Source organism: Rhamphochromis longiceps, linkage group LG19 (genome assembly GCF_057381845.1).
Source record: "Rhamphochromis longiceps isolate RC_006_pf linkage group LG19, R_longiceps_female_GT1.1, whole genome shotgun sequence".
NCBI classification, from domain to species: Eukaryota; Metazoa; Chordata; class Actinopteri; order Cichliformes; family Cichlidae; genus Rhamphochromis; species Rhamphochromis longiceps.
The window spans coordinates 13,844,884-13,955,001 of record NC_140575.1 but is presented as its reverse complement, the minus strand read 5'-3'; the positions used below and the strand labels follow the sequence as shown (position 1 = coordinate 13,955,001).

At 41.2% G+C, this 110,118-nt stretch overlaps 6 protein-coding genes across 8 annotated transcripts; 2 read left to right on the top strand and 4 right to left on the bottom strand.

Annotated features, from left to right (window-relative positions):
* The first annotated feature begins 6,634 nt into the window (after positions 1-6,634).
* LOC146646396 (interferon-gamma-inducible GTPase 10-like) lies at positions 6,635-8,240 on the top strand. Its single transcript, XM_085392029.1, has 2 exons — positions 6,635-7,199; positions 7,603-8,240. Exons 1-2 carry the CDS (start codon positions 6,638-6,640, stop codon positions 8,238-8,240), a joined length of 1,200 nt encoding a protein of 399 aa, XP_085248155.1. The 5' UTR covers positions 6,635-6,637.
* Positions 8,241-19,221: 10,981 nt separating this feature from the next.
* On the bottom strand, positions 19,222-66,684 carry ldlrap1b (low density lipoprotein receptor adaptor protein 1b). 2 transcript variants are annotated; one of them, XM_085390827.1, is made up of 9 exons: positions 66,245-66,684; positions 42,047-42,189; positions 40,568-40,680; positions 36,879-36,993; positions 35,293-35,365; positions 28,547-28,642; positions 24,580-24,674; positions 24,039-24,073; positions 19,222-20,346 (listed from the first exon to the last, which is right to left on the bottom strand). In XM_085390827.1, the coding sequence occupies exons 1-9, from the start codon at positions 66,327-66,329 to the stop codon at positions 20,202-20,204; spliced, it is 900 nt and encodes a 299-aa protein (XP_085246953.1). In that variant the 5' UTR covers positions 66,330-66,684; the 3' UTR covers positions 19,222-20,201. The 2 variants fall into 2 exon arrangements, with proteins under 2 accessions (XP_085246953.1, XP_085246952.1); XM_085390826.1 differs by having other exon boundaries at positions 24,541-24,674; positions 66,245-66,681.
* An 8,348-nt stretch (positions 66,685-75,032) lies between these two features.
* On the bottom strand, positions 75,033-92,546 carry maco1b (macoilin 1b). The gene is made up of 11 exons (XM_085390969.1): positions 92,252-92,546; positions 89,963-90,104; positions 86,713-86,839; positions 85,295-85,418; positions 84,269-84,447; positions 80,543-81,086; positions 79,442-79,600; positions 78,712-78,894; positions 78,496-78,616; positions 76,916-77,090; positions 75,033-76,828 (listed from the first exon to the last, which is right to left on the bottom strand). Exons 1-11 carry the CDS (start codon positions 92,329-92,331, stop codon positions 76,626-76,628), a joined length of 2,037 nt encoding a protein of 678 aa, XP_085247095.1. The 5' UTR covers positions 92,332-92,546; the 3' UTR covers positions 75,033-76,625.
* A 278-nt stretch (positions 92,547-92,824) lies between these two features.
* Positions 92,825-97,636, top strand: rhd (Rh blood group, D antigen). Of its 2 annotated transcripts, XM_085390814.1 has the most exons (10): positions 92,829-93,474; positions 94,142-94,328; positions 94,410-94,560; positions 94,651-94,798; positions 94,889-95,061; positions 96,397-96,534; positions 96,623-96,750; positions 96,848-96,927; positions 97,012-97,085; positions 97,222-97,636. In XM_085390814.1, the coding sequence occupies exons 1-10, from the start codon at positions 93,330-93,332 to the stop codon at positions 97,246-97,248; spliced, it is 1,251 nt and encodes a 416-aa protein (XP_085246940.1). In that variant the 5' UTR covers positions 92,829-93,329; the 3' UTR covers positions 97,249-97,636. The 2 variants fall into 2 exon arrangements, with proteins under 2 accessions (XP_085246939.1, XP_085246940.1); XM_085390813.1 differs by having other exon boundaries at positions 92,825-93,474; positions 96,848-97,085.
* Positions 97,637-97,788: 152 nt separating this feature from the next.
* Positions 97,789-104,176, bottom strand: tmem50a (transmembrane protein 50A). The gene is made up of 7 exons (XM_085390815.1): positions 104,070-104,176; positions 102,545-102,650; positions 102,335-102,447; positions 99,178-99,245; positions 98,899-98,991; positions 98,239-98,299; positions 97,789-98,158 (listed from the first exon to the last, which is right to left on the bottom strand). The coding sequence occupies exons 2-7, from the start codon at positions 102,644-102,646 to the stop codon at positions 98,113-98,115; spliced, it is 483 nt and encodes a 160-aa protein (XP_085246941.1). The 5' UTR covers positions 102,647-102,650; positions 104,070-104,176; the 3' UTR covers positions 97,789-98,112.
* Positions 104,177-105,778: 1,602 nt separating this feature from the next.
* On the bottom strand, positions 105,779-108,885 carry mgst3b (microsomal glutathione S-transferase 3b). Its single transcript, XM_085390816.1, has 4 exons — positions 108,649-108,885; positions 108,445-108,567; positions 106,577-106,649; positions 105,779-106,110 (listed from the first exon to the last, which is right to left on the bottom strand). Exons 1-4 carry the CDS (start codon positions 108,772-108,774, stop codon positions 106,010-106,012), a joined length of 423 nt encoding a protein of 140 aa, XP_085246942.1. The 5' UTR covers positions 108,775-108,885; the 3' UTR covers positions 105,779-106,009.
* Positions 108,886-110,118: the final 1,233 nt, after the last annotated feature.

Sequence of the window (110,118 nt, the reverse complement as noted above, 5' to 3'; positions counted from 1 at the left end):
GAGGTAAACAAGAATAGAAAACACACATACACAAAGTGTTACATGTGAAATTATTTCTGGAAAGAATCAGAAGTGAGGTAGTTTTGAATTAAGAAATCAGAGAAAAGATGCATGAATGAAACCTGACTATAACATATAGAGGCAATGAAGAAAGCAGCTTACACTCACTGAACATTAACAAAATACATAGGAAAAGCAATGAAGACCTGCTTACACGTATATACATGACATAAGTTGGGATTTCTGACCAGACAAAGGGAAACGGGTAGTTTAAGTACTTATGATAATAATGAAAATGTCTCAGTTGTGTTTCTTTAGGGGCTAAACAGACCTGGATCAATTCTCCCCATGCAGCGGTCGGAAGAAACCTGTAGGTTAACTTGACTGGACATGCCAAGGCAAGTTTCTGGTTGAATTGTTTACAGCGCCATGTCTCCATAAACATGACAAGTGGGCCCTAACTTCTGGCTAAGGAGCAGGAATGGTGTTAATAAGGTGGGAACTTAGAATTTGGGTTAGCAAATTTGGGAAAGAAACTGACGGCTTAAGTGGAGAATTGTGCAGGAGTCTGACACACTGCAAAAGCAACATATGCAAGTTCACATACACAAACAGAAAATGCATTAACCTTATAAAGACAAGACAAGCTCATGGAGTTTAATGCATAGACACTGATTAAACCTGGCTAAGAACACAAACATATGCAATGAAGAACAGCTTGCTATTTTGTATGAATGATACAATGGTGTGAATGTTTAATAAAATATATTTGAGTTTGTAATTGAGGAATAGAAGAAGCCATATGACAAAGGGAGTGAGTTATGTAAACAAAAAGTGATTAAAGTAGTTTTAAAAGAGTGACTTAGGAGTGCTCTCTCGTACTGAGTGATCAAAACCAGTGATCACTGTAGAAAGAAATAAAATGATTTAATGAGTTGGGAATGTTTAAACATATGTTTCTGTTGTTACAGCTTTTTGAGAGATGACTCAGTATGCACATTAGCTGGAGTGAGTGGTGACGTAGGAGCTTCCTGTATGTGTGTGACTGAGGAAGTGACTTTCAGAAGAGGAAGCATGGCAGACGAGAAGTGCAGATTGGGGTAGGGAATTTATAGTTTAGCGATTATATGATGTCGTAAGGGGTCTTATGCTGAATTTAAGAGCATAAGGGGGTGATTTTTGTGTGCAAATTGTGTGGTTTTAATGAGACTTTCGGTGTATTGAGGAGGCGAAATCATGTGGTGGCAAAACTTTTGTGCGTTTAAGGTTGTTGAGGTTGTTGTGGTGATGGGTTGATTCTGTCAGTTAGGTTCGGGTTGTTGTTGTTTTTGTTTTTAATAGAGGGAGTTTTAGGAAACATGGACATGTCTAAAATTGGGCCCATTATTTTGTAACAGTGCACTTAAAGAAAACCTGTCAGGTGATTTTGTTTTGTTTTTATGAGCTAACAATCAGCTCTATTTTTTCATTTCTGTTTTAAGCAGGCCTGCAACAGTGAATAACGGCGCTGAAAATTCTCGGGAAGAGCAAATATAAGGTGGGCTTTCCAGATGACAATTGGCTGAGGAAAAAGCTACCTGGGGACAATTCAGGTCGTAAGTCCCTGTAAAAAGGATTTTATGCGAGTCAATCCAGTCCAAAAGCATAAAGAAATATTTTCCTATGGAAAATAAAAAAATGACTGAGCTCATTTTGCTGAGGGTGGAGAATCTGACGCGGGAAGCTCCACTATTAGCAAAAATATGGAGTGAATGTGTGAGTGAATGTGAGGATGAATAAATGTGGACAAACAATTTGCTTTTACCAGAGAAAATTTCTGTTTTGTTTTGTTGACTGGGGTTAGATTATGGGATTATAGTATATTGTTGGGAGAATGCCAAATGCTAAAGGGGAAATATCTTTTGATGTAACTCAGTTACCATTAATTGAAGAAACACATGACTGATAATTGTTCTGTTTTAAGTTTATTTTTATGACATAGATTGGATCATGAGTGGGGAAACTGAGCATTTTTAAGTTTTGTATAGTATCTTGACACATGGAATGTATCAAGATAAAGGGGGTTTAGGGTTTATTAATTTAATTGTTTAATAATTTAGGATCATTTTAGGACTTTTGGGGTTTTTGATCATTTGGATATGGTAAAACTGAAATTGTTATTTTTAAGTTAAGGTTAAAGGATTAAAAGTGAACTTGTCACGGTTTGCGGGGCAAGCCGTGTGGAGTTGTAGAAAAGGACCCAAAAGGCGGCAGCTCTGGTGCAGGTGAATATTTATTTACAATGGTGGGCACAAAACAGCACTGGTGGAAAAACAAGAAACCGGAAACCTAAACTGGGTAAGCTAATAACACAAACCAGAAACGAGGATGCAGGGAGGTCCGGGGAAATACACAAGAGACGCAGGGAGACCGAGGGGAAACAACACAGACGAACCAGCAACTACCATAACAGAAGACACAACTTAAATACACCCAGAGAACACAGGGAGATTACACACAGGTGGGGAACACAGGTGACACTGATAAACATAACGAGACAGGGCAGGAGTGAACACAACATTACGCATACTGACGAGAGACTGTCAAAGTAAAACAGGAAGTACACAGAGGTTCAGACAGGAGGAGAGAAAGCACGGGGAGAACACAGACATAACAGGCTGGGGGAAACATGGAATAAACACAAAGAGAGACGAGAGCTCATAAATACACAAAGGGGCACAAGGGGGTAAGAGTCACAAAGGGAAAAACACTTAGGGAACACCACAACAGGACACCTCAGAAAACCTGGCCTAAATAAGGAGCGAAAATACAAGGAACCAAGAATACTGGGCCAACATGGCCCAGGACCATGACAGAACTGAATCCTGTTTAGAAGATACAATGCCGGTTTTTCAAAGCTGTGAATAATTCTTAGAGGGAAAATTAGTGAGGGTTGAAGGAGTAGAACCGCTTTGATTTCTTTTTGATTTCTAGAAGTAGTGGTTATAATGTAGGCTTACACATACAGATATTACATAGGAGGTATTTTTAGGATGAAGGGGAGAGCTTGTAAATAGAAATGATTTTTATACATATTGCATTTTGTGCCTTTAAAGGAGTTGTGGCTCAATTTGTCTCTTGATGGTCATGAGCCTTTGGCTAGCGCTATGATTAGCCAATCTACTGTGAGGATAATATGAGTTCATGAAGGATTGCACACGCTTACAGACACAGAGTCCAGAAACACACATGACAGTATTGATTCCAGGCAACAGGCCTAAAATTCATTTAGCTTTTTAACTGAACTTAAAGAAGGACCAAAGAGGAAGGAAAGCATATATTTTGGTTAAGTCTGATAAACTAGAATTAGAAGGTATTGTTAAATTAAAAGGAGCAAATGAAATAAAAAGGCTATACCAAAAACGGGTTATAACATAGGAAATGTGAGGTTTTAAAATGAAGTTAGTGTTAACATACAGGAGTTGTTTCAAGGCAGCATTTAGCTATGATGAAATGTATACAGGAGTAATTGCTTATATGCTTAAACTTAATTGATTAAAGTGGTTGTTTTCTTTTGGATCTTTTAGAGTAGAGGAACTTGCAGCAGCGACAATTTGTGCACAGGATGTTGATGATCAGATAAGGGAAAAATAGAGCGAGCAACCGGACGTGAAAGCAGGGCTTAAAGAGTTTTAAAGGGATGAGTAATGTTGAAGAATATATATAAATATAAGTCAATAAGTTAAGAACATAATTAGGATCAGGCTTTTGATTACAGAGTCCCAAAAAGGATAAGTTAGGGAGATGCAGGAAAAGGTGTTTTGTTTCCTTTGCAGAAGATCTCGGTGACCACAGGAGGGGCGAGGATCCTGGAGATCTCGAGGCCTGCTGAACCACCAGAGAGGGTCTGAGCGAGGACACAATGTATTGCGACCTCTGGTGTTCCAGAGGTCGAGAGAGGGAGTGTGGAGCAGGGAAATTATTTTACCGCTATTGTTAAATAATTGTCATCAGTACCATTGCATTAAGAATATAATCTGTAGTTTATATTGCATTTAGAGGTTTAAACAGTGTCTCTCTCAGAAAGACTAAGTTGCAGGCTGACAGGAAGTTGCAGAAAGTTTGCAGAAGTGAAAGCAAAGTCTAAGTTATTCTGAGGAGCAGGCCAGACGAGGCCATTTGAATCACTAGGTTATTTAAAATGATCATTGCTTTAACAAAGTAACAGATAGCTTTAAGAAGGCCTTAAGATGCTTATGCACACAGTTATTATGTTTAGTAGAGGTTCTTGATTAAAACATTTATTTAGTAGAAGACATACACATAGTCTCAGTGAGCCTCCGTTCTGGTGAAAGGTCAGAAGTGCAACAGGTGACACAGAGAGCATGTGAGGTCAACACACACACACACACACACATTAGTTAGATTTATTTAGAGAAGAGGTTACTCATGTCTGGCTGTAACTGCAAAAGTGTCTCGGTAAAAGAGGAACCGTTCCTTGTTGTCTCGGCAAGAAAGAGGAACAAGACAAGAACTGAAAGGTAGACAGGAAGGGCTAGCCATGAAAATAGAAGATGATGTTCTGTCTTAAAAGCCATTGTGGTGTTGATCTGATCTATGTATAAAATGTATCTGTGACGCATGAAGGGGCGTCAGTAAATCAAACCCTGATGCTATAAAATATCTGTTTATGCTTTGATTAAGTCGAGGACTACTGGTTGTCTGCATACAGAGTGTCTTCCCACACGTGTGTTCATTAAAATCATTGTTTGACCAAGATCCTCTGGACCATGGGTGGTTTGTACTCTCCTTCCTCAATTTTGAACCTTAACACCTTGTAAATAAAATAAGATACAGCCACATTTAAACCATTTAGGATGACATTTAAGGACTCCTCTGTAGCTTCCAAAAACATACTTCTGCCCTTCATCAGAATGGTACTGTGTAAAGAGTGGTGAACTGGTTGATGCCTGGGCTGTGAAAGAGGCTGGATATTCCTGTTTAGCATCTCTTGTGCCACTTAAACTTCCCTTCACTGACTAAAATAGCATCGATACGCCCTTGTATGATGTCACAAACAAATCCCGCACCTGTTCTACAAAACTGAAACCAAAATAAATCCTGATTATAAATAGAATACTAAACAGAAGGACTCAGGATGAATCACAGGGCATAACCAGTAAACAACAGAATGTATCCAGTCCTACCATACATACCATACACACACTGCAATAGTTCAGAAACAGTACATATATTTGACTACAGTAAGGTTTAGGACAGAAAAAAAATTTCAGGAATTGAGAGCAGTTTGATTCTTACAATAAAACAAGTTAAATTCACATACTGCTATGACATTGAAATAGATCACCCTTTAGCAAACACTTGGTCACAGAACGTAAAGAAAAAATGTCCCCAATCCATGATTGATCAAGACTTTGAGGTAGGAAACCGTCTCCATCAACCAGCTGGTACAGAGTGCACAAGGAGGCAAAAGTCTGTGTAATAGACTTGTTTTAGTATATCAGTAAAACAAATATTCTTGTTACACAACCTCAATACTGTATGCTGACATTAGGGTTTCTACAGTTCATCAAGTGTCTGGTCTAAATTTACAAGGGGAAATGGATGGAGAGAGATAAGGACTTGCTCCAAATACAACAAAATTTGATTTAAATATTTTTTCTTTTTTTTCTTCTTTGGTGTTATAAGAAATTGTATAGAGGATATCACACCGAGTCTAAAAGAAGGCACACAAACAGATGGTTGATTTAGTTTCTCTTGGGAAACATCAGCATAGGATATGTTGTAGATCTCAACAGTTGAAAAGCAGAACATGAGAAGTTCACTTTTGTTGTACTACATTGAACCACCATGATCACAGAATACATTCAGAACATTGTGGGCAAAAGATTTTCCGGTTGTATTGTCCAAAGTTTTGTACAGTAGTGTTTGATTAAAGACAAGAGCTTTGAAATGAGAACATCTGAGACCTGTCTTTAATAAACTACCAGGATTTACCATTTAGAATTATTAAAGTAGAACTCTGCATTTGTTTTAAAAGCATATTTATGTCAAACCAAAAGTGAAACAAAGCAGAGCCTTTTCATCTTTTCTTTTCTAAATTCCTACATTTCTTATGTAAAGCAAGTCCTGCAACCTAAACAACACCTGAGTTACAAGAAGTCAGTAGCAAATTAGAGGAAGTGAAAGTGAAAGTGTTTCAAAAACACGCCAAGCTCCTCCTCTCCCTTATCTCTGTTATATTGGTTTCACTGTATTTTTCCATGACAGTAGAAAGTTTACACTGGTCTCTCCTGAGATCTGAATTCACTTTAAACAGGCAAACAAGATTTTTATCTTGGTCTCCTTCAAAGGCACAAAGTTGACATCAGGACAGCTCTGTTTCTGCTCCAGAAACCAGTTTAAGTAAGTAACTGTTAACATTCAGAGTGTCACTCTTGATCTCTTTGATAGTTTTCTCCAAAGCAAGAATAACTAGTGTAAAAGCAGAAAATATGAACTAAGTTTTGTGTGTGTTCTGATGAATCATCTGAAGTCAAATGTAATATCATTATATCCAATCATTGTAGTCAAGATAGTAGTACTTGGTGAAACAGTTCAGTTGTTTTTTTAACTCTACTATGATTTTAGAATCAACATGGCGGATCTACTGGATTTCTATATAGTAGATATTGCTGAAGTGAAAGAGGCCCTGGAAAACAGTGATACTGCTGCAGCAACTGAGAAAATTCAAGAATGTTTAGAAAAGCAAGAAAAGATTCCATTAAACATTGCCATTACAGGAGAGTCTGGTGCTGGTAAATCCACTTTTATTAATGCCTTCAGAGGTATAGACCACAAAGATGAGAGGGCAGCCCGCACTGGTGCTGTAGAAACCACCATGGAGGTTACAAAATACCCACATCCAAACTATCCTAATGTCTTATTCTGGGATCTCCCTGGTATTGGCACTACCAATTTTCCAGCTGATGAGTATCTGAAGAAAATGGAATTTGAAAAGTTTGACTTCTTCATCATCATCTCAGACACTCGTTTCAGAGAAAATGATGTGAAACTCGCTCTGGGGATTCAAAAGATGGAGAAAAAGTTCTACTTTGTCCGCTCCAAAATTGACAATGATGTTCGTGCTGAAGAAAGAACTCAGAAAGATTTCAGTCTAGAGAAGAGTCTTAAAAGGATCAAGGAAAACTGCATTCAAGGTAAGATTGGGTTTTGTTTTGTTTGGTTTTTTTTAGTTCCCTTACCTCTAAAAACCAAACAAGATCTTCACTTAGAATTCTTTTGTGGACCCTAATAAATGCCACCCTGAAGATTGTCATGTTAGTATATTTAGAACTGGTCACACTGGTATGACCAGGTGTGAGGTGTGAATAAACCGATTTTAGTCCAGTCAACATGCTGACTGAAAGACTCTTTGTCTTTTTAATAACATGTCAGCTTTGTTAACTAGTGTAGATTCTCTAGAGCCAGAGTCATAAATATAATTTATGTATCAAAGACGAAATTTAAGGATATCCGCTAATATGCAACTTTTTAGATTTCAGAGTTTAAAAAAGGATGTAATTTTTTTTTAATGGGATTTTGGATTTTCTTAAAACACAGGTCTTGAAAAAGGAGGGATGACGTCTCCTAAGGTCTTCCTGGTGTCCAGTTTTGAACTCCACCTTTATGATTTCCCTCTCCTACAAAATACCTTAGAGAAAGAACTCCCAGCACATAAGAGGGATGTTCTGCTGTTTGCCATGCCCAACATCAACATGGAGGTCATCAACAAGAAGAAAGATGCCTTTCAGGCCAAGATAATATTATACTCTGCTGGATCTGCAATGGTAGCAGGCGTACCGATTCCTTGGCTTTCTGTTACTGCTGATCTAACCATAATGGTGAAAGCTATAGTAGATTATCTAACTGGTTTTGGTCTAGATGAGCCTTCACTGGAAAGGCTTTCTTCCACCTCAGGTGTGTCTTTAGATGAATTACATGCTGTCCTTAAGTCACCACTTGCTGCCAAAAACATAACCAATGATCTCGTCCTGAAGGTGTTGTCCCACTTAACAGGCACAACTGCATTAATGGCAGCAGAGGAGGGGTCCAGATTTTTTCCATTATTTGGACTCCCATTAGCAATGAGTCTGTCTTTTGTCACAACCTACAGAGCTCTGAGTTTTTTCCTCAACATGCTTGCAGACGATGCTCAGAGTGTGTTTAAAAAGGCTCTGGGTTTGGAAACTGTGGAATAAGGGAAATATTTTACTGCTACTCATATTCATCATTATTACCATTGCATTAAGCAACTTTGCATTAAGTCATTACCATTGCATTGATCAAATTAATCATCATTTCAGTAAAACATTTATTGAAGCTGTTGGCATTACATTAACCTTTTTATTACAGGTACAGCTAAGACCATTTTATACACATTGCATTTTGTGCTTATTAAAGAGTTGAAGCTCGGTCAATTAATTGGAGGTTGTAAGCTTTGTTTGGCACGATGTCCAGACAATCTATTGTGTAAGTGACTTGGAGCTATAGAAGGTTAAAACTGCGTACACGCTTACAAAACACATATAATACATATAATCTAGAAACAGGCTTGAGTGAAGGCCTGAATGTATCTGGCTTATTGTTGCATCTGAGTTTGCTTAGTAACAGGTGACAGAAGATGGGCCAAAAAGGAGGACCAGTCCCTGGGAAACGTCAGAACCTGAATCCATCGCCATATTTGGAGAAGATGCTAGAGAGGGGAACTTCAGTGTCTGCATTTATCTCTTAAGATTGCTCATTGTCTATAAAACATGCAAATGATGTTCTTAAAATACAAATTATGTTCTTGTACAACGCGAGAAGGGGCGTTAACCAACCCTGACGTTATAAAAGCAATCTGAAGTGTATTTTTGGGCAAAGATCTACATCTGATGTTTTGCAGTGTACATCTTCCCACGCGTGTGTTCAATAAACCCATCTGTTTGATTGCATCCTCCTGGGCCTCTGGTATTTTGTTTTGGTCCTCAACATCGCGAATCGGGACAAAATCTCTCAATAATATTGTATGAACAAGCTTTCATCTGAGAAAACTGCCAGCATTTTCATTTTCTTCTCATTATTTTTACTAAATAAATCACTCAATCATCCAAATCATAGCTTGTCTTAACAAATGTGCTTGTATAGCTGATAAGTTTATGAGATGCCTCAGCAGATCTCATTTAATGCAAGATAATCTTAAGTCTTTGAAACTAGACTCTAGAATGTAATCTTTAGGTTCCTGTTAGTTCCGGTTTTATTTTGGTTCTTGTGATCACTGGTCCTTGTATATTATTGTGCATTTTATATCCCCTTCTTGTCCCGGGTTCTTACTTGAATTATTTGCTTGAAAATATTTTGAATGTACTAATAAATTGTCATGTAGTAGGTAACCACAAAATTATTTAACAATTGTAGATTTAATATTACTATGTAGGTGTCATAACTAAAGGTTTACGAAATATTAGAAAACCATTCTGCCTTTCTTTTGAATATTTTTATTATGAAATTGATTTGATTGATTGATTTTTATTATGACAAGCGTTCACTGTCCTTCAGTGGTCACAATGAGGCACTACAACTGAAAAAATACCAATAGTAAACAAAATGTTTGTCATTTTTGAATCATTAAACATGTACACAAATATAAGCATTAATGTAAGCATTTGTTTTGTTTTCTTTTTTACTATTTGCATACCAAATTTAAATCCACTGTTAGTTTTGTCCATTAATAAATGATATGAAGCAGATCACACAGATAAGGAGGAGCAAGGTTATGGATGCACTTAAATGTGAGAACTAAGATTTTAGTTTATCTTAGCTTCTATGGGCAACCAGTGAAGATGTTGAAGAACTCTGGTAATATGGTCTGAATAAGTTGAAGTTTATGCAGGGCCTATTGGATCGATCGGGGAAGTAATAAGACTATGGACAAGAAATACAGCAGCATGGGGAGTAAGGAAGGGATTAAGTTGGTTACTGTTATGTAAGTGAAAGTATGCAGACCGGGTTATGTAATTAATGTGAGACTGAAATGAGAGACTGAAATGAGAGAGTACTGTCAAATATGACACCCAAGCTCTTTACCTGAGGGTACAGAAGGAGAAAGACATCGCAAACGCTTCCTGGCAGTACTCCCTCTGTGAGTAGGCTGCCCGGCTTCCAGCTGCTGCGGGCGGACAAGACAGAGAGACAGCGGTGAGAGGAAAGGAGGGGGGCTGGCTGTGTTTGTTAAAGACAGTTGTGGTATCCCTGGGCACGTCGCTGTGAAAGAACAACTCTGCAACACAGACATTGCGCTATTAGCCGTTAGCATCCGTGGAGGCAGCCTGTGACTCTCTGTGGTCCGCAGGCTGCAAACGCAATCTCCGAGAGCTCTTCTATCAAATGACTTTAATCATGTCTCGCTGGACTCCACACTGCCCACCTTCACCCAGTATGTGACCTGCCCCACCGTAGGCAATAAAACATTGTACTTATTGTATGCCAATGAAAAAGTGGCATACAGTTCATCACCTCTCCCTGCCCAGGGAAGATCTGATCGTAACCTAGTACGCCTTGTCCCTGTGTGCAGCCCTTAGTGTGCAGGGAGCCACTAATCACCCACGCAGTGCAGAGATGGTCCGCGGAGGGCATATAAATAAATAATAAAAGCAAATAAATGACAGAATGCTTTTTTTTTTTTTTTTTTAAACAAGTGGAGACATTAACTTTAGTCAAAATCTTTTTTTGGTCTGTCTAAATTAATACCACTGTATAATAGCCTTCAATTGTAATATTATTAACAGCATCTCAGGAATATTTTGCCCCTTCAACATGCATTTAAAAAGAACCTGATATGCAGTTTTACACCACTGTCATTGGCCTCATTCTAGATGTTGAGTCTGTACACCGGCAGGAAGTTGAGCGGCTAGTACTCTGGTGCAGTCAGCACAAGCTGGAACTGAACACGCTTAAGACTGCGGAGATATCCCTCAACACTGCCTCCCCTCACCATATCTACACTGCAGTCATTGAGTTTGTCCTGTGCTCCTCCATCACAGTCTGGTATGAAGCAGCCACTAAGCAGGACAGGAGCAGGCTGCAGTGGACTGTACTGGCAGCAGAAAAGATCATTGGCACCCCCTGCCCTCCATCCAGGACCTGCACCTTTCAAGAACCAGGAAACGGGCATGGAAAATCATCACAGACCCCTCACACCCTGGACATAGACTTATTGGCCCACTGCCCTCTGGCAGACAGTATAGAAGCCTGCAAACCAGGACCACCAGACATAGGAACAGTTTCTTTCCCCTCGCCATCTCCCTCCTAAGCGGTTGAACTATCACACTGCTAGACTGCAACTGCACTCTTTGGTATTAACTTCTATAATCCTGTAATTTCTGTATAAAAGAATTAGATTGTGTATTATATTGTTAGTTTATACACCTGTGTGCATATGTGCATGTGTATTTATGTATGTCCACCAGTGTTGGGTAAGTTACTTTAAAATAGTAACTTAGTTACATTACTAGTTACTTCTCTCAAAAGTAACTCAGTTACTTCAAGTTACTTGTTACTTTCAAAGTAACTAGTTACTAGGGAAAGTAACTTTGGTTTTACTCAGAATTCTCTTGTTAATGTGTTGCTTCCATAACTTTGCCAGTCTTCTAGCTTGCTTACTTGCCACAGTGCACTGTGCCACCTACCAATAGAAAGTGTGAGATTATTTTGTTATCATATGTTACCTTATATATGAGATCAAAGTAGTTGCATTATGATACTGTTCTAGATCATATTATACTCTTAATATAGAGGGGGTGATCAGTATGTAGTTTTAGTTTGCCTTAGACCTCTGACTTTAAAGAGTGTGAAAATCATTAGATCTGTTGGATTGACCTGTATTATTCTTTCTATCTGCTTAGGCTGTTGCACCATCACCACTCGAACTGGTGGGTCCAGCTGGACTGTTACATTCAGTTTGCACGTAGTCAGGCCTCACTAACGTGCACATATATACAGACTTATGAAAGACACGCACGTTCCCTCACATACACACTTATTAACAAAGGGAGGTCGTCTCAGGACATCCTCTCTAGTGGACTCAGTTTCACAAAATGCACAACAGATCACACACTTGTTTTTCTCTACAAGTACCATCTGATGTCTATATAAGAAAGACTTTTGGGATTGTGGGGACTTGATATCATTTCCAGTAAGGTCTGTGTGACGTCATCATGAATAATATAAAAGATATGGAGAGCCGCCGCCCGGCGGAGATCTGTGGCTGTACGCTTGTCTTCCCATGCTTCTGTCTTAGAAGTGTGTAATAAAGATCACTATTCTGGCATCTACTGAGACCATGCAGTCGTTTGTCTTCTCCTCAAAACTCGAATCATGACATTCTTGGTGCCGAAACACCGGTTTGGGGGGAGACTAATAATGGAGCTTGGCTGACGGTCTAGTGGTGTCAGACGGACAGCCAGGAGCTCGACTGAGTGATGGGCCCTGAAATAGGAGAGGTAAGCACCGCCTGTTGAGTGATGTCCAAAGGTGCTGAATTGGAGGAATTAAGATAAAATTAAGTGTTCACTCAGTGGGGCTTCTGGTCTGTCCGGGGTGATCTTGGGGTAATTAGTGTTAAAGGCAGGGAATAGTGAACTGAGTAAATGTATTGCTGTTTATTTTGAGAGTGAACTGTTGAGTTAAGAGGTTATGTGTTTAAGTCTATACGGTTTAAAAGGTTTAAATGTGGGTTGACTGGGAATGCCAGCCAGTCAATCGGTAGTGTAGGGTATTTGATCCAATCGATTAGCAGAGACGCGGTCTCGGGTGTCAGGTAATGAAACTGGATGGCAAGGGTCCAACAGTGAGGCTTTTAAAACAAGTAAATTCATTTAGGACTGAGAGCACGGCTCTCTAGGAATGCAGTCGTCCAGCAGGTGGCGCTGACCCCTAATCGCGGACGCGTGGTTAGGTTCTAGCCTGGAGTGACCTTCCACGGAGATTCGGACGCCCGTTAACAGGTCAGGTAATCTACGAGTGATTGCCTTCTACTGCATTGATTGATTGACAGAGTCGGACTCGGCTGTATCCTGTTAACATTGGGGCTTGGGAACTTTAAGTAAAGCCAAAAGCGTGATCTGGGATAGTTCACGCGGCTGGTGGAGGTCCCAGTTTTTCCTGGTGGGGAAGCAGTTATAAATTACTAGGACTTAGGAATCTGACCGTTTTCAAGGCGGCGTACTTGAAACGTGTAATTGATCAGTAAGGGCGCGGCCCTGGGCTTAGAGGCTTTTTAATTACTCAAAAGTTTAGGAACACCAGCAGAGAAATAGAGAAGTGAGATAAAGTTGTTCTGGCATATGGTGTTTTTCTTACGGGCCCGTATGTAAATAGAATGTAAATTACTTGTGTGCGTGTGTGTGAATAAAGTGTAAATTAGTGTATAAACTGTCATCTTGTTAAATCTGAAACTGCCAGTTGAGAAAAAAAAGGAAGACTCTTTTCTCTTTTCTGTTCTCCCTCTGAGAAGGGATTTTGTGTGGGTATGTGTGCTGGAGGAATAAAAAAAAAAAAAAAAAGAGAAGAGTAGAGAAACTCTCTGTGTTGGAGGAAAAAAGGTTGGGGCTGTGTGTGTGTGACAGGAAGTGTGCATGCCCATATAAGAGTTAAGCTCTAGGCAGATAGGAAAAAAAAGGAAAAGTGTGTCTCTCTCTGTCTCAAGCAGCTGCAAGAAGGGGGGCCTGTAACCCCGCATTGAGTGTGTGTATGAGCACAGAGAGAGAAGGAGAGAAAGGGGGGCCAGCGTGCGTCCATTTAATATTAAAGGAAAAAGTGCAAAACTGTTTTTTTTTCTCTGTTTCTTTGGGGGTTGAATGGGCATGAGGCCATGGAAACTTTAAGGAAAGAAATGAAATGATATTAATCGTATGTTTTAGTGTGTTAATACAGGTTACAGATGACTAAAGGTGGACTTCTCTCAACCTGGAATTTTGAGTACGGCGCCAAAACCACTAGAGTAGTATAATTGGGAGAAAACAGGCCAGATTTTGGCTTAAAATTTTACAGCTTGACCTGGCACTTGTCCCTATCCTGAGAAGAAGCCCAAAGGACAATTAATCTCCTGATGAAGACCAATAGAACATCGTGAGCTTGAGAAGAATTTACAAGCAGCCAAAAAATAGTGCAACTGAACTGTTCACCAAACTGACATGCACTCTGAGTTACAGGCTGGACAGTTGAACGGTGGGAAAGCACTGGACACTGATTCTCAGATTTGCCATGCTTGGAGTAATCTTGAAGAGACGATTGAAAGGCTGGGATTTAATCCAGAAGGAAATACTGAAGAGAAACGGAGAGGTCACGGACTGTGCTGGAGAATTCTGGACCACAAAAGGACACTGAGAGAAGAGGACGGGAACCAGTGGAGAGGTGAAGCTTGACTGCGAAAATACAGGGTATAATTAGATTGAAATGAAAGCCTGAACTCATGATGGTGTTTAGAGATGTCCACCAGAAAACTAAAAGAGGTAAACTGAAGAAGATAAAATAAAGAAAGAAAATAACTGACAATTAAATGAGTGAATGGAAAACACACATACACAAAGTGTTACATGTGAAATTATACTCTTATAAAGAATCAGAAGTGAGGTAGTTTTGAATTAAGAAATCAGTGAAACGATGCATGAATTCACTCTGAATATAACATATAGAGGCAATGAAGAAAGCAGCTTACACTCACTGAACATTAACAAAAACATATAGGAGAAGCAATGAAGACCTGCTTACACTTATGAACTTGACATAAGCTGGTATTTCTGGCCAGAGGGGGAGACGGGTAGCTTAAGTACTCATGATGATAATAAAATGTCTCAGTTATGTTTTTTCAGGTGGAAAATAAACAGACCTGGATCAATTCTCCACGTGCAGCGGTCGGAAGGAAAACCTATAGGTTAACTTGACTGGATATGTTAAGGCAAGTTTCTGGTTGAATTGTTCACAGCGCCATGTCTCGATGAAACCTGACAAGTGGGCCCTAACTTCTGGCTGAGGACCAGGAATGCTGTTAATAAGGTGGGAACTTAAAATTTGGGTTAGCAAATTGGGGGAAGAAAACTGACGGCTCAAGTGGAGAAATGTGTAGGAGTCTGACAGACTGCAAGAGCAACACATGCAAATTCACATATATAAGCAGAAAATGCATTAACCTCATAAGGACAAGCATAACGATTAATGCATAAACATTAATTAAACCTGGCTAAGAACACAAACATACGCAATGAAGAAACATCTTACATACGTGTGCACGCACAAGCAGGGTTAAAGCAGCGACACTTAACATACACCAGTTTTTAAAAGGATATAGTTTATCCATTACGGACAAATAAACTCTCTGGGTTGCAGAACAACAACTTAACTTGGAAAGACAAAGACATTGGTCTGATGATTAAGTGAGGACACGACAAATTTAGTGGTTAAAAGGGTCGAATTGGGACATGTTTTTGTTGATTGTTTAAGACAAATGACTACTGAATGACAGAAAATTCCTTTTTAGGTTTCTAAACAGGATCTTAAGAATTTTAACACGTACCTGTGTTGTCCTGCCAACTTGGGGGGTTATGAGTTGATTATAGGGGGAGAAAAAACAAAAAGGGGAGAGAGGAGGCCTCGTTGTTTCTCCCCTCTCCGAATAACACAGCCAACACAACATCATTTTCCTGTTCGCCTGTTTTTGTTCTGTTTTTGTTTTTTCTTTGTGAAAAGCCGAGGCTGACCTGGACTCCTACCCTTCCCTCTATCATCGTTGCCCTTTCCGCTACCATCTTTGATCCTTTGACCCCTGAAGGCAACAGCTGGACCCACAATAACGACCAGAAAATGTCAACAGTGCTGCAGGAATGCGATCTCATGCAGCAGAGACGGAGAGCACTAAACCTGAAGCCCGTTTCACTACACGGGGGAAATTCCCAGACTGCGTCAGCTGACAGAGCTGTGACGTGACGCGCATGGAGCTAGGAGGAAAAGGGAGGGTGAGCAAAAGAATGCTGACCTCTGAGAAGAGCCGAACAGCAGAGCTGCAGAAGGCCGTGGAGCAAAGTAAGGACAACATAAATAGACTCTGATCTGACGTGGAAGGAAAAGACTCTGAGGTTTTTGCCCTCAGTAAGAGCTTAAGGTATCAGAAGCAGAAACTGAGCATGGCTCCGGAGGAGCTGGCTGCTAATTGAACCCATCAGTCAGACTTGGAGTCCCACATACAGGACTTGAAATCAGGCGGCAGCTTGCTGGAGCAGGAGGTCGCCAGACCTGACCCAAAGCTCCAACAGCAGGAGCAAGCCCTGAAGGAGCTACAGAAGCAAAAGGGTCAAGTTACAAGGAGAAGAAGAAGAGGCAGGCAGCTGCAACAACGGATGCAAACAGACCCAAAGAGGAGGGCAGGACCCCAGGGCATGCTTCAGGCCGCTGGTTTACCCAAACAACAGAACAGGAAGGTGATGAACACAAACACACACTTCTGCATGCGCCGACTTAGAAAAAGAGAAACACACACATGAACACTCATGCACTCGTTGAGTGAGTGAAAACTGATACACACCCATGCACCAAAATCAAAATGTTGATTCAATTCACTAAGAAGTGACACACAATGCTCCAGCTGCTGCAATGAAGAATGCTTTATTGACAAAGGCTCAATGCTGCACACAACAAATCCAAATACAGAATCTGTTATAATAATAAGCCCAGAGGGCATTTGTGTGATTTGGGGAGCAGAGTCTAGAGTACTTTGGTTCTGTACTAAATTCTGGTTTCCAGTGTGAGAAAAGTCACGCAGTGCCAGTCTTAGAGCTAGGTTGAGTGATGATTTTAAATTATTGTAAGTAAATCATTGTAGACCCGTTCAAGTTTCATGATAACTAGGATCTAGACTTTGTTGAACCCTAGGCAATTTGAACAGGTAAAATCTGAGTGACCAAGTAGCAGTTGAATGAAAGTTATTGAATGAGTGTTGGGGTAAACTGCCAGAGTTAAGAGCACTAAAACATTTCAAGAGCTCAAATTACTTAATATGGAAACGGTTCTATTTTGTTTCACGAACGCAAAACATATAGGTTTATGAATATGAAAAGGTTGAGGTGGTGTTGAGTTGACTCTGTTTAGGTTTAGGTTTGGCATTTTTACTGATAGGAGGAATATTCAGTGACAAGTCCTAAGACCCGGGCGTCTGCATTTTTGTTTTTGTTATCTTTCTGACTAAAGTGTTATCGATGCATTTTCAGCAATTAAAAATACCAATATCACGACATCAACAAATCTGAAAGGAGGATTTTCCAGCATGAACGACCTTTTTAAGGTCATAAACAGGCCTTAAACATACTGTGAGACCTGTGTCCTTAAAAATGTCTACATTGGATTTTTTTTTTTTTTAAAGTGTGAGGTTGAAATTTGGAAAAAGGTCAACTGGACGTCTCCCAGATGGCCACAGCTCACCCCACAGTACTTGGCTGAACGCATGACCGAAGCACGTTGGCGAGTCGGGCTGTGGAGAGCACCTGAGCCGAGATGGTTAAAGGATGTTGGATTATACAGTGCAGGTCTAATTGGACTGTTCAGAAATGCCAGGAGAGACTCCTGTCTACAGGAGAGCTGCTGGATCCACAGCCAGGCTGCTGATGTGCTCATTTCTAATCTCGTCCATCCCGGTTTCTCCCAAAGAAAATCATCTTCAGCTCGGCCTCCTGTCTCCAAACCAAACACCACAGCAGGTCTCACTGCCATCTTGTAAACTCTCCTTTTCACGCCTGCTGCTATCCTTCTGTCACACATTACCTCTGACAATCGTCTCCACCTGCTCCACCCATCCTGCACTGTCTGTTGCTTTGGATGGTTGACACCAGATACTGAAACTATTCTACTTTCACTACTTCAGCTCGATGTGTCTTCTGGGGTGATCGTGGCTCAAGAGTTGGGAGTTCGCCTTGTAATCGGAAGGTTGCCGGTTCGAGCCCCGGCTTGGACAGTCTCGGTCGTTGTGTCCTTGGACAAGACACTTCACCCGTTGCCTACTGGTGGTGGTCAGAGGGCCCGGTGGCGCCAGTGTCCAGCAGCCTCGCCTCTGTCAGTGCGCCCCAGGGTGGCTGTGGCTACAATGTAGCTTGCCATCACCAGTGTGTGAATATGTGTTCGAATGGGTGGATGACTGGATGTGTAAAGCGCTTTGGGGTCCTTAGGGACTAGTAAAGCGCTATATAAATACAGGCCATTTACCATTCTCCTTTCTGCCTGCCATCCACTCTCAGCACAGATCACAATGTTTTCTGTGAACATCAGAGCCCACGGTGACTCATACCTGGCCTCATCTCTCAGGCCGTCCATTGTTAATAATAATTACTGTTATTATTATTATCACAGTAGTATCATTAAAAGCAGTATTACAATCACTTTAACAAAACAATTTCCAAAATATGGGATATTTGATGCATGACGTAACTTATAGTTAAACAGCTTTCAAAATGTATTTAAAATTAAGAAAAAAAAACCTGGTCTGGCTTCACGTATTAAAAATCGGCTGTATGTTCTTGTATGTTCCACACGATGGCGCACTGAGACAGCTTCTTTTACCCAGGCGACGGCTGGCCTTTGGCTCGAGGAAGCAGTGAAATAACCGAGATCCGTCTGTAATCCTGTGCGCATGCGTCTCCAAATGCAGAAAAAACATGAGGATTTGGCACCACCTTCCGAGTATCGTTTTCCTAGTTAAACGTACACATTTGTCTTAAGTAAAAAGAAACTTACAATTACAAGCTACAAGTATTTAAATATTTTAAATAAGAGGGTTGACTCATTGAAATAAGCCGATCTGTGAGCGCGCAGTCTCAGAAACAACAAATGTTACCTGTGAGGCTCACCACCCCCTCCTTCTTGGACGCTGACAGATGTCGTCTCAGGACTCCGACAAGCAACAGCATCAAACTCTCCTGAGCGCTCATGATCATAAACTTTATTTTTAGTCATTCAATTTTTTAATTAAAATTTTAGATTTGTGCAGATTTGCCTCACGCCACTGTGCGAACAAAGGTATTTATATTACGATGTCTACAAACAATTTGTGACTTTATTATTTGTTTTATCTATAAATAAGAAATATATATGCAAGTGGAGAAGACGTGACATAAAAATAATATTCAACATTTAGATTTCAGAATAAAACGTGACACACACTGATAATTGGACTTTTATTGAAAACCAATGAATTAAATTAAATGAATATATTAACAAATGCTAAAATAACACTGGGATCCATCCCTGGGAAAAATATAGTAAACTAGTGGAGTGAACATAATTTAACATATGGTGATGGAGCGCCGCGTAACACCTGCATCCTCTCACACTGCTTGTTTTTATAACTCTTTTCAGGTCGTCTTCACCGATGGTGAAGTCTCACCGAGGGTCAAATATTTAGGGATGAGGAGGAAGGGCGAACAGAGGCACTGCATATAGTCCTAAATGATGAGGCTGACACATGTGGACATTAAATTCCCTTACATGAAATGTGTGCTTTCGAACACGGATGAATGCAGAGTGCAAAAATAGATTTTGCAATACAAAAAAAAATAAGATTGTCACTTTGTTCTTATTACACAAACACTCTCTGACCAACACATACACACTGTTTTTTAAAGCTTTTGGTGCCCAACAAAAGGCCGAAGCACGCAGGTAGTAACCTCACCAGTGAGTTTCCCTCAAATCCAGTTACAGTGCTCCATGTTCAGGTATATAAAACACGCACCAGCACCCTCTGTGACCTCACTATGACACAAACAGCACTCGGCTCACTTTGCACACATATACACTGCACATTCACACAAACACGTGGTGTACACAAGCACAAACACAACAGTAAACAGACACAGGAGTGACACACAGACTGCAACGCACATTAACTGACTGCATGTTTTTCTTTTTAAAAAAAGGAATAAATGGTTTGTATTGCTTTGGCCTGTTCTGTGAGCAGCCTGCTCGTGTCGCCTTCCTCCTCCGGTCACGCAACTACGCATGCATCAGAGAGAAGACGACAGCAGGGAGGCGGTGGGGAACATGGCGGATGTCACAGTGTCCGTTTCGTCACTGCAGTGTTCGGACACGTTTACCACCGGGATCCTCGTTTTCCTGGTTTTCCCTTCTTGGCCCGAGGCTTCACGTTAGAACCCCCACGTGTCTTTTTGTGCCGTGAAGTCCGACTCCTCTTGGTCCCATTTGCCGGGGGACAGGCACTCTTCAGTGCTGAAGTCCTGAGGGTTCACCCCAATGTCCAGGACCTGGGGGTTAGTGCGAGACTCAGCGAGTCTGTAGCGACAAAGGGGAAGAAAAAAAAAAGAAAAGACATTTTATTAGCGGCTTTGGTAAAACTATAGACTGTACATAAAAGATGGACATGGCTTCCATCTGAAGCTCTAAAGATGACTGGGGTGCAGGGCAGAATCGCTGAGATGGAGTCGGCAACGTCTGGAGGAAGCTCAAAGGAGAGATGTTTCTCCTCTGTGCTGATAGGACCCAGTTGAGCTTGCTCGGGGTCTAATTAGGCTTCCTGGACTATTTTTGAGGTTCCACACAACTGGGAGGAGTTCCCCGCAGAGATCGCATCCGGTTTGGGAATGTCTAAGGAAGCAGTGCTTTCAAGTTCCCAGAAGGAACTTGAAAGCACTGCTGAAGAAAAGGACATCTGGAACACTTCAAAGGATAATGTCCATCTTTTGTATACAGTCTATAAAATCTGATTTTCTGTTTGCAATGTTTACAGATCTTTGATAATGGTCAGTACAGCGTGCACAAAAAACAGGAACATAAAAATGGACATCACATTTTTAATGAAAATGATTAGAAAATAATAACAATGTGGCCAGATGTGGAAATGAAACAAATCCCCTATTTAAACAACCATAACAATCTAACACGAGCTCCTCTGATCATAAACAGAAGGGCTTTTTTTTTTACTTCGTATGAACGTGCCACTCTCCGTCTCTGTGTTAAAGCTGACGGATGTGAGGCAAACACTCAAACATCTGTGATGACGGCGTGGACAAAGTAGAGGAAACATCAGGATCTGTGGCAGAAACGTCCCTCATACTTTTTTTAAACAGTGAAATGGTAAAAGAGTGAAGGCTTCCTCCTCACTGTGCTCTAAAGTTAGTCGACTGGCTACCGTTCTGTGTTATGTTAATGGTTCCTGTCATGAAACATGATGCGGAGACACGTGGGGTGGTTGATCACGGCTACCCGCACAGATGAGCAGGCTTAAACAGTGAGGTTGACGACAGGACGATGAGGTCACAACATCCAGTGACATGATATTATTACCTGAGTAGGATTCAAAGCTATCCAGACTGCGGCTGAGGGTGCAAAGAAAACATCACAAGTCAGGCAACAAACTCTCCTGAAAGGCCTAATTATAAAGCAACTGGACTGATCCAGCCAGCAGAGGGCAGTGCAGAATCTCAAATCCCAACAACAGTCAGCTGACAACAGAGACAGTGGACAGGCTGGTGACAAATTAAAGGAAAGCTCTGAAAGCTTGTTGTGGCTCTGTTACTCTGTGTGAGGGCATCTTGGCAGCTTTGTTTAGAACCACCGAGCTCACCTTCAGCCTAGCAGGAAACACTGCTGTGCTGATGGGAGGCTGACAACACAGCGACATGAAATGCAAGTGAAAGCCACATGACGGCCTCGATCGGTTCAACAGATTTTGGAACGACACGTCCATCACTGCCCTCGAGCACCGACGAGGGGTGCTGCATCCCTTCAGTAGAACTCTGAGACTCTTTCAGACGCGCTTTTAAAAACCATCACTGTGGGAAATGTTACCGAGTCTGAATGCATGCTCTCACTTTAAGAGTGAGCGGGTTTCTGAGCTCAGTAAAAAGCACGATTATTTAGGAGCATGAGAAAAAAGAAATGAAACAAAAAGTTCAAGCATTGCTTGTTACTTTATGAACTGTGAAACATCCTGCAGTTTCACAACACTGTATACTTTGGCTCATTCTGGGGATCAAAATCGGGCCTTTAAGGGAACAATCCAGCAAACCATAGGGCATAAATTTAGCACTTATAGCAGTACTTCTGTCAGCTTTACACCCTTCTTACTGACATCACCTATGGCCATCTAAAAGATAAACTATTAAATAACAGGAAGGTTCCAAAAGAGTCATACGGATGCGTTTCTTTTATTTAAGACAGCAAAATGTCTTTAAAATGCAGAAAACCTTGACTTATCCTCTGAGATGAACCTCACTGACAGTGAAGATAGGGGAACAACTCAAAGGTGCTTTTTTTTTTTTTTAAATTAAAAATGTTTACCAGAAAATACTTTGACTAATCGACATCAGGGAGACTAATATTTTTAACTACTGTCTAACAAAGTTTATTGATAACACTTTCCTGAAACAGTTCAAATGTCCTGGATCACAAACAACAAGTTTATTTAACGCATTAAGAAACTCTTAATTTGTGCCTGTGTGCAAAGCAGCTACATATGGTGCGTGTGCTGCTCGCCCCTAATAATGAGTTACAGACCCTCTGACCACTAATCTCTGCTGCTGCTGTTTCTTTAATCTGAAATAATACCGAGCTGTTTCTTAATCAGACAGAACAGTGATTAAAAAGTCACATTTACTGTGCTGTAAACAATCCATTAATCTGGAGCTTATTTCACTCCTCGTGCTAAACTGTAAACTGTAAATAACTTCATTACTCAGTGACATCCTCATTCACAGACTCATAAATTGCCTCTAATTTTTTCACTCTCTCGCTCTGACCCCTCATCAACCAGCACAATCAGCTCCTCCTGACAGACAAAGAAGTCGACCTTTCCCTCAGGGAATCCGAACTTCCAGTTAGCGGATGCATCTCTGCTGATGCTGGGAGCATCCTCGTTAATCACAGAGAGGGCAGCTAATGGTGCTAGGGTGTAATTACAGTGTGTGCAGACAAATAATCATCTGATAACGGGGCTAAAATGGCCTCTTAGTGCTTGATTACAGAGACTGAGCCGCCCATTCGCCCGCCACTAAATGAAAAGTGAGAGGATGTGAGGCCCACTGCAGAATTAAGAGGGAATGAAAAGCGGAGCCAAAGGAAATAAACGCAGTCGTAAAAAGCTGAACGAGTCTTTATGGCAGTAAAATGAAAAGCTGTAAACATTTGCAGAGTGCAAACTTGACAGCAGACCACCGCCGCTTATCAGAGAGGCCTGCCGATGGAGCCCAAATTGAAGCATCGGTCACAGCGGCCTCCAGCTCCACTCTGACCAGTTTGTTGATGGTACAGACAGAAGTTAAGCAGAGACAACCGACTTCCCAGTCAACCTTGAACCTGAAGACCTCGTGTTTCCTGTGCTTCATATTCAAGTTCCTAGTTTGATGTACAGTCATGAAAACATTCAGTTTCAACAAACAGCCTTAAACTAAACAAACTTTCTCCACATTTGTGTTTCGAGGCAGTTTTCCAAGTACAAATTATCCTTTCATTTTCATTCCTTCCAAAGAGCTTTTGTTTTTTATAGCAGTTAACTATTTTTGTCCTGCATCCACTTTTTTAAATTTCGTTTTTGGTTTATTTGAACTATAAAAGCCTCGCTCGGTATGCACTCAGACGTCTGCTCTGTTGAAAGTGTCATGTGTAAATGTTCCTGTGGTCCAACTTAGTAAGATATCAGAGTTAGATTAACAGCTGTGAGGGCAAAAAGACTTTCCTATACTGCAAATAACATCTTCACTGGGCTTGGGATATAAATACCAAGCAATCAGTCTTCTTTTCCCCCCTCGTAGGAAATCGGTGTGTGGCAATCAAAGCCTAGAAAGGCAGCATGACTCAGGGAGGGTGTCAGCTGAGTCAGGGCCTGTAAACTGAGCCGGGGTGAGTCAAGCAGAGGGAGAGGCAGTGTTTACTACAAGTGCAGCCCAAACTACAGACTCCTGATCCCAAAACAGCAGCTCATTAGAGCCTGAGCTTCAGGGAAAACCCAAATTAACTCATCTCCTCACCTTGAGAAAGCCTCGTCCAGACCGTCCTCCAACTCCTGCCACACAGAAAAACACACACACACACACACACACACACACACACACACACACACACACACACACACACACACACACACACACACACACACACACACACACACACACACACACACACACACACACACACACACACACCGGTTAAATTCAGAGTTTTTGTCTTATGAGGTGATAACAGTCCTTTTTTATTATACATTAACATGCACAAAGTCTCCTCTATGCTCTCAGGAGGTTGAGTTATGCTGTTTGCAGCCCCACACCCTCGCCAGTTATGTGATAAGGGCCGTTCTGTTCAATAGGCTATTGTGTGCTTCATCACGGCAGCGGCTCGGCTGTAGAATACACTCCTTTGAATACAACAGGTACAGTACATCACTTGGACGCTTAATCACCATTTCCAGCACGGCAGTCTTCTTATCAAGCTGAAACAGCTGAAACGTACTGACCAGCCCTTCTCTCGTCTTACCCATACAGTATTGTTGTTCTCTGTTGCGTGATTATGCACCGTAAAGGGATCCGACTGGGTCTGCTTTGTTCCTGAGTGGGTCAGCGTCGCGTTCGCTCCCTCAGCCAAATCCAAAAGTTTCCCCGTGGCGACCTCTGAAAATCAAAACAAAGTTCGTAACATTAATTTACTCCTAAAAACCACACGGGCACCTGTGATGGTCAACAAACACGAAGAAGCAGGAAGTCAAGTGGCTTAAGTGGGCACATGAGATTTTCCTCATGTTCGAGGCCGAGGGCTGGATTGATCTCTGTAAAAGTTTGTGCTGAAGGTCGACAATGGGCAGCGACGAACACAATCATATCCAAATAAACTAAAAAGCACAGAAGCAAATTAAAAGACGAGACTCTCGTCCAACACAGGAGGTGGTTGGAACTCAAACACAGCTGATGCTGAACAGATTACATGCGGTCAAAGTTTCAAATCAACGTGCTCAGCCTTAAAAATAGTTTGTTATGATGTCATAGAGCGTTCCATCTGTCCATCTCCCACTTATCCGAAGATGTTACAAAGATCTCAGGATCATTGAACTCTCTCCCTGCTAATCCAGAGTGAGAATTGCACCTTTTTCGTACAGAACCATGACAACCTGACGAATCGCCACCTTATCATAGCGGCGGTGTTTGTGCATTCCTGGTTCCTGGTGTGATCCTGGCAGCAAGAGCTCCTGTTAGGGTCTCCCATGCCAAACTGGTCCCAGGCGACACAAAGGGACCCTCAGTAGCTTCTTGGGCCATAGAGACATGGTCATCTCAGTCTCTGTGAGCACAGAAGCCCCACCCCTTTCTGTTTCTGAGGGGCAACCAATCAGAAGACAGTTGATTTAAAGTAAAGGCCATAACAGCTTGTTTGTCGGGGGCCTGTGTAGCAGCTCAGTATGAAATAAAAGCTGGTTTAAAATGTGAATCATGCAAAGAATGAAAATATGGAGCTGGGAACAGGCAGAACAGCCCCACACTTCTCTTTATCAAGCTTCTAATGCATCTCATCAATTCAGCCATATGTGGCACGTCACTTAGTGATAAGTGAGCACGCAGTAACCCCACGCCTGACTACAGCGGCACTGCTGAACTGTAATGGGATTGGCTCGTAATGGCCCTGCCTGATGATTAATGCGTGTCAATAATGTGTGTCAACACTAATTTCAGTCGAGTCTTTAGGCTAATGTCACCCTCTGAGAACAGTAAAACCACAGTAACTCTTCTAATGGTGGGATATAAATACTCTTCAGTCCTTAGCTGACCTTTTTACTAGATTTTATGCTCCTTAAGGGAAAATGGTCCCGTATAACTGAGTCAGCATGCAATAAGATTTTCATGCAGTCTTCCTGTGTGTCAACAGAAGGCATTCAGACCTTCTGCTGTTATGAAAAAGGCAATACTGTGAGACAGACCTTCACGGGGAGGGGAAGGACTCATCTGATGATTAATGCTGCTCACTTAAAAGCTTATTTATTACTATAGTGAAAGACAGGGTCTGTGAACAAACAAGGTAGAACTAATTCATCAATCAATTACCTGAAAGGTGATTAACAAGCAAACTTTTTTTAAAGTGGATAAATATTTAAGATGATACCAAAAGTTTTTTGTTTCTTTTGATTTTAAACTGACAGTCGTCTTTTTGACGTCTAAGGTTTTATAGATCAGGATACAACAACAAAAAAATCATCTATTCTTCGATGAACAACAGCGTTGCAGTCAGGCTGAGGTCTGGATTTCGTCTGGGCCACTGCAGCACCTCCATTCTTTTCTTTTTCAGCTAATCTGCAGATTTGCTGCTGTGTTTGGGATCACTGTCCTGTTGCATAACACAATTTGGATCAAGCACATCTAACTCTGGAATACTTTAAAGTTCACGAGAGAGAAGAAGCTTTCTCCCAGTAATCCTTCCAAACAAGCTATACTTTGTAACTGTGCTGTCATGAACTTTAAACCTTAAGCGCTAACTGAGGCCTGCAGAGTCTAAGATGGAGTGATCTGGGGGTTTTGTTGGCTCTTAGTCTTTTTGCATTGTTTGACCTTGGGGTGACTTTGCTGTGGTATCCACTCCTGGGAAGATTGGCAGCTTCCTGAATGTTCGCCGCTTGTGAATAATCGTTGTCACTGCAGAATGATGGACTTGAAATTGTTTGAAAGTGTAACACTTCGCAGCAAAACCTGCTTATTTAAGACCACTGTTGATGTTTTTCCTCCTTTTCCTCCTTGGCATTACGTTCCCACACCTGAAAGCTTCCAATCAGCCTTTTATAGATGTGCTCACACTTGCTGATGATCAATTAATCGAGTACATTTGACAAGCAGCACCTGGCTGCTGCTTACCCTCTTAATTCCTACAGAAGCAGTGAGAGTTGACTTTTTCCACACTGCTTCTTGCATTTTAACTTAGTTTGATTAAAATACATGTTTTATTGTTCAGTTCCATACTTTTAGGACCAGATTAATTTGTATTACACCTTGATACGTCAAGCCCTGGAATAAGCATGTACTGACTGCACATGCTTGTTTAATGCTGCCTATCTCTTAATCACAGCTGTTTTACTTCCTGTTGAAATAAAGACTAAAGTTTTTAATTTGCTGCTTCATATCGTGTCACAGAACTATGCATAAACACTTGAGTGCTGAAACTTTTAACCAAGAAAATGATCATCATCTCCTCCATCAGATTAAATTATAAGGAAACTAAGCTCTACTTTTAACCTTGTGAAGAGGAAGAGACTGAGAGGCCGATTCATCTCCTGCAGGCAAAATCCCCCAACAATCAGGTTATGGCAGGACGTGGCATTTACAGGCCTGGCGCTGGGAGAAAGTCAAGGGTATCGTGTGTCACGAATAAAGCTGACTCACCTCCGACAACGCCACTGATCCCGAGAGTCTCTGACACGCTGCTAGTGCATCAGCCGCACAGTGAAGAGCAGATAAATGTAAGAGCTCTGCTGTCCCTGATCACTGCTTCAGGGCTGGCAGCGAAAACTCCAGAGCACCGAGCTTTACTCTGCTGTGAAATTATGCTAATTTGCCTCACAGAAACGCAGTCCACTGGCAGCTAAATGACCCACCAGGGGGTCAGTAGGATAATGTTAGTCCAAAAAAAAGCCTCTCTGCTTGCAAAATCTCTGCTTTGTTGAGTCTTCTCACAGAGGATCATCTTTAAAGCCCGTGTTGACCATGAAGCGCTGCACGTGTAGCACTGCAGAGCCAAATAAAGCATCAGAACACATTTAGGGAGCTGCGCTTCTCTGACGGGAGGCCTGCTGGCTGAGCAGAGGAGCACAAAGCTTATGTTTTTAAGACTTTCCTGTAAAAAAAATGGCCACTCCAAACAAATATCGAAAGGATCGGGTCGGGACAGGGAAAGGCATGCGCAAACACAACATGCACAAAAATAAAGCATCGTATAACAACATGATGCTTTTCGTGTAATTTATTTCCTGGATGTGGACATGTATGGGATTAATAATGCCTTCAGGTCGTCTGGCTCAGCGGATGTTTAGGGTCTGATCGAACAATGGGGGCAATAGAAATGTGAAATTCTTTCATGCTTTCTAAACAAACAGGGCTGTAATTGTGCTTCCAGAGTCAGGCGGAATAACAGCATGATAGCAGTCCTTTGTTTTCATAAAAATGTCAGGGGAATCGCTGAACCAAGATTCAGTTTAATGCATCCACAATGACTGCAGTGTGGCTTTTATGTGTTCAAATTAACCAGATCATCAGCAGCACCATTATCACCGCATGTAACTGCCTTAAACAGTCACCTACTGTTAACTTTTGTGATGTTAGTGAGAAATGGTAACCAATGAAAAGCAGACTGTCATCAGCTGACCTGCAGCCTCCATGTAGGCCAACCTTTGACAAGTGGCTGAACACTCTTCCGTCCCTTGAGGCTACGATCGCTGCGACACGGAGAGAGAGAGACAGAGAGAAAGAGGAAGAGAGAAAAAGATGTGATGATGGGCGACGTGACTCACCTCCTCCCTTCAGGCTGCCCTGGCTGGCCGAGCTGTCCGACTGAGAGCTGCTGGCTCCTTCCCCATCTGAGCTCGACTTTACTCGTTTCTCTTTCTCTGAACAGAAACACAGAGCAGGACAACAAAAAGGAAAAGAAAGAAAATGAAAACAGTGCAGTCAGTGAGGACAATCTGTGATTCAGGAAGTTCTAACCACAGGGCCAGAGTGGTTGTGCTGCAAAGAACAGTTTGCCTTCATGCAGCTCAGATGTGGTTAAAAGTTTCACTCAACAAGCATACATTCAGTGTTAAATGTTCACAAATTCTATATTCATTATGTGCAAAGTGAAATATCCCAGGGCGTCTTTTGCTTCAATTTTGATGATTATCGACATGCTCCATGAGGACAGTAAGACACAGAAGGTCACTGCTGAAGAGGCTGAAAGCTGTATTGAAGAATATTAAGCAGCAAGCGCAACAGGAAAAGGTGCAAAAACAACAGAGACGACCGCAGACTTTAAATGGTTGTAAAGAACAGTTGAAGAAATTTTGAGAGCATCACACAAGCAGACTCAGGCTGGCGTCACAGCATCAAGAGCAACAACGCACAGTTGTTTTCAGGAAGCTACAACCACATCATTCCCAACATCACCAATCCTAAACCAGACATTACATCAGAAGTGTTTGGTTTAAAAAAAATAAACATGATGGTTTCTCTGTGGCTCTAAATCCTCTTTTCAGATAAAAGATGCAGTTTGGAAACTGAGGTCCTGCAGTCTGGAGGATGAGGCTCAGAAGCCAAAGTCAACACAGCGTGACCCGGGAGGTTTTAGAAAGCGTCACACTTCCGTCTGCAGACAAGCTCTCTGGAGATGCAGATTTCTTTTCCCATCAGTAGAGGAAATTTGCAGTAGTACCAAATGTGTCCGGCCTACCAACTTGTCTGACCTGAGCCCCACAGAGAATCTATGAGAAACCTCGAGGAGCAACAACTTTCAACAGAGCGTATAAATGAGCATATTTTTCAGACATTTGATATTTCAGTGTTGAAAATCATGTTTGGTTGATCTTCTCAGAATCAGAGACACTAGATTTGTGATTTTCATTGGCTATAAGCAATGATCAGCAAAAAAAAGCTTGAAAGATTTCATTCAAAGCTTAATTAATGAATCTTTTCAAAACTTCTGCTGCTGTACGTTATACAATCCCCCCCCAAAAAAGGAGAGAAATCTTTGAACATGTTAGGACTATTACTGAAATCATCTGCCAGCTACAGCAGGGTGTGTAACCGTAGCCTTTAAACAGGGAGCGCCTGGGTCTGTGTTTGGCCCGGGCGTTCCGCTGAAAAGTTTCTCCATGCAGAGCAACAGCTCCCTGCGACTTCCTGCACAACATTTCTGTTAATCTCAGTCCAGCAGAGCAGTTTCAGGCCCTGTATTATTCACACGTCAGAGCCACAACTTCAAACTACATGCAGAGTTAACTGAGGACAGAAAACACTTCCTTTAGGCAAACCCTGGGTGCATGTCTGTGACGCCATGTCTCAGACACATCTTTGTCCCACTCTTTGCACGGCTTTAAGTCACACCAGAAGCATTTTAGCAGTACAGGATCTTTTAGTGTTTCATTTTCTGCCCTCCTCAAGTGCTCTGTGCAGCTCGAAGCAGAAAACTTCTGTGGGGCTTTTAATGTGGACCCGAGTAGATCTGATCGGCTCCAGGATAGCTCCTGAATAGAATCGAGGACTTTCAAGTCATTTATTAGGCTTACAGAGCTGTACTGGACACAGAGTTTGACCTGAAACAAAAGGAACAGAGACGCGACTAAATAAATCCTGGTCGATGATCTATGCGGGGGGACTGGAGATGATGGTTGTCCTGCAGCCCCAGAAGAGCCAATCAACAGTCAAAGCAGGAAACATGTTAGTAGCTGTTTGACTGGCACGTTTCTGCATTTGCAAACGGAAACATGGCTGCAGAGTGGCAAAGCTCGCTTCTAGAGGGACTCTGAAGGTACTGCTGTGCAACAGTAGTGGTACAGATATCACACTTTGTGGCAAACTGTGGTTTTACACATAACAACAACAAAAGCCATATAAATATTTACAGACATCAGACGGTAATTAGTCAGTAATCTGCCTGAGCTGTGTCACATACGACCACATATTTCACCAGTTCTTTGAGGGCGCTGCTGCAGCTTGCACAAGCGCATGTTGCAACTCCTCTCTGGCATGCCATTTAATGAGCAACATGAAATCTTTCGCTTCCACTGATACGCCTTTGAGCTGCATCCTTTGTTCACTCCTATGGCCTATATGTGGAGGAACAAGAGAGGATCCACCAACCCGAGCAAAGCACAGCGGCTCACAGAAATCTCTTTCCCACAACATCACATTACAGAACCGTACACGCAGCTACAAGCTCAAACTGATCTCACACGCTTTGAGTTTCACAAGTGTTTTTGAATTGTGTTAAAATATTTTAAAACTTGCTGTTTAAGCATGAATCATCAGAATTACACAACTACATGTGAAACACTGCACGGAAATCCGTCTGTGCAGAGACGGAAAGTACTCGTGTGCAGTTTGAGAAATCTTTCAATGAGCCCAGTGTCGTCACACGAGCGCTAGCATCACTCCCTGATTTTCACACCTCCGTTTATTTGGGGCCAATCACAGCGATTGATTAAGTTAAGAAAGCCAAAATATTTTTTTTGCCACTTGTTAAGCAATTCTGTCCAAAGTTTCAGTTCACAGTCTCTCCTGCTCTTTTACCTTACATGTGTATTCATGTCATACATGAGGAAAGGTGTGCATTTTCTATTCACAGATTCGTGATTGACCGCGCAGCCCATGACCACTTCTCTTCAGCCCACTGTAATCTGGTTTTCTTCCATTTAAGTGTCTGTCCTGGTTTTTGTTTGGAGTTTCTCTGCCAAAAACACTGATGCCCGCTTTCATTTCTTTTGTGGATTTTCTGTTTTCGGGGCAGACTGCGTTGAGTTTTCAGTCTTGCAGCTTTGATGTGTTTCATAAAAACAGCCGTTTGTTAAGAAATATTTGTGAGTCATATCTGTGATTTGTGCATTTTCTACAGTTTCCCAAAAAAAAGAAAAGAAAAAAAGGAAGCTGAAGGAGAATCCTCGAGGTTTATCGATTCCACCGTTTTTGTGGGTCGGCAAAACATCCATAAGGCTCGATAAAATTTTTAGTTCAGTCCAATTTGATTAAATTGGTCAGAAAAAAACTAATAAAATTATCACGTTGTGAAATTTACCAAAAACAACTGCAGCTTTGAAGTTTTAAAAATGCAAAAAAAGAGAATAAAGTTCATTAATAAGAGGATTTACTTGGTCTTTTTCATGTTGTTATACAGCATTTTTACATTTCTATATACAAGCTTGTTTATTTTTTAATAATTTTTCTGCCCTTTTAAACTTATTGAGCCATTTTATATCTGTATGTTTTATTTTATTGAGTTATTCCACTTTGTTTATAGGCTGTGTTTAATGTTTTGGTTGTTATAAATCAAACTTTCAGCATGAATAAAGTTCTACAGCTCGTCTTAAAAATAGATTATAGAGCTTTATTCCCGCCTCACTGCTTGAGATGAAATGTCGCTTTCTGCTTTTCTAACCACAACTTTCTTATACGCACCGTCATTCTTGGTGCAGTGAAAATAACATTTCCCATGAGCCCGGGTCGCTTGGTAATGGCAGCCTTAGAAAAATTTCCCAGGGCACCCGTTTTTTTCTCTCCTGCAGATCCTCACGTGTGCACTTTTCAGTCGGCTGCTAAACATGGAGCCAACTCACAGATACGGCAGTTCAAAGCTTGCTGTAGTGTTTGCAGTGAATATTCTATGAAGGCAGATTTATGAGCAGAGATGGGATCTGTAATATACAGAGGAATGTGGGTCAGGAATGTGCAGAACCACGGTGGGTGGTGGTGGTGGTGGAGAGCTTGTAAGAAACAAGCAAACCACACAGACATGCGGTGGATATCTCCCTTCCTGCCCTCGTCCCCGGGGTCTTGCAACTTTAATGAAAACAGACTCCAAAGGATTTTTTTTTTCCTTCTCCCCATCTCTCTTTCTTCTTCCCTGTCACAAGAGAGCACCACGGCTTCTTTATAAAAAAAAATATATATATTCCCCTCCATAACCCCACAGAACAGATAACAACTCGTTCAATTAAGCGACTTCGCCCACATTAAAAATTCGAGGTGAAAAGTATAGAGCGAGGGAAGGAGAAGGATGGGGCGAGTGAGGCTGTACTAAATTGTACTCTTTAATATTCGACTCAGAAATACAAAAAAAGACAAACGAAGAGGCGTGAGGCGAGGAGTCCGTGGCCTTGATTTTGATGGGGGGGGGGAAATAAAATAATCCCTCGTCAAAATGGAAATGTGGCCACAGTGGAATCTCCACAGTAAGAGCAGAGGAAGCTGTGGAAATGTTGCAGGAAAGAAAGAGGCGGCTGGATTTTCAAATAGAGCAAGCGTGCGTCTCGAAAGGACTGAATAAATAAGCACGCCGTCGCTTGAGACGGGATCAATGACACTGACACTGAATCTGTCAGGAGGCTGAGCTCCCGCCGACACACACACACACACACACACACACACACACACACACACAAAATCATTTTCCTTTCTCTCTCACACACTCGCCATCCAAACACCCCTCCCTACCCTGCCTTTCATGCTTTCTTGCCCCTCTCTTCTCCTCATCCCCATCCCCCTCAGTCGCTCTTCTCCACTCCTTCGGAAAAGAACCAAAAACAGAAGAAGCGATGGATTTGGATGGAGAGGGAATAGAAAACAACTAAACTGTGCATGCACGGGGAAGGCAGGTGTAAGACAAGACGACAAAGGATAATCACAAAATTCAAAGAGCACTCACAGGGCGATACAAACGTAAAGATTAGAGAAAATGGTTGAGGGGGTGCCGATGCAGAAACTGATATTATGTAGCAAGAATTGCTCATTTACGCTGGAGTCATACGTGCAGAAAATTACATGCATGTTTCTGCTGAGCTGCAGAAACACCGGCCTCACACAGCTCTCTGATTGGCTGCCGCCTCCACGGTTCCTTTGACACTCACACCAACTGTTCAACTGGGTTTTAGAGAGGCTCAACACAACTCAACAAAAATATAAATATACTTTGTTAGCTTCCAGCTAAATTTCTATTTTCTTAATTAGTTTTGGTGGAATTTCTCAGCTTTGATGGCAGGTTTGTTGATGGAGAGTCGCAGGCAGCTTAGAAAATTGATGGATGGTTTTATTAATACCTAAAGGTTTATACATGTTTTTCTGTATTAAATGTGTACCGTTTGTGTATTTTCCCCACTGCCATCTTCCCAAGCTCAATCTTTCTGTGTTTTTATTTTTTTACATTCAGAGTCAGGTCCATAAATATTTAACTTTGGTAATATTGCCTGTGTTCTCCACCACAGTGTATTTTAAATCAGACGGTCCAGATGTGGTTGAAGTGCAGACTTTCAGCTTTGATTCAAGAGGTTTAATAAAAACATGCAATGAACCGTTTAGAATTAGGGATTTTAACTGGACAAAGTTTTTAAAAAGAAACACGTTTGAACTCAATGACTTACTGAAATCTAGAACTCGTATTCATCACCAAATGCTGCGTTTCCTCCCTTGAGCCCCTCTGCATTTACATTCATGAAGGCATTTCCTGAATGTAGACTTTGACAATGATGTGCTTTCCTCTTCGAGGGTGTTCTTGACTTGGTTAGATGCTGTGCAGTTGTTGTGCAACTCTGTTTTCATGCACTTGTCTTCCTTGAGCTGTTCGGTGCATTTACTATTTTTTCAAAACTACCTGATTACAACTACTAAAAATGAGTGCTTGGAATCAACTCAGCTTTTCTCTACTTTGTCATGTAACATCTGTCACCTGTCCAATTAACTTTTAACCTCTGTGAATAAAAATGGTTGTAATTTTTAAACAGTGCAATGCTTTTATTAAACCTCTTGAATTAAAGCTGAAAGTCTGGATTTTTGATTTAAACTCCACTGTGGTTGTATGCAGATGCAAGATTTGCATCTCTGTCCGAACACTCACTGACCTAACTGTATGACTTCATGCTTTGCTATGCAAAGTGTGTCATGGGGTCAACTTTGCATGAAAAAAAGAGCCCAACAGTTAATCCAGCGACTAGCCTTTTTGCATAGTAAAGCAGAAATGCACATGGAAGTGAAGTAAATGCAAAATAAATTGCATTTACAGAGGAAAATATGGAAAATTGACTGCAATGTAATGTTAATCCAAAGTAAAAAAAAAAAAAAAAAAACATTGGTGCATTTAACAGCTTCCACATTTGAGTTATGTCTCAGTTTGGCACTTTTGTTCTTCCATATAATAAACTACATGAGAAAAATCCCACTTCCCACACATCTGAGTCTTTATTTTGTTGTAAAGGGAACAGAGAAGATCTATTCTAGTCACCCCACCTCTGCCCCAGGCTAATCCTCCTGTCCACCCCTCCTCACACTGATACCTTTAACTGTGAGACTCTCTACCCATGACTAAGTTGCCTTTAATAAACTGAACCAGGTGCCTTTGGCTGGTGATTTCACCGCTGTGCAGGGAATCGACGAGGACATCACTCTGTGAGTGAGAGAGATCACAGGGAAAGCCAAGCAGATCTCTAGTATTTCACGTGACCTCTCTGGAGGGTGTAAAAGCCAAGAGCAGAAGAAAGAGAGGAAATTTTCTGTGGTGATGAAGAGCAACCATGCGTACCTTCTTTGGCAGCCTGCCAGAATTCAAACGCCACTTTGAACGCCTGAGCCACCGTTAGAGTTACCGCCTGGGCCTGTTGGGACGGAGGAAGAGACAGACAGGAATGAGGGATGAATAATACACGATACGCATCTCATGCATTACAGGAAGGAAGGGAAGGTATGGCTGTGACACAAACAGGAAACGACCATCGACATAAGAAGGATTTTCTTCACAGATACTCGGAGAGAGGGAAGAGAAACTCGCGGACAACACGACGAGTTGTTTATGCAACTGGGAGGATACGTGGCCTTTTGACCACAATGAAATTAGTGAAGGGAAGGAAGAGGAGGGAGCGGCTCTTTCGGCAGAACTCCAGGGATGGTGAGAAAGCCGAGAGAGGGATGACAACCTGCTCGCCTTTCATGCTCCCGCTCCTTTCTTTTCCCGACTTAATATTTACACATTTGCATAAATACAAGTAAAGTGTCAGCGCGGCGACTCTCAGGTCTCTGAATAAACTGTTCTTCATGTGTGGCCAGGTGCAGAAGCTGCATGTTTTACCTGAATCCAAAATTGTATTAAGGCTCTGAAGCTGCAATGTGTGTCCTTAGCTCACATTGCATTTATTCATAGAAAACATTTCGCAGTAGATTTCTTTGCATTATGAGAAATCTGCCTCTTTAATTTCAGTTCCTTCACTCAGGGATTACATTATATTTGTTACATTATTACATTTATAACCCTATCATGTCATTTCCTGTATCCCAGCTGGGTAAGCTTTAGTCTGATCAGCAGTGGTACTGCTGGTTACAACAGTGCTTGTTTTTTAACAGACCAAAAAACAGATTTGCCAAAATGTTCAATTTACCTTTAAAATAAAGGGAAAGACAGGAAGTGTTTCATACAGAAAGTAAGTGCATATAAGTCACCTACACTTGTGTAAACTGGAGGCTGATTCTGTTATTTTTTGTGTGTGCCGGGGAAAAGAAAGAAACCTTCATTATAAAAACTAATTGCTATGACAGATTAACCTTTTATTAAACCTTCTCTTATGTCATTACTTGTCGAGCAGATTAGCACAATGACCCCGCTGAATAAGGTTTTCGCCTTTTTTACAGTGATGGGGAGCTTTGTCCTTCCTTTATCCACCCCAAAAGTTGTTTTAATTATAGTGTGAACATTAAGTTATGGATCAGGCTTTTTTCCTGGGCGAGCGATCCAAACCACACAGTAACATATTGATGACTAACCTGTGGATCATCTCCAATCCTGTCTTTTCTGAGGTTTGGTTTATTTTTTGCATCTTCTTCCTGCCGTACGATGGTGCCATCAACATGAACGACATCTTCATTATGCTAATGTGTGTATATTAGCCTAACTGTAGCTCAGTTGCTGGCATTTATTTATTGCAGTGCTGTTAAACCCTGTGGGCAATACCTGAGCAAACAGACATTTTATTGAAGCTGAATCTGGACTGTTTTGGGGCTCAAAGAAGAACAGGACTCAGACGTCCTGTCGCCCAGCGACAGTCGACAAGCTAACGTCAGCGACCACGTCGACTCTTCACACAGCAGGAGGCGTTTGAAAAATATCAACTTACTCACCATTTTCCTCTTAGCGCAGAGGAAGGCGTGACACTCGAGGGTCTCGTTGTGCTGACTCTGGACGATGTAGGCAAACACTTTGTCGTGCATTTTGTCCGCAGTGCAATATGATATTCTGAAACAAACACACACATTCAGAAAGCCTTTCATTTAAGACTCATCTGGGATTAAATGAAACTTTATCTGCTCTAAGCCCTTAAGCTATTCCAGAAATCTGACTTAAAACTGCACACGTGATCAAACACACACACACACACACACACACACACACACACACACACACACACACACACACACACCAGCTGTGTGCAGGTACACAGCTGGACAAAGTCATAAATCTGAAAAGGAACGTGTGCAGTGGACATCTGGGCTGTTTGGTTTCTGTTACTACACACACCCACAGTGTCAACCCATAAATCACAGTGGGGACATTCCATATAAAAAACAGTTTAATCTGGAAAACAATCAGCTGCTAATAACTCCAGTATGTTTAATGATGCCACGCAAAATTTACCATGAATATTTTCCGATCTTGTAAGCCATCCGTGTTGAAATTTATGCCGTTTAATTTCAGCACTTTTGAGCCATCCTAACTTCATAAATACAGGAGATATCTACATGGATTTTTATAGGGCTGAATCGGATGAATTTAACTCCCACTGCAAGCATCACAATCTAAAATCAAAAACTCAACTTTGTTCAAACAGGTGTCATTTAACCCTGCTGGTACCCTGTATGTTTGATGGGATTTCTGATCATTCACCAGAGAAAACTTTCAAGTCTCATATCACCGTGTGATTGAAGGAGCAGCCATCAATCTTAAAACCTCTCTTTTTTTACCCGGGGCGCTTTTGGAGCCATGATTCCTTCTGTGTTCAAATAACTTTCTAATTTTCTTTTGACAAAGAGCCGTCATGCTAATAATTTCTCTAACATAGTTTGGACCTAACATATCACCCCTGAGCTAAAACTGAAGGTTCAAGAATCCTAAAACTCTGAGCTCACAGATGAGCCTCAATCACAGAAGTACAAGCCAGGAGCTCAAGAAACTGCAGCAGCATGTTCCCCTCCAAAAATTATTAAGAGTGTAAAAGATCTTACAGCAAAAATAAATAAATAAATCAGAAATGCTGGAAAAACTAGAGCAAAAATTTCACCCTGCCTTAATGTAACTGGAGGAGCTTTAATTTCACTGTATGCTGGTAAAATTTTGCATGGCTTTGTGAAATAGGCTAAAGTTACTTTAATAAATTACAAGAATTCGCCTGGACTCTGTGCAGACCATGGGGAAAACGTGCACACGCAGAAGGTCATCTTGATGTGCGAATCCTCTGCATCGTCTGTCGCTCTGGCTCGTCAGTCTCAGGTGCAGAGTACGCTTTCAAATTAAGCCATAATAGCTTTGCTCCACTATTTGATCATGATGCCATCACTCTAACGCCAAAGACTCGAGCGCGACGGCCAGTCGGGGAGGGGATACCCAAGATGATGGAAGAAGGATATAATGAATTTCTGCCATCTGTCCTTCCTTTCTCCTTCGTGCATCATCTTCACTGTGCGATAGTCACACAGTCTGCTAACCAATGACAGACATAAAAAACTTTGGAGGGGTGAAGAATCACAGCTGTGATCTGAGGAACACAACCGAGATTTACAGGCAAATGTTTAGGCGGGAGGGCGTCGGGGAAAATTGGGTGTCAGGCAAATCTGTTTATTGGCCGTTCATCTTCTTTACGTCTGAGCTCTATGCTGAGGTCACAGCTGGACTCGCCCGGTACAGCTTTTTAATTACTATAAACTATTTATTTCTTCAAATAAGCAAGTTCATAATTAACGCAGCGTTTTTCTGGAGTAGAGGGTTGGTGCTGAACAATGACGCCAACACGGACGTGTCAGCTTCCTCTGATATCCACTTGAGTTCACATGGACATTTTAACAAGTAAGATCGCTTACAGCCTGCAACCCAACTTCTTTATGGCCTCTTCATAACATCTGAAATAAGGTTGAACTCATCTACCTGGATACTGCAGTTACAGCTGGAGCTGGGACATGCCCGTGACTTGTCTTAGGTCCTTTTAAAACAAAACAGTAGCAACCACTCCATGGACCTGGTGGTGGAGGGATTTGGGTGCCCGAGAGATGCCAGGAGCCACATGAGCTCATTTTCCTGTAGCACACCACCTGCGGGTGGAGCTGCAGATGTGAAGTGCTTTGTGGCAGTTGAAGGCGGACGCCTTGGAGGTCGAATCCCGGATACTTAAACTAGCTTTAATGGAGTAAGGAGGGTTGTTTTGTGGACATAAAGGTTTATGCTGCATTTTTGGGCCTGATTTCACTTTTCAGACCTGGAAGCTCTGTTTTATATGGAGTCTATTAGTTAAATAGCGAGGGAAAGATATGAAACAAAAGAAGTTAGCTGTTCTAGCTCCACCCTGTTATTTGGCTCTCCTATCACCAGCTTTAACAACACCCACATAACCCACGGGAATAGGAGTGTCTACTCCTGCATCTCCCCAAATCCCACAGTGTATAAATTGCTGAAAATCGGCTCAGAAATCACAACTTTCAGGTTTTCTTCAGTATCCAGTTAATCCAGTGATAACAGGACATGCTGTCAGCTCTTCCTGCATCATTTTAATTTGAACAAATATGGAGCTCGGGGCTAAAACTGTAGATCCCCGCATAATTTTCTGAAGCCCATTTCGCTCACTTCCTCCAGAATGTCCTTGGTTTAAAAAAAAAAAAAAAACAAAAAAAACATTGCTCACAAAAAAATTATGCAAATAAAAGAAATTCTTACAGAGCAAATGAAGAATTGATCTTAATGTGTTTGGATACACTTACAGCTTCCAGCAACACAATCAATCAGCTGAGTTTTATCTCCACCCAACCCTGTGACATCTGTCATTCTGCCTCACCCTCCCTTTGCACAACAGTGAAAATGTTAGCCAAGTTTAGTCCCCCCCAAAAAAAAGAAAAAGAAAAACAGCCTGGAGATGGAGAGATGAGATTTTTAATATAGATAAATGGTGCATGCTGGAAAATTAGCTCCATCTTGCACAGCTAGGCGACAGTTGTTCAGTGATAAGCGATGCAAAATTGAGCAGGTGGGGAGACTTTCCTCTCAAATACAGGCAGAAACACGACTTGTCCATCACATGGCTCCATGATACCTTGAGAAAACGGTCAATAATTTAAATGTTGTCCTCAATCTGCCAGCTTTGAAAAGAAATTAGTGTACACAGCCCACATTCGTGCTGGGAAAAACGCTGGAAAGTCCCAACTCTCCTTGATTTGTCAACTCATATAAGTGGAATTTGAGAAAAGTGAATCCAGCTCGGGGCCAGCATATGCAAGCTCTGGCAGGCAAGTGAGCTCTTAAGACAAGTGTGTGTAAGACACATCTGAGGTAAAAGCTCAGACACACAGCTCCCGAGAGCACCGAGACTGATTAGAAACAGTGCTGATAGACTCCTACCCTCCCTGCCTCTCCCACCGCCTTGGGAGCGCCACACCTCCTAACACACATCTATCCAGTGATAAATGACAGCAAGAGGCGGATAACAACTTTTGCTTTATTGTGAATGATAAAGACAAGCTTAGGGTGAAACTATTTCACAAATCCAGACAACCTGGTCAGGTCAGCGGCACACAATGTTTGCCTGAGGAGGTGAAAGAGGCAGACTGACCTGTATATGGAGACGTTTTCTATCAGCTGGTTTGAGGCACTGTCACGCAGGATGATTCCACGAGGGGAGACCGTTAACGAGACTTTCTGGAGCTTTTTTCCACTGGCTTTGGCCTGGAGAAAGGAACATGTAGAGAGAGGAAAGGGTGGAAAGAGAAAGGGTGGAGGACACAAAAACAAAAAGAGGGAGAGAGAGTTAGCTAACAGAAGGAAAAAGAGGCTAAAACCTCAGGTGCTAATCTTCATTCAGCATGGTTAAAAATAAAAACTACATAAAACATTAAAGTGGCATGTTAGACCCACTCTATCTGGAGTGGGCTGGAACAACCAACCTATTAAATGATAACTTGTATCTCTCGTAGCAGTTTTATTCATAAAAAGAATATTTTAGCTAAAAAGAAAAAAAATGTGTTTTATATCCTCAAGTTTAAAATTACTCTGAGGTTGAGATGTAGAAATGCTTTAAACCTTCCCTCCGTTTCACTTTAGTGTAGTAATGTGAAGATCATTTTAACCTGGGCCTAACTGGGCACGGAGTTCATTTCCAGCTCCACATTTTCATTCCTGGATTTATCAAAGTAGCTTCGCATGATGCGCTGCTCAAAACAATCCTTCTTTATCATTTACCAAGGCTTGATGGAAACAAACTATTTTAGCTCTTCCACCTTTAAACATACTTGCATCTAATTGGCTGCCCATTGCACACACAAGGTTTGAATGGCAGGTGGGCGGAGCTTCTGTGTCCATCTCAGGGACATCATCAAGTTTAGAAAAAGCACCTGAAACTGTGCGCTTAGAAGAGTCTAAAGCCTGAACTTGTGGCTCTCAGGATTACTTGTACAAAGGCCTGTCATGTAATACTTCAGCCATGTTTAATATGAGCACCTCTCGTGGTTAGAGCGCCTATGTGACAGCAAATAATTCAGGGTATCGTATACAATCTATGTGGTGTCTATCGTTAGACAAAAGCACTGTCACACAAACCTGTGCGATAAAGATTATTTACTTTATCAAGTCTATTGCTTAAAATCACTCAATTCCCATTCAGGAGTAAGCATCCTCTGCAGGGGGGCATTAAGGGCAGGCAGCAGATTAGACCCAATCAGAGGCTGTGACTTCATTCACCGTGTCCCACTATTCTGCCACCGCTAACTTCATTATCCACTGAGCTGCCAGATCCAATAACATTAAGCTCTCCACCATGATAAAGCTGACTGAGTCACACAGTGTCCACATACTAATTGCATCCTCCTCTAAATGTCAACCTGGGCCTCAGGGAAGCAGCCAACCAGTCACTTTTCACCGAGGTGTCGGCGAGGTCAGGTCATAACGGAGCACGCTTCTGAATGACTAAAATATTTAAGCGGCAGAGGTGATGATGAAGAAAACGTCACGTATGCTCGAGAGAAACTCATTTTCTTGGAACCGTTTTCTGAACATTAAAAAGAGATTTTAAACTACTCGTGCGTGCGTGTCTCACCGTTGCCACTATCCTCTTGACAGCTGCTGCTGAGAGCTCCTCTCCTTTGGGCTGCTCGACCATCGTGACCCCCAGATACTTGAGCTGGAACGACATGCCCTCCAGTAGGGTCTCTCTCGTGTCCGTCCAGTTCTCCGGCAGCTCTGCAACATGAGACACACACCATTGACACTTCTGCTCACCACCATTACTAGCCGTTTGCACGGCAGGCTGCAAATCCCCCCGTCAGACATGTCACCACAGCTTGCAGGCTGGCAGAACGTGTCCTTATCATGGGTCTGTACACCCTCCTTTCACAATGGTAAGATTATGCTCTTGTATGGAGTATATTACACTTGCTACATTAAAGACCGTGAGCTCAACTTAGGTGAGTAACAGGAAAAGCAAGGCCTTCAACCTGACCCTCACGGATCAACTGATTTGTTTACTAATAAACAAAACCTTAATACTAAGAATAGTTTTTGATTTAAGGGCCCTCAAGGGCAATTTACTCAGCAGCAAAACTGCACAATTTCATGTCTATGTTGTAGAGGAACAGAAACAAGCACTGGTGCCCTCCATGTTAGAGCTGTTTCCTGATTTTAAAAAAAACACTTCGGGCAAACTTTCAGTGGCGTTACCACCATGTGGTATATGCGGCTAGTCATAATAAAAGAAAAGGTTTGCTGTTCACCAACATTCAGATAGCAGACTCATGTTCTACCTATGAGTTCTTCTGTGCTTTTCAGTATCGTCACATTTTAACACTAATATAACGTAGCTGTGTGATCTTGTAAGACCAGCAGAAGAGGTTCGCAACTGTTGCTTCACTGCCTCAGATTGCAACAGTTTTCTTTTTGCATAAGACGGGATGTCCTCATCTGTGGCCTCACATTCAAATTGCATGAAATTAACAGTAGATTAAAAGCACAAAATATTCTGCTAATTCTGAGGGGGATGTGGGGAACCCACAAGGATGAATGCATAACTTTATATCATAAAATTATACATCCATTTTTTGCATCTCTTTATACTTCATCAGTAATCAAAGAAGAAGCAGCTGTAGTTTCTTTTTAATCATGCAATAAACATTTTTCCATTCATAAAGAAAAGGTGGTTTTGGCCTCACTGATACTAGTTTCAGTGTTTCTTTTAGTTTTATCTGATTCAGTGTGTGTCAGGGACAAAACCTGAGCAGTTCAGATTAGACACGACAACAAAAACAGCCGTTGAAGGCAGCTGACTCGGAGTCATGCAAACGTCCCCAAGCCTCGAGAAACATGTGCATCCATGCCTCCATAAGCTGTCTGTGATGGCGCATGTGACCAACACGAGGAGGACTAAAGCTAAAGACAAGCTTTGTTAACTGAACTGTTTTTCATACTTTGTTTTGGTGAACTATAATGACCTCTAGTTAAAAAAACAAAAAACAAAATCTATGTGCTTCATAAGGTGCCACAAAGGCTTTACCCAGACGTCACTGCTGTCACCCCAACTACATGGAGTATTTCCATCAGTAAAAATGACTCCATCAGCAAATCTCCTGTTGTTTGGTACACGGGAGAAAAGGGAAACTTCAGACAATGAAACAATGGTGATAAAGTACCTTTCAAAGGAAAAGAGCTTTATCATGAAGCTGGAAGTGTGTAGAGGAAATGTGGAGCTGCAGTTACTGACAGCCAAAGACTTTAGTTTGTTTAATTTGCATGAATCACACATTAGCAAAGCATAACGGCAGTTTTTTTAATTACTCTTCACTGCATCTGTTCTCTGCTTTCGCACTTCAAATCCGTTTCAATATCAGTAAATACACACAATTATACACACAATTAAGCACAGCCTCAGTTTCACAGTTATCCCGTTCTTTCCCATCATCAACCTTTATTCTGTTAAAAACACTGATTACAAAAACACCTACATTTAAGGGGAAAACAACATGAGCAGTGCTGTGTAGATCATACATCTCTTGCAGATTCAAGAGGAAAAACTAGTCGCTCTTTCCTGTTTGCCACATTTCATTTATAATTCTGCCAACTCCTGACAGTGAAGCTATTCATAAAAGACGGCTCAGGGCGAATTTGTTTTCGTCTTATTGTGCCATTATGAATAAAGCTTCTGCATCTGGTCAAGTAGTGCCAAATCCCCGACACCTATGTTCAACTTATGCCAGCACATCGCATTAGATACCCAACAAAGCAGAGCAAAACTGAGTAAATTAGAAACCAGCTGCATAAACAGCAGGAAAAAAGTTTCTGAGTGGAAGTTCACACAAGTAAACAACTGCTGTCACTGTTCAGCCATTCGCTCCAACAACAAACAAGCCGAGCTCTCCTTGAAGCTTGTAAAAGGTTTAGGGCTTGCCTCTGTGTGGTGTGATTGAGTGAGGGGCAGAGGGAATCCATTTCCCCCTTCAAAAGGTCCATCGGAAAACATTATCAACGACAGCACTAACCCAGGGTCTTCGACGTGATCGGCTGTCAGTGCCACAGTGTTTCTGTCCAAGATGTGCAAACAGGTGTAAGTGGGAAGAGTTTAGGCCTTTCTAAGGGCTTCAAATTAGGGCTGAACGATTATGGAAAATAATCTAATTGCGATTTTTTGCCCCAATATTGCGATTGCGATGCGATATGCGATTATTTTTTAAGGTCTTTGTCTTCTGTATTATTAAACAAAGACAAGCAATACATCATATAGTATGGCCAATACTATATTACATTAATTTTAAACTGTTCTTTCCTGGAAGACAGACCTCTGTTATGATGACATGAGGTGATGCATGAATTGATGACTGACATTTTTATTTAACTTCTTCAATCACAACAGTATATTTGAACATACACAATCGTTTATTTTTAGCTTACAAACATCTGAGCATAAAGTGCTGACAAGGAACCCTGGTGTAAACATTAAAATGAAAGTCAGTACAATGTGCAGATTGCAGAAATATACATAAAAAAAATCAGTGGCTTTACCACACTCAGTTTTTCGACATCTGTGAACTACTAGACAGTCATTCAATTAAAAAATAATATTAAATAAATAAAACTAATAAATAAAAAATACACACATCTTACTGATCTCTGCAGTCAGTAACATTACACATAAAGTGCAAACATAATAGCAATTGTATAAACACACACACAAACACGCCTTTAAAGTTTAAAGGCGTGAAATTGGACGGTCTAGTTCTGATTAGCGTCACCGCTGTCTCGGTGGAGTTTAATAAACTCGGCCGTCTGCTTCTTGCTATCTAAAATATAACCAGACACTGGTGTAAATTCTCGACTGTCTCATACTTCTGTTTAATAAGTTTTCTGTTTGACGTTTAGTCAGCTGTGTGAAAACCAAGGGGGAACCCACCCGGGGGATTAATAAAGTTTTATTTTATCTAATCTAATAACTTTAATCTCAGCCAAACCGATTTACTCACGAACAAACAAAACACTGAAAAAAGCCCAACAATAACATTTTTAGGTTGTCTAAGTGACTTATATATTACGTTTAACCCGAGCAGCGAAACTCCGCGGTGATCTGAAAATGATGTGCCGGGAGTTGTGCCGTTCTCGGCCGCATCAGTAACCCTCGAGCTCCCGGCTAGCTGTCGAGCTGGTGGGTAGCAGACGCCTCTGAAAACGTCGAAGCACTTTTGCAAATATGGGATATCTTGATAAACCGAGCAGATATTTGATGTTTACACAACTACTTTCTCGCCTGAAAATATGTTAAAAGTTTATTTTGTGACCCAGAAAGATTAGTATGAGTAATTTTAAAACTTAGTAGCGGCCGCCATTGCTGGAAACTGGAGTTTGGCTGGGCCGCGCTATGAATTCTGGGATATGGTAGTAATTTGGACAGCCTTCGGCACGTCGCTGTGACGTAATCGGTCTACAAATGCGGCCTCAGGAGGATGCAGCCCATGAATTTGGACATGTCCAGAGTATAATCGCAGCCTTTGCGGTTAGAAAATTGCACTTGATCATGTCGCGATATTATCGCAAATGCGATATATCGTTCAGCCCTACTTCAAATGTAACGTTTGTTAACCTAACGTTTCTCCTACTGGTATTGGTCTTCTCTAAAAGGAATTTCACCCAGACTGAAAATAAAAATATACAATTCAGCCATTTTTTACACCAAGTTTAATTAAATGAAGAAAAGGGATTGGTGGTGTTAAATACAGTAACACAGACTGCTTGTCTACATGCAGACTAATCGTTACGTACACTGTCACGCTCGAAAGTCCCAAATGAGCAGCAAACATCTTATTAGACATGCAGCATTTAAAAGATTCTGGGCCACACCGATGCTGAAAATACCAGTATGGGATATAACACTGTTATAAACAATAACAAGATTTAAACTTTACGTCATACTTGCTTTAAACACTTCCATTCCATAAAACTGACACACCAAAAGCCGATAGGATGATGGTCGCCAAGAAGGCAGATAGCACTGTACAAAATATTGTGATTCCAATCATTTAGAATGTTTAATGTGAGGGGTTTCTTTGACCCCATTGATCAAAATAAATAAATAAAATCACACCAATCCATTAACACTGATACTGGTGTTTAAAGCTAGCTGCAGTCTAGTCCTGAGCAGTAGCTTATGCAACCCAAAGGTCCCTGCATCAGTGCTGATATAGGAAGTGAGGAAGTCAAAACAGGAAACAAAGTGATTGCAAAGAATTATTCAAAGTTTCTACAGAAGGTCATTTCCAAATTTCCCTCTGAGCTCCGGCGCTGATTTATCTTTGAAATGCCAGTAAAGACCAACCCACGCATGCACGACACCAGTGACATTAGTTTTGGCGCACGGCTCCCTTGGCAAGGGTGTCAGTGGCGAGCGTAAACTGCCAGTTAGGTCGAGACCAGCTGATGGGGCTTTGATCATAAAGCCCATTTCACAAGGGCAACCGCCCGTCCCTGCGTGCCTGAGCCTCCACCACAGGCTGTGGGTGCAGATGGCGACAAAGAAAAGCCCAGGCTGCGGGGGACTTGGCAGCCGCAGCGAGACACCGAGGGATGAAGCCAGCCGTGGACGGATACCATTAACTATGAAAACGCTGTGAGTTCTTCCCTTGTTGACCAGTGGCTCACTTTTACACCATGTTGGCTCGAGCCGAACTAAACAGAGAGTGAGACTGGGCTTTTTAACCGAAAACACGTAGCTGTACAGGACAGGGGTTCAACTGATTTTATTAAAAAATAAAAATAAAAAAATCGTATTGATTTTGTTTTCATTATATCATGGAGCAAAAACGGTAACTGATATAAAAATGTAGTTAATAGCACAGCACGAAACAATGTTATGCCTTTTCTGAGGAACATTTTAACTAGTTCCCATTTTGTAAATGTAAATAAGTACTTAATTTAAAAACTGCTGAACAAATATAAAAGGAGACCATTGATGTGCAAAAAACTATTTCAGTTTTCCAAAGCTTTTTGAACACAGTTACTGTAAACAGCAATTTAAGACACCATATAATTTAGGGAACATAAACCATTTGGAAACAGCTGCTAGCCTATAATATTCCTTTGTTCTCCAGCCAAACCAACCCAGTGCGAGTGGTTATGGAGAATGGTTTTTAATGGTCTAAAAGCAGCTCCAACCAAACCGACACTTAAGTAATGGGCGAGTCTGACAGTGAACGCCCCACTCCAAGGTCAAGCTCTTTGAGCTCCTGAGTGGGGGGGGGCAGATGAAGCTCTCCTGCTGAGCTGATCCTGCAGTTACATTAGTGCCTGGATAAGAAAAACACTCACTATAATAGAATCTGTGGTGGAGAATCACTAGCTGCTATTCATCACTGAAACCAAGTTACAAGGAGTCGCTCGAGATGTTTGCATACAAACGCAGCATCCATCTGTTCTCTCATGTTAATACAGTTTATTTCACTGTTAATCTGAGACGCTGTAATCTCATCTCATATCTGCTGTGCTTGTTTTTGGTTCGTTTTTCTTTTACTACCCACAGTAAGCTTTTTATACTGCATTATAAAGCCACTTTGCTGTGCTATATTCTGCTTTTATATAACTAAAGTGAATCATCGTTTAATATTTTGTTTAAATTTTACTTTTCATTGTGTTTTATTTAAGTTTTAAATTATTCCGCTCCATACTGTTTTATGTTTAACTTCCCCCCCCCTCGCCTTTCCCTACCTCTCCTCGTCTTTTTCACTCCTTGCTTTGGCTCACCTTTCATTTCCTTACATTCCCTCTCCATTCCTTTTCTTTCTTTGCCTCACCTTACTTCTCCTTATCACTCTTCTTTTTCTTACCTCATCTCACCTTTTCTGTAATGGATAGAAACACAGGCTTAACCTGCACGGTCATAACATCTCTAACCTTGGATGCCTGCTGGTGTTTGTAGAAGAGACAGCGAAGCTTCAGCTGAGAGACATTCAGTGTTTACACAAAAGTCACGCCGCTGACAGGTCTGCTCCAATGAATTTCAACAAACTGTCAGACATGCTCAGTAAATGCTCCGAGTGATTCAAGGATGAGGAGAGATGCCAATCATAGAACACGCACAGGCTCTGAAAGGCGAGCCGCTGAGCCACGCGTGACCAGCAGTTCACCCTGACTGCAGGGACTCAGGAATCCCTTATCGAGGGAGGATCTGGGAAGGCAATCGTAAGACAAGACTGCACAGATAACAAGCCGAGACTTCAAGTTCAGCAGATGAGACAAATGAGAACGAAACAACAGCTTTCTTCAAAAGCTGGCACGATAGCGGTTCAAATGAGCAACTCTGGAACTGGAGCTATTTTTAGCCTGGTGCATACACCCAGAGTACTACTTCATATGCAATAATAATCCATTTTCATATTGGTCACATTTGCATTAGCACAACTAACACCCCCACCAGCAGCAGCCTCTGTGCAGCTGCGGTGCTGATTAGAGCAAACTTCAAAGGCTTCTCGGCCGGTCAGTGAGAGCTGCTCACGGGTGACACTGCCTGTAAATAAGCCTGAGAGAGCAGGTGATGGAGAGCTGCTGTTAGCTGAGAGGAGGGGGACAGGACAGGTAGAGCCTGTGCTTATCAGTGAGCACGATGGTCTAATTAAGCAATCTTCTTCAAAGGATGGAGCGGATAAATAAAGCAGGGTGCTACATTTTCGTGCCTTTCTGGGTCAGATGGTCATGTGCTGCAAACACAGCTGGTTCTGTCCAAAGGATATAAGTATAATTAGCTGCCAGTGTGTTTTCTTTATATGTAGCTCTCAGTCACAGAGGTCTAGAGACCAGCCAGTGATCGGGGAATACAAACTCTTCGATAGTAACCTGTGGCTGCAAGGTAAAAATGTGTATTGCCCAGCAAAATGGCGAGTTGATGCTGGAGGTTACTGGGAGTCACTAGGTAAAACTGGTCACGAAGACGTATACTGCACTGCTCTAAGAACCTCCTCCTTACAATGGCTTTGGTTGCAAGCAGGTTGCAGAGTTTGTAGCTTTCCTGGAAACTATGACTGACTGCAGCAAACTCACATCAACTACTCACTGAACTTGATGTGAAACTGAACAGTGTGACGCATACTGACAGCAGAGACCGTTTGCCTTCAAAGTAAAAGTTGCACCAGTAAGACACGACTTTTACTTTTACGGAGAACAGTCTCCATTTTCAGTATGCGTCTTTCGTGCAATCTGCCTGCAACCAAAGCAATAACGAAGCAGACTTTTAGAGCTTCTTTTCGACACATTTCACCCAGCAACCACTCACCAAGCAGTCTGTCTCCAGTGGCCTGTGGTTGTCTAGGCATGTGTGACGTTTACATCACGTACATTATCATACGTTTACATCATCTGCAGCGTTCACATTATAAGGAACAAAGACTGGGAAACTGAAATCTCAGCACAGGAATGGAAATCAGATTGTGACTTATAGTTACACTTTAACTCATTCATTAATTTCAATGTCCCTCCTCTGAAGTTAAATCATTACAATAGGCATAAACCAGACATATGCACCAAATGCATACCAAGGAACTCTTTGATTGATTGTCATAAAAACACAGCTCATTTTTCCCGGTTTTCCTGCTGCACTGAAAGTTGAAACAAAGTTATCCTTGGAAATAAAACAGGTTTGACAGAGTCGCCCACACAGTTCATGTTGAATCCACACATTTCTTTACATGTTTACATTTTGATATGACAAAGGTTAAAGCAACAGTATCACAGACTCGTAATAACCCTTAATAAAGGAGCCTCTGACAATCAGTCACTGAGGCGTATGCAGCCCATAATCACACAGTTCACTCTGCCAATCAAATCCTGCTGCCATCCCCTCAGTCTCTTCCTGCCTCGGACAAGTTTCAACACTCCCAGCTGCAGAAGAAGAGGCGAACCAGGAAAAATGTACTGCTGCTTCATCGCTCAACTGCTGATGTGAGAAACCTCTAAAAAAAAAACACAACAGCTCACAGTAAACTGAGAAGAACGTAATGTGTGTGATGTCTGGATCAAATGTTCCTGTAACCAACTGTGATAACAGGTCATTAAAGTGATGAGATTTCTGCACAAAGAGCATCTCTGACGCATTTCGCAATGTATGACAATGTCAGATTGTGTTCAGCTCACACTTCAAGCTCCTGAAATCTGTGGTTATTTCACTGAATTTCAGTTTTATAGCCAGTCTGCATATCAAAAACTGGAGCACAGAAAGAATTATTCATGACTGAGTCTTTGTCACGTCTTACAACCTTTTCCATCACCTCTGTTATTTTACTTTGTCTAATATCTAAAAGTTGAATAATCTTCCATTTATCCATCCATCCACCTTCTGCTGCTTATTCCCAGTCCGGATTGCAGCACTGGCAGTCTAAGCAGAGACGCCCACACATCTCTTTCCCAGAATGCACCATCCAGCTCTTCTGGTGAAACCCTGAGGCTTTCCCAATCTCACCAGTGTGGACATGCCCAAAACACCTCACCTACAAGGCACTCACGAGGCACCTGATGAGGAGAAGAATTGGCTCGACTCTCAGCCCCTCCTTAATGGTTTCACAGGAAGCTCATCTTTGCTGCTTGTCTCTGTAATGCTTATTCTTTTGGTCATTTCCCACAGCTCATGGCCATGAGGGGAAGGAAATCAGATCAACCAGGAACATTAATAGCATCACATTTACACTCAGCTCTCTCTTCAAAATAATTGGAGACGTTACACTAATCCTTCTGCCAGTTCCTGCTCCAGTCTCCTCTACCCGGGAACAAGAATCCCATTCCAGATAATCCTTGTCCAAATTCATTCATAAACATACAGCTTTTTCCCTCCATGTTTTACTCCAAGCAAACCAAAATGTGTCACTATTAACCATGAGAGGACGTCCGGTCCTCTTACTGTCTGGGGACAGCAGCAGCAAAAGTAAAAACAGGAAGAAGCCGCTCTGTTCTAAAGCCGCGAGCCCCCACTTACTTTTACACCTATTTGCTACATGTTGTGTACTGTGCACATATACTGCACTCATATCAGAGTAGACATATCCCAGAAAGCAATAGATACGTGGCTAGAGCAAGGTGATTAGCTTAAACTTGCAGAGTGCACCTGGTAGTTGGGTCAGATGAAGGTTAAATCATGTGCAATCACTTGGCATCAAGGGTTTGGTCTCAGTCTGGTTGATCTGGTCCACGCCTGAGTGCAATTACTGTGTTCACACCTGCATAAACAAACCCACTGGGGAGGGAGATCCATTTAAACTGACAAAACACCGCAGGAGCGAAAACACAAAAAATAGGGTTAACCTATAACAACTGAACAACTGTTAGGAGTGCAATGCTGAATCACAATATCAACATACACACACTAACAGATACATCTATGGTATCCATCTCAAACTTCCACATCGCCTTGTTCCAGAGTTATCACATTCACAAACTTGGGTGTCCACACTCCCCACCCAACCGCTGCTTGCCCAACAATCATTATCCCATCAGGTTAAATTAGAACTCATAGTGTATTTATACACTATGTCTCCGCCTAAATTTTAAGATTAGGTCTGAAGGGTTAACCAAACATGCTATTAGTGAGATATGGCAGCAAGGCCCAGCTGCAGCTGTCCATCTCCTCTAGTGGTAAAAGGCAGAAAACATAACGTGATGGTCTTGGCCGCTACTTTAAGATTCGATCATTACCCAGAAGTTTTCATGAAGTTTTAATGAAGCTAAAACTACAGAGGGAGATGGGTCCTTTTGATGCAACAAGAGATTAGGAGAGGCAAGACGGCACAGAAGTCTTGGGAATTATAATCAAAGGGATTTGGTCGATGAGCCTGTGCAGAAGTGGTAAAGCAGTGGTGATGGTGCCGAGTCTTTTGGTCAAAGCCAACACAGAGGAAGGTCAGAAAGGATGAGTATCACTCTGCTCTTTCTGGCCATGCCTCTATTTTCAGATGGACAGAGGGTGACAAAGGACAGATGGAGGCATCGAGACATTTTAAGACAAATAAAGACTGAAGACGATGAAAGAGAAAAGGGAAGTGAAATATTTGTAAAATATTTTTAAAAGAAGTTAAAAATCTGCAAATGAAGGCAGCAGGCGCACGTAAGTGCCGCCTTTGTATGACAAATGTAATGGCCAATTAGGGAGATGCAACAGTTTAATCACTGTGGAAACAGCAGGACCACTCCGCTGCGCCGCGAGTGCAGACTAAATAATTCAGTTCATACGGTGGAGCTCCCAAAGAGGGAGAGAGGTGCAGCCATACAGGCACAAAAAACACAAATCACCACCAGAGCCATGCTGTCAACAGAGTCATTTTGTCACTGCGATCTATTCTGCTTCCAGCTGACATTAATAGTGTTTCTCTGCTTGAAAATGGATGAAAGCTCATCTCCAAATACAAGACATGATTGCACAAGCGCTGAGAACAAATAAAAGATAAATAACAGTAACAGTCTTTTCAGCCCGAGGGTCGCATGATTTGTGTTTGGCCCCGACAGCTTTATTAAGGAGGGCGGCCACAAAATTGGTCCCCCTCGCCTGCGACGTCAAATCAGCTGCTAAGAATGACGGTATTATTGTTCGGAAACATTTCAACTTACATCTGTAAACTCATCCAGTCTGGTTTCTTTTATCTAAAAAAAAAAAAAAAAAAAAAAAAAAAAAAAAAAAAAAAAAAACCCACAACACACAACAGAATTCAAGCCTTTACCATCAGCCTGTAACTTGGAACACACACACAGGTAATTTTCTTCTCCTAGATTACTGTGAGCTATTTTTCACACGAACTGCTCCAGATGACACAGCAAGGCCACTAAATTCTGCGATCCAAAGTGTCCACATTCCAGCTCAGGTCGCACACCCTCGAGGTGATGCTTGCAATGCCATTTAAAATAACTGTGTCGAATTTTTTACAGAACTTCACGCGGTAACTCAACAACAATGTGACCTGGCTTTGTGAGTCACGAGCGGTGGGCAAAGGATAGCAATGTTGCTGTTGCTATGGAACAACAGCATCGACTGTGTCTCTGAGGTCATCTTTGTTGTGGTTGTATTTATCTGAAATGAATACAGAGAATTTCCAAAGGGATAATAAACACTACTAACTCACTCTCTAACCAGGTAGCCTGTGATTCCACATCACCCCTACGCTTGTTTCCCTTCACTGGCTTCCAGTGAAATTTAGAAGGTGTTTTACAATTTTAATGGAAGTACATACAAATGGCTCCTGCTTACAGACTACTGTAGTCAGCCTCTCTGGCCCTGGGATCAATGGTTTTTCTTTAATCATTTCCTTTTGAATATGGGTCACACTAAATGCCTGAATGAAACTATATATAAGAATGTATGCCTGAATCTGTGTTTGTATCAACTCTAGGTTTTACAAAATGCTATACAGGTAAAGTTACTGTAACTTTGGAGTGACTGAGTCAGATCTCCTTCATCTTTGTGTGAAGGAGATCTGACTGATCACAATCAGTTCCACCGGTGGGAGTTAATGTTCCAACAGGATGTGGGAAAATCCTTTTAAATTCCCGTTATTGACATCATCCAACAAGTTGTTTGCCTGTGAGTAATCTGTTGTAGTGTCAAAATGCAACAGGTATTTATTCCCCCATGTTTGCTATGAATCATTATTTCAGATTGCAGAAAGTGGGGAAGGGCAACTAGCAGCCAGTGTGACACAGTTTGACACAAGCACAGATAAAGATGTCACCACCAAAGCAGAGTGCACGGGTCGAGCCTGCAGCACTGACAGTTTGCTCCTTTGTTAGGCTCAGAAAGGAGCTTCACAGCACTGAGAACTCTCTGCATGGTGCCGCGTGAGAGGAAAGGATCCCAGTGCACACGTCTGTAACCTCTGGACTCAAACTGTGAATGACTCATTGTTTTGGCTTGGCTGGACACACTCCGGCACACCTGCATATCTTCTCATGAGCAAAATGGGAAATTCAATCTTCTCTGCAGTTTCAACTGGCACAGATGTCTCCTGCAAAATGTCAGGGAGCATTTAAACCACCACGATTAACATGATACTGTACAACTAATTAAATAAAAAGGGCCAAACACAGCAGTTTAACAGTCAGATTCAATCTTCACAGCCCATTATTCACACGCATTATGAAAATTTATAAAAACATCACATGCAGACTTCACATGGACTGACTTTAAAAAACACACTACAGCCTGTCACCACGACGGGCCTCATTTACACAAAGTCATGTTTATAGTTTTAAGACCTGCAGGAATAATAAAAATACCCATTAATCAAAGCACATATACTGTGGTGTCCTCAATGAAAGCACACGGCCTCTAGTGACTTATTAAATAAATGCAAATACAGTGACATATTTTATTTGCCAAATATTTTATACCAAAAAAGAAAAATAACATCCAGTTTCTCATCTCCCAGATAAACTACAAATCCACAATTTCTGCAGTAGTACTTGTTCTGTTCTGCAGCTTCGGTGAGATCACTGCAGGCTCTGGTTTGAGTTAGAGTACATTCAACTGCAGGTCGTCTCTGGGGAACAAGCTGAATAAATGTCACAGAGCGCCACAGGAACAACCCAGGCCTCCAAGCCAGCCAACAGGAAAAAGAGATGGGAAGTGCAGGTACACGCTGATTGGCACGCCTTACTAAATTAGACAGGGGACTGTCCATGAGTGAATCAATCGCAGGTGGCATCATTTTTTATTTAAGTGGTGGGTGAACAGCACTATATTAACAGGTTGCACTTAAGACTACAGAGCAGATCCCACAATCCCATCTCTGATCCTTTGGGTCCTCCAGGTTGAGGTGTGGGTCCTCCAAGAATCGAGCTTAACCATCAAACTGTTCCTGAGCAGTTTGAGTCAAAGCTGCATCAGGAGACCACTGTCATTGGGGAGTAACGCTGCCATAAGACTGTGTCAGTTTACAATGTTAAAACTGTCTGAAACAAGAGCTGCATAATTGCCAGGACCAGCTTCCTCTGTAGCGCTTTGAATTATTCATCGTTTTACTTTCAGTAAAAAATTAAAAAATGCCTCACCATCTCATGCATTAATACCTGTGCTCCAATTACAAAATCTTAAACTTGTGAGAAAATAGTGTAACATGGATCCTTTGAGACCTCAAGTGACCCATATCTCTTGTGAGATGACTTTTTTTTTTTTTTTTTTTAAGTCTCACAGCAACAAGACGTGTTCAAAAAAAGCCCAATTCCAGCGTTATTAGATTCCAATCAGGACTTTCTGGGCTAATTTAGAAACTGCTGACTGACGCAAGGAAAGATGCCTGAAGGTATAAGCAGAGACAAAAAGCCCAGAGCTTGTTGAGAAAGAAACATTCAACTTCTAAGTGTGCCCAAAATAAAAGAAAGTTCTACATCTAAGCCAATATGTTCTTTTCAGCCTTTTGATTCCAAGTGTAGAGTAAACTCATCACTCACAGAGCTGGGCATTATGGGAAAAGGCTGAGAGGGAGCATTGTTAAGAAAAGAAAGACTGAGTGTTAGTCAAAGGGAAAAACTGTGTTAGACCACATGGGACAATTATCATTGTCTGTCTCGGCTGCGTACAAAAACTGATACGCTACTATTGTCCCGTCTTCCTTTGAGCTCCAGCTTCAGTGGAAACTGTTTAAGAAATGACTGAAAACCCAGGTCAAAGACTCTATGTGACATCCACAAATAAAACCATTAAGCACAAATGACCACAGAGGCATAAACAGACCAGTTCACTAAGGGAGCAATCGATACGAAACGAGATCTAAATTTTAGCCCATCAGCATGTGACCTCGTCTGTCTGTCCCTGAGCTTCAAGATGCTTCTCTACTTTCATCCTCCAAACCTGTGGGTTAATCATAATAATCATAATCAATATCAGACGGTGCACGTGTTGCATGAGCGTGCAGCCATCAGCGTTTAATTTTTAGGCCCGTCTGAAACAACGTTCAGTGTGAAGGGAAGGATTTGTAGAAAATAAGAGTCTTATAATTGATGCCTTAACATTGAGACACATGTCACTCAGTATTGGCCAAATCCACTCAATGAAGGAAAGTGAGGAGATGAGAGGAGAAATGAAAGGTCATGCCAGTCAGGGATTACAGCGGATGACCAGCTGAGGCCAGAATGTACTCTCAGCGGGAATCTGGGTTATGAAAGTGATCCTTAAAGCGCTCTGCGCGGAGTCACGGCTAACAGGAGCGGCTGCACTCCAACGCAGCTCAAATCACTCTCACTGAAAGCGATGCAGTCTCCACAAAATCGAGGGATGCACGGTGCACCTTGTAGTCTATGCAGATAAATATACCACCAAATCTCTAAATTATTAAAGACAGGTTTGCTCTTACATCAGGCATGATAAAAATCCTTGAAAAACTGGTGAGAAATTTGAAGGCAAACAGAGTGTGCCTGACCCCTACATACACTACACATACACTAGGCTAATGTTACTTGATTTTTCTTATACGAGTTCAGCCTCATATTTCAACCAGCAGGTCTTTAGAACAATTTTGTGGAGTGGATTCTTGGCTTCCTCATAAATGGAAGTTTTCTCCTCACAAGGATTCATTTTTATCTCATTTGTGCACAAATGAGCCCGAGCAGGTATGAAAACAGCCCTATGTTAAAATGGACTGATTCAAATAAACATATCTAAATTAAAAGATATAACCACTGCGTTTAGAAAATGCTCTCATACACTAAAGATCATTAAAGGTGTGATACTGGAATGTGCAATCATTTATTCATAACTGAACTTTGAAGCAAACTGGAGCTGTGTTTAAAAGGACGCCAGCATCTCAAGATTCAAAAACCATGATTACCTTATTTTTACTGTGCTTCTATCGAGTCTGTTTTGTCTTCCTTGGTGTTGTGGTTTGGACGCTTATCTGTAAAGAACAGAAACTCCACAGCCGACAGTTTCAGCAGTTGGTTAGATTGATTGCACTCTACTCCTTTGCATAGAGTTCCAGTTTCTTTTTTCTTGCTTAGGGCTCATAGCACCAAAACGCAGGCAGCTTTTTCCAGTAGCCCTCACTCAAAAGAACAGGTTGGAGGTTTTATATCCAACAACAATGTGCTGTAATTGTTTTGAAAAATCTAGGTGTGGGATGGATGGCTCATCCACAGCAAAACAACAGAATAAGATAATCGAGTAAAGTCTGCCTAAAGTGCAGATCGATGTTTGTCTTGTTTAACACATCAGCATTTCACACCCGGGACCACAGATCTACAGCATGACCCTGAAATTTATGCAGTATGCAGGTCAACCCCTCTACTAGTGTACTCTCTGCACACGACTCCAGTGCGTTTGGGTGTTTCTTTGCAGATGTCTTTCAACTTCTGGCACCAGCACAGACACGCAGATCCAAGCAGGATTGAGGAATCCTGAGGCATTTTCAGCACAGCAACAGTTTTCCAAAAGGTTTAGATTTAATAAAAAGGTCAGAGATATAAACCAAACAGAACCTGCACCAACCCGAACCCACATGTGCCTTAAACTAAAGCAACAGTCAAACCAAAGCAAATGATAACTAATCTGAAAGACATGAGCCTCCCAGGAGAAACGAGACAGACATCTTGGGAGGAAACAAGTTCATACAGATGCAAAGCAGGTGAAGTAATTTCCTGTATAAGCCTTGGATTGTTAACCAGTAGAAAAATTCAGGTTCAGCAGCCAAAATGGACACGAGGCTAAGGGCCACAGGACAGTACAGTGACTCTAGATTTTGGACTGCTGGGTGGACAAAACAAGTCATTTAAAAACACGTTGGAAGAATGTAATTATTCGCTGCCCAGTGTTTCCTCCAGGACAGCTCTGACGGGTAAAGCCAAGAAAAGTTCAGGGCTGCAGTGTTGTGTGAAAATAGCTTCACATTCATAAATAATCCTCTTTCCAGTCCCACAGACTTCATATATAGAATGAGTTAATGGTAAAGAGGAAGCGTGAAATGTGAGGATTGTGCTGATGCTGAACAGGGATGGAGGGGGTGGGGAAAGGCAGGGTGTTTGATTCCTTCCTCCTGGCTGAACACTCAAAAGAGATCCATAAATCATTACAGATACACTCAGTCAAGTTACAGAAAGGAGGACTGTCTCTAGTGTAGGTGCACAGTAATGCTTGAGGACTTGTGTAGCTATTTAAGTATTACTGACACCATTGCTCGACAGATTAAACAGAAGGAGCTGTAACTGTGGACTGGAGCACTAACTGCTAACAAAGAGAAGGCTATCCAAATACACTTAATTGGTATTTTAGGCTCTCTTCTTGCCTCAAGTGGTGTTTATTAGGCACCAACACGGCCTACTAACAATGAACCAAAGCAACACTGACCATATGTCTAGACATATGGCTAAAGGAGATTACATGAACTATTTCTTTCCTCGAAGTCATGCTGTTTAGACCCAGACGTCCTTACTGGTGTCTCGGAATGACAGAGTAAACTGGAAGCACCCTGCACTGTTAAAAGCAGGTGTAAATGTGTTACATCCTATTATTTAAAATAGAACGTGAAACAAAAGACAGAGTTAGTGACTCAAGACTTCATTTTCTAGCTTTTTTGCCATAAATAGACTTATGCTTTCATTAAAAGATGCACTTTGGAGAACTAACAGTGGTTAGTCCAAAATAACGCCACATAGAAAAAGTTCTACTTTTCTGATCACAAACTCAAAGCAGCCAGTTTCACCAACACTGAATACCATGTTTAAGTCCAATAATTCATTTTCATCTATTGCCCTGACAGCATCTATTTTTAATATCGTTCTCTGGGAGAAACAGTGACGAAGCATAGTTGTGCAGCCCTACCAGCACATGCTCACACATGACCAAACACAGAAGCAGCTTATAGATACAGATCACAGTAAATCAGTAAGGATTTTACACTCCATAAAGGAAGCCAGCAGGATGTGATCTCTATTACAGCCTGGCAGATACTTTTGGATGACTTTGCACCGGGTGACCAGGGCTGGAGCAGGGATGATGGTACTTTTACAGTTTATGGAAACAGCTCGCCGGGTTTGGCTGATAACTTGGCACACCACCCTCTTACATAAACATGGGTGGTGTCTGAGGTCATGTCTTTACTCACCACACCCTATACAGACAATTATATATTGATCACTAAAATATGTTTAAAACTACTTTTGGACACTGATTAATGAGTCAGTATCTTGTATTGCATTTGCGGCAATAACTTGAAAATCTCTGACAGCATGTCGCAATTACACCAGTAAAGTCCAGACCTAAACCTGGCTACACTCACACAAGGGAAAAAACTGGTTAGAGACCCTGTTGCAACCAGGATTATTGTGACATGTGGAATAAACTTCTGATCACATTGCCTTTGAAATGGTTGTTTTAAAGAAAGGCATGTCAGGTGCTGTCTTCAATGCTATTTTGATGCATAAAGTTGGCAATAAATTGGCAACAAAACAGTCTCGTATCAGTCTGTGATTAAATGTGGTCAAGCAGACAATTGCATGCAATCTGCTTGCAATAACACAACGATTAACTAGCCTGTAACCATCTGCGTAAACAAAAAATTCATATTATTTTATAAATTCTGTATTCACAGTCCAGACAGAACCTCAGAGATCTGGAAAAATAAACAAATTCCTCCACAGTTACATGCAAACCTTCACTGATCCAACTCAGAGGGATTGCAGTCAGTTCAAGTCAGACCGCGCTTCTTTGGAGAAAGGCTGCCTCTCACCAGGAGAGATATACAGTCAAAAGTTTCAAGGTTGCCCATTTGGTTGCCATAACTACTTGTAAGTGTAGAGAAAAACATTCAATGCAATCATCAGTCACAATGAAGTTGATGTGAGAGACTGATAAACTCCAACAGAAAGCAAATACTTCAAGTTGTTCCTGCTTTATGTGAATCTACAAGCAACTGAATCATGAGACGGGTGGCTTCCTCAAACCAACAAGGCAGCTGACATTAATCCACGATAATAACAGTTTAACATGCAGTACTATCTGAAAAAGGTGTAGAAATACACATCATGATAACTTTGATCAACATCAACTTTGGTTTCCACATAAAGGTCTTAAATGAAACGTAGTCCACACTCTCACACACACAAGTCTGGTCAACTCAGACATTCGGTAATCTAGCAGTGTCAGTACCAATAACCTCAGAGGAGACAGCCTCTTGACCATGAGAAGAAAATGTTTTAGTCATATAGGTGGGGATTTCCTGTCTCACTCACACATGCACACAAACACGTTGCTTTCATGACCTAAAAAGAGGTCTAATGTTACATACCACTCTACCACCTACCAGAAAAAAAATCCAAACTATGTCGATGTAATGAGAGGGCAGCGCAGGAAAGCCAAGAAAGAAAGCATGCTCTTTAAAGATATGCAGGAAACGAATGCAAAAAGGAGAGCAAAGGGAACGAAGCAAGCACTGACGTCAGGCTATTCTAAAAGGCTGACGAACAGCAAGCATTCAAAGACACAGGAGCTTAATGAAAACAATAACAGCACCTGTTATGATCTACCACTGACAGTAGGAGAAGAGGAATTCAGTGTTGATGCATGCCAATGCTGTGAATAGGCTGCTCTGACAAGGCCAAGCCCACACACGGGAGGAACAAGACTGTAAAAAGGCAAAACTTTACCCTAATTGCATATACAGACTGAAATGTTGTGCCTTTAAGGCAATACAATCCAAGCCAGAGGGCACGAGGTTAAGTGAACTTTTAATTCTTACCCTGCATGAATGTCATGTTTAAAAGCAGGGTACACTTTAGAGAAGCTATCAACACCACAGGATGACAAGTTGCTTTTTACTCACAGCACCAAAACAGCCAAGTGTAAGATTATATTAACAGATTGGGAAAAAAAGGGGAAGGTGACGCATTGTTTGATCATACACAAAAACAGGAACCCCAAATAAATTAGTAATGTAGGTAAAAGAATCAAACAATATAAACAGCTGCTCTAAAAAGGCTGACTACACTGTGTGAGAAATGCCTTCAACTTAATACAAAGTTTAAAGTATACTTACTTATGTTCAGAGGTTTTTTAACCACACTAATGAGTAAAGATTTGCGTACTTGTTTCTAAAAATGTAACATATGCATTAGTAAGAACAAAGACCTGTGGTTTGAACTCTTACCTTCAAAATCTTAAGTTAGCAGTGTTATTATTTTGGTACATATTGTGTTTAGATTTTGAGTTTGGTGGATGTCTAATTTGGTTTCCAGTGTTTGTGTGGTTGAAAACAGCGCAGTAACAGCCCTCCATGACCGAGTCTCTTGTAGTGATTAAAGATCCAAATCAATGGTGCTGTTCAGATATTACCGATAGCTGTACAGTATACGGGGTACATCAACGTGACAGAAAGTGAGATCTTGAGACTTATCTGGATGCAGCTTCTGGTGTTTGTGTATCCAAGAACAGTGTACAGTTTGAACGCTCCGAAATGATTAATAACTTCAGGTCAGTGCTCAGATGTTAATAAAAAGTAACCGTCTAGTGCAGGGGTGCTCAATACGTCGATCGCGATCGACCAGTCGATCGCAAAGGTAGTATTGGTAGATCGCATGGCATTAAAAAAAAATAGATGCCAGCCTATCATCCATCCCGTCACTTGATTGATACAGGGAAGCCAGTCAGATGACAGCAGATTTTTTCTGACGCTTAGGTCGCTGCGCATGCGCAAACAGCGGCGCGAAGTGTAGTAAAACTGACAAGCTAGTCAGCGAGTTAACTCCAATTTTTAGCTCTCGGTTTTTTCTCTTAAACCTGGCCGTCAGCAGCTACTGTCCGGACTATGCATCCCTGGCTGATTCAATTCAGTGCAAGTCATCAGAGTAAACTCAGGTAATGACAAAAAATTTACATAGTTAATTGTGTTGTGAAATATTGGATATTGCGGTTATGCATGTATATACATTGTAGATATAAAGAATCCTCAATATATTTATAAATAAGTATATGTTTTGGATTTTTGTAGTGGGTAGATCATTTTGACTTGGTCATTTTATAAGTAGCTCACATGCGGAAAAAGTGTGAGCACCCCTGGTCTAGTGTATGGGACACATTAAAGCAACAAAACTTGATGTGAATTGACAGAAATACATGTTGGGCAAGATAAATTAAACAATTCTGCTTTGGTCATATATTCACTTCAAACTGGGTGGTGGCTGTGAACATCAGGTTGATCTTCTAACACCATCTAACATCAGTAAAGAAGAGCAAGCTCACAGTTTGCCATGCACAGATAGGAAAGAATAAGAAAGTGTTGTGGTAGGTAGGGCTGGGCGATATATCGAGTTTTTAAAACGTATCGATATATCTTTATACGAGATATAAGATGTGACAATATCCTTTATATCGATATAGTCTATGTTACGTTATAATTATAGTTGTGGAGCCGCAAGTTTGCCTCTTTTTCATCCACTTTTGTCTCTACGCAACGTTACTCCGCCTCGCCTCTCTCCTTCACAGAACACAACTCCCCCTCCTCCCCCATCGCTTCACCTGCAGGCAGCAACAAGATGGACACAGCAAATCTCTGTTAACGAGTTACTGCGCATCGCCCCGTGCGTGGGGCTGGACGGCGTCAATGTGTTAACGAGCTAACCGCGCTAACGCTATGCAGCCCGGAGGGGCTGCACAGCCTAAAATCCTTTCATTCTCTCAAAAGTTGACAGCGCGCCTTATGTATGAATTCTGGTTGTGCTTGATGGCCGCGAACCGCTTTTATGTGGTACACGGCGCTCAGCAATCTGTCAAAAATGTTGGAGTACGACTTTGGTCAGCTACGGAGCTGCACCGCTTGATAGATTGTCGGCGCATTACGGCTACTGAGGAGCCTCGCGGAGTGATACGTACTGTGCTTCAACGTAATATTACCGTATTGTGTGTGTATAAGGACCATAAATGGCACCTGTTAAGGGACGTGGTTATGAAGCGGATTTCAAACTCCAGGCTGTCAGTCACGCAGTAAAACTTGGGAATAGAGCTGCTGTGACATCTGTCTGTCTTTGTTACTATGTTCAGCGTCTTTTAGTTTACATTTTGACTGCACAATTGTGAGCTCTATGTTATGCACAAAAACAACATTGTTTTCTTTTATTTATGGAGCATTATTATTTAATGAATGCTCATAATTTATTTTTGAGTAATTTTTTATGTGCATCTGTGTTAATAAAAGTGCCTGTGTGACATCTGGGACACAGCTTTAACTAAGAACTCTCTTTTTGTTCTTACTTTATGGCTTAAAAAAAATATCGAGATATATATCTTATATCGCCATCCAGCTAAAAAATATCGAGTGGTAGGTTTCAAAAATAATTTTACTGGATTCCAGATATAGGTTGTAGTCCTCCTCCTTGGCTGTTAGAAGCAATAAGCACTCCAGCGACTGTGTTCACAAACATTACTCTAATTGTTCGGTGTATGGGGCAGATTCAAGCAAACAAAAACAGAGATGTCTGTCACTTAACACAAACACACAAACTAGAAATTCTGCTAACATATTTTGAGTTTGTGAGTTTATTCCTTTTTGATTTAAATTATTTTTTTAATTCACTCCTATTTTGTAGATTAATTAAGTATCATTTCACAGTACCCATTCATATTACATGCATCTGCTGATATTGTTGCATCCAGAGTTAGAGTATCTTCGTATGGACACTGGCTAATATATTAAGCCCACTTTATATCAATTATATTTTCTGTTTGTTTCATTATGTTTACAGTTGTGGGGTTTATTTACTGTCATGTTAGAACAGTAAAGCTGTAAAGCGAGGGGCTAGGTTAATGACCATCAGTGTGGTAGCAACATAGGAGAGTGCAGAGCTTGCTGAGAGTGGGTAATCACTCACAGAGACAAGAGTGATAAATAATGATTATATTTAAATATCAGTAATTACAGTATTTAATGCGAGATGCTTAGCTGGTGCCATAAACTCAGCTCCTGGTCCCACAGGAAAGACAGGATTATGCAGCATTATACTAAAAGCAAGGTACACTGATAGGTGCTCAAATATAATTATATCCAAAATTCATTTTAAGACAGAAGTGATCACGCCTAAAGGATGTGCCCAGTATCATGATGTAGGCAAAAAAAAAGTCTTAGAACTTACTTAAGCTGCTGCCTATCCCACGTGGTGAGATGAGACTTGAAAGTTCACAATCCCTCCTAACAAGAACTAGCTAACTTCCCAGAATTCAATAAATGATGTAGCTTTCTTAAATACATGAACAAATCATACCGTAAATGCGATAATAGATAACAGAGCTAATGTCTCAACCTGTGGATCGACTCAGACTCCACCAGCTTAAAGAATAGTTTTTACCTGTAAGGCTTCATTTGCTCAGTTTAGGGGCACCTGAACCAGCACTCCACCTGCTCCAGGTTCTGGTTAGAGAGACCTTGCAGCTCACAACAGATCTTCAAAGAAGAGCAAGGACTACTATCTCCAGCTGTCGTTCCAGACGGTGGAGCTGGAGTCTGTCGAACCACAGGCCAAGTCTCACAATAGTGAGTAGTTTACTGATGCGGACCAGAATTTTAGCATATATATGTAAGATGTAGCTGTACATCCAGCATTTTGTGTATTTTTCACCACAGTGAAAGTAATCAATGATTTCTAGCAAATTTCTTGGTTTCAGGATTACTTTATTCTGTCATGTCTACAAATATAATGCATTTAAAATGCATTTCATGGTGTGATCATTTGATTATCATTTCTACACCTCTGAAAGACCGTTACAATCTTAAAGCATTAAAAAAGGCTCCTCAGGAGTTCTGCCAACTTTTCTCATTTTTAAAAACATCCAGATAAAACTCAAAACCTCTGAAAAAGACTTAGAGGTGTGACCTCTGCCACAGATTCCACATGGAGGGGAAACTCCATTATCAGCTGAGCTGATCGATTACTCATGGAGGGGTCTGCGTAGCTGCTGCCCGATCGCATGTGGAAGGACCCTGCTGATTGTGCATCACTCCCAAAACAAAGCATCGATTGGTCTGGCACGTGTAAGCACGGTCAAGCCAACAGCTCCATTGTCTGTGAAACAAAATTAAAAAAAAGCCAGAGAGGCATGGGGAGCAGGGGGTAACCCCCCACTCTTTGTGCAAGGCAGCTGAGCATGCATGCAACGATTGAAGAGCATCGTCATCATAGTGCATCCTAAAGACACCTCCATGGTGTTTGAAGAATCCCCCCTTTAACACAGCCTCCTCATTTTTGTGTTTCCCAGTGTGCATCGCCTAGCAACAGAGTGAGTTGTAGGGCTTGTAAAGGCTTGCCAGGAAGGAGACCGCTCATCTCTCCGTGCCTGCTCCTGCCTCCTTAAAGTCCAGATTACAGTGTTTTAGCTCCCACCGATCCTCTCCTGCACGTTTCCGAGCGCGTCTGAGCGACGTGGCAGGAAAAACAGCAGCACTCCTCAAACTTCTGACACGTTTTGTTTGCGCCCCTGTTCCAAAATAAACTCAGCGGAGTGGGCAGGGAGCCGGCGTGGAGGCTGAACTTGTTATTCCGAGCCTCACAGGGAGTCAGTTTACGAGCTGCGGGGCGCTGCTGTCAGTTTCAGTGTCAAGTTAGTTCAATCCCCTCACTAAACGTTTCCTGATGTGAAACTATTCGGGTTGCTAGGTGTTCACGCCACTACGACAACTGTAGCTAGGTAACGCTCGGAGACCACCGGTTTTACAGTTAGCTACTTGTGGAGGCTAGCTCTTCTTAGCCAAGTTAGCTTTGGTGTAGCCAAATTAGCACCAGCTACTGGATAACACATGAGTGCAATGAGACGGCGAATACTTACTTTTATGTCTGCCCGCACCCCAGGACTGTTTGGCGATGCTGGGGCTCCGTATAATTGCCCTTCCGGCGGATTTCAAAGCGTCCATATCGTAATCCAAAAGTGGGGCAAAGAGCCCGACGAGCGCCTGTGTGTGCGTGTCGAAACACTCCGCTCGGTTTAAAACAAACCTCTGTCGTTCAAACTTTGTTTCAGCTGTTCTTCTCTCCCCTCCTTCGTACGACTAGCTCTCAGCCGACGGTAAATTACCATGTTCGTCCCCCTGGGCGGTGTTAGTATGTAAATTAACCGGATAAGGTGCGTGACGCCCGCTTGTGGAGTCACGCGAGTGGGTGAGGTAGTAACAGCAGCCGCGGCGGCGCTGGCAGCCCGGACGGGCGGTGCTAGTGTTATTCCTGTTAATAACGCCCTCTAAGACCCGGCCTACAGTTTCTACTGTCCCCCCGCGTCTTCTGCGACGACTGACGTGATCCTCCGATCGCCGGCTGCTCATAAGGGGGTTCAAAAATATGGTTAGGGGGCCAGAAGCGGCCGTCAAAGGCACCCAACCCGGCCCACAGGTCCTCTTTAGAAAATGTGCAACTTACAAAGCAAGAGGTCAAAAAATTTGAACTGTATTTTTGTTTGTTTTTATAGCCTTCATTCTGACATACCGTAAGAAGACAAATGGCATATCTGCCTGGCGTACTATTAAGGAAGTAAAAACAAACCATTAAACTGTCAAATTTTATAGCCAGTTGACCTGGAATGTCTAGCTGCGTGTCTCAGGCAAAATAGTATAATTTTACTATTTGTGTATTCAGTACGGGTGGTGTTTAGAACTGCAGTGTACATGTTGCCAAATGCAGTGGTCTGATTGGTCACATTTGTTTATTTGGATTGGAAAAATCGCTTCTTATTGTTATTAGTTTATTGTTAAGATCATAAAATCATATATTAATATTCAAATATTTGCATGAATTTTAAGTGTCCAGTGTGTAAAGGCCTTTACAGTGAGTCCACAGTAAAAAATAGAAAATCTTTGATAAATAAACACAAAATGTAAGTTTTATAATCGCAGATAATGAGCTCCCAGTACCTTCCTTTTGTTTTTGCATTCTTCTTCTTAAAGATCAAGCCCAAAAAGTCATGCTGATGGGGTTTACTACAGCAGAATATGTGACACATTACAGGAAAAGCCAAATGAAGACACATACGTGCACACACAAACAGCCAAACAATGACACAAATTGAGATAGATAGATAGATAGATAGATAGATAGATAGATAGATAGATAGATAGATAGATAGATAGATAGATAGATAGATAGATAGATAGATAGATAGATAGATAGATAGATAGATAGATAGATAGATAGATAGATAGATAGATAGATAGATAGATAGATAGATAGATAGATATGGTGTCACTTCACGGTCATTTTACACTCCACACTCCTTTGCAGAAAAGTTTTAATGGCGGTGGGGCATGCTGGAAAATATCTCACTCATACTTCCTGACCTTGCTCCCTGTCATTTGTGCAAAATGCTCACAAACCCGGGTGACTTCCACTACGCAGCAATTTATTAGGTTTTTTTTGGCAAGTGGCTTACAGCGTAATTAGCTGGGGAAGTGGTATTTTAAATTATCTTTAGCAAGCAAAACAAAAAAAAAACCTGTTGCTGAAAAGAGGAAGGAGAGAAACGAGAAGGACGAGTGCACCCCTGGGACTTTGGACTTGAGCTATGACTCTGTGAGCGTGAGGCCTGAAAGATGAAGCTCTGATGGGTGAGTCATCTGTGTTTTTGTAAAGGACTGAAACATTGTTAACACATCAAGTTAAAAATATATACTCATACTTTAAGGTGTGTCTGTGTGATGTGTCTAGATGTATCTGGAATGAGGAATTCTGTGACTGAGTGACAGGGAGTGCAGAATTATTAGGCAAGTTGTATTTTTGAGGAATAATGTTATTATTGAACAACAACCATGTTCTCAATGAACCCAAAAAACTCATTAATATCAAAGCTGAATGTTTTTGGAAGTAGTTTTTCGTTTGTTTTTAGTTTTAGCTATTTTAGGGGGATACCTGTGTGTGCAGGTGACTATTACTGTGCATAATTATTAGGCAACTTAACAAAAAACAAATATATACCCATTTCAATTATTTATTTTTACCAGTGAAACCAGTATAACATCTCCACATTCACAAATATACATTTCTGACATTCAAAACAAAACAAAAACAAATCAGCGACCAATATAGCCACCTTTCTTTGCAAGGACACTCAAAAGCCTGCCATCCATGGATTCTGTCAGTGTTTTGATCTGTTCACCATCAACATTGCGTGCAGCAGCAACCACAGCCTCCCAGACACTGTTCAGAGAGGTGTACTGTTTTCCCTCCTTGTAAATCTCACATTTGATGATGGACCACAGGTTCTCAATGGGGTTCAGATCAGGTGAACAAGGAGGCCATGTCATTAGTTTTTCTTCTTTTATACCCTTTCTTGCCAGCCACGCTGTGGAGTACTTGGACGCGTGTGATGGAGCATTGTCCTGCATGAAAATCATGTTTTTCTTGAAGGATGCAGACTTCTTCCTGTACCACTGCTTGAAGAAGGTGTCTTCCAGAAACTGGCAGTAGGACTGGGAGTTGAGCTCGACTCCATCCTCAACCCGAAAAGGCCCCACAAGCTCATCTTTGATGATACCAGCCCAAACCAGTACTCCACCTCCACCTTGCTGGCGTCTGAGTCGGACTGGAGCTCTCTGCCCTTTACCAATCCAGCCACGGGCCCATCCATCTGGCCCATCAAGACTCACTCTCATTTCATCAGTCCATAAAACCTTAGAAAAACCAGTCTTGAGATATTTCTTGGCCCAGTCTTGACGTTTCAGCTTGTGTGTCTTGTTCAGTGGTGGTCGTCTTTCAGCCTTTCTTACCTTGGCCATGTCTCTGAGTATTGCACACCTTGTGCTTTTGGGCACTCCAGTGATGTTGCAGCTCTGAAATATGGCCAAACTGGTGGCAAGTGGCATCTTGGCAGCTGCACGCTTGACTTTTCTCAGTTCATGGGCAGTTATTTTGCGCCTTGGTTTTTCCACACGCTTCTTGCGACCCTGTTGACTATTTTGAATGAAGCGGATCTGAACAGTCAGCCAGCCAAATTTGCCCGGTGACTTTTCCATCTTTGGTTGGCATTGATATGGCTGTGAGGATTGTAACCGATGTACAGTTTCTTGTAAACCTATTAAGTTCAATTCAATTTTATTTATATAGCGCCAAATCACAACAACAGTCGCCTCAAGGCACTTTATATTGTACAGTAGATTGTACAATAATATATACTGTAGTTTAATCCAAACATGATACAAATAAGTTTTTCATCCAGGTTACCAAACCCTGGATGAAAAGCAAAAATGGTTTTTTTGTTACATAAATGAGTAAGTTATAATCTTATATATCACCACTGTGATTTTTTTTTTTTTGCACTAATCTCGCTAAAGTTGTTAAAGCAGGACCCAGTAGTATTCCCTGAGGAACTCCTTTCTTTAAAACAATTTCTTACAATGTTATAATCTAAAAGTAAACAAAGTGTTCTCAAAAAGTGAGCGCGCTCCTCCATCCAGCACAAGTCTAAACTGCAATGCTTTATTGTTGTGAGGGATAAATCTGTGCCTGTTTTTCATTTTGCAGTCATGCCAACACTTTTAATTCCTGTTTTGCACAGAAAGCCCAGTCATGAACTTTTGCAGCACACCACTGACATCCATCAGCCACATGCAACACAAAATGCCCATCTCAGCTTGTATTTTGGGCTAAACTGGTTTTCACTAGAGGTGGTTATTAAAGTTTAAACACAAGATTTTACTGCGGCTAATTTAATGTAACCTTTGACCCCATATCCTGCACTACAGGGAACTGTTGCAGTATGGAGGAAGTACGTGGGGGGGGTTCTCCTCAAAAAGGACATTTTGCATCAGTGAATCTTTGCTTAGATTAGAAAGCCATCTTTCCACTGCGGATCTGATAATAATTCTGTCTCTACAGAAAATTTTGGTGTCTCAAGTTATTTAACACAATTTTCTTTTATTTCTTAGCATGAAAACTGATTTTCTCATGCAAGTGACAGAAAGTTTTGAAGCTGGAGTTCTTAAAGCTGTGGATGAACCAGTAGTGTTCCCTGAAGTACTCCTTTAAAATCATGTGAACACGTTCGTTTTAGTACTTTAGTACTTCATATTCCAGCTCAGTTTCAGAAAGAAATTCTTCACATTTCTTCTAAAAGTCAGATCAACCACTACTTAACTCTAAATCAGAGCTGTTAAACACATTTTACATCATAACTTACACACTGCCCAGTTTGATCTCAAGTGGCTCAGATGGGTAAAATAACCAATAACCTTGTGGTTATAAGCTAATAACCTATAACCACTTCCAACATGTTCCACTTTCTGTCAGGGTAAGGAAGTTTAACTATATGTGTCCATATTTAATGTCTGAGATTCTTAAAAAGAAGAAGTGCAAGTTCAATAATACGCCCATGTTTTTAAATAAAGAAATGCCACTAACATAAATCAAAGAAAATCAAATTTCCACACAAAATAGTGAAAAGCAGGAAGTGTTCGTCATGTTTTGGTTTATCTCTTTCTTACTTTGGTGTAGTGTGCCAGGCCACAAATTGTGTCTTTGTCAGTAAGAAAGGCAAAACAAAAGGACAAAATTTATGTCCTTCTTTGTGATCTTTTCACATTTTTCGAGAAATCTCTTGGGTCGAATTGGACCCTTTGTTGGGCCAGTTCTGGCCCCCCCAGGCCACATGTTTAACCAATAGTTAATAGTTAAAGGTATGTTCTGGGAATTTTCAAGGACAGAAAGAGGCGGTTATAAAGAGTATCATAAAGTAGTCTCATAGTGTGTGTTTCACTAAATTAAACTGATAAATCTGAAAACTTTCCACAAAATATAAATCAAGTCAGTTCATTTGTATAGCACCAAATCACAACAACAGTTGCCTCAAGGTGCTTTATATTGTAGAGACCATACATTAATACAGAAAAACACAGAAACCCCAACAATCAGATGACGTGATCAAGTGCTTTGGTAACAGTGGGAAGGAAAACTCCCTTTTAACAGGAAGAAACCTCCACAGAACCAGGCTCAGACAAAATTCAAAAAAATATACTTTTTGGTATAAACCTGTAACTGGCAGTGATGCTCAAGAGTGCATTTAACAAACCTCTATGACCTCTGACCCTTTTATTGTTCTTCTTTGGTTTTCTCCAAAGTTAGCTCCATGGATAAGACTTCTGCGAAGATCCAGCAACAATTCTGGCATTTGAAATTTAAAATTCACCCTTTGTGACCCTTGGTTTTATTACACTGGTCAACATCTTTTCAGAAGCTGCCTGCTTTGTATATAAAATAGGCGATTTCATATGTACTTTTTCCTGCTACCAGGAAGGTCAAATCCAAGGCCAAACAGAAGAAGTCAAAAGTCAAACAGATAATTGCATTTAGAATTCATACAAGACCAATGTCAACACAACAGAGTGGCCATGTGAAGATTAGTACAGGTAATGGCAATTTCGGCCATTGCTGCAAAAACTCAGAGGTGTGTTTTAGTCATTTCTGGTTTCATTTAAGAAATGATCCAGGAGCATGCCATCAAAACTAAACCAAACCACAAACTTTAAGCATTATTTGTCTTTTTCATTGACTCAAAAAAGTACCTTCAGATGCATTATGACTGTAGACTGGTGTAATCTTTCCTTGTGATGAAAAAACCCAATTTGAACACTTTCTGTGAGAAAGTGAAATCAAAAAGTGGAATCTTTTTCTAACCTCAATCATTTTTGAGGCCCAGATAAAATACAGTGCAGAGCATCTCTAGCAAACATGCTGATTGACATTAGGAATGTTGTCTCATATTGGTTCCTGTAGTCGCAGAGCTACATTTCTCTGGTGAGTTTCACTGAGCTTACATCACCGCCCTGTGTGTGAATCACTCGAGGGTTTGGCTCGCAAAAAAATCCAGCAGTACCAGATTTCATGGGAGATGACAGTTTAACTGGCCACAGCGTCCTCAGGTGCAATCTAAAGCTCAGTTTTAAGTTACAACACAGCATAAAAAATAGTTTCTAGAGAGACTGATCACTGCTTTAAGTCCCTCTGTGCTCAGGCAGGTGAATTCCTTTTAAATCACTGTTCCTTTGTTAGCAGATACAACTGTGCCTCCATGCAATGGGACAAAGAGTGACTGTAAACTGAAGCATGCAGCACGAAGCCTGGCTTTTAAGGAAGCAGCAGTACTAGTTGGAGAAGAAAGATCAGAGAGTTTCTGCCAGAGGAGAGAGAAGACGCATGTTTTGGTTCTTCACTCTGAAGGTGAGTATAAGAGCCAAAACACACACAGTTTAATTATACATGAGGACAAACACAAGTAAGCAACCCTCAGAGCAAGCATGGGAGTGTTTCTGCTGCAAGCTCACCAAAGCTTCAGTGATCGTCTGCAAAAATAATCTTTTTCTAATCCTTTAGGGTGAAAGTGTTTTCAATCAAGAAAAAAAATGTCAAACCGAGTAACTCAAGAGAAGCTTTATCTGCATTTTATCTTATTTATGCCTCCTTCCCTTCAAACCGGAGGATTAACTGTAGATTTCAGATGCTTAATGGCACTGTGGGCAATTTCTAATGATCATAATTTGCCAGTTCCACGTTTGACCCTGTTAAACAGGAAGTGGAAGAGCATGGAGCAGATGGGTTTAAAAACAGATTTATTACCAATCTAAGCACAGTTAGTCTCAATGCACGGGTTGATCAAACATATCTCAGGAAGCTTGGCACGTGACACTTCCTGAGAGGGCGTCTGTTTGAAATTAGGGGTGCTTGACATTGACAGCGGGAATCTTAACCCCCACAAACCTCAGGAAGTGTCATTCCTGATCTGAATGAACTTCCAGGGCCAAAGGTCAGGAAAGCAAAGGCATCCCTCACGTGTCCATATTTAGGTAGAGAAACGACTCATCCAGTCCTGCAAGAAATGATCATTTTAATGACCAGCTTTTCCCTCTTTTTGTGGCCAAAGAATGTCCATCTCAAATTATTACCATAAATAAGCATAAATAATAATAACCAACTCTTTTATCAGAATAAAATGTGATTTATGGTCTTAAAAAGAGGGGAATATAATGATTATTTGCAGAGTGAATGAGCAGAACTCGTGTGGAGAGAAGTGATCACTGATCAGACTGACACTGCCTTCTAGTGGTAAAAGGGAGATGGTGCATTTGGGCAAACTCCAAAATAACAAAGGGGCCACAGCAAGTTTTTACACTGTTTCTGATCTCTCAGCCTTCCGTTTTCTGTTTATTAAATCAAACGCTGCCGTGTTGGTTTGAGATCATGTAACTGAAGAATTTGCCGTTCCTTTCCTTTGAGAAACTCGGGTTGCTTTGGCTCATCACCCGTTCACACTGGCAGACATACATGTGCATGAGCAGCTTTTCTCCTTTTTCATATAACTCTGGTACAAGTTCATCTTTGTTTCATCCCTCCAAATGTTCTTGTTCTGAACTGTTTAGGATTTTCTTTTCCTGGCAAAGTTTAATCTGTTCTTCGTGTTTGTCAGTGTAACCAGTGGTTTGCACTTTTGTTTTTTCCCCCATTCATGAAGGTATCTTTTGACTGTCCACTTTGACAATGATGCAACTACAACATGTTTGTCTTTACCAAGGAAAGAATTCTGTGATCACGCACTTTAGTTTTCTTCTTCTTTCTTTCGTCTTCCCATATGGAAAAGAAAAAGTAAAAACTTACATGATTTACTCATGAAAGTGGCCACTTTCTCATTACTTTCATATATTCTTTAAGTATCCAAAACATACAAGTTTCATTGTATAATTTTTCAAGGCATCTTATATCTGTTTTCACTCTTGTATGCTTTTCATACAAGTTTCGCACAAGACAGATACAAACTTTATAAGATTTATATATATATATATATATATATATATATATATCTTTTCCATATGGGTTATCTGAGTTGGTCAGTGCATTCAGACTCTTAAATTGGTCCTTTCTGTAGTTCTTCCTCTCATGTTGGCCTCTCTCACTTGCGCTGATCTCTTTGGATGTCATAGTGAGAATTCAAGTGACCTGGAATCAACTCCCGATCATTTTATCTGCTTAATTTGTCATGAAATGACAAATTGAACTCCCCTCTCTGTCAGACCCCCGTCAGTCTAATGCCTGATCCTCTGAAAAATGGGGGACTGTATATAATGTCTGTGATTCCTGAACAGTTTATGCAAAACTTTAATTAAACCCCTTAAAGCTGAAGTTTGCACTTAAATCACATCTTGATTGTTTGGTTTAAAATCCACTGTGGTGATGTAACAGAGGCAAAACTACAAAAAAAAAAAAAAAGCTCCAAATATTTTTTGTGCAGATTGCTGTGAGTTCGACTAAGAGGGTGAAAGTGTACACCTTTAAAAAGCTGCATGGACCCTCAGAGAGATTTTTTTTTTTTTTTTTTTTTTAAACAAATACGCAAACTGATGAAACTGAGGCAAAGTGCGCCTGAAGAGCACACAGCAGCTTCGAGGTTTAATATTTTAAACATCGAGAGATCGAGCCGAGGGAAACTGACATCAAAGCTGTCAGGTTGGTTTTACCTCTGCAAACACGTTAAATTAACAACACCAAGAAGAGAGAAGTCAGTTTGCAAGAAAAAAAAAGTTTATTTCTTGTAAACCTCACAGAGCGAGAGCGCAGCCAAGGTCAGACCTGGAGGAGGGGTAGAGAGGGAGGGTGGGGGGCAACCGAACTGTGACTTTGGGCAAAGAAAACAAAAACAAAATCTATTCTTTTCACATTCAGCTGAACAAACAACCAACTAAAATGTAAATTTGTCACAACATTTTCCAAGAAGCCAATGACAGCAATCTGAGCGAGTGAGAAAAGAAAGAAAAAACAAGCGTCTCCATACACAGTAAGGTGAAAACCACACGCACAACAATGACGGTGAAACCACATCAGACTCGAGAACTTCCTTCTCTCCCTGCGGGAAAACTGCGAGAAGAGTAGAAACAGGAGGAAAAGAAAAAGCAGCCACTCGCCAGATGCTGCAAATACGGTGACATTCACGAACTTCTAGTCCCTTACTGTCAACTATACACCTTCCTCTACTACACCACAGGTCACCACTGCCCATAGACTCCTTAACAGAAACCGCTGTTAAAGTGTTAGCCAATGCATTCACAGTACATTCTTCAACACAGGAATTCCAGTCTTGGCACACAAACCAAAGTGGAAGTTAATTAAATTAACTCAACTCCTTTTTTTACTTTTTTTTTTTTTTACATTGCACAGTCCATCTTTACAGTTTTCCCTTTCATACAGCAACGTGTGCTTTCCACAGTGAGAAAAGAAAAGAGGGGGGCAGCAGCTAAACCAAAGCATTTGGGGGTTCGTCTGTCAGAGTGACTCGAATATGTTGCTGTCAAACATATCTGATTGATTTTATTACAAGGCTGCCGTCCAGAGAGCACAACGATCAACAAATCTGTGTTTTTAGTCCCACTAAACTGATCTCTTCCAGCTTAGCCAGATGCTTCAACGCATTCGGAAGGTTCGGGCAGCATCTCATTAAACTCATGTCCTCAAGGCACTGTGATCATGAATCGTGATGCAGGATTATGCAGAGCAGTGGAAAGCAGACTTGTTTCTGCAACCGGGTGTGGGAATGAAGAGGGAAAACCAAACTGCTGTCACTTTTTACCCCCTTTCAAACAAAAAACAAAGAACAAATCCAGTTTAGACAGCTTAAAAACTGTTTACCGCCAGCACATCCCCAACGCAGCTTAGAGCAGGGTCAATTTGGTGTCCAAATTGTTTTTTCTTTTTAAATAAAAGAGGTCGAGTTGGTGTCATGAGTGCATTACATTCCTCTGATGCTATCTCGGGAGAACAGCTGTTAAAATTAATTTGGATTACAAGTCAGGCTGTAGAATCAAGGAGGGCTCCGTTTTCCAGTTTGTGGAGGGAATGATAAACCCAAAAAGAAAAGAAAAATACAGCAACTGCTCCCCGGAGGTGAGGAGTGAGAGCGATCCTCGATTCTGTGAGGTTTCACTAGACACTTAAAAGAAAAACTGGGGCTTCCTAGCTGATGTGGGATTTTCAAGTTTGTTTGTTTTTTAAGTTTTCTTTTGTTTTAACTACAACAAATACAGTCACACAATACAACATCCTTCTGACCTGGCAAGGAGAGAACCAAACCAAAAAAACCCCAAACAAAAACAAACAAAAAAACCCTCAGGTTCTCAGCCACGAGGTTGCGGGCCTGCAGGAGCAGTAAAAAGGACAGGAAGATGGATGGCGAGGTGGAGGGGGGGGGTTCACTTTTTGAGAGGCTGGTAAACGGAGGCGTTGGGGTCCAGGCTGGAGGGATTGGTGTCCATAAACTTTGAGGAGTAGTGGGGGGCCACGGGGGTCATGCTGCTGGTGTCGGCTGTGTAGGAGATGCTGGGCATGACGGCCATCACTTCTGCTATCTTCTGCTTCAGGTCTTTGATCTCCTGGTCCTTCTGCAGGATCTGACCTGAAAACAGATTTTAACAAGTCAGCCTGAGACATTTAAAACAAAAACAAAAAAGAACAACTCTGAGGACTGTGAACTTTTGTGAACCTTGTGCGATCTCCAGCTGCCTCTTGGCGTCCCCGAGTGCAGAGAAGAGGTCCAGTTTGATCCTGGTCTCTGCACTCAGGCTGTTCTCCAGGTGCTGGGTCTTGTCCTGCATGGCTGACAGCGCTGACATCAGCACCTCTGTGTCTTTTTCATTTTCTTTATATTTATGAAGCTCCTAAAAGATGGACAGGGAAACAGTGGGGGTCAGGAGGGGAGTGTGTTTGCAGAAAGGGTCAGCAGTTTGGAGGTTTTTCACACCTGATATTCCAGCAGCTTTTTTTGTGGGACAACTGAAAAGATCCAACAAGTCACTTTGTTATGTTAATTCCAACACAGCTCAATGGATGTTTGCGAGGAGGCACACTTAGGCTACGTCCACACTAGCCCGGGTAGATTTGAAAACTGTGTTTTCGTCTGAAAATGCTCCACGTTTTCACACAGTTGCGCGTCCACATTGAAACGGGTGAAAATGCTTACGTTCCAGTACTGCGCATGCGTGAAACACAAGAAGATTCGACCTGCCTCATTTCTGTCTGCCGTTTATTTACTTTCCGGCTCTTTGAAACGTCGTGGCAAAATGTTGAGGAAAAGCACCGAGTTTTTTTAAATGGACTAATAATGAGGTGGAGTAACACAAAAGTACAAAGTTGCAAAAGCGAGACAGAGTTGAAGAATTTGAAGAAAAGCTATCTGAAGCATGTACAGACTGATATTAGTCTTTAATAGGGCTGTCAAAATTGAGAGCAAACAAAACAACTGCTGTATAATGCCCTCCGCTATCTTAGTTTCATTGGTCACATGGCTGCATCATATGACTAACATGCGTCATCGTTTTAGAAAGTCTGCGTTTTCACTGTCCACACTGCAATGTGAAAGCACCGTTTTCAAATGCATGCGTTTTCAGGAGCGCTTTGAAAACGCTGCGTTTTCCATCAGCGAAAACACAGTCTCAGTGTGGATGGGAGGCCAAAACGATAACGCATATATGTGGACTTTATTATAACTTTATTATAGATTTAACAGACCAGGCTAGTATTTCTGCTGCAGTCTTTTATCACCCTGACACTCAGAAACATCTAAAACTTTATAATTTCATCCTGCACAAAATGTCTTGATGCATTCTCAATCATCCAGTAAAGTAAATCTCCAAAAGTTGATTCTGTTCATCTGGACGTAGCGTTTTGTGGGAGAAACGTTTAGTCACTCATCTAAGTGACGTCTTCAGTCTAGGCTGACTGCAGTTTTCCCCAACCTTATAAACAGTACATTTGCATAATGACTGAAACCAGCCCACTGAAGGAACAATGAGATGAGTGACGAAACGTTTCTCCCACAAAACGCTACGTCCAGATGAACAGAATCAACTTTTGGAGATTCTGCACAAAGTGCTTCATCATGACAGACGTTACATTTTGCTTCCTCACTTCCACTTTCCTGTCGCACTTTTCAATGATGGCTGCTACCAGACCCAAAGCAGAAGTGGCCGTGCACACAAGACTGTAAAAAGAAGCATGTGAAAAGACCCAAGCCTCTGATGGACTCATACGTCAAACCAAACAGTGAATTTCTCAAACCTGTACCTGCACTTTTAACTCAAGCTCTCGGATCTGGTCCTCCTTTAGCTTGATGTCCATTGTTAATTTCTTGCACTCCGTTTCTAATTCGGTGATCCGCCGCCGTAGCGTGTCTGTGCACTCCCCTCTGAGAGCAATGGGAAACACAAAGAATGGTGAATGACCCTCGAGGCCCACAGCAAACCACAAGTAACAGAGCTGGTGAGCCAGATGTGTACACACCTGGATGCTGCTGCTAGTGCTACTGCTCTGGCTGCTGTGGCCTCCTCTAACTTCTTTCTCTTCTTCTCCTCTGAGAGCTGCTTCTCGGCGGCAGCTCGGGCCTCCTGCTCCACTTTGAGCCTCTTCTCCAGTTGGCCCACTGTCTGTTTGTCCTTCTGCTTTGCCTGCACAGCATTATGGAGCCTACAGGAGCACAAAAGCCACAGAGCAGCTTGTTAGCACAACAGGAAGTGAGACCCTAAGGTAAATGGTAAATGGACTGGTTCTTATATAGTGCTTTTCTACACTTCTGAGCACTCAAAGCGCTTTACACAACTTGTGCATTCACCCATTAATAAAAGCGCATTTTCTTAGTGCTTTCTAACTAACATTCACACACACATTCATACTCCGATGGATGCATCGGAGAGCAATTTGGGGTTCGTATCTTGCCCAAAGATATTTGGCATGCAGACTGGGGGAAGCCAGGAACCACCAGCCTTCCGATCAGTAGATGAGCTGCTCTACTGCCTGAGCTACAGCCACCCAGGACGTCTGGAAGGCAAACCTCAGAGGCAACCCTACCAAACATTTACTGTAGATTTTTAGGGGACTTTTATTTTTATTATTATTTTATTAGACAAAACCTAAAGTTCTCGATGCAAACCCCCACCGCGCTCCTTCACCCAGTTGTTTTCTTTATGTTTGTTTGTTTTTAACTCTCCTCCACGATGGCAGCAGCACCACTCACTTGTTCTGCAGCAGTTCGTTCTCCTGCCGCAGTTGGCCCAGCTCGGTGCGTATCGAGCGCTCGGCGCTGCCCAGTGAGCCGATCTGGCTGCGCAGGTCCTGCTCCACCTGCCGGCTGGCCTGTAGGTCCGCCTTCAGCTTCTTGACATCCTGCTCCAGTCTGTCCCGGGCAGGAGCATGACAAGAGGTGAGAAACACACAGAGGTCACGAGAAGGAAACACAACAAAAATCAAAGTTTGAGAAGCACAGCAACATTTAAATTCAGGTGCAGTTAAAGCCACAGCAATAATAAAATCAAGATGATTGAGGAAAAAAAAAAAACATTTGAGAAACCCTGCCCTCTATCTGTGGCTTTTATTTTTCTCATTCCTTTACACAAGGGAACTTCTCTCTAAAACCTCTGACTCTCCTCCTAAGTGAATGAAGAAGGCGGGTTTCTTTTAGTCAGTGGGAAGAATAAAACGAGGGTCAGATGTCTGATGAGGAGAAAAGAACAGGACAGTTCAACAAACGTGCAACGTTTTGAAAAGTGGCCTTAACTCGTAATCATCGTGAATAAAATTTTTGCCATTTTCAAACTATTTTACATGAAACCATGGATCACAGGGAGATGTGTTAATATCAGCAAACCAGTAAAAAATCATTTTAAAAATTATACAAAACAAGCAAAAAATAAATAAATAAATAAAATATAGTCAGGTCCGTGAATAACTGGTAAAATAAAGTTTTCTTCTGTACACCATCTCAGTGAATGCTAAATGAAAAAAGCAGGAAGTTACTGCATATGTACACAAATGTTAATAATCTGTAAACAGTTAATTTGATGCTTTTGTTAAATCCCTTAAATTAAAGTTCGAGCTCGGCACTTCGATCCCAATTCTGCCTCTGGAGATAAAAATCAGTTAGTTGCTAAACTTTTTACGAGACAACCTTCCCTGATTAATGTTCTGGAGGCTAAAACTGAACTCGGCTGAAATAAACCTCATAAGCCGCTTTCCCTCAGTGTCGGGCGAAATCCTTAAAAGAAGCTTCACTCCTGATATCGCTGATGAGGTCAGAACGGTGCATTTATGAATATAAACCATGTCTGTGTCTTCTTACCGAACCAGTGCTTCCGGCTTGCTGAGCTGGTTGTTGGGGATGCAGTTGTCGGTGGGGTCCCTGTGGGAGCCGCCCGACGTTCCTTTCATCAGTAGCTTGTGCTTCTTCTCGTTCTTCCCCGCAAACGACGACGTGGGCGTGGGGACGCTGCCGTTGGTGGTGCTGTGGCCGCGGGGCGAGGAGTTAAGCGCCGCAGTGTTGCTGCTGGCATTTTTGCAATTTTTGGAGGACGACGATGAGGAAGAAGAAGAGGAGGAGGAATTGTTGTCCTCTTTAAGGAGCAGGTTCTCTGTACTGCCCAGCTCTGTGTTCAGTCTCTTGTTATTCATATGGTTCTCCATATACTCCATCTCCTGGAGTTTAGAGTCCACTGATGATGGCAGGATGCTGTTATGCTGTTTTTTAGCTTCCCCTCGTCCCTCTTTCCCTTTTTCTCTATATTCTAGCTCCGGCAGTTGTGCCAATGTCTTTTTATTGACTGGGGCGCCATTCTGTGACACTGGAGGTGTGTCCACTTCAGATATACCTTTAGCTGCCGTCGCCGCTGTGGGAGCACAGAAACACAGCAATGTTTATGTGAATATTCATGTGTATTAGAGGTGTGATGGTACGTAAATCACAACACGTTAACCCTCAGGGGTCAAGGGTAGAAATACTTTTGATTTTATCTTCATATTTAACCTATAAACCCATTTACCTTGCTGTGTGAGAGACTTTGGACTATTTCGACAGACTGTATTAACACAATGGACCGAAAATGGCACAAAAAACGAAATATATATATTTTTTTTTACTGTGAAAACCACAAACATGTTTAGTGAACTAAACCTGACTTTAAATGCAAATATACAATGTAAACTTCAAATATATGTACAAACCTGGCTAACGGTTAGCTAAAGTTAACTACAACAATTTACATTCAAATTCAGTCAGTTCTTTCAACTACTTACAAAACAATCAGGTAAGGCTGTTCGACATAACGATATATATCGGATGACGATATGAAAACGTCTGTCATTTCCTAGTTTGCCTCGTGGTGTAGCAAAATAAACTGTTTACAGCATCGTTTTGATGGTCACTGTAGAATTTCTTAAACTTCTATCTTTGTCTTATATTTAAAATAACCACACTACGGACGGACAAGCGACTGTTTTTATGCGTTGTCGTTAGCAACAACGACGGTAAAACCATCGCTTGGCTCCGCCATCCGCTTGTTTATTTTCCACATAAATTTTTCAAAATAAAGCTGAAGATTCTGTTGAGATTTTTCAAAATAAACTGAATCACGTGAAATAGTATGTAGAGTATTTACGGGCGAGAAGCTAAAAAGAGCCGTCAGGTGCTAGAAAATAAACCTTAGAGCGGGCTTTTCCCCGCAGCAGCACGCCGTGTAAAAAATGCTCACAAAGAAAGTTGCGGCAGTTTCAAATTATTTAACACTCAATTCCAGGTACACAACGCCCAGCTGAAAACACTTCACGTAAGTCGACTTGCCCGAGATTCACAGAATTTACAGAAAATATTTTATATAAAGTAAAATGTTTGTGATATATATCGTTGTCAGGACGATAAATGTCTTATATCGGGATATGAGATTTTGGTCATATCGCACAGCTCTAAAAATCAGGCGTCGCAATAAGATTCCACACATATTATTTGCACTACTCCCAAAATAATAGTTCCTGTCCACGACAAGATAGAGGGGGACATTGCAAGCCTGACACCTCCAGGGTGTATCTACTCCTGATGTCCACCTGGAGACAGCGTTTACATTTCAATCTGTCTCCAGTGGCTTTCTGGCCAGAGTCTGTGACATTCAGCAGCAGCCGCATTGTTTTGACACACAAAACAAATTTAAAAAAAAAAAAAAGTCCACATTACACACCGACTACACACTGCAAACAATTAAATGTCACTAAACTCTCAAATCTCAAAACTCGTCTCCCTTTCACCACTATCATTCCCACAATTTTCCCCTCTTCCTCAGCAACCACATGGTGGTGTTGGCATGTAATTTTCTGATTGGTTGATGCATTTTTCACCAATAGTAAAGAGGCTATCCTTAGAAAACTGTTATACAGTTTCTTCCTGCACCAAATGAGACAGTTTTCAGGAAAAAGCTGAGTTTAAATTATTTATCGTAAGTCTGGTTTATTGGCCTATCAACAAAATGTAAAAACTGGTACATAGTTTGAAGTCTGCACTTTCAACACGTGTTTAAACAGAGTCTCAGTGAGGCTGGGTCTTGTTGATACATAATCTTAAATCTGTTACGTGATCTGGACACGCCGGCGCATCCGTCGACTCCAGAGGGTTAAAAGTCCATTTATGTCCAACAGATCGGTTTTGCTCGACCCTCGTATATTTTCACTGAGCTCTAGCTGAGTGACATGCAACGGCTACAAAAATTCAGGCAAAGTTAATAGCAGCAGTTCACCTGCATGCATGCAGATGAACATGTGTGCTCATTAAACTCTCTCAATGCTTTCATTGAAAGCCTTTATTGTTATCACAGAAGCGAGTGTTGCTGTGGTCGACCTCGTTCTTGGCACCCCCTCTTTGCTGCCTGCGTGTTTGAAACTGAACTTCTGGCCTTGACGGTTTGTACTGTAATTTGCATTAACTATGAACATACTGCACTTACTCTTTACCTGTTACATCATCATTATATAAAGTATATATGCAAGCCTCCATATGTTATATCTGAAACAGGACTTTCAGTTACACCTGTGAACACTGACAGCAGGCTCAGGTGTTTTATTTGTGAAAAAAGTGACTGTGGCTACGACCTCACATCGTTTTCACACCAGCTCCTCACACATCTGTCTAATCACACCCAATGTGGTGACTGAGTGGAAGGAGTGTTTATCTAAACTGTGAGGCAGGTGCACATGTGACCATACACTTTGGATAGAAAGGGAAGACGTACGATTTATTTGACTGAAATGATTCATGAGAAACAAATGAGAGCTTGACCAAAGCTGTGATTAGAAAGGATGTTCAAAATTATATGAAGAGGATCAAACCTCTAAAACTAAAATCGGCCTCCATGTTTCACAGCAAAAATAAAAAAAGAACTTTGTAGTCGTAGAGTGGAGCCACATTGAGCCATACAAGCTAAATCACCAGACAGACATTACATTCTTTGCTCAGAACTACCTGATAGTACCAGAGCGCCAAACACATGAACCATTAAAATGATAAAATGGAAAGTGCACTGCAAAATGGAAAAGTTGTTTTTATCTGAATGACTGAAGCACACTGTTTAAATCTAGACAAGACTTTACCTTTTCATCCATCTTTACTAATATTATAGCACTTACTATACATCTTCCAGGTGGCAGAATTCAAATAAGTAAAACTGGAACAACTACTCGGCTGCCCGTGTTCGCAATGAAGCGCAATCAAGGCGTCCACACGGGAAGTGATTAGCAGCCCCCAAAGACCCAACATGAAGGGACTTCAAACAACAGTGAGTGAAATAACCCCTGGGAATACAAATTTCAAGGTGAGAAACTACCAATGAAAAGGTCACCTCTGTCAGCTATCAAACAATAAACAACAAGGGAATCACGTCCTGTGTAGACCTGGAGACCTAACCACTTAAGCCATGAACAATCGAATCACTGCCTTAGGGCAGCGAGCTAACAACCACAGCATGGACGGAGTGAGAAGATAATCAAGGACATAACGAGATTTCTGCATGTGTGCAGGTTTGAATCTTACCTTCTTCGGCTTCGCGCTCTTGCCTCTGAAGCATCTGTTGCTCTGGAGGCAGAGCCTGCTGTAGAAGCTGCATGTAAAACTCATTCTCCTTCTGCACCTCCTTTTGCTTCCGGAGGCGCATTTTATAGCTTACATAGCTCTTGAAGCCGAAGCCCAACGTGACCACGGGGTAGCCGATGCTACGGAGACGAACACAAAACGCACATTCATGAGGTCACTGGGCACAGATGAAGGGTTACTACAATTTTTTACTCCAATTTTTTTTTCCTAATGAAAACAATTAAAACAGTCAAAATATGCTTATGCAGACACTAATGTACCTCCAAGTAAAATCTATGTGTGGGAAGCACTTTGTGACTTCAAAAATCTCTTTGCCAACTTCATAAAAAGGGGAAAAAAGTTCAAAAATAAATTCACACAGAAATACAAATGCAGGTATTTGGTATTCATCAGTGACAATAATAAATAAAAACAGGACCAGGATTAATTTATTTGGACCAGTCTCATATCAAAATTAGAGTCGTCAGGCTTTGTCATTTGCAGGCATTCTTTTCCTTTTTCATCTCACATACTCACATACGGAGACACCTTACGTGACCGTAAGTTGAATAAAAGCTTCCCGAGAGTTAAACCTGACTGTCATCCTTCTACTTTCTCACTTAACTCTGACTGAACAGAACAAATTAAAAATAAGAGTCACAGGGAGCCTGCTGTCAAAGATCAGTGCAGTCCTGGAAACACCAGGAAAATGTGCAGACATCTGCATACAAAGACTCTTTAAGTGTAAGCAGATGAATCATGCTTACACGTGTAGACTTGGTCACGTGTCATGTTTAAAAGTACACAATAAGGCACATTTAGATGTATTGTGTACTTTTAAACATGATCTTAGTGGTTTTATGTACTGAATGAAGCAGTGTGAACATTATAGTTCATACGCTTATTTTTTTTCATCTTTACCTAAAAAAATATCTGTTAGCTGCGTTCAAGACAGTGAACTTAAGCTGTAACAGAACAGTGGCTCACCAGTGTGCAGCAAAAGGGCGACATAGGTCCACGTGGAAGTTCTTCAGGTCTTTGAATCTGATGGCTGCCTCGATGTACACAAAGAGTATCCATAGAGACACGGTGGGTAGACAGACCCCCCTCTCTGAAAAAGCAAAGCAGCACAAAGATGTGAGAGCATGACTCATTTACAAAGCAGTAAATATTTTTTTAAAAAAAGTGCCTAAGGCGTCAACTTTTTGTATTTATTTGAGTTTAGGAGGTTTAGGAAATGCTGAAGTAGAGGCTCATGGTTCAACACAACCAGTGTTGGACGAGAAGATCAACAACCAAAGACACCATGCTGAACACTAAAGCGTCTTCCCCTCACAGCTTATTAATTTAACACTGATATCAGAACAGGACTCTGTATCTGTGGATACCTGAAGGTATCAGTATCGGATCGACCAACATCTCAGATTCTTCCACCCAAACTCTGAGACAATATCATAATTTAAGGATTCATTTACAATTTTAAACATTTTCAGAAGTGCAAAAAGCACGAACTTTTTCATAGAGAGGTGCACACGGAAAATGCATAACATGTTGGTCGGGCTTGTTGAAGAAGGAATTTCAACAACTAATCAATGTCATCAGCATGAAAATAGATGGGAATGTGTTTGTAGCATCACATTTTTATGGAAATGATGTCAGCCATTAAACCCCCCCACCCCAAGCATACAGTTTATATGTTTATGGACATGTTTGTGAATTGTTAACTGCACATAAAACAGTATAGTACAGTAAGATTTCCAACATGGGGTGGTCAGAATACAGACGGTAACCATTGTTTCAGGGGCTCTAAACACTGATTTCCCACTAGGCTGTGGAGAGCTGGGGGATATTAATACTCCTGTGATGTCCTCTCGGTCTGAATGTCACTGGTGAGTACGGCTGGAGAGCTCAGAAAGCAACTGGGAGCCAGTTTCAGTTCCCCCGCCCCAAATTGGCACTAACATTTCAATCTGACACCCGGCCTTCGGTCAGCTCAGGGGGACCCCGCTAAATCAGACTGACAACTAATCCTCAGAGGCCAGCTTGCTTACACATGGCGTGCAAAATTCTCAGAAACAACTATTTGTAAATACAACGACAGAGAGTAACCGAGAGTCGCACAACGCCTTCGCACCTGCTTTTCCCCTGAAGGGACGGTTGTTTTTAAGTGGTGATAAGCGTGACTACAAAGGATGAGTTATTTTAGCAGTTCATGAGTGAATGATTTACAGCACACATTTACATCCCGAGGACAAAAAAAAAAAAAAATCCCAAACAAAAGGAAAGATTGTGATAAAAATATGGTCAACCAGCATTTATTTAAAAATGGATTTAATTTTTTAAATATTACATTTAATTTTTAAACATACAAAATATCCCTAAAGGTCAACACTGCATAGCCTTACCTGTGTGCCAAACATACTGCACCCACACGTAGGTACTGGCAGCAAAGAACAGCCATTGCACTGGGATGAAGAGGAGGCAAATGATGTCCGAGGTAAACGCCACACACACAAAGAATACTGAAAAGGCCTGTTGGGCAGAGGAAAGGCGATTATTACCAACATCGCAGGCAGAAGAAGAAGTGTACATTATCAGATGTTTCATTAGAGAGGCTGGTTACCAAAGTTTTCATAGTTCATTTTACTTTTTCCCATTTAATTGCTCTTTTTGTGTAATTTTATTTTTACCTTTTTGAGCCCTTTTGTCTCGCACCTTATTTATTAGGAATTCCCCAACTTGTTGGATAAGTAAAGCCTGTTACCTTAATTAAAAATGTGTCATCAGTGGTAAATGAATGACATTTTTGGTTCTTTCTTCTCTGTGAGAAGCAAACACTTCCTATCCGGCAGCACTGATAATGGCCCCGAGGCTAAACTAAAATTATGATTTCACGTTAGAATAAGGAGATTTGGGACAGAGAAGGGCCCGCAGGCCTGATGAGATCTCTGCTGTTTGTATGTGAGAGGAGCGCTCTGATCCTAAGAGGCAGCAAACAAGATTACTGATAAGAACAACATGTTGTCTTTGAGATTGTAGCAGGACTCGACTGCCTCACATCCAGGGAACTGACACTTTTATGCTGATAACCTGAAAGGCTGTTTTATTCCTCACTGCTCTCACCTGTACATCAACCCAGCTAACCACATTTTCCCATCAAGTGTCTGACACTTCTCCTGGAGTGTGGTTATGTCAGTGCTCATTTTACCATCTTTTTTTATATATATATATATATATATATATATATATATATATATACACATACACACACACACACACACACACACACACACATCCTCTCATCATTTACTAGACAGTCACTTTTCCACCAGCCTATACAACTTCTCTGATTTATTTATCTTATCAGTCACATTATTCAGAGTTTGTTCAGGTTATAACTGTTTAGACTGTGTTTTAACCTAGAGAGGTTCAAATGGGCCACAATGAACATTCATCTCAAATTTTTTAAACGTCTTTAACCACTTCAGTCATGAAACTGTTGATCAGTATTTAGACTCCTTTCACTGTACTACACAGATACTTTGAGGATGCCCAGTTCATATTTCACCAGCAGAACTTTACCTTTTTGCTCAAAAGAACATTTAAACAAATAAAAGTCATTAACAACTAATGTTTAGGGCCTAAATTCAGCATCTCAGGCGGTAAATAAAAACAGCATGTGTATGTATATTCTTATTTTAGTTCCACATCTAAAAAGCTGAGTAGTGACAATAATAAAAAGGCTGTAATTATGTTTTTGTGGCTAAATAATAAAATAAATAAATAAGTGGCCATAACTCGGCTACGTGATTCTTATGCAGATCACACATCCTAAGAAGATTTTAATCTAAGGTTGTGCAATTCACACCAAAATCTACATTCAATAACAAGAATTCTCAATGCAACATTATTGTGCATTCACTTTTTTGCTATAAATCCATATAAACACTTTTCTTTAACAATCAGACTCACTCCTAAAAAAACATTTTGGCAGGTCAGCTTTAACCAAGATTGTCGGAGGAGCAAGTTTTGGTTAACAAGCTAAAGGAATGATCAGTTGTGATCTCAATACTCATTAAAATGAATGTGATTCTGATTTTTGTTTTAGCATCCCAGGTTTAATTTGCTCCAAAACATAGAGCCTGGTCATAGTTTGTGGTCTGCTGAACTTTAAAACCTGTACGAGCTCTCAGAGTTTATCACGAGTTTCTTTGGGGGATCAGAATGAATAAATATTCCTCCATAACTCACACATGGGACAAATATGACGTGCTGACCATCACAATCCGACCACCAACATCCAAATAGGAAAACTAAACACATCCCAAAAGCCTGTGACAGACTCAAACTCCACCTCCTTGAACTGCAGTTTGTTGCAGCAGAACTTCAGAGAAGCATGCGAGTGGACTCAAATGTTCACATGTGGCAGGCAACATTATAAGAAGTGTGCAAAAATTCTTAAATTCGCAAAAAAAAACTAGGGGTAACTTATTTTGTTTATGCTGAAACTTTTCCCTCACTCCATTCATTAGAGGTCCCCAGACACCATCACCAGGAGTCTTCCTCCAGCCAGTGGCTATGTTCAAAGGCAGTCATGTTTTCAGTGTGAAAAGCTTCTTCTCCATCAAGCACTGATCAGGTTTCTCAGAAAAATGTTTGGCATCACTGTCAGTGTTACAACACAGTAAAAATAAATAGAGTGCCCTTATGTTTTCTAATATCCCTCTACTACACACTGTCCATTATGTTGTAATGAATTCAAACACTCTTCCACAATTAAAACTCATTTAATTCACTAACAGATAAATCATGTGATTAAGAGCTGGTCTCAAGGGGAAATGCAAAAGTAAAAGTGAAGCCATTTCTGATCTGGATAGCTATGCACTGCCAAATGAATCGGGCAATATGACCAACTGGATAGCACAGTGAGTCTCCTGCTGAGTCCAGCTGGATGAGCGGTTTCTTGTTTTCGTTTATCCTCCCACAATGAACGACTACTGTCCAATACGGTGGAGTTGGAGTCTGTCACAGGGTGAGAGTCCCTGCCGACCACTGCTAGCTTTCCAAAAAAAGAGCGTCGGTTTTGTCAACTAGTGAATCGATACTATGCCATCTAAGATGGTTGAAAATACACAAACAAAAACAGACAATTCACTGAGAGACTGAGACTATATCAGTGAGACCATGTGCAGGAAGCACTCACCTGTGTTTATAAATATGAAATATTACACTGAGCTATCTTTACACAGTGATGCAGGTCCGAGTTAGCGACACAGGCTAAATACTCCAATGACTTCAGTTCTATCATATCTATAGGTATGGCCCTGTATTCGCACACATCAGTGAACTGAACAAAGGATTCTGGTTCCCCAGAAGTTTGGATTAAAAAATATACGAAGTCAGGCCTTTGCAGTAGCTGTTCATTAACTACAGAGGAAAATGCCCCTACATATGAGGCCCCCTCCATCATAAGACCCTACTAAAACCTGACTGAACACCCATTTTTGAAAAATTCTGATTACTTTTTATCTATGTTACTGTTTTTTTTAATGTGTGGTACTGTTTTATTCTTTTGGCTGCAAATCAGACTATGTAAATTCTGTGCATCTTTTCAGTTGTTCAGTGTGTAGTCCATACTTTAAGTCATCTACTCACCAGCCCCTGGTATCTAAAGGAGTCGTACACACTCCGGATGAAGAGCCAGAATGGCCAGAGGTACTCAAACCTGAACTCAAGTACAAAATCTGCCAGTAGCACCAGTGCCCAGACCACCAGGAACTTCAGGTACAGGAAGGTACTAGAAATACATTTACAAACAAAAACAAAAAACCCTGAATGACAGAAAACTGTTTTCCAACACAAACACACAAGAAAATTTAAGAGTCTAGACTGGTAATGACATTTGTTGCAGCGTAGATTTTCTCAAGCAAGTATTTCCATAAATGCACAAAAAGCAATTATGAGTTTATAGTTATTAGTTCACATCAGATGCACTCAATAATAGTGAGAATAAAAACTGTGAGGAGGTACAACTGCTCACTTTCTTGTTTGAACAAAAACCACCAGAAGCACAAAAAAAAAGCCTGACTAAAGCTTCCTATCTCATGGCTTCAGCTGGACAACAGTGCCAAGCAATTTAAAAGAGGCACTTGGAAACCAAATCTCTCTTCTGCCTGCTGTGACAGAGCAAAGAACCTGAACCCCAGGCAGCAAGAACATGTGTTTGATTGTGGGAAAATATAGCCAAAAAAAAAAAAAAAACCTTGATAGTGCCTACATGTGAAAATATAGTACTGAGCAAAAGTCTAGAGCCATCCCTTCCGGATTTATATTTTGCTAGGAAAATGGGAAAGAAGTGTAGCAATTTATTCTTCAACACAGCCTGGACGCTCTTCAAGAAATCCCTGCAATTTCTTAAAGCAGCCCTCAGAAATAGTTTTCCAGGCTTCCTGGAGGAAAATCAAAGCTCTTCTCTGGATGTTGGCTCCCTTGTGTTCTGTTGTCTCTCATAAGACAATCCCACCATGCTTCAATCATGTGGAGGTCCAGGTTCTGGCGAAGCCAATCCATGACTGCCCTGGTACACTTTTACTGGATGGGCAGTCTGTCAGGGATAACTGTCATCCTGAGAAATGAAGCTGTTGCCACTGATCTTAAGTACAGTTCTAGTGTAATTTGGCATATCTCAGCCTTTTTGCCCCATTTTTCTTCCTTAAGAATGGCTTCTTGGCAGCCACCCTTCCACTGACAGCATTTCTGACGAGGCTTCAGCCAACATTAAACGATCAACTGAAGGACCAGATGCAGCTCTCGGGACTGCATCTGGTCTGCATCTCATGCTTCTTTACAATTTAATTTTTCTTTTTGCCAGTTGTCTGTAGACACAACACTGGTTCAGTTAGGTAACTATTTTTTTCTTGAAGGATTCATAGGTCAAGATTGGAAGGCATTCCTCTGAACATGGTCAAGTTGAAGGACTGGACTGAAAACGTGGGGAAAAAAAACAAAAAAAATATAGCCAAAGTGCAAAATGTTTTTAAACTAACTTCAGAAAGCCTGGAGAACTATTACAAGTACATCTGGCTCCTTGGACGCAAAAAAAACATGAGGAGTGGCTCAAGACTTTTGTTTTGCCTTGGGCACAAGAAGTTGGAAGACGATTTCTCTGCTGACAAAGACTGTAGGAGAATGAAGTAAGATGTGTACCTGGAGCTGAAGATTTGGATATGACATCGGTGCCACACTGCAGCAGGGATATAAACACTGCTCTAACCTCTTGCTGCTTTTATCCTGCATTTGCTAGAGACCCAGAAAGTGGCCCACTGGGGGTGCTCTGATGTCGGGGGGAGGCACCTGTTCAATAATTCAAACATTGCCCCACATTTCCAGGTCCTCATGCCACGTGTGTAAACTAAATGGCCTTTAACGTTAATATGTATGAAGCCACACACAGCTGGAGACTGGAAGCACAGCCAAGCCACTGAGAGCTGTTAAAAGCGAGTGACAGCAGCCTTATCGACACGTTTGTGGTTAATGTTACACCACTGTCGTTGAGGCTCATGTGATGATGTTGGCAATAATAAGCTGGTGGACCTGCTAACAGCGAAGCAGCTAACTTTGGCACCTTCAGCCAGTGACAGCTGACTCTGGCGCACAGTTAACACCCGGGATTCTTTAGTTATCATGAAAAAGTCAGCTGCAGTGTAATTCAATTAGTAACTGTGCTATGGAGCCGGAGTCAAAGCTCAAAACAGGCTGTTTTGGGGCCTAGCGCTATAGTTAGCTTACATGCTAGTGTAGCATATAACGAAAACATACTAGAGCTAGCTGCCTGGCTAGGTTAACAGGCTGTCAAGAAGTGGCAGCAGCTGTGAGGTTAGGGAGGCGTATTAACGCAAACAACCCATTCATTTCCCTTCGTTGAGCAGGCTCCGTGTAAGTTACCTGCCGTATATCCCCTCGGTGATTCGGTTCCGTTTTAACGGCCGTCGGAGTTTGCTGCAGTCCGCATTGCGCCGCTTCATCCTCCTCCACTTGGCTTTGGCCTTCGAGTACCCGCCGTAATCTTATCCAGTTTTCTTGCGTGTGCGGACAGAGATAATAAATAAAGGTGCTTGTGATATATATCGCTGTTGTTATTATTTTTTTCCCCCACTTGAAACAAAGAAATAAATAAATGACTATTCGGGGAACCTCCTCTTTTCTGTTAGCGCAGGCTCAATAAGCCCAGAGCGCGTTGTGTTTTACCTAGTGTGGCTGTCAGACGGCCGGTGCGACCAATCACCGTTTCCGTCAAGGACTCCTTTTTTGACAGACACACAGAAGAGCCAATCACTGCCCTCAGTGGCTGCTCACTGAGCGCTCATCACCGTTTGTGGAGCGTCTTGGCGTTCAACCAATCAGATTGTTGTGAACAAATTGGGCATCCCCGATCGGCCAATTAACTGACAGCGGGGGCGGGTATTTCCCTTATATGTTTCTGCCTTTGGTTTATTATGAGGACTCAAATATGCTGTATTCGGGACAAAATTCCCTTTGTGCTTGATACAAAAACATCCAGTCCGACATGGGGGGCGGCGGGGTATTTATATCACGGCCTTTGTGTGTGTTTCGCTGACTGACTTGCCCCAAGGAGATGAATGCCATTTATGCTTTGTTACCAGGTTGAAATAGTGTGCATGCGTGTGCGGCAAAAAATGAGGGCCGCAGTTGTCTCTGCTTAAAAAGTGAATTATTTGTGCCTTTTAAAATTATTATTATCTATAGGGATATAATAAAGCTTCATCATGCTCACTTCCTTATGTTTCAAAATATTCCCTCAAATACCTCAAATATTTCACTTATCCCCACAAACAGTTAGAATTTTTTTTATTTGATTCAAATCTATTAGTACAGCTCACGCTGTCTTGCCAAGACGCTTTCATGCGCAGCAGCTGATAAAGAGGAGAAGCTGCGTGCTGTGGGGTTGCGCCCGTTTGTCTGAGCATCAGTGTGAAGAGAAGTTGTGCAACAAACATCTTCAATGCCTCCTCAGTACGCACCAAGCCTGCGCTCTCGTCTGGCACCCTTGCTGCTTTTCCTGCAGACTGGGTTTATCATCATATTTGCTTTTTACACTGAAATCGAAAGAAATGGAAACGCTGATGACTTCAGCAAACGTTACCCAGGTGAGTTTTATTTTTGTGAGCTTGGAAGGGGGGTGTTGAGGTCAGATGAGGTTAAAGATGTTCGTGTTTACTTTGATTAGCTAATTCATGAAGCAACTATCTTTTAACCCTTGTATGGTGTTCGGGTCTGTGAGACCCGTGTTCAGTTTTTTTCAAAAGAAAAATTAAACAATTAATTATTTTTTCACGTGTAAATGTGTTGTGTCTTTCCACTCACTCCACTTGATTATAACTGATTTATTTATAACATTTTATATAAAAGAAAAACGAGAAGCACATTAATTCATAAATGTGATCTAACAAAGGTAAAGGGAAAAAATTAACCATGTTTGCTGTTCATATGTCTTGTAATTGGGATGAAGTAAACATCTGTTGAGTAATTTAACATAAAATTGTTTGATAGTGTTAATTTGGAAAGCCAAAACTCTAGCGGGTCCACCAGACCCATGAACACTGGCTGAGTAACAAAAATACAAACACCACACAAGGGTTAAACTAACTTCATGTGCATGCTTTAGTGTGCGAAATAAACACACTTCAGTCCAAGAGTGTGGGGAGGAGCTGCCGTTTGTTGGTCATTGATAAGCCCGTGAGTAAATGTGTTGTGTCCTCAGCTAAAATTCAGCTGTAACTGTTTATTTTTGTGCCTTCTCTTCTTCTTTTTCAGAGTTCCAGGATGTGAATGTGATAGTGATTCTAGGCTTTGGCTTTTTGGGCACTTTTCTAGTGCGCCATGGTTTCAGTGGCTCCGGGTTCAACCTCCTTGTGGCTGCCATGGCCACCCAGTGGGCCCTCATACTGAACGGTGTGGAGTCCTTGTACTACAGGGGAAGGCTCAGGATAGATCTGAAAAGGTGGGAGGAGACGGTTGGTGCAGATAATTTCCTCTAAAGGAGCTTATATAAATCAATTTAACTGGAACTTGTTTGCTGTAGCTTGATAGTTGCTGAGATGTGCACTGCCTCAGCCCTCATTTCAATTGGAGCTGTGCTGGGGAAGACCAACCCAGTCCACCTCATCCTTATTGGACTGCTCGAGGTGTCAGGGTTCATCCTAAACAAATGGCTTCTGCAGTTTCTCCTGAACGTAAGCCCACGTTTCACCCTCATATCATATCTTTAGATAAAGTGTATTCACATCGATATGCAGCTGCTAATGTTTTTCTGGTCCTTCTAGACCCGTCCTCTGATCAGCATCATGATGCTTCACATCTTTGGGTCCTTGTTTGGACTCATGCTGACAGGGACACTTTACCGTAAAGGCTCAGAGCAGCGATTTGAAAAGGAGAAATTTGACACAAAGATGGGATTGTTTTCCATGTTAGGTAACAGCTTTCCCAGATATCTGCTGCATCATTTGGCTAATTTCCACTCTAGTGAATCTGTGTACAGCTGAATCTGTCTCTCCTCTCCAGGGACTGTTGTCCTCTGGATGTTTTGGCCCAGTTTTAACTCTGTCCTCGTGGATGATCGGACTCCTGGGAGGAAGCTGGAAGCCGTGTGCAGCACCTACCTGGCCCTGGCCGTTAGTGCTGTGACAGCAGCTGCGATGTCTGTGCTCTCCAACCCCAAGGGAAAACTACACCTGGTATGACCTGACACTTGATATGTTTGCACATTATTATGAGACTTTATGTGCAATGTCAACATAAGGTGTCCAGCATAAAACTTCCCCTCTGTGCCAGTAGACAGACTTTTACTGGCCCACAAAAAGTCAGTTTGAATACAGCTAACTGTTTTTGCTCATTTAGCTTTAAAACTAAAGCTAAAATAAATGCAGTGGACCAAATGCTGTGCTGCTCTTTAGACTAACCCCTGCTACCTGCAGGCATCTCTGTTAGAAAGAGAGACATATGGTAGCAGCTGCTGGCTTAAAGCAACATTAAAGTCAAGATCTATCAGTTTATCTGCTTTCATTTTAGCTTTTTTCATTTCTACTCTCTCTGAACAGCTGAAAACACTGCTTTTCTTCCCATTTAAACCATCCCCACAGGAAGGGCTTTTATTAATATTTTAATGGGAAAATGCCCTCATCTGCCACTTTATTAGATACACCTTGCTAGTGTCAGGTTGGACCACATTTTCCTTTATAAGCTGTCTTAATTCTTTGTGGCACAGATTCATCAAGGTGCAGGAAACATTCTTCAGAGATATTTTTTGGAGACCATTTGAGTTCAGTGAACTCATCGCCATGCTCAAGAAACCAGTTTTAGATGTGCAAGTTGTGATCATAAAGGGATGGACATGGTCAGCAACAACACTCAGGCAGGCTGTGGCATTTAAATGATTCTTAGTTGGCACTGAGGGGCTCAGAGTGTGACACCGTTACACTCTGAACAGCTTGTGTGGACTGTAGTCTCAGTCTCCTGGCACCTGGTGTGATCTTCTGCTGCTGGTAAAACCATCTGCTTCAAGGTTCCACGTGTTATGCATTCAGAGACGCTCTTGTGCACACCTGTGTTGTAACGAGTGATATTTGAGTTACTGTACTGCCTTTCAAAGCATTTTCAGCCAGTGGGAATCCCCTTTCTTTTTGACCATGCCTGCATGTTTGAATGCACTAAACTACTGCCATGTGATTAGCTGATTATATATTTGCATTACTGAGCAGATGAACAGGCATACCTAATAAAGTGACTGATGTAGAACATTATTTTTGTCAGTATTTTATTTTAAAAATGAGGACTGCAATTATCAGCACCTAAATACGCTTTAAAGCCATAAGTGGTTTTTGATGTACTGGCTGCGTTAACACAGAAACCTAATATATGACAAAAATGAAGTTTATGTTATTCACAAACTTTTGGTGGACTTATTAAAAAATTGGGGTTAATTTAAACACATTTTGGTGTTTATTAAAATTTGCAGTGCAAGCTCAGCTTCGTCACCATGTGAAGCACCTAAAAGTCTGATTTTCTTTCAGATCCACCTGCAGTCCTGCATCCTCGCTGGTGGCGTCGCTGTCGGCGTCTCCATGTCAGCAGTTCGTCATCCTTGGGAAGCCATGATAATCGGCTTTGCTGCTGCCATAATATCATCCATTGGATTCCAGTATCTTAAGGTTTTCCTCACCCCCTCCTAGACGTGGACATTTGCCTCAAGCTTGCACAGTCTGTATGATAAAACTCAGCTGTTAACTTACTTCACAGATCCACATGCTGCTGGCATTTCAGTGCCATGACACATGCGCTATCTTAAGCAGTCATGCACTTCCTGGTCTACTGGGATGGATAGCGCATCTTGTCCTGCAGATCAAAGACTCAGATGATCACACAGTGTAAGAATGAAACGGTCCCGTGATGTTGGACTGCAACACGTAAAAGAAGGAATACCCTGCTTAATTATTTGTTTTTCTTTCCTTCTTCTTCTGACAGAGCGATCCGGTTTGCTGTATTTCACATCTGTAGTCTCCTCATCACCATCGCTCTGAGTGTGACGCTGGGAATCCTTACAGGTACAGTATGCCTTAACCTCTATTCCAGCAGCAGGTACAGTCAGTGCGCCGTCTTCTTTATAAGTTTCATCTCCTTGTTTGAAGGGCTCCTTATCAGGTTGAAGTTTTGGAGACCACCCCAGTACAAGAATTGCTTTGATGATCAAGCCTTCTGGGAGGTATGCAGTCATCTTCTTTAATGCTTCCCTTTCAATAATTAAAGTCTGAAGATATTTCTGACATATTTTCCACCATGCTGAACTTTAAAACCTTCACAAAACCTTAAACAGACAAAATGTTTTCATGTTTTTGCAGTTTTCTCATCTGGCTGTGCGCAAATAAGAAGACGAAGACCCCTGTATATAATTTCACACTCTCTCCTGACTTTTATAAAATAATGTAGTGGGATATATTTTTTTGTGTGAGGGAGGAAAAAAAAAAAGGAGGATAAAAATCGGGAGTGAGGAGTGTCAGACTGATTTACTGCTCAGTATGTTTTTATTGCTGCCATGGCTGTGAAACACTGCCCTGATGCTCTGGGTGTTACACAAGCTGAATGGACAGATGTTGCATTCAAATACAAAGTCGCAGCACTGAGAGGACACCCTACAGATGTGAAACCTCTGTCTGCCAGAGGTCAGCACTGTGGCTAACTGAAACTCAACAATAAATCTGGATTGCTGCAAACTTTCAGAGCTGATATAGTGTTATTCCTGGAAAATTACAAACAACCCCCCATGGTTACATTCAATGAAACATGTATGTGTACACATCTACGAAAAATCCGTCAGTTAATATTTTGTACCATAACCACTTATGGAATGTGCGCTTGGCAGGCAGGCTAAATTAGGGGATGCCATAAAACAAAGGAGATGGAGACAGTTTAGTGTCTTGAAGCTCCCAAAATACACAATTTTGTTTATGCATAAGTAAACCATTTTAACAACATGGCTACAGAGTCCGATTGCAAATAGACATGCCACATTTGAAAATATTCAAACTTTAAAGAAATCTATGAAGATTTGTGCTTAATTATGATTTAGCTTTTATACAGCAAACCAGATAAATTAAACATGTTAATCTGAAGGCTAAAAAAAAAAAGGAAATAGTTTATATATAAAGTGAATACCCACTGAAGCATACAGTCTCATACAGTATAGAAAGCAGAGTGTATAACTGTGGACATGAAGAGACACGCAGAGTTCATTACTGCCAGAGATCCTCTGTACGACCAAACTTGAACACCAAACCCCTGAAGAGGAAAACGATAAGATGAGTGAAATGTTTTCATTGTCCTGAAACGGACGAGAGAAAGAGGACTCAACAACTCACCCGAAGAAAATGAACGCATTTTGGAAGAAAACAGCAATTCCAGGGTACACAGTGGGCTTCTCTGCAAAAGACGCAACAGGTTTACGGCGTCAGTTACAGCATCACGCCGTCACAGCTTTGATCCAAGAGTTCCTTACTGCAGCAAACATCCCTCTAAACAGCCTCATTTTCACCCAGCAAACACTGACGCCTGAACATTATCTGCCTATCCTAACACAGGTTGCACCGCAGACGACGCTGATTCACTCAGACCATCTCTTACCAAGCGACAAGTTATTCAAATTATCACATTAAAGAACGCATGCCTTTCTCTTTTTAAATACACACTTCATAGCTGGGTTATGAAACGGCTGCGTACAGACAACTAAACATCGATGAGTCCAGGTACGCGGACTGTATAACTGTGTAATATGACCACAGTTATGCTGTTTATAAATACAATTAGATCTTTTTAGACGGGGACACTTTTGTTTATAGCTTTGCCTCTGCACGTCACTACGTGGAAATATGGCTCCAACTGGAAATACAAATTATTTCCATTATATTCATTCATATTATAACCGAGGTGCCAAAGTTCCCAGTCCAAAGTTTCTACAGTTGAAAACACAGCTGAACACTTGGGCCAAGTAGAAAAGTGCTAAGCAGATAAAGTGGACTCACGGGGCACTACAAATCCTCCAAAGAGAATCCACATGGAGGCGATGAGGGAGCCAAAAGCCAGCATGAAGCCGATAAAGAGCCACACTCGAGCACCTGCAAGTAAAAGATAAGAAAGGGCGGGACACTGAGTGACGTGGTGTCGAGCTTCGTTTACCACGTTGCGTTTTACTGCATGCGCAGATACACGCCACAAGAACAGTAGAAAGCATATCTGAGACATTAAATAAATAATCGCTAAATGAAAATAGACAACCTGTCGTCATCACAGCAGACACACACCTGTCTGTCCCATGCAGCCTTCGCTGTAGCTGTCTCCTCTCACTTGGCCATTTGAAACAGCATTTATCCTAAAATGGAAAAAAGCAGAATGCAGAATCTTCAGATGTTACAACCCGAAAAAAGTAACATTAACTAATAACTGTTGGAGCAGAAAAGTTATTTATAAACCCTATCCAGGCCAGTTAACTCTGTAAGTGTTGTATAAATGTGTTTATTACATGCAAACCAAAAATTCCTTCATCCACCAGCGCTAAAATCCTCCATGGTTCTCAGAGTGTCACACATGGGTACTGTCAAGTCCCGTCTTAAAGCCTTAAGATGAGGCTGCTTTCTGACTTGATTAGGGTCAAAGTCTGGCTTTTTACAAAACTGTATGCATCGGACTGAAGGTTACAGCACTGTGTGCACAGAGTTTTCACTATGATTAACAAAGTGTTGAAAAAGAATCAACATAAACCCACTAAACGTTTGAAATCTTTCTGAGGACACGTTTCACAAGGAGGACTCACAGGACTCTAAAAACACCCCAAACTGATTAAACCTGTTCAGGTGCTCGTGGGTAAGAGTCCTTTTTAAACTCTTCCTTGACTTAATGCATCAGTAACATGGACATGTATGTTATGGAGTATATAAAGTTATGAAACTGCACAGAGGAGTGGTGGAAATACATCTTGCAGGGAAAAAAGGCGTTAAACCTTATTTTGGGACAAAATTACTCAATACTTGAAGCATTTATATTTGCTTAAACTTGAAACATATGTCCTTTTGTGTGTTTTGTGAAAGCGAGTTAGCAAAAACAGAGAAGCTGAAAAGAGAGTAAGGAATTATTGTGACGACAATCCAAGGTCAGAGAGAAAAAGAGTACAGAGCTGTGTTTCAACATGAAGTTCAGTCTTCTTTTGTAAGGTTTATAACAAAGAGAGACAGGATGCTGGAAAAAGCATGAAATAAATTGGATGATGTAACAAAGAAACTCTTTCACGGAATCGAAGAATAGGGAAGATTAGACCTCCAGGCAAGGGGTGACTCCAGAAGCGTATATACAAGAGAATACAGCACAGCTACCACCATATGCCAGAGAAAAGGATGGAAATGGTTTATAAATACATACAAATGTGGCTGTGCTGAAGAGAATTTAGCCTGAAAGCAGTGTTAAGACTAGCAGTCATAAAGAAATAAGCAAGAGTGATTATTTTGATGAGAGTACAACCTTGAGTTACAGAAAAAGTAATATTTAGGAACAGGATGCAAACACGGCACTACCAGCGGCATGTGTAGTTACACAGGTTACACACAGTAAAGCTCCAGGGGGGCAGGAGAGAAGTTTTGTCATTAATCCATTAGTGATGACCTCGAACATGAGGAGGAGGGAAAACAGCACGTCCGAGGAGCTTATAACAGGTTATGGAAGAAACTCCTGGGACATTAAGGAACCATGGCCGAAAACACAACAAGCACAGTCCGAAAAGGACCGTTCAGAGGGGGCAGCAGGTGCATGCAGTGTGGAACAGATGCTCATAGTGCAAAGTATCACTGAAGTGTCACTTCAGCCTTACAGTGCACATTGTGCCACAAAGATAAACTCCAACACCACAGTGCGTGGGGGATCTTCTTGCATATGGATTGCCAGTTTAGTCCAACAGTCCCAGTAGCCAACTTTTTTTGAGCTGGGCCAATATAGTGCGGAGATCTGCTGTATCTGGAATCTGCAGGGATATTGATGGAGTTTACTACCCTGATGGGCACCAAATCACCTCTACACATCTGCCTAATGGCGGTTTTATTTTTGCTGGACCAAACCTGCCACCATTCAAACATCCAGCTGGGAGTGCAAGTACGATTACTATGAGGGAAGTTGCTACAAAAACATCCAGGTCGATGAGGACATACAAGATCAGGAAAATTGAGTAGATGGAAGAGCAGAGCACGAGATGAGTGATGGTGACCGGCCACAGTCCTTGAACCAACTCAGGGCCCTGCTGGACCACAGAACTGGGGACCAGCTCATCGGCCTTGCAACATCTGTTCACTGCTGATGAAGTGGACTCCCCCGTCTTAACCACCATGACAGGCAGCCAGCGATCTCAAGGAGGGGGTGTCGAAGAGACTGAGATCCCTGGGCTTATCTTCATCCAAAAGTGGAATAAGAGGACTTAACATCCAGCCTTTTTATGGTTGCAGTGATACAGAGAACTAAATCATGCTTAATTCTAATCAGAATATAATCAAGAATAAATGTAATCAATACAGGAGTAAGAAAATGTAGTTTCAGTAATGTAATGACCCTCATGCTTGACTTTTTCACCCAGATTCCAGGAGCATTGTTATGACCACGGTGCACCCTTTGCTCTGTGTGTGTTAGAGTGAGAGCACCAAACAGGCACTGTGTAAAAAAGCAGAAACACTGTGGACTTACGATTTAGAATTAGAATTTGCGTCTGTTTCCCCTTCTTATTTTTTGCTGTGCCGGGGTATAATCACAGAGGAATTGGAGAACTTTTTTCTGCATTCCTACTGGATTATATCGGCACAGACTGGTGTAAGTGGTCAGGATGCGGATGTTTCCCTCTATCTCCCTCATCTCAAAACCAGCAGTAGAAATCAGCATGATCTCAGAGTACAGTTTGTTCATTGAATTATTATTATCTTACTTGGATTTTGCTTTGCTCATGTTAAATTGCTGAAATAAAATATGCTGCATTCAAAAAATGTAAATTCTGGGCATCCCCTTTTTAAATTTTTGTGAAACCATAAAGATAAAAAAGAACCAGTTCCAGACTTCCTGTTTTGGAGAGATCTCTAAATCCACACTATGAAGCTAAAGTTGTCTCTCTTCACATTCATTTAGCTATTGAGACTTTTCACATGAGTGACACGTATGAATTTAACTCACATGTTAACAAATGTCTCTGAATAAAAAGATCAAAACTGGTATCACTGTCACCTTAGACAGGGTCATCAATCACTCTTGAAAACAGAAAGGGGCAACAACCCCCGACTCCCAGTTATTACGTGACTAAATCGCTGTTGTTGGGGTTTTTTTAAGGTCATGTGACATCAGCTCTACTTCCTCTGTGATATTACGCATGTGATTTGGAAAACCTGCAAGTTGAGCTTTAAAGCTTCAGAAACACCAAACAGCTGCAGTCTGTCTTACATGAGAAAGGCCACGGTAGCGATGACTCCACAGGTGTGATATGCATGATGAAATTCATCCTGTGCCGGGTATTTCACTGCAGCATCAATGATGATCCACCAGCCGGTGAAAAACTGCAAAAACAACATCCCCGGTTATGTAAATATGTAAAATCTTCTATACAGATTTATATATATGTCTTTATTGTTTTGAAGAAATCAGTGGAAATACCAGGACTCCAGCAGCTATAGAGGCAATTGTGTTTCTTCGCTCTCCCCAGTCCACATTACACTCACAGTCTCCGCACCGGATCCCGTCCAGAAATCCCGACATGACTCTGGAAAAAAGTAAATGTAGGTGTAAATCAGGATTTGAATTAAGAGAAAGGCAGCTCAGTTTAAACAGTCTGAAAAAAACAAATAACATATCTTTTTATTAATGTAAAATGTAAAATATAAATATTACACATAAAAATCTGTTAAAATCAAATCAAGTCAAACCTTAAAAAGCTGAAGATAATACAATGAGAAGGTGAATAAGAAAAAAATCGAAATAAAATAATTCAATTCAATCATAAATACATATTTTCATAGAATATATACACTGACTATAAAAAATTTAAAAGTTCAGAAAAGAAAAACTATAAAACCCAACAGGCTAAAACTGTTTGTTAAATATCAAATAAATGTATTGAATTAAGGAGGTCAAGAGGGGAAAAGGGGCGAAACAGTAATATAATTTTTTTTTTTTTAAATGTTCAGTATAATGAAATAAAATACAAATAGCAAAATAATGAAATTGGTAAAAAACAAAAACAAAAAAAATTATACAACTGAAAATAATACACAAATAACACCGGACAGAACAGTAGCTTGTCCAGGAGTAGATTTCAGCTCCCATTGACTTTTGATGGAGGTGTGGAGGACACACGTACTCTGGATTTGTCCTGAACCTCAGGACTCGTGGAAACCTACCTACTCAAATAATGATGCTAAGCCGTCTACTTTAGGTTCAATAACTGAACATCAACGCTCTGGCTGTTGCCACAGCTACTAGATTATTACAGCGTCCCTGGAGGCCACCGTCTGGAGAATGCATAACAACAATGACACAGATGACTCGTTATGTGACTCTTAAAACAGTAAAAATAGGTCACTGAATGCAGTAAGGAAAAGTGTCTCAGCAAAATTTCCACCCCATTGTGTACAGGAGGAACAGCTGATTTATTAAAGTTTAAATAAATGATGACATCACACTTTCCACAGCCAGCCAGGTGTATTCCTGACTCCACTAATGTAAGTGCGGGCAACATGAAAAACAGCTGTTCATTATGCTTATTTCCAATAATCAATAAGCGAAGTCAGAAAAGTGGACTGAAATCTGACACAAAAATCCATCAGTGCGCAGGCGCCGTACAGTAGGCTCGTGCTCGCGCACAAACACCAACAATACTGTAACTCCACATTTATCCCGTTTAATCGCCACATGCAATATCCATTAAGCCCCTAAAGGGATGATAATAGCAGGTATAAGTTTTAGAAACTCAAACAATGCTCGTGTGTTTGATTAAAACCCTGCGCTGTCGCTTTCTTTTGTTCATCGCTTTGGTACTAGCAAACATTTCCTTGAAGGTTTCTTCTCGCTACGAAGTTGCTGAAAAAATACCACGAGCCAAACGACAGCGGTGGGAACGGATAGAAACACACATCCCGACAGTGTTACCCGTTCCTCGTGCCATTTTCAAAGGAATTCCTACCTTTTATTCTCGCTTTTTGGTGTGTAAAACCTTTGGACAAACCCGACTTTGCTTCCGACAGAGGTTCGTCATGCACATGCGCAGTCAACCCACACCCTTTTCGATCAAAGACGCTGTTGATGTTGTTGCCTTCAGGAGCAACGGATAAAGTGTGAATTTGTAAACATCTCTCCTTTCTAATTCCAGTTACTCCTGACCAGTAAAATTATTGCATAGTAGGTTTCTAAATAAGTGCAATTAATATAAAAAGGATTCACAGTTTCCCATTTAATGACTCATTAATGACACTAGTGTTTCTGAAATAAGGTTGGCATCACATCTCTACAGTACCTGCGCATTTTAACACTGTTCATCACTCTTTGCACAGCTATTGAGCGGGCTGAACAGGATCCTCTGGAGGACCAGTTACTGTTACTGGGCCGCACATTTGGCACACTTATATGCTATTTATAATATAAGGGAATGATATGATATGATAATAATCAATATATATATATATGTGACATATAAGTAGAATTGTGGCACTTTATTCTAATACAATAAAATACTTTACATTTCTGTCCACATTTCTTTATATGATTTAAACAATTAATTGCAAAAGAATTCAGGTTCAGAGTTCATACAAAACAAATAAAGACAACAATATCCCGTTAGGCTTATTTTACCGGATTCCAATAAAACAGTTAATCCTACTTTTTTCCTTGTGTCACACAGCTCTCCCACTCTTTATTCCTCTGACTATCCTTTTTAAAATCACAGCGATGCTATATATGATTCCAATAAAACACTGGAATCATATATAGATGTACTTTATTTATTATTGGAATAAAGTACATCTTATTCATATAAACCATTGGAATCATATATAGCATGACCTTATATATTTTACTCATTAATCTCCTTGTTGTATGATATTTTGATTTGGGTTTATTGAACTCTTCACTTCTTTTATCTTTATTTAACTGAGCTCCTTATTTTGTTATTGTTGTGTGTGTGTGGGGGCGGGCGGGGGCATAATCTTTCTGAGCTGGTTAAATTTGTGTTATTGAGAGACAATTATTTCGTGTTTTGGTGACTGTAACACACTAGTTTCTCAGTTTTTGGGATAAATGAAGTACATCTTATTTCTTTCATCCTTTGTCTTCTTTCATTCCTAAATTAACCTCCTGAAACCTCACGTCGTCATATGAGAATATAACATTTTGGTTTCTCTGCTCCTGTCTGTTGAACAAAGTATCTTACATTTTGTTAAACTATGGCAAAGAGATGAGATGTCTTAACTTCCAATAATACATCTCAGTTTTTATACATCAAAGGAACCCCTCTGTACAACTATATGGGCTGTAACATTTTAACATAGACAAAAAAAAAAAGAAGTTTTATTTAGCTTTTAGTGTGCAAAATGAAAGAAAACACCCCACCAGCTCATCACCTGGACTTATTCCCTGTCAATTAAAAAAAAACATTTTCTGTGGTAATTCTATTGTACAGTAGTTATAAAAAAAAGGACTTTATTATCTTGGGCTGACCTTGGTGGACTTGTTTCTCAGGATGTAGATCATCTAGAAGCCACTGACTATGGGCTCGAACAGATGGGGGATTTGCGCCTGATACCTCATGTGTGAGTCACATGACACGCTCTTTAGCCCTGCTGCCTCTGACCCTCTCAGTGACCATAATCTGTACTACCTGAGTGCACGCAGAATCCATTTAAGGCTGCACCATCAGACAGCATTTACTTTATTGATGACTATTGTAGAATTTTGATTACATGGAGTATATAGTCACAGAAATATCAGAATATCAGGTTAGTGGTTCATAAAAAAGGTTTTAAGTCATATATAGACAGTTTATAGCATAGTTTTGTTAAGATGCAATATTGTTTACTATACACGAGCAGATTCTTCAGTAAGATGGGCAAACACAAGATGACAGTCATCTTAGAGGAAGCCGAGCAGCTGCAGGGCAACAGATATGGAGAGAATGATGACTCCGAAATAGCCAATGTAGCCGTAAGCACCGTTCATCCTCTTGGCAGGATCTGCAATAAAAAGGACAAAGTAAACATTGATCAAATCAGGATTATACGAAGAAAACGAGGCTAAACTTTTCTGTCTTCTCTGAAGTTCTGAACACATGATCATTTAAATGTTTTGCTTCCATTAATAATGCAGATCATTGACTTCTTAGCTTAGTAACTTTTCACCCATATGTTATCAAATGTAAATGATTAAACAACGTAGATACTGAGCAATAAAACTGCTCAGACTATCACAGGGCTGTAACTCTTGCAGCACCTGGACTTCAGCTCTGAACATCTGTCTAACTGCCATATCATGCATATTATGACATGGCATAATTGTAGACACCAACCCAATGTAGACATTACTGATTGTGGTATTGATTAGGGGTTAATACTAACATAACTCTGTATTTATTAATAAAATATTAACGTGAGTGTATAAATTTTACGTATCATGACTCCATTCACTTAATTTCAGTCTTACCTCCTGTGTAGTAGCCCCAGGCATAGGAAAACCTGCTGGTCACCCAAATAACCCCCAAGACAGATGCTGACAGCTGGTTAGAAGTGCACACAAATAAGAGTTAGAAAGAATGGAGGAAGTCAGGAGAGTTTCCAGATGAGGGCACAGCTGCCCCTCACCAAAGCCGCTGATATAAAGTACACACAGAATCATCACATTACTCATGAATTCAACTTAAATATAGATTTAAACTATTTTTATTTTATTTAAATATTCCTGTTGTGCTACTTTCAGCACATTATAAAACAATATCCTAAAAATATAATGAACTATTAAAGATATGACCATCCAGCAGAATATAAAGTACAATTACTTCTACCTGGAATATTAAACACAAGTACACATTAACGAATCGATAATTATCCAGTTTGGGTCCTACACACCACAGATTCACACATTGCATTCATATCATTTTATTTTTATATCCCATCCTTTCTCTTCTGTTTATCCTTATCAGGGTCACAGGGTGAGAGACAGGGTACACCGTGCCAGTCTATCACAGAGGGACAGACAACCATATGCACTCACATTCACATGGGCAATTTAGAATCACCTATTTACCGTACCCCACTAAGTACATGTCTTTGGACTGTGGGAGGAAGTCGGAGGCCCCGGGGAAACACGGGGAGACCACGCAAACTCCACACAAAAAGACCTTCTTGCTATAAGGCAACAGTGCTAACCACCATGCCACTGTGCTGCCCTTTTTTATATTATTAATTAAAAATGCCTTCATTGGGTTTGTTAAGGCATTAAAAACTACCGGGTCAAGGTCAGAAAAAGATTGCAATTTTGGTTAAAATAACAATCGCTACATGTGCTGAAGCCCTTTCATGAGGTATTTCAACATTTCACCGCTTCGTCTGGAAAACCATCATATAAATATATGGTGATTTGTGTCCATGAACATACATAAAGATCACGTCTATTTATTTATTTGAGATCATTTACCTCTATTCAAACACTCCCCCTACTGTCATAAGTGTCTAAATGCCTTCTTGTCTCTCTTTCTTTGTCATGCACTCTCACAGGTATCAGGGGCTCTAACAGGTTCAGTGAGGTCTTTGAGTAACCGCTGGTCTTTGGCCTGGATCATTACTAACAAACAGTTATCAAATAAAGTAACAAACCAAGCATATGCACAGATTTTTTTCTAAAAAGAAAAAAAAGAGACAGAGAGTGCTCCACCAGAGTCTCCACTCCACAGATGAGTCTGATATGTGCACTGAATTTTTTATATTTAGTAATCTGCTACAATAATCTGTTTTTCAAAAGCACTGAGCCTGCAAATACAATTCTTCTGACATCTTTAATTGTGCTCACTTCAGCAGCTACAAACATTTCACTTCCTCACTGACATCTCATTATCGACCACTTAAACTTTCTGTAAACTTACTTTCCTCTAAGGATCTTCCCGCTCTCTGCACATACATCAAACCTGCCTAACAGGATATTTGCATGCTATCTATATATCGTAAACCGTTCTTATGTGATCTGTAGTGAGATATCCCAGATTTTTAACCTAATTAACATTATTAGATTTATATTTTATAAACTCTGTTTATTTATGACCATAACTTCTGTTTTACTGTGCACCCCCAATCCACCACAGAGAAAAAAAGTCGTGGACACACCCCTGTGATCGAGGAAAATCTGCTTATTCACTCTGACACTAACGTTTGAACTAGACTGTTATCTGGAAAAATCATGCCAAAGTTCACGCGGGCGTGTTCCTGCTCGGCCCCTGACCCACTGCACTAACACAATAAATGCATAAAACAAAAAACTTAGTAGTGAAGACTGATTTAAGTGTATATGATCAAATTTACCGGGTAAACAAGAGCTGCGATGGTCTGGAAAACCAGCCACTGAGGGTACACTTCCAGGGTGTTCTGATGCGCCCTCTGGATGCAGTTAAAGACTTGCTCCTTGTCGCTGTACATGGTGGGATACTGCAGAATAAACAGCGTGAAATAAGCCCGAGATGCAAATAAAAATCACTTCAGAGCGTGCAGTGTTCGTTTTTCACTTACTTTCACGTTGTACTTCTTTCTGGCTCCCCCAACCTTAACTGCCAAATACCCCAGCATGATCCAGCTGTACAGGTACGTGAGGATAACATATCCGAAGTTGGATGGCAGCACGGTGAGCGCGTCCATTTTCAGCCTGCGATCAAATCAGGTGAACAGCGAGGTGCGCGCACGCTCCGCTTTTATAACGCAGGAAAGAGGAGGAAGCGACAAAGTAAACAGTACTGCTAAGTAGACGTTACATAAAATGTCGCGAGATCGCCCGAGACTTCCTTTATTTGCATTTGAAATGCATTCACGACTTCACTTTCTCCCAATGACGGTACAGTCGTTAGTTTCTCCCTTTTAAGCCCTAATCAAATACAAATTATAAGCCTGCAGGCTTACAAGATAGATAGATAGTTTGTAGGTATAGCGATATAAAATTTCAGATTTTATTAAAGGTTCTCAAAGTTTAGTCTGAAAAAGTTTTTGTTAGTATGTAAAAAATTTGAGACTTATGGGGTCATTTTTTTTACAGGAGAAAAAAGTTTCTATACCACATCTATGCAATCACTATTAATACAACTGCTCCGATTTTGAACCAAAAATAAATTAATAAATAAATTGCAAAGCATAACACTTTCATAGCTATAACAATTAAATAAATGCTGTCTCACCTTTTATAAATTTAATGCGTTTAATGATGCTGTACAAAAGGTGATCTTCATACCACACATATTAATAGTATGTATCAAAGTACATCGGGATGGGACAACAGTTTAAATTACTTTTTAGTATTTGAGTAATTTAATAAGCATGGGAAATATCCAAATTAAGTGTTCAAAGCTGAAAAATAGCCTACATTTAATTTCCTTTTATACCATAGTCAGCTGGCAATTTTGAGAAGACAAGAGCAGGACGCAAAAGAGAGCAGTCAAGAGAGGCACGTATTTCATGCTGATAAGGACAAATCCAAAATTACACAAGTAGCAATGCCAAGGAATACACATATTCAGAAATCACATGGAGCTCAAGCTCAGGAAACCCAAGACACACAATTAAATGGATAACACAACAAAGGGTGCAGAAATGCTCAGGTGATATACACATACAAGAAGTAATGACTGAAATAGAACTAGGAGTGTAATTAAAGATAGCTGAAAACAATGAAGACAACAAGCCGAGGAAGTAAAACCAGACAAGTTACAGGAGACCAACAGCTACTGAAATAAAACAGGAATTAAGACACAACAAAACACAGGGGAAGACAGAATCACACAGAAGCAAAGTGAAAGACAAACAGAGCAGAGACTGATGTAGGGATGGTAACTAAAAGTAATGTGTGTATACCAAAACCGCAACGCTAGAAAATGAACCATAAAGACAGAAAGCATCACAAAATAAACAAGACTTGTAAACAATAACCCCATGAATAGAACTCTAAATACTAATTTGAACGTAGACACACAGAAAATCCAAACAAAAAGATAA

What these genes read in the sequence shown, in the direction of transcription:
- ldlrap1b (XM_085390826.1), bottom strand. Translation starts at nt 66,329, where the DNA reads ATGGACGCTTTGAAATCCGCCGGAAGGGCAATTATACGGAGCCCCAGC. An exon ending in TCTGCGCTAAGAGGAAAATG is followed by an intron (nt 35,366 to 36,878) that starts GTGAGTAAGTTG and finishes CCGTCCCAACAG; the next exon opens with GCCCAGGCGGTAACTCTAAC. An exon ending in CTGGCAGGCTGCCAAAGAAG is followed by an intron (nt 28,643 to 35,292) that starts GTACGCATGGTT and finishes GTTTCTGTTCAG; the next exon opens with AGAAAGAGAAACGAGTAAAG.
- LOC146646396 (XM_085392029.1), top strand. Translation starts at nt 6,638, where the DNA reads ATGGCGGATCTACTGGATTTCTATATAGTAGATATTGCTGAAGTGAAA. An exon ending in CAAGGAAAACTGCATTCAAG is followed by an intron (nt 7,200 to 7,602) that starts GTAAGATTGGGT and finishes CTTAAAACACAG; the next exon opens with GTCTTGAAAAAGGAGGGATG.
- maco1b (XM_085390969.1), bottom strand. Translation starts at nt 92,331, where the DNA reads ATGAAGCGGCGCAATGCGGACTGCAGCAAACTCCGACGGCCGTTAAAA. An exon ending in CCTTTAGATACCAGGGGCTG is followed by an intron (nt 86,840 to 89,962) that starts GTGAGTAGATGA and finishes TCTGCCCAACAG; the next exon opens with GCCTTTTCAGTATTCTTTGT. An exon ending in GCAGTATGTTTGGCACACAG is followed by an intron (nt 85,419 to 86,712) that starts GTAAGGCTATGC and finishes TTGCTTTTTCAG; the next exon opens with AGAGGGGGGTCTGTCTACCC.
- rhd (XM_085390813.1), top strand. Translation starts at nt 93,330, where the DNA reads ATGCCTCCTCAGTACGCACCAAGCCTGCGCTCTCGTCTGGCACCCTTG. An exon ending in CTTCAGCAAACGTTACCCAG is followed by an intron (nt 93,475 to 94,141) that starts GTGAGTTTTATT and finishes CTTCTTTTTCAG; the next exon opens with AGTTCCAGGATGTGAATGTG. An exon ending in GACTCAGATGATCACACAGT is followed by an intron (nt 96,751 to 96,847) that starts GTAAGAATGAAA and finishes TTCTTCTGACAG; the next exon opens with AGCGATCCGGTTTGCTGTAT.
- mgst3b (XM_085390816.1), bottom strand. Translation starts at nt 108,774, where the DNA reads ATGGACGCGCTCACCGTGCTGCCATCCAACTTCGGATATGTTATCCTC. An exon ending in GAAAGAAGTACAACGTGAAA is followed by an intron (nt 108,568 to 108,648) that starts GTAAGTGAAAAA and finishes TTTATTCTGCAG; the next exon opens with TATCCCACCATGTACAGCGA. An exon ending in TCGCAGCTCTTGTTTACCCG is followed by an intron (nt 106,650 to 108,444) that starts GTAAATTTGATC and finishes ACTTCTAACCAG; the next exon opens with CTGTCAGCATCTGTCTTGGG.
- tmem50a (XM_085390815.1), bottom strand. Translation starts at nt 102,646, where the DNA reads ATGTCGGGATTTCTGGACGGGATCCGGTGCGGAGACTGTGAGTGTAAT. An exon ending in CTATAGCTGCTGGAGTCCTG is followed by an intron (nt 102,448 to 102,544) that starts GTATTTCCACTG and finishes TTGTTTTTGCAG; the next exon opens with TTTTTCACCGGCTGGTGGAT. An exon ending in TGGAGGATTTGTAGTGCCCC is followed by an intron (nt 98,300 to 98,898) that starts GTGAGTCCACTT and finishes CGTCTTTTGCAG; the next exon opens with AGAAGCCCACTGTGTACCCT.